This window comes from Mauremys reevesii, linkage group 2 (genome assembly GCF_016161935.1).
Source record: "Mauremys reevesii isolate NIE-2019 linkage group 2, ASM1616193v1, whole genome shotgun sequence".
NCBI lineage: Eukaryota > Metazoa > Chordata > Testudines > Geoemydidae > Mauremys > Mauremys reevesii.
The window spans coordinates 109,192,242-109,336,420 of NC_052624.1; the positions used below are offsets into that span (position 1 = coordinate 109,192,242).

General features: G+C 42.7%; 1 protein-coding gene and 1 long non-coding RNA gene across 5 annotated transcripts; one reads left to right on the top strand and one right to left on the bottom strand.

Moving 5' to 3' along the window:
* The first annotated feature begins 345 nt into the window (after positions 1-345).
* On the top strand, positions 346-40,977 carry INO80C (INO80 complex subunit C). Of its 2 annotated transcripts, none has more exons than XM_039527195.1 (5): positions 346-817; positions 23,529-23,639; positions 29,698-29,809; positions 31,768-31,835; positions 38,454-40,977. In XM_039527195.1, the coding sequence occupies exons 1-5, from the start codon at positions 674-676 to the stop codon at positions 38,583-38,585; spliced, it is 567 nt and encodes a 188-aa protein (XP_039383129.1). In that variant the 5' UTR covers positions 346-673; the 3' UTR covers positions 38,586-40,977. The 2 variants fall into 2 exon arrangements, with proteins under 2 accessions (XP_039383129.1, XP_039383130.1); XM_039527196.1 differs by lacking the exon at positions 346-817 and adding an exon at positions 911-1,042.
* On the bottom strand, positions 8,291-59,633 carry LOC120399184. Of its 3 annotated transcripts, none has more exons than XR_005595013.1 (7): positions 59,588-59,633; positions 51,307-51,454; positions 19,514-19,662; positions 19,155-19,236; positions 17,356-17,430; positions 11,338-11,425; positions 8,291-8,351 (listed from the first exon to the last, which is right to left on the bottom strand). It is a non-coding gene; the product is annotated as an uncharacterized LOC120399184 (long non-coding RNA). The 3 variants fall into 3 exon arrangements; XR_005595012.1 differs by lacking the exon at positions 8,291-8,351 and adding an exon at positions 8,903-9,267; XR_005595014.1 differs by lacking the exons at positions 8,291-8,351; positions 19,514-19,662 and adding an exon at positions 8,903-9,267.
* Between the last annotated feature and the right edge of the window lie 84,546 nt (positions 59,634-144,179).

Genomic DNA, 144,179 nt, shown 5'->3' on the forward strand with positions numbered 1-144,179 from the left:
GATAGGTGAACACAGGACTGGGCATATTTTGTGGATACCTCCTACCCCTAAAAACAGTCCTCCTGGACTAGGAGTGAAATACCAAGGCCAGGTCTAAATTTACATCAGTATAATTAGGTCACTCAGGGGTGTGAAAAATTCACACCCTGAGTGAGGCAGTTATACCAACCTAAACCCCAGTGCAGACAGCACTATGTTGAGGGAAGGGCTTCTCCCACAGACATAGCTACTGCTGCTCATGGAGGTGCATTAAAGACACTGATGGGAGACACTCTTTTGGCCACAAAGTAGCCGCTTCTCTGAAGTGCTTCAGCAGCATTTTAAGTGTAGACCTGCCCAGAGGCCACCAGGTACATGTCAAAGGGCTCCCAGGGCCTTGCATTTCCTCCCCCAGACCTCTGGTCCCGGCCCCATCACAGGCTAGTCCCAGAGCGCCCCGGGGACCTGCAGGAAGGAGGCTCCCAACATTCCAACCGCACGTGCTGCTGCGCCTGCCCAGCCCTCACGGACCGCGGAAAGGGCAGGAGGAAGCCGCGCATGCGCAGCGGCTAAACTGGGCCCTGGAGCCGCCGCAAGGGAGCGAAACCGGCCCGCAGCCCGGCGGCCGCACTGCGCATGCCCGCGGGGAGGGGCGGGCAGCCGGAGCCGGAGCCGGCCTAGTGGAGGCGCGGGGATGTCCAGTCTGGTGCCAGGGGCAGCGGCTCTCGCCGCCCCGGGAGCGGCCCGCAGCAAGAAGCGCCCGGCGAGCCCGGGCAACGGCAGCGGCCCCAGCAAGAAGAAGAAGGTGCCGGCGGCGCCGAGCGGCCCCCAGCTAGCGGTGAGTGCGCATGTGCAGCGGGACGGGAGGAGTGCGCATGTGCGAGAGATCATTACCCCCCCCCCCGCGGACCCCATTCCCCAGCCTGCCTCTCCCAGTGCCCTGACCCGCCTCCCACCCCACTGGTGCCCTTGAGCCCCATAAGCCTGCGTGGCCTCGCGGGCAGAGCACTGGATCAGGACCCTAGAGCTAGTTCTGTTCCTGCCTCTGCCACCAGCCTCCTGGGTAAGTGTGGCACCTTTGTGCCTCAGTTTCCCCATTTGTGAAATGGGGGTAATGACACTGACCTCCTTTGTACAGCACTTTGAGACCTGTTCTCATACAGTCCTAGAGCATCTCAGCACAAAAAAATCAAGGGATATATCCCCCAATATACATGGGTGAGTGCAGAAATGGGGGACACAGTAATGCAAATAGGGCTTTGCAATGGAAATGCTCCCACCTGAGCTAGGCTAAGCCAGATCCCAATCACCTGGGTTAACTGTGTATTGTAGCCATAGCTTAAGGGATGTAACCTCACATAGGTGCAATAAAGGCATGTTTAAAACCAATTTATATGTATCTAGGTCACTAAAAGGTGTTGTAATCATGTTAGAACTTCCAATCAGACCCTGCTTTGGAGAAGTTAGGTTTAAGCATGATTGCTGCAAAACCCAGAATCCTGTACTATGCTCAAGGACTTGTCTTCAGCCCAATATAATTCAAATAATTGGCCCTTCCTTGAATCCCACCGCATACAAATCTCTTAACTCAAGTATGATGGTGCTTTTAACTCAAGGTAGCCTGTTGGGATACATGTTGAATTAGCACAACTCCTCAGTTGCTAATACAATTGCTCTTTGCATCTTGAGTGTTATTTCACAGTGTGGGCTGCTCTCGCTTGAGTTAAACTAGCACAGAGACGTTAACTCTGCAGTGAAGATGCCTATTACATAGTGGTGTAGCATGATGCATCTCTTGAGCTATGCCTACCAGATGAGGAGTAAGGCCAATGGAGCATACAAGTCTTTACATGTGAATGTTGAAAAGTTGAGTCTCTGTAGGCTTTGTGTGTATATAGTGTATATCCTCAATGATTTCTATTCCTTTTTCAGGAGGCATAACAGTGTCTAGACCTAGTCAAAAAACAGGAAAAGTTTCCATGACAAAAGTTGGTTCTTATTTTTCATAGAAAAGTATCTACTTTCACACTTTCTTTGATTAGCTCTAGTGGTATCACAGCTTCTAAGTGAGCAATACTGACAATAAGGTTGCTTATTTTCACAAAAGCCGTGAGATCAATGGGGATATCTCTTGAATTCCCAGCAAATCCTCTGACCCTGTAACTTGAAGATCACCATCCTTGTGGCATTTACAGATCTTCCTTTCCCTTTCTGTGGTATTATCAATAAGTAGAGAGTTATTTGGCCCACCGTTATTTGTAACACTGGCTATTATTTAAAACAATGTTAAAAATGAGTGCCAACCATTATCACATTTGACAACCATTTTCAAGAGCTGTTATGGCTAGCAATCTGGATGTTCAAGGATGGTAAGGGCTAAGTGTATATTTTATATGTTGATAACTTGTTTATAAGAAACAATCTATTTTTTATGTTTGAGATATATTCTGTGTCAATAGACAGCTGCTAGTAAAGTGAAAGAATCCTTCATTTCCTGCCCTAAATTGGGTTGTAGTATTTTGTGCTAAACACCTTTTGCATTCCTCCCTTGAGGTGGCTGCATTGCGCTGGTGGATGAAGTAATTTCGCTACACAGTATATGAAGTACTATATATATAAAAGTATGCTATTGACTTCAGTGGTGCAGGGTTTGTTCCAAAAAGTCACAACTGAGCTCAGGAGCTTAGGCTCTGCCAAAAGCATGCTTAACCCCCTGGAATGAAGAAAATCTGCTGTCAGTCTACTGGTCGTCTGGCCATCAAACACCCACATGGAGTTGACTAGCTGTGGACAATGCCACATTCTTTGTACCTTAGACAGAAGAAGAGACACCCTGATGCAGGGCTTTTAAAACAGAAATAAAGTTGGTCTGTATATTTTAGAGTGTTAGAAACACTCATCATATGGCATGTTCTTCAGCAATAACTTTTTCTACCCATACCCCATAAATTTCTACAATTTTTAGTTACACAGCTACCAAAGTATTCATGCATAAACTGATTTATGACAGGATGAAACACTTAATAAATCCAGTCTCTAATCTAATCATAATGAAGCCAGTCATCAACCAGCTCTCACTCTACGTCATGAGTATCCCTCTGATTAAGTAGCTCAACCAGTCAGCGACTAGTTTATCCACAAACATTGTAAACCTTTCTGTACTTTTTATGAATAAGTTGCTTGCTGACTAGCTGGTAATTGTGGGACTTTTTAAAAACTTAACTGAATTAAATTCACCTGTCCCAACAGTCTGATATGTAGCTACACCTTTTATACAATCCAGTTTTAAAACAAGTTTTGTGTGAATGCTTAGTACTCTTCATACCCTTCACTTTCCAAGTTAACCTCTTTGACGTTATTTTTTAAAACTTTGCATGCTAAGCATATCACTAGTCATTTGTCTCAATATGGAATTTTTTTTCTTGTAAAGAAATAGACACAATGAAACAGATGGAGGAAAATAGACTTAACATTCCATAGTTTAAATCAGCAAATTATAGTCAATAATACACACATTACACACTTATGTAAAAGTCTGCAAGGTTGGGGCTCTAGATTGCCAGCTCTTAGGGTAGGGAAGTGCCTTCTTATATCTTTTTAAAGCACCTAGCACACTTTTGCGAATTGTGTAAATAATTATTGATGCACAGGACCTTGTGCATGGCCCTTGTCACCGTAGATGTATTTCACATGTAGTGCTTAGTCTTCACTTTTTCCTACATCTGTGGGTCAGTCTCCATGAAGTTCAACAAAAACTGCTTTTGTGGTGCCCCACAAGACTTATTTTCCCTTTGCGTGTTTTAGAGTAGTAGCTTCTACAGTGCTTGAACTGGGAAGAACGTTGGTATGGTTGAAGTATAGATTTCAAACCAAAAAAAGGAGTAAGGAAAGCAGTGAGAGCAAATGAAGTTTTGTTTATAAATTTTTTTATCAACTTCGCCTGGTAAAATAATTGGTTAATGGGAAAGTAGATTTGTATGCTCTTGTGCATCCTGAAAGAAGGACCAGGTTTCTTGCTACGTATCAATGCAGCTCTTTACTGGACTTGGACTATATTTACCCAACCCCATAACCTAGTGTATACATTGAGAACTTACCTTTAATTCATCTATGTCTCACAAACATGAACAACAAAATATTGTTCACTGTTTGTGAAAGGTATTGAGTCATGTTTGTTTTGGAAGGCCACAGCACATAATGCTCTTCAGTCATGTCTGCAATAAGAGACACAGCCCTTTTGGAAATAATGCCTGTATTTACCAAATGCAGAATTAAAAATGAATTTACAGGAGAGCATGATTGCAGTTTGTGTAAGACTAATAAAAGTGATGTAATCAATTATTCCGCCCATACTGTTGTTCCATTGAAAAATACTTCAATCTTGCTGGAGTTCAGTATTTTCAATATTGAGGATTAATGTGCATATGAAGTAGTGATGGAAATCAGTAGAAAACCGTTGCTTTTATTATTGATTGATATAGCACCATTCGTTTAGGGATTGTCTACAAAAGGATTTTTTTGTTGTTTGTTTTTTTTGCTAAAAGGATTTCAGTTGTTTCAGCTCCATCAGAACCACCCCAACCCCCCCGTTCCCTGACAGCCCTCTGGGACTCCTGCCCCATCCACACACCCTCGCTCCCTGTCCCCTGACTGCCCCCGGACCTCTGCTGCCCCTTCCAACCCCCCTTCCTTCCTGACTTCCCCCCAGAACCCCCGTTTCCCCCCTAACCATTGTTATACCAATATAATAAAAACCAGCAGGATCTTATTAAGAGGGATAAGGCAAAGATGCCACATTTATTGTAAATACCATAACAAACCAAAATACAATGTTTTCCTACTTATTTCTATTACTACTTATTCCTTACACACACACACACACACACACAAAATCATTCATTCAGGTTCTGTATAGATGCTATAGTTACCAGCCTAGATGTTGCTCATGCCAAGTTACTGGCCAGGTATCTTGGTCGTGAGGATGGAGCTGAGTTTGTGTCAGATGCATCTAATGCTCCTGGAGGCTGGCAGCAGAACCATAGACTCAAAGTTCTCAGTCTTTAGAGTCCAGTTTTATAGGAATTTATTCCTATGTCAGTTCATGAGAGTTGCTTCATTTTGCTGTTGCTAAATCAATCAGCAGGTGGCTGGCTCCATGTTGTTAGATGTTTTGTTTTTCCTTCCTTTGAGGTGTGGTGGGTGGATTCCAGTTTGCCCTCCGGGGGTCATCTGTTTGATCCCACTTGACACCTTCTTCAGCTGACACTGAATTCTTCAGGCTGGTGACTCCCTAACCATTCATTCACATACATTCTTTATCTTAATCACATCTATTTCACTGTCTCTTTACTTTTTGGGGTGTTACCAATTTATGTGAGACTCCCTGTCTTTTAACAAGCAAAGATAAAGTGAGATGAAAACTTACAGAGGGTGAGGGTCTCTATCTATACATTATAACAGCTACTGTTTTGGCTTACTTAGAGTTAATTAATGTTTAGCAAGTTTTATACAAAGTATTTCTTTGAGCTTAACAAGTTTTATACCAAGTATCTCTTTGAGCAGGCTTCACACAGACACAGCTGGTGGCTTGCAGGTTAGAGGCTAAATGTTGGAATCACAAATTTACTTCTAACATGAACCTTAAGTTATAAAGTATCAATTAACAATAAATCAATAAATCATTTCTCATATAAACCATGTTTAATATAAACCTTCTTTAATATCCCTACACCATCATCCACACCCCCAGCCCCCTGACCACCATCCTGAACTCCACTGCCCTCTATCCAACCTCCCTGCCCCCTTACCGTGCTGCCTAGAGCATCAGTGGCTGGTAGCACGGCAGCCGCGCCGCCTGGCTGGAGCTGGGCCATGCTGCCGCCACCACGCAGCACAGAGCACTGCCCCAGGAACTCACAGCCCTGCCGCCCAGAGCATTGTGCCGGCAGCAGAGCAAGTGAACTGAGGCTGCGGGCGAGAGGAAACAGCAGGAGAGGGGCCAGGGGCAAACCTCCCAGGCCAGGAGCTCGGGGGCTAGGCAGGACAGTTTTGCAGGCAGAATGTGGCCCATGGGCTGGTAGTTTGTCCACTCCTGCCTTACAGCATGCTGCATTGTAATGAGTTCCCACTAGGCAACTAAAAATTAATCACTAATTTAAATTAAATGAACTAAAAAAAGTGAAGGTTTCCAAACTTATTCTAATTAGTGTAACATTGTCTTCTGTAAGTTTTGTTGTGGCAAAAATAATAGTTCTCTATAGTTGGAAATTCAAAATAAAAAACAACAAAGCATGTTTCTGAACAACCCATTGCCATGATAGTGATTAGGGAACCAGAAATAATACAATCATGTGTGTGTAAATAATGATGTAGTTGTTGATTTAAAAAAAACCTGTCATATCATTATGCTCTAGAGCCTAACTTTCATTTTCTGCCCTGAAGGTTGTTAAGATAACTGTAAAAATGTGAATTTAATGTAACTGATGAACCAGTGTCTGTCAGGCCTGATCTATGCTAATAAGCTAGGTCAACCCAGCTGTGTCACAAGGGTGTGAAAAATCCCCACCCCTGAACTACATAGTTAAGCTGACCTAAGTCCCTGTGTAGATAGCACTAGGTCAATGGAAGAATTCTCCTGCTGACCTAGCTACCATCTCATTGCAGGCAGTTTCTACACTGAAGCGCTACAATGGCGTAGCTGCAGCTGTGCCACTGTATTGTTTCAAATGCAGGGCTTGGCTACACTTGAAAGTTGCAGCGCTGGGAGTTACAGCGCTGGTGTGTGGCCACACTCACAGCTACCAGCGCTGGTGTGTGGCCACATTTGCAGCGCTGTTGGGAGTGATGCATTGTGGGCAGCTATCCCAGTGTTCAAGTGGCAACAACGTGCTTTTCAAAAGAGGGAGGTGGAGTGGGGTCTAGTGGGACAGGGAGCGGTGGGGGGGGAGAGAGTGAGTGGATTTTTGGAGCCAACTGTGTGTGTTACCTTCCTGCCTTGAAAAATCAGAACATGTTCCCGATCCCTTACCCTTAACTCTTAACTGCAAACAGCCTGCATCCAACATGACTCCCCGCTGTTTCACTCACTCCCTGCCTGCCTCTTATTTGATTGTTTACAGCCAGGTACAGATTGATCACAGCAAACAGGAGCTCTGTTTGTTTTTTAGATAAGCAGCACCGACAACGGAGCTCCGCGCAGAGTTCACAACAAAACAAAGAGAGGCTGCATAACAAAACAAAGAGAGTAATTTAGTTAAAAGCATTCTGGGATATCTCCTAATACCCTGGAGGCCAATTAAAGCGCTGGTGTGTGGCCACACTTGACGAGCAGCGCTGGATCACCAGCGCTGCAATGCTTATTCCCCAAGCAGACCAGGTGTTCAGCCAGCGCTGCAGCCAGGGAGTTGCAGCGCTGGATGTGCCTTGCAGGTGTGGACAGTTACTAATTGCAGCCCTGGAAAGCCTCCACCAGCGCTGCAACTTGCAAGTGTAGCCAAGCCCGTAGACAAGCCCTAAATCTGCAGGCAGCCTGAAGCAATACCTTTTGGAAGATATGAAGTGTTCCCATGGGATGTTAACTCAAATCTACTTAAGTCAATTTAAGTATCTGTCTTGCTGGATGTAGTGGCGATATTGGGGATATTGGTTAGCTAGTTACTACTATGGGCTGCTGGGTTGAGGAATTCAATTTCCCTCTCTGAAATTCAATCACATTCACATCTGTCCATAAGGAAGGAAGTATGGAGGAGATGCATCACCTCATTAGTACCAAAAGCCTCAAGGACCTTTTGAAGTAAAGCCTAGGCTTTCACTGGGCTTTAACTCAACCAGTTTAGCACAAATTACCTTGTTTTAGATAGAGTTTTAGACAATATTAGTTAGATTGAGCTAGCTTACATACTCTATCATCACACCTTTAAATTCTAGTCAAGTCAAGGCCCTGGAATGCCTTGCAAAGTTAGGCGTTGCAACAAAGCAGACAGCTAAATATTAAATATGAGTATTAAATACCAGCAAGTTCTTTTATTGCTCTCCCAAAGATTAGCTTTATTTCCTAGGGGTCCAGAAATGAGAACCAGGACTGTTCTTAGATATTTGTTGATGTATAATCCATCCAATTTCTTAAAGAACCAGCATCCCTCCACATCCTTGGTGAAAGGAAAATTATGTTTATAACACACAATTAACAAACACTTCTCAGTAATGTTTATAATATCATCTGGCCAAGATAATAATATACATGTTTTAATTCAGCTTTATAAAAGGAGAATAATTTTTAAAACTCATAATTTTAAAAGATAGACTATTACAGCTGGGAGGTCTAAAAATTGAATTTGCTTGACGTTTGTCACATATTGAAGGGTTTAGAGTATCTGTAATCACAAAAGTATGTGTATTTCCAAATCAACCTACGCCAATCCCAGAGAAATGCTACCCCCCCGCCCGCAGTGTGATTTGATTTGAGATTCAGAGTAAACACAGATGTGCTCTAACCCTTCTTTCTACATCATAGCACATGTGTATTGATTTTACTATGGATCTCAGTAAATTGGTGTCAGATTTTTCACCCTCTTTCTTCTCCCCTTCTCCCAGCATAAGGTTTAAAATAATTTACTTTAGCTAATGGGCATGCAACATCTTTTAAAAATCTATGCAGGATCTAGCAACTGCTGCACTTCATTTCATGATATATAACAAAAATAAGACACTCAGAAAAGGACAAGGAGAATGATTGGATGTTTCTGTCAGAAGGAGATAATAATACTGTACTAGGATTATTTGATTTTGAAAGAGAAGTGTAAGAGGAGATATGACAGTGATACAGTATAGAAAATTTGATTCAGACACTTCACACATTAGCAAGATAGCTCACCTAAGATGTGACGCTCATAAAAATGGTCATGTTAGAATCAAATTAGCCGTTTAAAATGGTCAAGGTAAACAAGACTCAATTAGGAATAATGTGACTATTTATCTAGATACTGTAGCTTTATGCATCTGAACTGCTCTTCTAAACACACTACAGTACATGTTACAAGCTTGCACTGGATAGCATTTCAGTTTTTGCTTCAGAAAAGTGATAGACATTATATAAACATGTTAATGTTAGGGTACAGAATTTAATAGAAAATTTAATTTTGCAGTTTAACAGGGTTTTAAACTTAATTGTTTTGTATTAATAAGCAAGCAAAGCAGAGACTTGTCCATTGGGCTATTCATTTTGTGATTACATTCCATGTATATTTACAGGTGCTAAATTATCTGCAGGAGTGGCTCTCTCTTTCTTCTCTGGAGATAGAGAATTATTGGACAATTAGAAGGAAAAACTAATAATAAACTGAATATAAAGGACAGAGTTTTTAAAAAACGGTGACAAAATTATAAGCTAATAATATACTGGAGACCAGTTAGTCACTCCCATTTCTATTGTCCCATAATAAAAAGGAAACATTCTGTTAAATAGAAATTTAGAACAGATAAAAATAAATAGTTTTTCTGAATAATTGATAAGTAAGCAGTGGCAGATAAGTCCACATAGTCTATCATTTTAGGAAGACCAAATATCTGTAGTTACATTGCTATGAACATTTTTACAAAGGCTTTCTCTCCTCATGTTTCAGCTGCATTCAGGATGAATTTTTCTCCCCACTTGCCTTAGTACAATGGATGGGAAACATTTTGTGGATCTTTTAAAATCTTCCTCTGAGGCATTATAGGCCAGAGACAGGATCCCAAACTAGCTGAATCATTGGTTTCTTTCAGTATTGCAAATCCTATGTATCTATGCCTTCATATTAATTTCGTGGGGGGGAGGGGGAGAGAAGAGACTGTTTGGTCTCTTATATGTGCATCATATTTCAGCAGTTTTCATCAAACAGAGACAATATTATGCAGCGAATTCCCCAAGCTCCCACATGCACACCGTCCTGATGCATGAATTATGTAAAAATCTTGAGTTTTGTTTAAATGTCATCACTTAAAAAATATCTGCAGTTCTGAGGGATAAATTTTTAAATGTGGGACAACTTCAAATTAGATAAATTTTGTAGATTTCCCGCCTTGATGATAATTGTCTACTTATGGCACTAACTATGGGCCATCAGGGTGCTAATCACATATCTGACACTACTGAACAGTTGGGGGAAACCGCTTATTCAGAGTTTCCCTTTCTTTCAGGAAGTGAAACCATGGGAAGAAGTTAACATAGTTTTGGAAGGGGGAGAAATGACAGAAGGGGCACCAGGTCCTCGGACAGCTCTCTGAAAGTCCCTGCAGAGACTGGCACAGTAATTAATACACTGCATGGTAGTCATACAGTTCATATCAAATTGCTCTGGCCAAACAGTAATATCCTCAATTTTAAAACATGTTGGTTTCTAACAATATGTAACAGCTTCGATATGTATTGCCATAGCTGCTTCTAACTGTAGTGAGTTGGATAGTGTCCTCACAGCACAATAAGCTAAACTAAAAATTAACAAACTGGGATGGATGAAAACAATTAGATAGCTAGACACTCAATGTTCAGGCCCCAAATTTAGCTCATCTTTTAAAGTTAGAGTTAGAAATGTTCTGCGTCTACCAAGGTGTGTCTTCAGTTGATAGTTCTGGACTGAATAAATGAAGATAAACTGTTAGTTTAGCTCTCAATTGTAAATTAATTATCCTCAGGTAAATTAAACATCCTGATGGGGAGTCTGGGTTGAAGTTGAAAGACAAAGTGATATACTCTCCTGTCAAACTTCATTTGCTGCATCCACAATTGCCTGCCCTTCTGTCCCCTTTACCCATACTCCTCCTATCCCCTCTTTTAAAAGGAGGGCAGTGGTGAACTGATTTGCACTTGGTAGTGAGCCATGACCCAATTCTCTCCTCCTCCAGGTAAGTCTGGCCTGCGTGGATCCAGGTTACACAATGTCAGGTGGTACAGTGTCCTTTATCACTGCATAACATAAGCTTTGGCCATAAGCTTAATAACTATGTATTCACAAAAGGAGTTGGCTGATTCATATTTCTGCCACATCAAATCAATTTGGGATTTACCAGTTCTGTTTTTTTAAACTCAAAATTGGTCTCAATCCCCAAAATAGTGTACTGTATTACATAAAAAAGAACAGACTTTGAAGTTGCCACTATTTTTATATAGTATACAACAGCTAGGAATGACAACATTTTTTAAAAGGTCCCAGTTTGGGGGCTGTCTAGCTCCATAGTCTTTATAGCTGTAAATGCTCTAATTCACAATCTGAGCATTTCCTCACTTTAAAAAAAAAAATTGCCATGCTAAATATTTTATTGTGGGAGCTTTCTTACAAGAGCCCATAAAACCTCTCACAAAACCCCTTGTTTTTTTCTCACCTGCACTCTTGAAACTGGTGCGAATTCTTCACTAATTCTGATGCAATGGAACAGCCAGTCTTTTCACAGCTATCTTTTATTTTATGTCCTGCAAAAGAGGCAATCAGGATGCAAAATATATTAAAAAAAAAACCAAAAACTGTCTAGCTGTCTTCAATTCTTTAAACTCAGCCAAAAATATTGAGCTGCATTTAATTGCTACTCAAGCCTTACATCTCATTAAAGCAGCATATCTTGGAGATATCAGAAAACACACCTCAAAGTGGCATTTGATTGTATAAAGGAAGCAAAGTAGTTCACAACAGATGCTCGTGTGACTTGGTTCTCTTCTAAACTAGAATTTGCCTGGTGTCTATTTCTGTTCACTTAGCAACTTACTAGTTATCCTGGAAAATGTAGGTCTCCTGAAGGTATTGCACCCACAGGTTTGCTGAGTACAGTCTCCATGCTACTCGGAGAAGAGAAGCCTCCCAGATTAAGGCCTACTTTCCTCTTTGGGTTTGTGAGTTTACAAGGTGAGGGAGGGGAGGTTACAATATTTGGTGAATGTACAAAAAGACTCTCCCTCCCAATAACACGAGCTTTCTTTACATAATCTCTAGCCCTAGGATTAGAAAATATAAAAATGGATGTGTAGTTCCTTTTATTGTCCTCTTGCAAGTGTCTTTTGGGTATCTGGTGGGGTTATTCATCCCTGATGTGGTGCACCTTTGGCAAGCTCTTTTGAAGCTTGTGTTACTTGTCAGTCAGAAGAATTAGTATATGATGTGGAACTCGAGGGCAGCACTGTTTTTATTTGTTTGTTTTGTTTTTCTGTAAATTGCTTTAAGAATAAAATGCTTCATATGTCACAGTTGATTTTGGAGTGGTGGGGATGGTGGAGGATGTTTTGGGCATCTTATGGGTGTTGCAGAGTTTGTTCCTGTGCAAGAATGATGGAATCTACTGCTTAGGGTACTTTTAAACTGCAAAAAATCCACCGCAATATTGAGTTTCAGAGCCCAGATCAACTGACTCAGGCCCATGCTACAGGGCTAAAAATAGCTCGGGCTCTGAGAGCCACCCCCCTCACTGGGTTCACTCAGAACCTGGACTCCAGCCTGAGCGGGAACATCTACACTGATATTTTTAGCCTCATAGCACAAGCCCATGTCAGTTGATCCAGGTTCTGAGACTCATTGCCGTTTGGTTTTTTTTGTTTGTGGGTTTTTTTGCAATGTAGACGTACGCTAAATTACCCTAGGACAGGGGCAGGCAAACTGTTTGGCATGAGGGCCACATCGGGTTTCCAAAATTGTATGGAGGGCCGGTTAGCGAAGGTTGTGCCTCCCCAAACAGCCAAGCGTGGCCCGGCCCTGCCCCCTATCCGACCCCTCCTGCTTCTCTCCCCCTGACACGCCCCCCCCCCCCGGATACCTGGCCTGTCCAACCCCCCTGTTCCCTGTCCCCTGACCACCCCTGGAATCCCTGCCCCTGACTTCCCTTGACTGCCCCCCGCTGCCCCATCCAACCCCCCCTCTCATTCCTGACTCCTCCCCCGGGACCTCTGTCCCCATTCAACTCCCCTGTTCCCTGCCCTCTGACCATCCCGACCCCTAACTACCACCCCAAACTCCCCTGCCCTCTATCCAACCCTGCCCTGCTCCCTGTCCTCTTACCGCACTGCCTGGAGCACCAGTGGCTGGTGGCGCTACAGCCATGCCACCTGGCTGGAGCCAGCCATGCCACTGCACAGCACAGAGCACTGGGTCATGCCGGGCTCTGCAGCTGCGCTGTCCCAGAGCATTGCACCGGCGGTGGAGCGAGCTGAGGCTGCAGTGGAAGGGGAACCGCAGGGGAGGGGGGCAGGAGCTATGGGGCCGGTCAGGAGCGTCCTGCGGGCTGTAGTTTGCCCACCTCTGCCCTAGGATATAATGCTAAAACTCTGCATTAAGACTCACTGGTTCATGCTGGCAGGGGGTACAGTTCACTCCCAACAGGACAGGAAAGTGGTGGGAGTGTCTGTCTTGCTAGAGTGAAAAGGCAGCTAGGACAGAAGGAAAGCCTAAAAAACAGGTAAGGTAGGAAAGGGCCTGTGGATCATGTTATTTTATTGTAATTGAATTACTAGTTAACCTCTTCCATGATTTTAGCTTAAGTTTGGACACTAGCTCAAGGTCCCTGGGTTCATGTGCTCTCATAGGAATTTGGTAAGATGTATATAGCAGTTACTACTGGAGACTAATTGGTTGCTGATTTCAGGAAGGGTATAATCAAGAGAACTAATTGAAAAAATTAACAACTATTTTTCTGTCAAAAAATATGATTTAGTTGAAACACAAATGTTTTGGGGAAAATCTTGGTTTTGACCAAATATTTGTTGGGAAGGTTTCTTAGGTCCAGGAGGAAAGCTGGGGCGGTGTGTGTGTGTGTGTGGGGGGGGGGGGGGGGGAGAGAGAATGAGCACCATCTGAGAATATCCAAATAGAAGATTAGGGCTCTCTACCTAATTTGGAGCAGGGACTCCCACATTCCAGGTAAGTGCCCTAGTCACCTGGCTATTGGCTACTTTGAGGTGGCTCGCTTTCTTTATGAAAAATTTCGACACAGGTCTCATTTTCATTCTGCATTGGAACTAAAGATATGTCAAAACCTCAGATTTTCATGACATTGATTTTTTTTGTTTGTTTTGTTTTCTAGCCAGTCCTAATAATCAATACTCTTCTGCTTTCTCTTTCCTTATCTCTCTACTGCTATCTTACATAAAGCTTTTTAGTGGGCAGATGGACTATGATATTAGAGTTAGTGTTCTCTCTCTTCTCTTTCCTTGGTTGCAATCCATTATTTGATATCCCCTCTGAGAAATGTTATGACATTGAGGGCACATCAACAATTTGTGAGCCTCCTTTTCTTCCTGTACCTTGTTTCCTTAAAAGAACTGCAATATGTAAAATGATAGATTTAAACAGTTTTATTATGGAATTTAGCCTCTAAGTCCTTGATTAGACTAGAACAATGAAAGTTGTCTTATGTTCATAGAAACATACGGTCAGATATATTCAGTCCTAATTTATTAATTGAATAATTTTGAATCACTAAGATGACTCCTTTATGCTTTTATTTTTAAAATGTAACAGTTCAAGAGAAATTATATTTTCTTCAAAGAACCCTAACTATTCTCTGTTTACTGGGCTCAGTCTTACTCCTGCTAATGTATGCCATAACATATACTTTACTTTTTTCATTCTACACATCCCAAGTTTCCTAACTGCAGACCTTCTTTAGTATGCTATTCAGCTCCTGCATTTGCCTCTGAGTTACAATTTTCGTAATAAAGAAAACTGTCAAATGTTATAAACAAGAAATAGTCCCAACCCACCAAATGAAATCTAAAAGTGAGAGATCTTTTGCAGTCATTTAAGCTGAAGGGAGGTTTGTGGCAAATGCAAATTGAATCAAGCTTTCCTGGCATTGTGGGAAGCTATCCACAGTTGCTTCCCAATTACATTTTATTGAGGCTTTTCCCTCCTAGAAAATGGTGTTTTCTTAAAATATCTGTAGGTTATAAGAACTTTGTTCAGCATAGTGCTTGAGTTTTTAAATGGAAAAATACGTTTTGACATCTGAAATCTATTGAGAAGAAACCAAAGCTTTTATTAAAGCTTGTCAGTCTGTTTCTGTGTTTGAAAGTTTAATAATTTAAAAAAAAAAAAAGTAAATTCAAGTTTTTTCTTTTTTCAAATAAGCTGTACCAGTGAAAAGGGATTTCTTGTGTCATGAAATTGCTGGCTCTTTTGCCTTTAGGTTTTGAGAGACTGACTAGAAATGTAATTAAAATCTTATTCTCTCTTTGGCTGCATTTTTAATTTTAAATTCAAACCCTTATGCAGTTTAATAGACCTTTTGTTTTATGGTATTTTATACCTATATTTAAGTGACTAAAGTAATTTAGTATTTTATACATGTTGGTCAAGTATTTTGTGACTGAAAGCACAAGTGTAGTTGAATGGTAGTGATTTGAAGCTCAGTCAGTGATGGGACACTAAATGAGTATGTCGCCCTTTAATCAAGAGCACTTGGAGTCTATGGTGTTCAGATGCTCTACAGAGAGCATAGAAAAGCTATCCATCACTTTGTGACAGTTCAATCTTTTAGTGGATGAATAAAATTTTAGTCTGTCTTTCTCAGGCAGATGGAATATGAGATGTTTCAAGCCATTTCAAAACAGAAAAGTTTGAAGGAATACGGTACAGATCGTTTTCTCTACAGTGTGTAACCTTTTTTCACTTTATTTATTTAGATTGCAATTTAACTGTTTTTCATGCCATGCTCCAAACAAGACAATGCTTTTTACAGCAAGCTAAATTACTTCTGAACTCCAATCACCTTTTCCTGAGTTAATTTGCATAGAGCAGTGGTCCCCAACATTCGTGTTTTCAGAAGAGTATGGCGGGTGCCAGTAATTTTTCAAGGCTTATTTTGTATTTGTACATTAAATAATATGAAAAACATCATATTTAATATTCTTCCCACTCTGGGTTGATCTAATATGTATGTTCTCTTATTTGAACCACTCATTTTAGAGCAAAATGTTAAAAAAATAATAAATTGCAAAGCACAAGAAAACAGCAGTATCAGTGCAGGATGAATACTCATATACATGGCTGGCTCCAGGCACCCGTGGAGCAAGCAGGTGCCTGTGTCAGCACATGCTACGGGGCAGCATTTGGTCCATTCTGCAGAGGCGGAGCAGTTTGGTTTTGGGGTTTTTTTTGCGGCAGTTCTGGGTAGTGCAGGGAGAAGCCTGAGAGAAGCTGCACAGCTTGCAACCCCAGAGTACTCTTTCCTCAGCAGGCGGAGGGCCCCGGCATCTCTTTCCTGCTGGGCGCTAGGCGGGCCCCGCGCCTGCCAGGGACAGAGAACACCGGCACCTGCAGCCCTGGAGTTCTCTGTGCCCAGCAAGCGTGGGGATGCGGCTTCTCTTCTTGAAGCCGGAGAGAAGCTGCAGCCCCGCGCCTGCCGTGGACAGAGAGCACTGGCGCCCACAGCCCTGGAGTTCTCTGACCCCAGCAACTGCAGGGCCGCGGCTTCTTTCCCCTGCTGAGCACTAGGCGGGCGCACATAAATGCCACGGCGGGCGCTATGGCGCCCGCCGGCACCGCGGCGCCCACGGGCACCGCATTGGGGACCACTGGCATAGAGTAACACTACATGTTCAGCTGAGCCATTCAGCTGTTTGGCGGCAGGGGAAGAACAGATTTTTTTCCATTCTTTTTCAAGGCTTTTATAAATATATTCAGGCATCAATGAAAAATGTTAAGCTTTTTTTCCTCCATAAATGAAGCATCCACTTCAATATTTTAGCCTCCCCATAACTTTGGCTTGGAAAAATGGTTTGGCTTGAATATTGCCATATTTCTCTGAAGGCAAAGGAGATTGTTTATAGAAAATCTGGAGGAAATTGGTCAAACTGCTTTTCAGTTATAGGTCACTTAGAAAACTAATCTAGTTTGTCTCCTTGTTAATACCCCTTCATCTTTCGTTTCTAACTTGTGCACAGCTGTATTTGAAGAAAATAGCTTGTAATTAAGCAAGAGTATCTTTTTTGTTGTGAGTTTTTGGGGCACAGTTCTACTCCTAATGAAATTTTTGCCTTTAATGTCAATCAATGGGAGTATGATCAGGCAGTGTGAGCCCCGATTCTCCATCTTATTCACGCTGAGGTGGCAACAGTGAAACTCCATTAACTTAAATGGATTTACTCCTCATTTATACTGTATGCATGAGCATATTGCCCATAATACTGGCTGGTTGCTGTTTATAAGAATATTGTTCGGCCATGTGCTTAGTACCCATTGCCAGCCTCACTGCTGTCCTCTACTTCAGAGGTGGCTACATTTGAGGTTCTTTATTAATTTAGTATATGATGATGTTCTTCAGTCTCCTTCAGAACAAAACTTGCTGTATAAATGCAGTATTTTCTCCTGGTATGTGAACAGTCTCAAGCCAAGATCTCTGGTTCTTGGTTCTTTTCCTCACCCAAAATAAGCACATGAAAGCCTTTGATCCTCTTGAAAGGAGAGTGCTCTTAAAAAGCCAATATATGCCAGAAGTCTGAAAAAGAAAAGGTTGGAGGAATTGCATTAGGTTTCCTTTTCCAATAGGGAGGAAGGAGAAATGTTTTCCGCTGAATCCAAGAACCAGTAACTTTCAACCAGGTTGGGAAGACTTGTGCTGTCTGTGCATTATTATTTATTATTACTGTAGTACCTAAGAGCCCTAGTAATGGACCAGGACCCCATGCTACTGAATAAATCTTTATCGTTATCCCCTTTTCTGTCACAAAAATGAATATCTGGTGTTAATCTTGACTCTCAGAAGGGAGTGCTACTATCCCATCCTGATGCTGTTACTGAGACTTCCGTGCATTTGTTTTGGGGAATCCACTATTCTAAATTTTCCTACCACCAATATTGCAAAGCTATCATTTTATCTAAGAACAAAGCCCATCTAATTGTGTCAAATTTGCCCCCACATCATCTCCAGTGATCTATAGTGCTAATTTTCCACTTCTGGAGTATTGGTGCTCAACTTCTCAGTATCTGCAGTCGCTTCACCACTCAGAGTTAAAGGAATTAAATATTCAGAAAGCAAAAAACCTGTAGCAAGCTTGTTATAAAGTGAGAGCTAATATATTAAAACAGCTTAATAAATGTTACAGTATGATTAGTATTAGTTGGTATTTGGGGAAATATCTGACATTGAAAGTCTATTCCCTGTTTTGAGAAGTCTGCTGCTATTGTTGTTGTTATCACCCAGTGGCATTCTTTGGTGAATTTCAATATGCATTTTTCAGTTACCTTAATTTGCTACCAGTGAAAATACAGATTTAACCCATTCCTCAGTTTTTAAATACCATGTTGCTCCCTGGCCAGTTGCTACATCATTATACTGTAATCAGGATGTCACAGGATGTTATGCAATCCTGTAAAGATGTGACAAGTTGAGTATCACAGCTTTGAAGTGTAACCTATACTCCAAAGATGCTATAGATAATCATATGGCTCACAGGAAGTGGACATTATCGAGTCAAGAATTCCAGTGCAGAATTTCCTGATTGAAAGAGAAGTATTAGGAGTCAGCTATCTAAAGACTACTGTAATAACCAAAGAGACAAGATGGGTGAGGTAATATCTTTTATTGGACCAGCTTTTGTTGGCAAGAGAGATAAACCACCCTATGGCTCGAAAGCTTGTCTCTCTCATCAACAGAAGTTGGTCCAATAAAAGATATTACCTCACCCACCTTGTCTCTCTAATATCCTGGGACTGACACGACTACAGCTATACCGCATACAGATTATCAACCCTTCATTATACAGAGGTCAGAGACAAGTCTGCCCTCTTCAGGCCCAATCATGCGCTCACTGAAGTCGGTGGCAATTTTGCTATTGATTTCTAGGGCCTGATCAAGCATCAAAGCTCCTTTACTGTTCACATTGGTTGTCTACATGAGGCAAAATCATAATACTAAAAGTATTACTCAATAAGAGCTATTATGAAAACAAAAATACTACAGTGAAGATTATCTTTATTTATAACTGAAGTACTCAATATAAGATCTATGGTAAAAATTGGCTAAAATAATGTTATTTTTTACTTCATAAACAGTTCCCATCTTTCTTTTTCTTATAGAGTTTAATATCAGGTCACAGTTTCACAAACAAAACTTTGATTTGGAATTTTTATCCTCAAGTACTCCCATTTGGAATTGCAGTTTTTGAGGTACTGTTTGGAACAGCCAGCAGAAGGGGGCATAAGATCAGATAAATTTCCTACAATAGTGTATACATGCAGTTTCTTTCCAATCCATATCACCATCGTCCTTGTGTCAGCAGTAGGATGCCAGCATTGTATGGGTCTGATAAAAAACAAACACACCTTTAAATATTTTTTTCACAAAATACTACAATAAAGTTGAAACCAAATTATAAAATACAATACACAAACTAAATGTAGTCCAAATGGATTGGGAAATGACATCGTCAGCATAAATCAGTTATTCCAATATGGAATTTTCATCCCCTTTTTAAAAGTTAGAGAATTACGTAGTTTCACTGAAGAAATACTTAAAATGCAGACAAGCAATTTCAAAGCAAACTAATTAGACTTGGAACTCAGTGCCCCCAAAAACCCACATTGCTGATTCCACTTCAAAACAGCCAAAACAAAGAGTTCTGCTTCCATGTTCTACAAGTTTCTGCTGTCCTCTCCCAAAATTAAACCAGATGGATGAAGAAATCTTTGGGGATGAGATGTGAAATATAATACATCAGAGGCAGGGAATCTGGAACAAAATATGTAGAAAAATGAATAAATCTATCAAAACCTAGGACTGAAACTAATGTGCAAGTAGGCAGCTTTCCCAGCCTGCTCTACCAGTACAATCCAGATGTTATCTAGAGTCCAAACTAGACTCATTCCTGGGGTTTGGCTTTATTAACAAAGAAACCAACATTAAGGTAGCAAAACTCAGCTCAGATCTGCTCCCCAGACTTGTCTGCTTCTGTGGCCCATTTGTTGGGAGTGCTCTGCCTAAGCCAGAGGCCCTCTTCCTCCAGCCTCTTACCTCTCCTTTATCCAAGAGGGGTAGTTATTCATCTCCCTCACTGGGCAGCAGTCCATCCCTATTCCTCAAAACACTCAAGCCATAATTAAGTCCTACCAAATAGGGATGGATTTAAGCATGTGCTTAAATGCTCTGCTGAACTGGGGCCCAAGTCAGAAAAACGTACCTAATCCTTTCCCAGCAGGATTAACATCTGCTGCTAATGTAGGTTGTTTCAGGCAAACACGGTCAGCCTATTACAATATTATTTTTTATTATATTTATGACAAAGTACTTGCTATTTTTAGGTTATTATCCAAATGCTGGGTGAATAGTGAAGTAAACTGGGGAGGAGGTATGAATTTAGCAGGAATTTAGCCACTGGGTGATATAGGGTTAGCAGCACACATTGAGCAGGATATCTCTCTGAGATATATACTTCCTCATTGTGCTGCTGAAAAGCTGACTATTTATTTAATAAAACTGAGACTGAAAGGAGCTTTATGAGAACCAAGCCCACTCTTAATTCTGGTTTTACTAACATTAGAAAGTGAGCAATTAATTTCTTTACTGCCAAACTCTAAATCCAAGCAGAGCTGTACCACGGGGAGACTTGTTTCACTAATGTTAGAATGGGAGAGGATACCTTTACTGAGCACTAATTATCCTTTGACGTCTTTCAGGTTCTTAGCAGTGGTTTGTTCTTGTTTATCGTTATATGATTCAATTTCAAGTTGCATGGGTATTATAATAGAAAAACAGGATCATATTAGTTAAAATTAATTTGAATGTTTATTTCGCCTCTTGAAACTTAAAAAAATAGTCTGAAACAATAAGTGATGTGTTTGATTTAAATCACTGGCATTTTGAAGCACATTTTGAAACAATTTTTAGAATTGTTGAAAATATTTGACTTCGTAGTTAAAATGTTGAGGATTTTAATTCAGAATTTATACTGAAAAGGGAGCTGAAAGGCTTTCTAGTTAGAGGAACTCAGGAGATAGCAGTGTAGGCAATTTTTCTAAGGACAGAACCTATTCTGGAAACAGTGTTTCAATGAAACTCCTTTACATTCTTCCAAAAAAACAAGAACATTAAATTAAATACCCCTCTTCCATCTCAGTACTACAGTAAGTTAAAGTTTTAATACAAGCAGTGATGACTGTTCATTGTATGAGATGGTCATGTCTTGTAAGCATGTTTTTATCTCAGTTACCAGGACTTTAGGTTTTGACCATCATTCTCAGTCTAGCTTGATATAGCAGTAGTTAGTCTTATACTAAGAACCTGTAATTTCTTAAGAGTTTGATCTTGCAAAAGCTGGGTGTTGTATTTGCAACTGAGTGTGAAAATCCCATTTATGTCAACCACTAGACCCGATCCTGTTTGTAATATTGGGCCCAATTCCCTGATTCTGCAATTGAATTCAAGCAGGTGAACCCCCATGTCCATGTAGAGAGCCCCACTGAATCCAATGGGGCTCTGCATAGATCTGGTTGCAGAATCAGGGCTTATGTTTGTAGTAATACCCTCTTTCCTCCATCTGATGTCCTCTGAATATTTTTAATTGCTTTGACTTTAAATATTGGACCAGTGCTTATTATGTTTTGATTATAGTCTTCAAAATGACTGTTTGTTTCCTTTTGATTTTATTTTTAAACATAGTTAAATGCTCCAAATTGAAAGTGTTTCACTTGACCTAAAACACTTTTTTGAGATTTTTCAGATATGCCAGCAACTGAAACATCAATTATTTATGCAGCTCTAACTATAATCCACTAACAAAAACATACAAAATTGAAAGAAAACAGGGGTTTGTTAAGAGTGCTGACTCCTTCAGTTAAAGACTCTGCAGTGACACAAAAAGACAGATAAAAGATGCTGTTGCAGGATATTATTTATTAATCAAAAATCTTTTTGTATCTTCAGTCCCAGCTTTCTGAAGAAAAACTCTAGAGTAATGCTTGCTCCTTAAACCTGAAATACTAGCTTCCAAAATTATGTGATGAGAGTATAAATATTTGTAAGAATATGGTATTGTTTTTGGCCAAGGTAGGAAAGAGGTCAGACCTAGCAACTCACTAGCATTACCAATTAAGGACTGAGAGGAGTGGGACTCATTCTCTTCACTGCTCCATAAATACACACAAAAGCTTGTGCTTTTCTCTTCTGTTTCTGGATTAATTCCTCTCCAATGACAGAGTCCTAGTCTATTAGTGGTTCTACTTGCACTGTCCTTAGTCGGGGCAGAACTGGGTTTAGGCCATGGACTTTAATGGAAGTAGGATTGACATTGTAATGATAATGTATCCAGTTGTACAGGTTCAACTGAGATCTTGTGTAATTTTGAAAAATAAAATGTCATCACTGTTGAATTTTTAATTTCATTTCAGTATTTGACAGAATATTTAATTTCAGTGTTACTTGTTGAATGCATTTTTACTCAACATGCTCAGATTTTTCTTTCATGAATCTGTTTGATTGATTAGTTAAATAGACTAAAGACGCAGGTTCCTAACTCTTAAAAACTTACATTGGGTCTGTGTCATATTACAGCTGTGGAAAATAGACATTCGAACAATCAGTAATAAAGATATTACAATCCTTTGATTTATGTTGTTATAGAAGAATTCTGAAGATATCATGGATTGACTGAGTAACCAACAAAAAAGCATGGGACATGATTGGAACTCAGAAAACAGTAGTCAAAATCTTAGATTTGCACGGCACATTTTAAGAGGTTCAGCTGGCAACGCGTGTTTATGGGCAATGGAAGGGCAAGTTGATGGCAGAAAAACATAAGGCAAAAAAAAAAAAAAGATCTTGGACGAATGATGTGGTATCCTGGGTGGATAAAAGGGATTATTCATCCACAAAGAGATTAGCAGATCATTGTACAGAATGGGCTATCATGTTGCAAACCTCCAGGAAAGGAGATGCCACATAAGAAGCAGGGAAAGAAAAGAAAAAAAAAATCCATCACTGAGTGATATATTTCCCCAAATAAGTGTGCCATTTGCAGAGTTAGGTCGTAAGCTTGTAATTGCTTATGCATGTGGTTGTCTAAGCATGCAAATAAGCCCTTCGTAATTACATGCATAAAGATATGCTGTATCACAGCCTGATATATATCATTTTCTAGGTGCATTTGTGTAATTCACTAATACTAATGAGCCTTGCATACCATCTAAAAGAACATGTATCAACATGGAATGTCTTGCAATGTACGTCTTCTATGGAAAGAGTTTTTATAATCTGAGCACAATCAGCATATGGGCAGGATATGGAAATAATTGTCAGCCTGTTCTGTAAACGCTGTTAGCTTTTTACCTAGTCCCTTTGGTCTTCAAGAAAGAAGAGTTAGGGAGTGAAATGCTGGGACCATTAAAGCTAGTAGCAAAATTCCCACTGATTTCAATATGTCCAGAATTTCACCTAGGAATTTTTGTGTATTTATTATTTGCTATATTTCAGTCACTTGATACAGACTGAATAGAAACTTAACAGGGCACTGTCAAGATTTAAAAAAAAAAGCAGCTATGTTCACTTTCTTTTAAACATATTCGGATTAACAAATAAGCAATGAGAGTGTGTTTGTTTTGCAGAGTGTAGGTGCAGAGACCATGAATGAGAATAAATTTATGAGTGTGGATCCCAATACCGGGCCAATGGAAGCTGCCATCAAACCGTTGCCATTTAAGGATCCAAACTTCATTGTAAGTATTTTAACAATTAGAAATTCTCAAACTTTAAATGAAATAGTAACTAAGCTTCTATATTACTACATTGCTAATATTCCTACTAACAAAGTAAGATTAGGAGCCACCTCAAGGGTCCACATCATACCATCAATTTTAAAGAAATTCAGCTTCAAAATCCATGCCAGGATATGGCTGAAGTGTGCATTAAATTACAGAACATGAAAATGACACTAGTCCGGAGGCAACACTTATATTCAGTCCTGACCCAAGTCCAAAAAAGCACTGCTGCTATATCAAGGTACCTGTAATGGTTTTATGATCTGGTATCTCGCAAGCCACCAAGGCTGGAAGTGAACAATTTATACCATGGTAAATCTGGGAATCCAGTCCATTCAAGTGCATGAGGCATTTGTTCCTAAGCCCAGTCAGGTTGCAAAATAATGGGACTGTAGTGGGGTGGTCACCCGCTCCTGCCCTGAAGGGCTTAAAACAGGGCTAGGGCTAGGATAGGGGAAACCTGGGCTGCTTGGGGAAGTAGCCACAGCTGGGCCATGCCCCAATCAGGCCGCAGCTGGCCCTTTAAAAAGGCTGTGAGCCAGGAGCTCAGGAGACTCTCTAGCCTTTGAGAGGGAGGGGTCTGGCTGCTGGGGAGCGTACCTGAGGGGGAGCAGGGCTGGGGGAAGGCCAGAGGAGCTGGGGAGCTCTGGTCTGGAAACCCCCCAGGGCTGCAGGCTTAGTATAAGGCCGAATAGGTATTGGGATTGCAGGGGGCAGCCCAAGGGCAGAGGAAGGCAGCAGGCCCAAAGCCTCCTTGCCAGTGATGAGTGGCTTATACTGCAGTCTGCCCCAGGGAATGGGGGCTAGTTGGTGACTGTCAGTAGCCTACAACTGAGGTGAGGTGAGGTGGGGATGGGGCGGCATCACCCAGAGAAAGGGTCATCCGGGATCTGGGTGCTCCAAGGCTGGCAGAGCTAATTCCCGGAAGAGACCAGCAGGAGGCACCACAGGGGTGAGTCCCCTACAGGGACTAAAAATAAATCATGTCATTAGTGATTGCCATTATGTTCCCCCTCAATAATTTCGTTTCCAACATAATGTTAGAGGCCATTCTCTCAATTATTAGAGCTAGAAACAAATACTACTCTCTAAAATCTTGGCATTCCAGCTTTCAAGTGGTAGAAACTCTAGCAATTTGTGAAGTACAGGCTGCTAAAATAACATCAGAATTAAATTGTGGATAGAGGCATAGCAAGATGATGTCATTGTGGTAGGGTTTTTGTTTGTTTTAATATCTGCTATCTTGCTACTTGCCGGGGCTCAGACCCTGTTGGCAGACTCTACCAAATGTTCTTTGGACCAGTAACCTTTTCAGAGTGCTAGTTCTAAGCCATTGCTCAAAAAGAAAGATTTGATCCCTGTAATTTAATTCTGTATGAATCAGATGCAACCATCCCACAGAATAAAGCCTGAATGCTCAGGCTTTGTGTAGTTTGCTGAGCAGGGGGTTGACAGGGGTGTGAAATTTGCCCCGGAGTCTCAGGCTCTGCATTTAGACCACTACTTTCTTGCTCCTCTGAACTCTCCTCTAAGCACCAACCTCTTTGGATTGCATGGTTTATGCAGAAGCTGCTCACATGCCCAGAGCCTCTCCACGTAGCTTGAGTACAGGATTTGGGTAGTGCAGATGCATTGTGCTGGCCCTCCATGTCTCAGGTGAATTTCACCACATCTGAATTGAAACTGCTAATATCCACAGGCATGAAATCTGAGGTATGTACAGAATCTAGTACCACTGTTGCAGAATTAGTTGTAAAATTGTACCAAAAACTACCACAAAATTTCTCACACTTGACACACAAATTAATCAGAGGGAAATTCTAGGAGCTTATTCTGAACCCACATTTCCATGAGCTGCAATTAACAATTCTGTTGACTTAAAATAATTTTATTTTAATTTAATCTCATTGCGAAGAAAATAAAGTCAAATAACTTAACTTTTAAAAGTATGCCAAAAACCGAGAAACTGTTAGTTTGCTGCACAAGAGAGAATTTTTGGTTGCAAATTTAAAAATAAAAAGCAGGAAGGAAGAAGTTGCCCGTTAATTGTTAATCCCAAAATATATGGATTTAAGGCCTGATGCTGCAAGGTGCTGTGCACCTGCTGGCAACTGAATAGATCAAAGGGTTGACAATGGGATCTAGAGCCTTTCTCCCATAAGTCACCAGCTCATATGCAGCTGAGTTCATTTGCACTTGAGAGTTGTTGCCATTTGATTGCTATCATGTAAGATGAGACTCACTCCAGGTCCTAGCAGACATAAATTCATATCAGTTTAGTTATTGGCAGTCTCAATAGGAAGATCCAGGATAGAGAGTGCTTTTCTGTATCACTCATTCAAACTGCTAGAGGTGATCCCTCCAGAACAGATTGGAGGCACATTCATAGAACAGTACAGAGAGCCTTGTACTACCTCTGCCACTACTGTACCTTTCCTGTCAATAAAGCTATCAGTCCAATACCTTTTACAAGAAATACACAAGTGCATTAGGCCCAAATCCTGTGTTTGGGTCTCTGTGGGTAGGCCTAGGAAGAAAACCCTGTCAATTTCCAAAGCACCCCACGCAGGCGTAAGGATCCATCTGTATAGATCCACAGGCAGGATCAGGGCCTTCTCAAGCATATAGCACTGAAATTATGCTGATCTTGCTTATGTAAATCCAATTTATAGCACTTTCTGGCTATTTAAAGTAAAGTATAATCAGCAAGTGTCATTGTTACACCACCCATCCCCGTTGGTATTTTTAAACATTTGAAAACACTCTCAGTCCCGTTCTCAATCCCTCGATCTGTTCAGATGCCAGAAGGTGCAGAGCACCTTGCAACATCAGGCCTTAAATCCAGATATTTAAATCTTGCTTTAGTGGATTTAAAAGCAAAATATACCATGAAAAAAATTATAGCTTCTGATTTTTCTTCCTTTTATTAAAGCAAAACCAAACATTCTTCACAGTGTAATAATTAGTATATTTCCAGTTTGGCTGAGTCTTGCCACTGGCTTTAGATCACGTCATAAGTGCCAGCAATAGGCCAAATAACATGATGAGGTAGGGGAAAAATCCATGAAATGAATCTGAATTACAAATGTGTTGGGATGGAAATGACTGTGGTATCTGTCAATAGTCTCTCTTTCAGTGCTATCTAGGTTACCAGGGTGTTACTCATAGAGCTAAATGTTCCATCTACTTTCCATTTTGGATATTCATTGCCAAAAAAAAAAGTTGATGCATCACTAGTTCATGAGCATCCTCCCCGAATACAGTATCTGACAGTCACCTCCATGGAAAAATCTTTTCACAGTGAATCCTATTCATCTACTTTACCATTCTCACCTCCTCCCATTCTCAAGCACTTTACACACCAATTTATAAAAATACAGCCAAAATGTGTTTGCAGAATTTTGTGAGTTTTGATAAGGCTGACATGGTAGGTAGTAATTATTAACAGAGATAACACTTCTGGCTATAAGAAAATGTTCGTTTTTGAAGTAAAACTAGGGGTACGTCTACACTACGGGATTATTCCGAATTTACATAAACCGGTTTAGCAAAACAGATTGTATAAAATCGAGTGCACGCGGCCACACTAAACAAATTAAATCGGTGGTGTGCGTCCACGGTCCGAGGCTAGCGTCGATTTCTGGAGCGTTGCACTGTGGGTAGCTATTCCGTAGCTATCCCATAGTTCCCGCAGCCTCCCCCGTCCCTTGGAATTTCCGGGTTGAGATCCCAGTGCCTGATGGGGCAAAAATCATTGTTGCGGGTGGTTCTGGGTAAATGTCGTCAGTCACTCCTTCCTCTGGGAAAGCAACGGCAGACAAGCAATATGGGGCAAGTGTACTAGAGAACCAGTGTATCATAGAACCAGAGAGCACAGCTGATCTGTGTCAGATCCCACAGAAATTATGAGCTGTATGCTATTCACAGGGGATCCTCCTGCAACAACCCCACCTGTTGATTCCATTCTCCCCCAGCCTTCCTGGGCTACCGTAGCAGTGTCCCCTCACTTGTGTGATGAAGTAATAAAGAATGCAGGAATAAGACACAGTGACTTGTTAGTGAGAAATGAGTGGAAGGCAGCCTCCAGCTGCTATGATAGTCCAGACAGGACATTAAGCAGTGTGGAGGAGAGGAGCCCAGCATCCCGCTGCTAGTCCAGGGGCAATTGAATCTTTTCTTTACACATGAAGGGTGGGGGCTGATGGAGCTCAGCCCCCTGTTGCTATGATGAAGACGGTTACCAGCCATATTGCACCATCTACCATAAAAAATCAAGAGTTTTTTACACAGGCGCCCATGGTCGACCTCACTGGATGCTAGTCAGCATGGTTACCAGTCCTTTTGCACTGCCTCGTGCCAAAAGGCTGATGATGACGATGGATATCAGCCATATTGCACCATCAGCCACGCATGGCGGGGGGGGGAGTGTTGGTGTTGACTGCTGCAGCATCGCGTCTAGCTGCAGCATTCAGTAAAGATAGGGTGACATGTAAAAGAGTCAAGAGAGGATTGTTTTCCCTTTCACTTCGGGGGGGGGGGGGGGAGGGACGGAAAATGCCGAGCTATGCCCTGAACCACCGCGGACACTGTGTTTGACCCTAGAAGCATTTGGAGCTCAGCCAGGAATGCAAATGCTTTTTGGAGACTGCAGGAACTGTGGGATTGCTTGAGTCCTCCAGTCCCCGCTCCCTCCCTCCATGAGCGTCCAATTTGATTCTTTGGCTTTCCGTTACGCTTGTCACGCAGCAGTGCACTGAGTCCCTGCTATGGCGTCTGTGTGGAGAATTTTTAAAAATGATTTTGAATTTCGTCTTCTGTAACGGAGCGCTGATAGAACACATTTGCCTGCCCTTACAGCGATCACATCCGCATGGTCCATGCTGGAGCTCTTTTTTTATTTTGATTTTTAACTGCATTGCCACACGTGCTGATCGGAGCTCCACGCTGGGCAAACAGGAAGTATTCAAAAGTTCGCAGGGCTTTTCCTGTCAGCCTGGCCACTGCATCCGAGTTCAGATTGCTGTCCAGAGCGCTCAGTGGTGCACTGTGGGATACCACCCGGAGGCCAATACAGTCTATCTGCGGCCACACTAACCGTAATCCGATATGGTAATTCCGATACTAGCGCTACTCCTCTTGTTAGGGAGGAGTACAGAAATCGATTTGAAGAGCCCTTTATATCGATATAAAAGGCCTCTTAGTGTGGACGGGTGTGGCGTTAAATCGGTTTTACGCTCCTTAAACCGGTTTAAACGCGTAGTGTAGACCAGGCCTGAGAAGCTGAGTCCTTTCATCATTTAGAAGTAGTACGGTATGTTGTATATTGTTTTCCTCTTGAGGGACATAAATAAATTACTCCACAGCAATCACATTTGATAACTGAAATTACTGTTATAATAACTATAGCAAGGCTTCCTTTAGTATAGCTTTCAAAATGCAAAATAATCTTTCCAGTACAACATTCTATTACTCCTTTTCTATTCTGCTGTCTTGTTTCATTTGAAAGAAAAATAAGATTTCCACAAGGCTTCTTATAGCATTGATTACATTTTACAGGATCAGTTGTATTTTTGCACAATCACTTTTCACTTATTGGAGGTACAGCTGCACCTGTAATTTTGTATATGCCATGCAAAAGAGAATTTAGACATATAATCACAATTTAGCTACAACCCCGTAGTAAACAGTTTTAATATGATGGGAAGTGCATACAAGTGCTGAATCCTGTAATCTCAGACTAACCCTAACCAGACTGATTTTCTATTTCCATGTAAAAAGATTTTAATTTCCTTCTGTTAATCCTAAACATACTAGTTTTGACACAGTTCAAAAAATCTGTTTTTCTTGCAACTGAAATTAAAGTGTACAGTGTGTTAGACTATTGATTAAATAAGTGAGCATGATAAATGGTTCATGACAAGATGAGGCATATCGCAAAGGCTATGAAATAAAAATGTCTGTCATATTTTGAAATAGTCATCTTTATTTTTTCTTAAACACTATGTTTTAATTCTAGCACTCTGGCATTGGTGGAGCAGCAGCTGGCAAGAAGAACAGAACTTGGAAGAACCTAAAACAAATTCTTGCTTCTGAAAGGGCATTGCCATGGCAACTCAATGATCCTAGTTGTAAGCTGCTTAGATGCTTTGCATGTATTTATAAATAATAAAATCCACACAAATTACTTTCTTTAAAATGAACCTAAATTTTATCTATGCATGCAGTATTCTGATTGAACAAATTCCAGTAATATATTTAAGAACAGCTTGACCCCACAACCAAATGGAGACGAACATGGAGCATGTAATTGGGAGTGGTGTTAGAAAGTTTGTGCCTGTTTGAGAGAGAAAAGTTTGTGAGGAAAATAAATCTACTAGAACCAAGTCCTGAGTTGCTTACTCAGGTCAAGATTCTGTCACTTTTATTCATGTTGAGTGGTACTCTGAGTAGCCCCATGTCTGCCTTGATCTACTTATGGAGTGAAGAATTGCTCAACATGAATAAGAGAGGCAGAATCTACCCCTCCGTTTTTATCTGGGCAGGCTACAAGAAATCAAAAAGCACCGCAGGAATTGAGTATGTTTGCATTTTTTAATATTTTATTTGTTAGCCTGTCAGGGTATATCTACACTGCAAAGAAACCCCTGTGGCAACAAGTCTTAGAGCCTGGTCAACTGACTCGGGCTTGCGCCATGGGGCTGAAAATAGCAGTGTAGATGTTCCTGCTTAGATTGGAGTCTGGGCTTTGAAACCCCACAAGAGGGGTGGGTCTCAGAGCCTGAGCACCAGCCTGAAAAGGAATGTCTACACTGCTATTTTAGATCCGTAGCGCAAGCCCAAGTTAGTTGATCCAGCCTCTGAGACTTTTTTGGTAGTTTTTTGTCCAAAAATAACTTGCCATTTTTAAAAGGGTTTTCGAGACTACTATTATAGAAAAATGCAGACTACTGTGTGTTCCTGGCTATTATAACTGACAATCTGCTGATGTTGCTATTTTCAACTACATTCTATTTGTAAAAGTAAATGTCAACATTTAAAAAAAAAATGTCATTGCATATTTTAAAACAGCTGCCTATGGCATTAATATCTTTTGAATTATTGCCTTATAGTGCACATGATGATTAAAGGATCTGATCTGCTAAATTGGAATCCTTCATCCATAAAATCTGAATCAGATGCATGTGGAGGGAAAAGCTAGCCATGTACAAGATATTTTTGTACATATCAGTACTTTGTCAAGTTACCGTTTTGTTTTTTTAAACTAATGAAACATACCGAGATGTGTCTGAATAAATGTTTGCATACAAGAGCAATGCTATTACTGTCTAAGGGACACCAAAAAAATAGCAATTTCTATCATTTCATTTAAGTATTCAGACAATTTTCTAGGTCATTGCCCAGGCTTAAAGTGGCACATGCTTAAAGATTTATCTGATTTAAAAGATTAGTTTGCTTTTCTGGATTACAGTATTTCAAAGCTTCAGTCTTGAGCAATGTTTGGTGGTCTTAACGTACAGCAGGCGTAATGACTATTCTTGCAGATATAATATTTCCGACTGTAGAGGAAATATTGTCATTAAGACTTACATGAATCCATGGTGTTTGTAATGCAGTACAAATAGCTCTCTTGCATTTTTCTTCCTTGAGGGGTCAATCCTGCTCACCTTACCCCTGTCAGTAAGGCAAACAGGATGAGGGCCTTAGTGTATAAAAGCAGCAAAGAGTCCACTACATGCATCTGACGAAGTGGGTATTCACCCACGAAAGCTCATGCTCCAATACGTCTGTTAGTCTATAAGGGGCCACAGGACTCTTTGCTGCTTTTACAGATCCAGACTAACACGGCTACTCCTCTGATACTTAGTGTATAAAGAAAGCAAGCTAAATGTTTTCAGCTAATTCTGTTTCATGTTTCTTTGCCTCACTGTTGCTAGTCAATAGAAATTTCTTTTAGTAAAATAATTGTTTTTCAACAATTGTTCATCTTTTCAACTGTTATTTTTATTTTAAAAAACCACAAATGTGACCCTGAAAAGATAAAATGCAGAAGTTAATATCTTCCTTTCTCTCTTTGACATACTTTTAGACTTTAATATCGAAGCTCCTCCTTCCTTTAAACCAGCCAAGAAATACTCTGATATTTCAGGACTTCCTGTAAGTATTTTTTTTGAAAACTTATCTAAATTGGCATCTCATTTCTCACAACACAAATTTAGAAAAACTAAATAATTAAATAATTGGAGATATACCTATCTTATAGAACTGGAAGGGAACTTGAAAGGTCATCGAGTCCAGCCCCCTGCCTTCACTAGCAGGACCAAGTACTGATTTTGCCCCAGATTGCTAAGGCCCCGTCAAGGATTGAGCTCACAACCCTGGGTTTAGCAGGCCAATGCTCAAATCACTGAGCTATCCCCCCTGTGTATTCAGGTAGGTCCCACCTCAGCAATGTACTTAAACATGCCCCATTGATTTAGAGACGGGGCGGGCAAACTTTTTGGCCTGAGGGCCGCATTGGGTTTCGTAAATTCTATGGAGGGCTGGTTAGGGGAGGGGGTTGTGGCCCGGCCCCCACCTCCTATCTGCCCCCCTGGACCCCTGTCCCCTGGCTGCCCCTGACCGCTGCTGCCCCATCCAACCCCTCCTCTCATTCCTGATGGGCCCCCCACGGGACCCCTGCCCCATCCAGCCATTCCTTCTCCCTGCCCCCTGACTGTCCACTGCCGCCCCATCCAACCACCCCCCTTCTGATTGCCCCCCCCGTGACCCCTGCCCCCATTCAATTCCATTCCCCCCCCAACTCCTATCTACACCCCTGCCTCCTGACCAGCACCCTGAACTCTATCCAACCCCCACCTGTTCCGTGCCCCCTTACCGCGCTGCCTGGAGCACCAGCACATTTCCCATTATAGGAAAGGTGGTGCTACAGCTGCGCCGCCTGGGTGGAGCCGGGCCACGCTGCCGCCACCACCACACAGTTCAGAGCACCGAGCCAGGCTGGGCTCTGCAGCTGCGCTGCCCCAGGAGCTCACAGCCCTGCTGCCCAGAGCATTGCACTGGCGGCGGAACGAGCGAGCTGAGGCTGCGGGTGATGGGGGACAGCGGGGGAGAGGCTTGGGCCGAGCATCCCAGGCCATGAGCTTGGGGGCCGGGCAGGACGGTCCCGCGGGCTGTAGTTTGCCCAACTCTGATTTAAAGCCAAACCCTGAGCTAAACTGCCTCTGTATCACCTAGCTCCCAAAACCTAGGTGGACTCCATGGCTAAGGAGCCAAAGCAGATTAGAGGTCTTGCCCCTTGAGATAGCTGCACAAGTCCCCCTACCCTGCCTCTTCCCAGGGGTAGAGTCTGGGTCCCCCCACCCACACACACTATAGGTGGAGCTGGTAGCTCACATTTGCCATTACAGGAAAGGACCCTGTTTTCAGTTGCTTATAATTTTTCCGAACTTCACTATTCAGACTAAAACTTTCTATGTCCAGTGTCTGTCTCCAGCTCATTATTCTTAGTCTTATTTGGAAAAATGATTCAACAGTTGCAGAGAATAAGATTAGGGAAAAATATGTTGTTTGGCTCACTTTCAAAAAAATTCTTACAACTGTTTCATTGAGAAGCTCTAATGCCCCTATGATTTGGAGTAGTAAGTAACTTGAAATTTGGCAGTGTGGTAGTCTGTGTGTCAGGGATATACCTTTTGCTGCTGTTATGAAAAAAACACCCACATTTGGCCCAATTATAAGACTTTAAAAAACTGTCAGTTCACATATGTTCAGTAGAGACTTGTTAGAATTTGGCAGCTAAATTCTCCATCTGCCCTGAACATAGTTAATGCAGTTGCATGCTGTCCTGGGGAACTGGATTTTACTTTTGCCTCTGCTACAGATTTCCTATGTGATATTAGTCAAGTCACTTAAATTATATTTTTAAATTAACTGTGTGGTTCCTCAATTTCTGGGAACCCAACTTTAAGCATGTAGGGTCTGATTTGCGGAATTGCTGAGCTGAGTGCAGAAAAACTGCAACTGAAGTCAACAGAAATTTCGCTTTGAACGTGGAAAGTGCCATATAATACTAAATACTCTGAAAAATCAGGTCCTGGACATCTCAAACTGGGAACCCAAAATTGATGGACACTTTTGATCTTAATATCTGTGCCTCAGTTTCCCATCCCTAAAGCTAGGCTAGTAATACTTCGCTACCTTGCAAAGATGTTGTGAACATAAATTCATTGTTTGTGAATCACTCAGACACTGTAGTGGTGAGTGTCATAGAAGAGTGCATGGGGAAATTAATAATTCTGTGTTCAGAACAGGGTTAGAGTAGTGTGCGGTAAACAAGATGGAAGGCCACACATTGAACAATGAGGAGAAAACAAAGCATTGAATAGTTGCTCATGAAGTGAGCACCATCTATTCTGGGCACTGAATGCTGCAGGAATGTTGAGATAAAAATAGAACGTGATCATGTAACTAAAGATTGTATCATAATGCACACACACAAGGGAGCTGGAATTAAGCTTGTATGAACAACATTAATTTGGGCATTTCCTAACTTTTGAGAGCTTTACTTTGCAACGTTAATTTTCTTTTAACATCATTTTTTTGATTTTATATAAAGGCAGTTGGTGGATGACATCAGAGGAGACAATACGTCTCCCATGGGATCCTTCATCTGAGTGATACCTGCCACTTGGATCTCAGCTGGCAACTCCTAAATCTAGAGGGTCAATCGGACCACTGATTCAAACACATGCCTTTCTCCCCTGTCATTTGGGACATAGCTCGCCCACTCCCCTCCAGCCAGTTTGTTTTTAAACCAGAGTATTATCTATATTATGGTAGTACCCAGGATCCCCCAGGAAAGATCAGGGTTCAGTTGTACTAAGTGCCACATAAACAAGTAATCCAGAAGTCTCTCATTCTATAGGAAAGACAGGGCGCAACAGGTGGATGAAATAGACAAATGGGGGGTTGTTTGTATTATTGTTACCTCACCCTCCCAAACAGATTTTAGCAGAAAAAAGAGGATGCAACTAGTGTCTTCATCCCCCTCTATCTTTTTCCCATCCCCCTCCCCTTACAGTTGCTTTGCAGGTGTTAACAGTAGCCCTAATTGGGGTTACTTGGGTTGCAGTAACCCAGGCCTAGCACAGGGGAGGGCTGCTGAGAGAGCTTAATTGCATAAGCCTTTTCCACTTCCACCTCCCAAAGCAGCTCTATAATTCCCTTCCACACTGGCCTTGACCCTCTTCAGAATTGGTCAGTTAGCCTCTCTAATCCATGTGCTCACTACTATTTCCCACTGCTACATAAAGATGTGTCAGAATTTGGCTTTTAATTAGCCAGCGGAGACCAAATTTAGCCTGGGGAAGCCTGTAGGTTTCCTACAGACTTCAGCAGGCTCGTCCCTTATTTTTTCCCATCCCCCACTGTCAATGAGCTATGTAAATGTAACTACTCTAGCATGATCCAAATAATCTTTCTCTGATGACTGCATTCAGCGCTGCTTTTTTTCTTTTCTCTTTTGGCTTTTTCAATTTTTCATCTTCTGAATTCATCTTGGGACAAATTTCCTATTTTGCTATGGCTGGAAGGTTTCTCTTGACTGATAAAAATATCCTGCTTAACAACTGATGTGTCCTTTAAATTGCTGAGTCAGAATTGGTTCATAAGAAGTACGACCTTTATTCTTAAAATCACTTCCTAATGGGAAGATACAGTACGTAAGGGAACATTTTAGAAGTCTAGTCCAAAAAATGTCCCCCTGTTCTCTGTGAGAAATCTGATAGCATTTGTGTGAGAACATTTCCTGTGAGGAGTGCAGGATTCCCCAAGAAATGCTATGTGCAATAAATTCTTTGGCATTACTCATGCAAGGAAGTATTAAATGGTCTGTCTTATATAAAATGAGGAGTGTATTAAAACTTTCCCATCAGTACATCAGCAGTTATGTTAAACACCACCACTGAATTCTGTTGATTCTTGTCTCTTTCAATGGAATTATATCCCTTAATGGTCTAATAAGGCAGCCAATTTATATTTTTAATGCAGCATATGCTAAAAGTTCAAAAAGAATTCTATTTATGGATTTCATTTGCATTTTTAGACACAAGCTCTTCTGTTGAAACTTAGAAGGTAGGCCTTTGGTCATATTAACATATAGAACAAAGTAATCTAATCTAACAGAAAAAATTACTCAAATGCTTGAACTTCTGCCTTTTCTGAAAACAGATCAGCTTTGGTGCTGTAGAAACAGACTAAGATAATTACATACTTCAAAACATGATAAAGTATCTGTGGCCTTTGACTTAGTTTACAAAATGTGGAGGGCTTTTTCCATGCAAAATTGCATTGCTCTGCTTTTTATCTGGTTTAATTATTGCAGAAATATTTGAAAAAGTTTTACTCAGATTGCTTCTAACATAATTTATCTGAAAATCACTAGATGGTAATTACATCTACTATATAGTAATATCTTGACCTCCAGTGTGAAGTGTAAGACTGGTAGAGGATCCTCTCAAAGTCACAATTTTTTAACATGTATCAGAGGGGTAGCCGTGTTAGACTAGATCTGTAAAAGCAGCAAAGAGTCCTGTGGCACTTTATAGACTAACAGACGTATTGGAGCATGAGCTTTCGTGGGTGAATACATGCATCCGATGAAGTGGGTATTCACCCACGAAAGCTCATGCTCCAATACGTCTGTTAGTCTATAAGGTGCCACAGGACGCTCTGCTAATTTTTTAACAAACATTTAATGAAATGCAATAAATAAGTAGATACAATGTAGCTGAAAAACTTATTGCTATTGTCCGTTAAAAATCAACATGTTTGCTTAGATTTTCTTACACACCTTGACCCAAAAACTCATAGAACTTCGGTGTACCTACAAATATACACCCAGAATAACTCTGACTACATCAGGGATGATATTGGCCCTTCATTAAGTCTTACATTTGCTATTTTCTGAAAGCTAAAATATTTTCCATGTTAAGTTAATGTTTTGTGGCGTTGTAAAAAATAAAATAAAATGCTATATGGCAATAGTCCTCAATATACTCTGCTACATAACTATTACCAGCCCAGGCAGTTGACTACCTTATAGCCACGTTCGTTTTTTTTTTTTTAGAGTGCTTTTTTTCACCCTTTTCCCTTCCATTTCCTTCCCACCATGGACTTGGCAGGGGTCACCACCTACATCTGAGGACTGGGGGAACTCTACACTCTGTGTACTCTGCTGTGCTTCTTCCTCCCTGGCCCCTTTTCTCTTAATCTTGCTTAAGCAAGCTGCCTGCCTGAGCCCTCCCACACCCCCCCTCCCCCCTTGAAGGAGAGAAGGAAGGGAGAGCAGGGACACTGGCGGGTACAACATAATACGAACAGGGTCAACAGTTATTTCAGATGGGCCTAGGACGGAGAGAACAATACCATGGAGATTAGCTTTTCTCTTGGTTCTACCCAATGTGCTGAGCCTGATGGCTAACATATGCTCAAGCTTTCTAGGGCAACAGGGAGGGAGGGATGATGGGATGGAGCTGGAACCTCACCTAGGAAGCCCTAATCCAAATGTAGCAGAAGTGGAGGATACAAGCTAGACTAGGGTGGGCAGACTTTTTGGCCTGAGGGCCGCATCTGAGTATGGAAATTGTATGGCAGGCCATGAATGCCCGGTGAGGGAGGGGGACACTGTGGGGTGTATAATGGGGGGCTCTATGAGGGATGTTATCGAGGTGGGGGCAGAGAGGGCTCTACAGGGGACTCTTAAGGACCCTGCTGGCAGTGACACCAAGGCAGCCGTACCAGGCACTGCCATGGGCGGAGGCACCCTAGCTAGGATAGGTGCGGCCCCTGGGTGGTTTCGAGGCTCTCGAGGGTGGGGCCATAGAAGAGCGGGAGGAAATTGGTCGTGATGCCGTATGGAAGGCAGGGAAAGGGGTGGGTGTGTTTCCAATCCTGGAAACAGCATGGTGAAGCCGTGCCTGTGCAGTGTGGCTCTGCATGCCGGAAGATGGTGCTCATCAAGGGAATTGTAAATCGGGGGCTGGGGAGTGCCAGACGGAGCGGAGCAAGCCCCCGACCCTGCTCCCTGGCGGGAGCTCAAGGGCTGGATAAAAACGTCTGACAGGCCGAAAGCAGCTCCCGGGCTGTAGTTTGCCCACTCCTGAGCTAGACCAATGTTAGTTGTGTCACTCAGCTACATTATGGTGCTGAAAGCAGCAATCTGGAGTAATGCAAAACACTGAGGTCAAATTTCTTATCTGTTCAGTCACAGATCCAAAAGCTTTTTCTTTACAAAAATCTTTGCCATTTTAAAGAAAACTAAAGCTACAAACAATCCAACACAAGCAGGGAAATCAAGCCAAAGCTCTCAGACCACCCATAATTCAGCCTCTTTGTTGGTAATATATTGGCAACAACCCCATTCTTTGGAGAACTACCTTGTAAAGGACTGTACCAGACACACAGTTGCTAGGGTGATGTTAGAGAGCTGTGGTAGGTTTTTTTTTTCTGCTGGGTAGATTTGTATGTGAAGCTATTTTAGCCCTATTATGTTTAATGCATTTTTTGATGTAAAAGCTTTTTCAGGGAACTGTTTAGTTCTCATAAAAGTTTTGACATGTGAGGGAAGAAAGAGGAAACTACTTTTTGTCACATGGTAACATCTTATAAATTTCTTAGTTGTTACACACATTAGTATGGATTCAAATGTTTTGTTTTGACATTTTTACTGAGATTTCTCTCTGAATGGTATCTCTGCCATTGTTTCTTTTCCAGGCAAATTATACAGACCCACAGAGCAAGCTGAGATTCAGTAGCATTGAAGAATTTGCTTACATTCGGATGCTTCCTTCAGACGTTGTTACAGGTTACCTGGCGTTAAGAAAAGCAACGAGTATAGTTCCCTAAGACTTGCAAAATGCCTTTGAGTGACCAGCCGCGGATTGGAATAACATTCAGTGTTTTAAATAAAATTCTGCTTGTGGCATTGAGATTATTGGGGCAGGGGGGGTTGTTACAAATTACTATTCATATTTATGTCTGAAAATGGCTGGATTGAAATGTGCATGCGAAAGAATATTTAGTTTTAATTTTGATACGTCTGTATATTTGTTAGCTTGCTGACTCTTAAGAATCCTGAATGTTTAGGGTGCAGTCCTGGCCCTACTGAAATCAGTCTGAGTTTTGCCATTTACTTCAATGAGGCCAGGATTTCACCCTTGCTATTGTTAAGTGCACTGATATTTGTCTCAGAAGAAGGAGTGATCTGAGCCCAGGATTAGTGACCAAGAACTCCTGAGTTCTAAACCTGCCTTGCATATGGAGAAGTCAAACTCTTTGCTTCAGTTTGCCCTCCCCACCCCTCCGTAAAATACTTCTCTGAATATTGTTGTGGGGATTAGTTGGTTAATGTCCATTAAGCGTATTGAAAATGAAGATGTCTATTCAAGTGCTAATATGCTAATATTTATATTGCAAACTTAATTATCCTAATACGGGGCAGGGTGCTGGGTGGGGAAACAGATACTGAATAACTTGGGATATTTTAGTCTTCAGATAATCAAGAGAACTGTCAGTGGAATTAAAATTATACACACAAACTATGATACAAGACTCAATCCTAATGAATAAGGAAAAGAGGGGTGAATTAAGGTTGCATAAATTCTGGTATTTTCTCAACTTTTGAGTACTTGACTTTGCAACCCTAATAATATTCTTTTCAATGCATTTTTTGTATGAAATTTCCTATTAAAAAAAAACTGAAAGAACAGACATTCCTTCATTAGCATCATAGAAACACCCCAACAGGGTTGGAATCGTCTGATTAACCACACTGACCTCTGTCGCAGGAACTAGTGGAGTAACTGATAGCAATAGTGGGTTGGCATCTGCTCTGTGGACCAGCATTAGAGGGGTGTTAGATGCGTTGCCAACTGATTTCACAGATATTTGTTCACAGGAGAGGAATGATGAGACTCGGGAATCTTGGATTCCAGTGCAGGTTTTAGAGGGGAGTGTGATCTAGTGGGCACAGTCTGTTCTGCCTGAAGTATGATCCCCTCTGCCTTTTCCCCTCCAACCTCTCTCTGTCCTATCTCTTCCCCATGCCTAGCTCCCTGTCCCAGCCTCCTTGCCCCACAAGTCCTCGTCTCACCCTTTCAGGCATCCAATCCCAGTCTCTCTCTCTCCTCCCTAACCACCCCACTGGTTCTTAGTCCCATAGTCTTTTATTGAATTTTAATGGCCTGTTTAGGGAGGAACGGAATTGTTGTGATCTTGTGGAATAAGCCTGGGCTCATGGTAGCAGAGCTCTGCCCCTGACTCACTGTTACCTTGAGCAAATCGCTTCATTTCTGTCCATTTCCTCATTTGTGAAACGGGGCTAATGGTACTTAGGCGTCTAATCTCCCATTAATGAATGTCTGTACTGTGTTTTGCACACACAGCCCTATGGAAGTGCTAATTATTATTATAGATTTTTCTCTACTCAGGGATGTATACACAGAGTAATGTCAACATTGGCTTACTTCCAAGCCCTAAACAGGAAGGTTAATTAATAGGAAATTTCAAATTTACAGGCTGTATCTGGGATTTAAATGCCCATTTTTTATGATCCAATACTTACAAAACAAAGTCAATTAAAAAATCTTTTTGACGTACTTACAACAGGTCACTCAAATCCTTGGATATTGGATAATGCCCCAACTATATAATGCCCCAGAACACAAAATAATAAGACCGTATATCTCGCTTGATGCCAGTAAACATCAAGGCCACATTCACTTCGCGTATGTGTTTTAAAAGGGATGTTTTCTCCTTACTTTTTGTACTGAAGAGGTGTTTAAGATAAGCTTAACTTTGACATGAAAAGAAATCTTGTAGTACTGCTGTAAGATCAGTATTGCTTTGACTAAGCAGAGAGCAGCTCAGAGCATTGGATTTCAGCCCAATTTATTGGCTCCCACAAATACATTTAAAATTCTTTTGGTACAAATCCACATAGGAATGCTTTTAGATCCACCATTTTCCCCAGTTTTGTTATAGCCATGTTGGTCTCAGGATATGAGAGAGAGCAGCTGGGGGAGGTAATAAAATGTATTGGACCAATTTCTGGTGGTGGAAGGGACAAGCTATTGAGCTTCCCAGAACTCTTTAAAGTCCCTAGCAGGAGCGCTGTTGGGGCAAAACTGTAGGGGATCATACAGTGTCACTGTGTAACCAGATTTGCTTAAAAGTTTCTACTGTACAGTATATGTATTTATTTCTGTATATATATTAAATAGCACGTTTGAAAACCTGAGTCTGTGTCATGCTCAATGAGATCATAATTATTAGAGGCATATAAGGTTCAGGTCTGCATTTTAAAAAAACAAAATTTGTTGGCCCATCTCTTAGTGACTGTTGGGGTCCTTTTTTCTTCTCCCCTCTTCCTTGTTAGCTATTGCTTCCCTTTTTTCTCATCCCAAGTGGCTCACTTATACTCATTAAGCTGTGGAGTAGTCATGATAGGAAGTGAAAGAAGCAATTCACTTGGGACATTTAATATTAAACTGAAAAAAATCAGTTTGCTATGTGGAATAATCAAAATATACTTGAATTGGTAGAAAGTTGAACTATAGCTCTTTTCCAACATCCGATTGTCATTCACTCACTCTTTTTGTGTGTAGAGTGTATGGACCTGCTACTGTGTCACTGGTTTCAGTGCGAGCAGGATTATTTTTGTAATTACATACAGATTGAAAGTTGAACAAACCAAGAGCTAATACATGCTATTGAGAAGTGGTTTTTTAAATATATATTTTGGGGCAGCTTAAGGAGAGGTGAAGACTGAAAAGAACATATAACCTTATAAATTTCCTTTAGATGGTAATGAGAATAGAGAAAGGAAGATATTTTGAAATGGCAAACTTTTTTTCGGAGGGAGCACCTTATTCAGAGAACGGATTTTGACTATTAATGCATCCCCATGTGCGGCATTGTCTGCTCATGATCCTGGAAGGGGTTAACTATTAAATGGAAAGACATCACTATCTATAAGTTGTCACCCATTGATACAGAGCACAATTAATTTTAGTCTCAAATGTGTTTCTATGAATAAGCTCTATTCTATTCATGAATGATTTAGCCACCAATTATAGTACCCCATTTTCCCCTACATAATTATGCCTCTATAAGGACCTGATCCACAGACGTGCTTAGCACCTCAAGTCCCATTGCATTTAGGATGTCCAACAATTTGGAGGACTAGGCCCTGTGTGGAGGAATTTGGTTTCAACTTTCAAAGCTTTCTTCTTTGAGGGGGGAGGGTGGTCCCCTTAATTCAACACCCCAAAGAGGACCAGGACTTCTGTACCTAAACTCAAAGATCTCAGACGGCCTAGTCCCCCCATTCTGCCAAGCGTCCACTGTTGTCCTGGACACACCTTTGGGATGTGGTTCCACCTGCTCAGTTTATTATAATCTTTGTTTGTAATAACTCGTGTCGTTTTACACCTTAGGGCCCTGTTGAAGGGTACCATGGAAATAAGTCACCCTCAGAGCCCAACAGTTCCTCACTTTCTCCCATCGAGGAATCTGCGTCCTCATGGAGCTCCCACCTAAGGGTATTCACAGAATCTAGAAGAAGCAAAGGAATATGGTGGGGAGCTGTCTTTTTCTCCAGGTTTGCAAAGGGGAATATTTGCGTTTCTTCGCTGTTAAAGGAACAGTGAACAAGTAGGCCACAACTTTAAAACAAGTTTAATAAATTATTCTATGAAGATAAATGCTCAAACCTCACATGAAATCCATTCTCTTAAAGAGAAATGAATTAGTAGTAAAGTGAAGACAGTTTATCAGTTGAGAATTTATGAACTGGTTTCAAGAGTTCTTAGAATCTGTAACTTTTTTTTTGTGTGTGGTTTACATATGCTCCGACTAGCATGTAATTTTCCTTTCTGAGATACAGTGGGAAGGAGAAAAGTTCAGATTTGATAAGAAGATTCTGAAAAGGTCACATGTAAAGTCTTTTTAAAGAGACCCAGCCAAGCAATATCTGTGTTACTGCAGAACACTTCAATCACTCAGAGAAGATGATGATCCCATAAATACTAGACGAATTCATAAAAATGCCTGCTTATTTTTTTCATTTTACCCTGTGTGTTCTGATTACAAACCACTTTTCTTTGCCTGCTGAAAGGCGGGTGGTATGTAATACAGTAATACATTTTCTTGTAAGAAAAAACATTTTGTTTAAGTCCACTTGGCATCACCATGCATTGCTTGACTTGGTTTTCTATTATCTGAGGAGCTTAACAAATCCAGTCGTTTCAGATGACTACACTATTGTAAATCACAGTCTACAGAATGCAATAGGAGTAATCTCTTGAGATACCTAATAATAACTAATAAACTGTTTAAAGTACTGGTAAGTATTGCTTGTGTAATTGAATAAGGTTTATGACCTATGAGATCACAGGTTTTAAGTGTAGAACATCACTTTCCCTGCTGCTTAGCCTGAAAAACAATAAGTACTACATATAAAGTGTAATACTAGTGGACTAGATAATACGATTTTTATATTTTAAACTTACTGTTGCCAGCACCTCGCCTCTGGGGTCGATTTTTCTCTCAGTTACTTGACTGCAGGGACTCAGTTATTTGACTCTGTTAAACTTGACAATTTAACAGAATAGGCTCTGGTCCCGGGAATTTCAAAAGTCTTCCTCAATGTATTATACCTGGGACTCTCTAACCTTCACTTTGCACAAAATGCCACCAAGTGAAAGGAACGAAAAAACTATCTCACCAATGCAGGCTACCTGTATCGCACAAAGCATGCGAGACAGACCATTTTTTCCATGTAACAAATTTTACTTGAATGTAAAACTTTTTTTTATTAAACAAGGGGGAACAATCCTCTAGTGCACAGATTTGCGACCACAGATAAAGTATTATCAGCATTAAAGTGAAGAATGTTGTTTCGTAGTAGAAATGTTAGGCCAAATTAGTCTGGCATATGTGTGTCCAACTCCCCTGATTTCAGTGAACTCTCACACACTGATGCAAGCAGTGGATATGGCCAGCTCTCTCCTTTAAGTTCTTACTGTCTATAATTGGGTAACATACACTGGCAGCCATATTCTCTGTAACCCTGGACGATTACCTCCAAGAGATTACATTCCTTTGGTAGTGTACTTTTAATATTTCTTAAGCAGCAATGTACACCTGTCAATGTAAATTATGTCGCTCGGGGAGGGTGAGTGAAAAAAATCACTCCCTGAGTAACGTAGCTTACATCAACCTAAGGCAGTGTCTACAACATGCTACGTTGCTGGGATATGCTCACAGGGAGGTGGAGTACTGAAATCAATGGGAGAACGCTCTGTTGTCGACTTATCGCCTCTTCACCAGACCCACTAAATCAATGCCACTGAATCGATCTCAGCAGCGCCAATTTAGCATGTCAGTGTAGACAAGCCCTTACTGTTGCAGCGTCACCAGAATAGCAATGATTAGCCTAGAGAAGACTTCAGTTGGCACCTGTCATTTAAATGCCATGCACCTTATCTAAGGTCCATTGAAGACTATGGAAAATCTGTCATTAACTTTATGGGGTTTTGGATCATTATGGCCCATGTCATCCAACCCTATTCAGAAGAGGTCTGAATAATACTGGGTTTGAAACAACAGTGTCCACAAAACACCTTGTGTCCACTAGGACTCCCACTATTGTTACCAGTGTTGGAGCTGAACAGGTGGTAGCAAAAGAGGGAAATTTTAAGGGAAAAAAAATGCTAGTGTAGACAAGGCCATAAAACTTTGTCTCTGGAATGGTGACAATCTCTCCCTAGCTAAATCTGTTTTTAGTTTGCCGTTATCAACCCAATTTTGTCATCTCCCCTATCAACTTTTCCAAAATTGAGTCTAGAAATGTCACACAAATTATTATTTTTAAGTTTGAGATAAACTGGTCAAGTCATCATCAAAGATGAGGGCTTAAAACTCCCAAATTTAAAATACATTTCTCCAAAATTGTGTTTTTGGTTTTGTCTCAGGAAGAACAGTAATAATGGGTGTCCTTAAAGACCCACACACCGATTGGTCAAATACCACCTCAGGATAAGGGTTAGAGAAGGAATTTCTTGACACCTTAAAAATTATGTCTGCATGGGGAAGCCAGTTTCAGAGCATACAAAAGGAGAAGCTATTCTAGACTCAGTCCTAAAAAACCCATGAGTTAGCTCAAGTAGTAATTATAACTGAGTCACTAAGTAATAGTCACCAAAATATAATTAGAGTCAACTTCATCCCATGTGACACTAAACTCCTAACAAATGGGGAATTTCAGTACAAAATGAGTGCTAGTCAAAAGAGACCCTAATTCAAACAAGGAAATTGAAGGATGTAGATAGGCATGCAAGCTACTTAAGCAAATCATTATAGAGCCACAGAAGGCATGCCTAAGTAAACAAAAAAGGAAGCAGGAAAGCTAGGAAGAAAATAGCATAGCTACCTGGCAGGGTTCAAGAGGTAATTTTTCTCTCACAGCTAGTCTTCAGCAAATGGCAATCCAAACCTTAGTGAAGCCAATGGGGGGGAGGGGGGGGAAGGAGCATAAACAATGGCAGTCCATCTATAAGAAGGGCCATTGAAGGGAACCTTAAAAGAAAATAATTTTAACAGAAAGCAAAATGGTTCATGATCAGTTAAATGCATATATTGAATAGTTTAACATAAGGAAACACATTTTTGTTTCCTCAGTTACCCAAATCTAAATATTCACTATTTATTTGAGAAACTTCACCAAAAAACAAAATACCTGAAGACAAAACTCTTTCAGGCTTTGCTTAGCTCCTCTCATGATCAGACACACTGGCACCTTCCCCAAGTCTTAACCATCTCTTTTCCCTCAGAACGTCTCTAGACTAGGGAAATTTGCCCCGGTATAACATCAATGTAAATACATTGCATGGTGCAATTTACCCTAATAACAAAACAAGTTGGCATTAGGGGGTTGCACTGGTGAAATTACACCAATGTCGTTCCGCCAGTGCAAATTTCCATCATCTGGATCAGACCTAGACATAGTAGCACAAATGGTACCTGTCACCGCACATTGATCTCAGACTCCTGTAATAACTAGAAACAGCAGGGTAGGTGAAAGACAGAGTGGCAGTTAGGCCAGGTATATGCTTCAGACCTTTATCAGTAGAACTAAGTTGCCCAGGAGTGTGACAAATCCACACCCCTCAGCAATGTAGTTATACCGCCCTAACCACAGTGTGTAGACAGTGCTATGTTGCTGGGAGAACGTCTCCCGCTGCTCAGGGAGGTGGGATTAACTACACCGATGGGAAAAGCTTGGGTGCAGCTACAGTGTTTTCAGTGTAGACCAACCCATAGAGTAACAGTTTTAGCTTTGAAATTCCCTTTTTGGCTGAGTCATTTAAGATGAAGCTTTAAGGCCCTTTGCGCTAGATTAACAAAGGAATTTAAGCGTGGTGATACTCAGCATTGCCTCACCTAATTTTTAGGCACCTAGGTTCCCTATACAATGACTGGGAAGAAATTGGTTCCTAAGAATGGGTTTCACAAATGCCAGCACACTGGGCAGCTCCCCACCGAAACTAGCCAATGGAAGATGCCAAGGCAAGGGAGGCATCCTAAACCCTGCCTCCCTCAGGGACTTCACTGCCTAAGTCTGGGCTGGAGAGAGGCGCCTCCATCTGCGTGGAATTCTCTGCTGCAAAGCCGCCTTTGGCCTTAGGCACCTATGCCATTTTTGCAAGGGGACCCTTTAGCCCAGTGGATGGGGTACTCAGCTAGGTTGTGGGCGGGTCCCTGGTTTAAGTCTCCCCCTCCACCTGTTAGGGAGAAGGGATCTGCACATAGATTTGCCACCACACAGATGATCGCACTACTAGCGACCATGGGATATTCTGATGTGGGGATCCCTCAGACTTGCTGTTCCACAGTGGATAAATAGCGAAAGAATCAGTGAGACAGTGTGCGCACGACAATGACTCTGTAGCCTGGGGGTTAGAGCACTCACCTGAGAGGTAGGAGACCCAGGTGCAATCCCACTGCTCCAATGACTATTTATCCACAGTGGAACAGCTTCAGAGAGACTGAGGGAGTTGCACTACAAACAGCCCATAGCCCAGTAGTTAGGGCACTCATTTGAGAGATGGCAGATCCTTGTTCAACTCCTTTCTCCCCCTCAGGTGGAGGGGGAACTTGAATCAGGGATCTCCCACATCCCAGGTGAACACCCTAGCCCACAGGCCTAAAGTTATTAGGGAAATTCTCCTCCTCTCCCTTTCCCCAGCCAGTTCATGTGAGCTCACCTATAGGTGCCCGATCTGATAAATGACCTCAGAGCTCACCTCCTGGATCAGGCCCCACAGGTAAGTTAGGCAGAGGAGCACCTGTTTCCCCCCCTGTTGGTACAGCACCCTGGCGCTAAGGCACGCGGATGCCTAGAATGAAGCTGCAGTGCACAGGGAACTTTTACTGCAAAAGCATAGGCGTCAAGTGAGTTTAAGTGCCTACAGGATTCGGCAGCAACTGAGCAGTGGTTTTTCCCAGTGGGGGTTGATTCTGGGATTCAAGTGCCCGAAATGGAATTTAGGCACCTGCATCCTTTTGTGAACCTAGCCCTTTACAATACCGTATAAAAAAAGCACAACTGCAACTCTATCTATAAATGCCTTATAAATAAAAGTACAGTAGTTAGGTAAAATCTAGCAGATAAATCATGATTAAACTTGCCAAAATATAGAGTTTAACAGTGCTATGAACAGATAGGAGCTATTCTATAGGCCAGGCTATTAAAGTAAAACTCTGCAGGTGACTTGTAGATGCTTCATTGATGTACTGATCCGGATATTTGGGTGGGGAGACAGATCTGATATTTTTACAAGTTTCATGAGGTTTTGAAAAATCCAGACATCTGCATTTTAATCTTTGGAAATTCCTGAGATCAGCAGGACTATCGTCTGCAGTATTTAACCACAAGTTAGACCCACCTCTTAGAAAGTATATAAGTCTTATGATGGCTGAAAAAGAATTCCTTTATACATAATGATGGGGTTGTGCTTTAAAACATTTATCTTTCAATGAGAGGTTAAGTTCATGATAATTCATGGTTTTGCTATAAGTGAGTTACTGTATGTGTCCTACTCTGACTAATTTAGATAAGTACAGCTTTCACCTTCTTTCATTGTCTGGTATATTTATATTGCAGCTGTGGGTGTCATACTATTGATAAAACCAAGTGATAAAAACAGCACTGTTGCAATAAATTGATAAAAATCAAGCAATAAAAACAGCATCACTGAAATAGCTTTGCACAATATCTGTTGTCAACAAATATCCAATCTGAGATTAAATAACTCCTACAAACTACAGGCCTGATCCCAAGTGGAGGTGAGCATGTGTAACTCCAACAGACTTCGAGATACGGCCTGAGCCTGCAGTACTTACTCAAGCAAAATTGGCATTTAACTCAGTGAGGTTTGCCAGACTTTAGGCAAACAAAAAGTTAACAAGAGAAGTCAGATTTTGTCCACCTGTGAGGAAAATTCTGAACGTGTCCATGGCTTTGTCTCAGGATTTATGTGACTTTCTGCATGAAATGCGACTCCTAAGTAACCCTCAATACCCATATATACCAATGATCAAATCCTATCTTGGAACACATCATTAAGAAAATATACATACCTCTGTGGCATTGTGCCAGATATGCTTAAGTGGACAGTGAGCCACATGGCACAGTAGATAGAACACTGACTGTGGGTTGATAAGACCTTAGTTCCACTGATAGCTCTTTCATTTTATTTACTCTGAAACCTTGGGCTTGATTCTTAGGGAGTGATTCACTGGGGGTTTGGTCCTGCACCATTCAAATCAAGGGGCGTTTCCCCCCTTACCCTGCTATGTTTCAATTTGCCCCTATAAAACAGGGGTAATTATATTTACCCAGCTTTGTAAACCATGAAGAGCCTCTGATGAAAAGTGCTGTGTGTTATTAAATGACTCCATCCACTCTAGGTTCTGCTCCTAGAAGCTCATTTTAAAAAGCTATTACAATAGTTTGCGTTTAAAAAGGAAAAAGGGACAATTTTTAAAAAGGGCTGATTGTTCCAGTTTCTGTCTGGAGATGTTGCACTCCATACAGGGGCGGCTCTAGCCATTTTGCCACCCCAAGCACGGAGGGTCCACTGGTCCCATGGCTTCGGCGGACCTTCCGCAGGTGTGCCTGCAGGAGGTCCACCAAAGCAACGGGACCAGTGGACCCTCTGCAGGCAAGCTGCCAAAGGCAGCCTGCCTGACGCCCTAGCGGCAACCGGCAGAGCGCCCCCCGCGGCTTACTGCCCCAGGCACGTGCTTGGAGCGCTGGTGCCTGGAGCTGCCCCGACTCCATATTATATTTCATCATGCCATGGCACACCACATCCCATCCAGTCTCGCATGTGACACAATAGAAGCTGCTCTAGGACTAAATCCTGCAAACTCACTTGAGTTCTTGACTTCATTTAGGCCACTCCTGAATGCTGATGACTATTTACATGAATAAGACTCACTGGGCAGCATCATTCAGGACCACTCCTAGGAGCTGATCCTGCACCTACAGATGTCAAAGGGTGTTTTGCCATTGATTCCAAAAAGGGCAGGCACGAGCCTATACATTGCAACATATAGGAAATGACAGCTATTATTCACACACAGTATTGTGACTAGAAATGGATTTAGATCAAAATCCCAGGTCTGAATGCACCTGAGCTTTGGAGGTTTTTGAAATCCAAGTTTTGTAAATATCACCTAGCTTTATGCTGATCCTAACCAAAACTTTGTTTCCAAAGGCTCTCGAACTTTTTGTAACATACAAAAATCTGATCAGAATATTTCAGCATGAGGCCATAATGATTTAATATGGGTTTTTTGTTTGTTTGTTTTGTTTTTGTGCACAGCTTTGTTTTGTTTATACCTAGTGAGAGGAAGGCAGTATTGGGCTGTTCAGTGGAGTATTCTGGGTTAACTTTTAGTCCACCTAAGGAGAGAAGCATTTCATTACTTGTAGGCCATGATTGTTTAACAAGGTTAAATGGCTCAGGTGTGGTCTTCCTGCTTTTCATCCAGTCCTTTTATTCTGACTACCATTGCTTCCAGCTAGTGAGTGGGAATTTTATAATTATTGGCATTTGGTCAATTGGTCTTTTAATATTTATATATAGACATACAGGGGTGTTGATGGAAGTATTTGACTAAATTAAAATATACTTTATTCTATTGTTTATTACTACCATGTTTGCAGGACACCAGGATCTAGAGGGAAGCTCTAGTATAAAATATAGTAATTTCACTTTTACTAAAAGGACAGAGAAATACACCAAGTTGTACGATCAGACTCGCCGCACTCTGTCTTATCTACAGTGTATTTTTTCAAGTTTATGCTGGCTTCTTAGGCTCCCAGCAGAAAAGAACTGACCCATAGTTTTTCACTAGATGACCTGCTGTTTTGCACGTCTCAAGGAGCTCAGTGACACACCCATCATTAGGAAAATGACACCAAGGGTGGTGTACACCCAATGGAAAAACTTTGTTAAAGTCTCGGCTGGTAAACTAATAAACGAAAACAGATGGATCATGATATCAAGTGTCTCGGAGAGAGGACTGTAAGATTGTAGTGTTCTATAGATAATTTACTGCACTTGTTTCCAACTAATGTATTTTGAACAAAGAAATCTTATTTTATTGTATATTTCTCTTTCTGCTTCTAGAATGGGCAGATTATATTATTTTTGCACCTACGGAGTCCACCAGGGAAACAATCTTAAACCAGGAATATTCAAGCCGAGCTTTGTAGGGGCAAGACAGGCTGAGGCAACACTGTTCATATATTCTGAAAGAGCTTACCCCACAGTAAGATAGAATTGGGAGAGGAGAGGGAGGGATAGGGTTGTACAATCCAGCCCCTCTAGCCTAGGGCCAGCACAGTCCATTATAGCTGCTCAAGCTAGAGTGGCACGATAGTACCTTCACGCTAGGTCGAACAATAGGGTCACTGGATGCATACAGGGTCACTATATACACCCTGCCCTGTCCCATCATTGCCTTCCACCTGGGCTTATGTTGGCTCAAGTGCAGAGCATCTCTCCTACAGCAGAGTGATTTGTATTTTGTAGGACCCCTCCTGCATGGCTGCTGTGCCAGCTGATCCCCAACACAGGACTTCAGTGATGCAGGCAGTCTTGTGTTGGCCCCCTGCAGAAAGCTGGATTTCACCCTATAGGAAATGTGTGCGCTGCTGAAAGCACATGGTAGGGAAAACACAATCTCATTCAGGTTTGCAATACACACCTATTTACTATAGTCATTATAATATTTTCCTGTTGGGGTGTATGTTCTACTAGCAAGACCTTAATTAATGTCAATGAAAGAAACTACAGACCCCTGGGGGAAATAGCTAAAAAAACAGATTTCTACATTTTGCAGTAGACTCTCTTGTTAATGGTGGTTTCCTCCCAAACCAGCAGGCCAATTCAATGACAGACTCAGCAGTGGCGCACACAGCTGTACTTCCCAGGACATTCAGATGCTTGACTTTATATTCGCTAGTCAGACAGATTTCCAGGGAAAAACTCACCCACTGTTGTCACACACAGGAAAGACCAGTCTTCTGTCATTAGCTCACACAACCAGCTGAGTGCTTGAGTCAGAGCCAGACACACTATGTTCTCTCCTCAGCACCATCCTATTTCCCCTCCAAGCTCTGAGTCAGTGTTACATTCTTCCTGAGTGGAAATACATTATTTTCATTGGACATAAACAGGCACAGGTGGTTCCACCTACTGCAAGTTAGTGTAGAATCTACAACACATTGTCCTTTGACTTTTTCAACAGTTTTCTTAGTAGCAGAGAGAGAGGGAGGAACAGTAGGACCAATGGTGGTGTTAAATGCTATTAAAGCTGCTTTTCCCAGCAAATACAGTGGGTGCACTGTCTGTATGGTTTTGACCTATATTTTCATTCACTGAGTCTCTTTTTCCTCTCGTGTTGATTTATGGTTAAACACCCCCCCCCCACACACACACACATTTTATTCTGTTTGATCCACGGGAGCCTTCCAACTTTTGTTCTGATGTTATTTTGCTCACTTGGGCCTCCAGGCTCAATCATTCTCTAAACTATAAGGGATCTTTCTTTTTATAAACTCTTTATATAAGTTTTAGCACAATTAACTATATTAAATGGGAACCTGAGATCTAGAAGTTTCCCTTTCCTTAGATTTTGCGTAAGATCAGCTATGGAGCTTAACTCTATAATGGGCCTGAGCTAGAACCCTGAATCGAAATACCCTCCAACTTGGGGGGAGTTGAAGTCCAAAACCAATTCTGATCTAAATTTGAAAAATCGCCTCTTTTCAATGAACTAAATCAAAAGCCTGGATCTGAACATCCCCCTGAACTTTTGGAAATCAGATGCAGATCTTATCTGTGCAAAAGGCCAGAACCAGAACCTTGATCCCAAACCCAGTTTATGGCTTGTGCCGTCTCTAATTTCATGCAAAGAGTTGTATTCAAACAGAATACAGAATCAAACTCTACTATGCCCTACTCATGGGTCAGCAGTGTAAAAGGACACAAACGTCTGCATTTGCCATTCACTTCTTTTTAGTGGAGAGTGCTCCACGTGCTCTTACCATGTCTGCTCTGCTTCCAGGCTGTCACTCAGCCTGCCCAGAACAGCCCAGGATACACTCCTAAAAACATACGTGAGGCAGAAGCAAAGGCAAAAACGTGACTGTGATGACAGAAAAGCTACTATGTGGATGTAAACTGAGCAATGTATCTTGCACCCACTTAAACTGAATACGCCCTTAAAGTCATTTAAAGCTGAGCTTTCTGTTATTCGCATTTTGTAGTTACAACATCACAGTTCAAGCTGTTGTCTGCAAAGGGCCTAACTGACGTGATGGACGTCACAAATACTGCAGTGCTAGTGGGAGTAAGCTGCATAGAAGCTCTTGATCACATACAATTATTCCCCCTTGTTTATTATACTTCTTTATCTGGATTCTCAGGTTACAGTGATTACAGATATACAATTATTTATTTCTATTACATTAGCACTAAGAGTCATCAATCAGAATCGGGTCCTTTTGCTGTAGGTACTGTCTGAACATTTAGTAAAAGATAGTCCTTCTCCCAAGAGCTCACACCCTACTTACAGAAATTCAGAATTCTCACTTCTGCTTGTCTGGTCTCAGGTATAACATTCACAAAGTACCCAAATGGGGGGGGGGGGAGAATTTAGAATGACTTTAAATTTTTGCTTGAGGCTCACGGGTTTGCTACTCCCCCTTAATAGTGTTAGATACAATCATGAGAATAAGTCTCCAAGAGAAGAAAGCACGGTCAGATCCTAATGCTTTTGGCAGGAAAGTTCTTAGTAATAAACTGTGATGGTCTCCTCCCTTCTCTTCCTCTCAAGAACTTGAATGCTATCTGGTTAAGGATAAAAATGATTCATGGTTTGGAGTGAATGTTATGTTCACTTCCCCCTCCCCTCTGTTTCTCTCGCAGAGTCACCAGTCTAGCGCTGGGCTTGCCTCCCACAAGATACAAAAGCCAAAGCCTGCTCAGACTGTAGCTGTGACGCGATGAGAGCTTTCATTCTGAACATCTCCTCAGCTGCCGTACTGGCTCCCGCACTTGGGGGCTGTCTGAATTTCCCACTAGCTTGGTGACATGAATGTCAATTATATCTGAGACTCACACTTCAATTCAAGCCCAATAGCCACACTTAATCTTGCAATGGAGAGTGAGCTTTAAATGACTTGTCTGAATTTCTGACAAACATTGCAGTTCTAGTCTGAAGTCAAAGCAACTATTTACTAATAAGTAGAAAGAACTAATCAAACTATTCATTATGAATAATTTGTCATATTTGGTCCTTTTTCTGGTCACAAACGTGATTTTTACAGTCTTTATTTGTAATTGTTCAGCAAATAGTTTTTATGAAAATAGTTAAATCTATGAGTTACTTGTGAACTGTTCTATTACCTTAAATATTTGGCATTCAGAACTCAAAATTCATGCTATGTTATTGGTCACCTGAGTCACATGGTATAGTTTCTGTTTCCTGATTGTTTTAGTTTTTATAAAGAGTAGCAGTTCCTGAAGAAATCATGAAGGCATTGACTGGAGTTCTCAGGAAGATGGTGGGAAAACACTAGGGTAAGAGAACGGCAGACCCACAACATTTTTGAATCTCCTTGTCTCTTGCACAAGAACATGTATATATGGAACCCAGATTGTAAAGCAGTTGGGTTCCTTCCTGAAGGAGAAAGATGTTAACCAGATATCTTGACTGTCTAGAAGACATTACATTACATTTTCTTTCACCACATTCACTCCAAGTTATTTTGAGTGCATGTGTTTCTTTAGTCCTCATTGTAAGGTTTGGGCCAGATCCTAGTTTGTCTCACTTAATTGCCTTAGCATCAGGGTTCTGACCAGAAGGCTCAGGAAGAAACGTCCATTCCCACAACTAATATATAGCATCATACATTATATTCAAACACCTGCCAGTTGAATGGCTCAATTCACTCGATTTTCTATCATAGTATTGCCAGCCATTTATTACAGTCATTCGTCATGTACACAAGGGCAGTGGTCACCTCCCTTTGTTCATGTCATTTGATTGTCACAGTGCCAGACTGGCTCAACAAGAGTTTGGAGAACTTCCTGCTTAGATGCGTCTTCTAGCAATATTTCACATACCTACCAACTGCATTTACTTATCTCCCATTTTTTGTCATCAGGAACAGTCGTCGCTGGACAGAAACAACAAAAGGCTTTTGACATTGTGCCAACTGGTAAATCTCAAAACTGGCCATAGGACCAAACAGGTAGCCCTTTACTGTGTGTAAAGGTTATTCTTTGGGACATTGATCCCCCGCCTCAGTAGCTGGCCACCAAAGAAAATTTGTTCTGTGTTCTGGTGATGGAACAAGTGCCAAGTGTCTTCAGATGAAGGACCTCTCTCTGCTGCTCAGGCATCACACCTCCTATTCCCTTATCTTCTGCTCTCCTACTTTCTGTTGCTTATGCTGAGGTATTTTAAAAACATTCTCCTAGGATGTGTTTACATTAGTAAAATTAGAGTCTGTATTTCACTGATGGTGAAGCTGCACTGAAGCTAAGCCACATACAGGATTACACACTTTTACCAGGTCATGAAAACTCAGAGCAGACTGCTCATGGTCTGCAGATTGCAGCTTGGGAAATACTGCATTATATTTTACACTGTAATCATTGACAAATAATTTATAACGATAGAGAAACAATGTTGGTATTTTCAATGCTGAGTAAGAGATTTAAATATACAACTTCCATTAATGTAAGTGGTGTTTCTAAATCCTCTAGTCAGCTTTAAAAATCTCAACTCATATTATCAGGGATAAGAACTTAAATCCACATTTCTTGACAAGTGCTTGGATTCTTAACCATAATTCTGCATTAATGCTTGGTATTTGCATAGAACTGAAGTTGGCGTGTAAGAGCATTAAAAAAAATATAGCAAACTTTAAAACATACTAGTTGCTAAGGAGAACCTGCATGTACCAGCCATTACATATCTGGTATTTTAATAGCTCTAGATGTAATTGTTGACTGATTACAGGTAACAGGTGCCAGTGGTAGCTGTGTTAGTCTGTATCAGCAAAAAAACCGAAGAGTCCTTGTGGCACCTTACTGACTAACAAATTTAGAAAGCTTATGTCCAAATAAATTTGTTAGTCTCTAAGGTGCCACAAGGACTCCTCGTTTTTTTTGCTGATTACAGGTAGTAATTTCCCAACCTGAAGTCAGCACTGACACAATTCTATATTAAATTAAATATGTAATTAAAAATTAACCTAAGTGGAATTTTAAAAAAATCTCAATGTTTTTATTGGTGGTTTTTTCATCAATGAAAACATTTTTATATTTTCGATAGGAATTTTTCTCAAAAGTATTCCACATTACAGTGCATCAATAAAAAAATATGATGTAACTAATCAGAATGAGACAAAAACAGATGCCAAAATATGCAGTGCAATGTGTCAAGTACTGCAAAACGTAACCTCACCAAACCATTGCTCTGGTAACCAGCAATCTGAGAGCCTTTGATATTTTGAAAAGAGATTGTTTAACTGAAGTTTAACCCCGGTTGCCTATGCTACTGATTTAGGTAGTCATCTGAACGGACAGAAGGGCAGGTAAAGGGTATAGCCATTCTGACACTATCAGGAAAACTCTTGTACTGCAAATGAGGAACTGTTAAAAGAATACCTTTTCTGGGTATCAGGCCATAGATTATATAATGAAACTCTTTAAAAACTAACTTCTGAAGGAAGGAGACTATTAAAGGAGTGCATTATCTGTACAACAAATTCAATAGCAATTCAAAGTGTAAAATGAATAAAACTATTAGCAAAATACATTTACTGGGCACCAAACCAGAAAATATGTAATCATATGCTGGAACCAACTTAAATAAATAACTGTAAAAGAATAAAACCACTTATGAGGAGACTTGTGTGTGTGTAATGAGGCTCTGTATTTTACAATTTCGCTTTGTAGCGGTATTTTAAATAGGTCACATTTATGCCTGTTAAGATGACATTTTACACCCTATTTATAGAATCTCATTATAATGTCTGCCTTGTCTCATTTCAATTAAATTTTGACTTTGAAATGGGATGGAAGGATGGAAGAGGACAGACACTCCAGTGGGCGATAATGACGATCTATTAAAAGTTTATGTTGCATTCTGAATGGCAGGGAGGATCAGGAGGAAAATACGGGCAAAGAAACATTTTCTTGAGAAACTGAACAGATATGCAATAAGATTGAAACAGCTCCTGGGGCTTCTTAACTTCTTTGTGCACTTGCTTTCTGTACGGAACGATTCCTAACCTTGATTTACCTTGAACCTTCTTTGGATTGGGCTTCTCTGACCCAATAAAGGGGATGTCTCCCCCTCAGTCATGCTGACAGACCTAGCTGTCTTCTCAGACTCGCACTAGCCCCTGCAATTCATTCCATTTCCTTTTTAATTTCCCGTGTCAGGATTCCTGCCCTCAACTCACTTATACTCTCCATTCACACTCATATACTGCTGGGCTTCCCAGGGACACCATGATGAACTGCTCCTCGCATGGTCCAGTTGGGAACTGGACCTCCCAATTTAACTTTCCATTGAGCAAACAAGCCACTCCAATGTACGTTATGCTTCTAGCACTTGACAATTACTCCAGAACACATCCGACACCATCAATGCCAGTGCCACAGCCCTGCATTGACAAGCAGATCAAGAGCTGCCCAGAGCTGTAAAAATGTGGAACTAACCCTGAAGCTAGAGTGGCAAGGTGCAGATTAACATTACTGTCAACACCAAGCATTCAAAAATCATGAGTTGGACTATAAATCACAACTGGATTAAAAAAATCATGAGGTATTTGAAGAAATAATGAATTGACTCTCAGTTTCCTGCCCCCTTATGTTTATCTTTCCCCCATGTTTTCTCTTACTATCATGTACCTCTCATATTCTCCTCAGCACCCTCTACGGTCTTCCACCTTTCTACCCTGTATTACCCCTACAGCCCCTGAAATCTTGCTTCCCACACCCCAAGTTTCCTTGTCACTCTCAGTCTGCCCCATTCTACACACATTGTTTGCCTTCTGCCTCCCCATATTCCTCTGCATTGTAGTAGCTTTCCCTTCTGCTTCCCACATGCCCCTGTCTCTAGAACTGGTCAACATTTTTTTGTCAATAAAAATGTTTAATGAAAATAGGCTTTAAAAAGGTTTGAGTGAATTTCTGTCTCTTTTTGGAATTCTCCAGTCACAATCAAAAACTGAAAACATCAAAAACTTTTTTTTTAATTTCTTTTGAAAATTTTCTCAGAAAATACCATTTTCTGACCAGCTCTAGCTGGGCTTCCTCCATTTTCGCATCCAGATGCCCCAGCAGGCAGTCATGTTCCCTAAAAGAAACCTGGCTTCAGCCCACTTAAAAACAATGGGAGAAGCTGATTATCTTTACTAGGAGCAGTCTCAATTCCACATGCAAAGGCTGTATTGAAAAGTTGTCTGTCTTGGCTCAGAGCAGCCTGTAATTCAGTCTCACTGAAAAGAATGGGAAATGACAGCCATTTTGTAAAAGGGAAAAATTTACCAGAAAGCTGCCAGACAAGAACGTAAAACACTGCAAAAATCACAAGCCTTATGATAAAATTGCAAGACTTGACAACTCTGAATTACCTACTGTTGGAGCTCATTACACTATTGTATAACACTGTGGAATGAAGTTACAGTTTAAAACATGTTTTTAATTAGGTAACTGTTCTGGTAACCAAAACCAAGGTCACCAAGGTTTTGTATCTTCCTCTGTTTATTATTGTTTGTAAGAATGTGATTACAAGCAGTCCCAACATCAACCAACGTGTACATTGATGAATTACTAAAACGTGGCACTATATAAATCCAGTTTGCCGAGTTTGAGTTAAATAAAATATAGTTCTTTCCCCACAGGTTGTAAGCTACATTCCTCTCTTCAAAGAGACTGTGTTCTGGGTCCCCCCTCCTGGCGCACAGTGAAAAAAATCTGTTATTGTTGGAGCTGGGCCTATTTTAAATAGGCCATGATACTTGGAGAGTGGCCTTTGAAAGCCAGGCCACCTGCGAGCCAGTGGAATCCCCCTTCCTGCTGTCTGGTCTTGGGATTTGAAGCACAGACTTTCCAAAGCCCACTGTCTGACTCCCTTGTGTTACCGCCTCCCTGATTTTCTGAAGCTTACTTACGTCCCCTTCACCCTGTGAAAAACTGGAGCCAAACCACAGCACATCCCACATTGGTACAGACTGAGGGTTAGTGATTTGAAATGCAGTAGTTGGTAGCCAGCCTGACTGTGTGAATGATTCATGATCACATGGACTTAATATTACCTGTTATGCCATTGTTTCTAATGGCTAGTGAACCTAGCATTTCCCCATCTCTTGGCCTCCCTTCTCTGCCATGCTCCCATTCCACAGACATCTAAAAAATTCATTTAAAAATGTACTGTAAAAGAAGAAGTACACACGGTAACCTATTTCTCCTAAATGGAGGGGTTTCTGGTGGCATTCATGTGTCTTATATCAATCTTCAAAACACTATACTGCACCTTCAACTCAGACATTGATTAGTGGAATTGAGATGGAAGGAAAACGACAGTAGAACCTGGCTTGCACCAGTTGCCCCAATAACTAGAAGACTCACTGTAAATTTGCAAGGAAAGCCAACAGCCAGTGTCTTCTTCTGGGTAGAGATTCCCCAGGCCTGGTTCTGCTGCATAAGAGTGGAAAGGTAGGGACTAGACAGTGGGAGGCAGTGGCCAGTACAGTCGTTAGCTATGCAAGGCCCTCCCTCTGCTTTAATACATGTAAGACAGGAAAAAGATGAGGCAGGGGAAGGGCTGTGGGGATCCACTGCTGTGCAAATCCCCTCATGCTCCTAGGGTGACCAGACAGCAAGTATGAAAAATCAGGACAGGGGGTGGGGGGTAATAGGAGCCTATATTAGAAAAAGACCCAAAATTCTGGATTGTCCCTATAAAATCGGGACATCTGGCCACCCTACATGCTCCCCATGTTGAAGGGCTACATAAAGATTCCCAGAACCTAGTCCTGACAAAAGGCTCTAAGAGCAGATTCCTCTCTGCTGCTCTCCTCAACATCTGTCAATTGCATGGGCTGACAGTGGCCTCTGGCTTTAGTTTAGGTGAACAAAGCATGAAATAGCAAAGACAATGTATCACAAAATATACCAGCTCCTCAAGCATAGGAAAAGGGAAGTTAAGAGCAAGTAAATAACTCAGCTAGAATTAAGAGTACTCACCAGCTGGATGAGGAGATCCAGGAAGCAGCAGCCAGTTACAAAATGGATACTTTAGGGCTGCAACTGCTCCTCTCTTCCACATTTAAAGGGCCAGCCCCACAGTGATGCCAGGGAGGCAGCTGTAACCTAAACAGACCCCAAGAGTTACACCTGGAGTCCCAGCACAGCCCAAGGTTGTAAAAGTGACTTAAAGCCACCTTACTCTACACTCCCCCGTGACTGTGAATTCTCTACTGTGCCTTTTAAATGTTCAGCACAGAATCTCATCTTGGTGTTTTAATTCTTATCTTTAGAGTTTCCTTTATTCCCATTACAGCCACAGCTTGTCTGCTATGTAAAATCTTAAAGGTCTGAAATTCAAGATCTTAATGAAATTGCCTCTGCAGGTCCCCTCTTTAGGTGACACATGTCATGCTTCATGATTCAGAGGGAAAATATAGCTCCTAATATGGAGATCTGCAGAGACAATGTATTCAGTTACAGTTACTAGTAAGTAAACCCTGTTTCTTTAACCTTAGAATATTAATACTCTGCCCACATTAGGTTAAAAGGAGGGGAAAAGAAAAGCATTAACTGAAATGCCTTGAGCTTACAATGTTTGTTTGATGCGCTATGTTCATGTACAACAGTCAAGCCATTGTAAGCATTTTTCAAGTGTTGCTCAGACCTGGCTGAACCAGTGCAATGTACCAGCAATGAATCTTTGAACCTGCACTAGTTCTGTCAGTCAACATAACTCCATGCCACAATACAGGGCTTTGTACCTGTAAGCTACTCACAAGTTCTTTTCCCCAGTAACACTCCTGTGCACTAAGGATTAGGTCCTTAAGAAGTACCACAGTGCACTGGTATGGTTATAGTTTTACAATATGGGCATGCCAAAACAGTTGCATCAAACACAATGATGCTGCATGGATATGCTGAATTGTTCCAAGCCCTGGCTATGCAACAGACATTTCATTGCACAATGGCCTGGATCCACAAAGGGACTTAGGCATTATGATAGGATCCACAAAGCTGAGTTAGGTAGCTAGACTCTCTATGCAATGCATGGAGAGAGACAGGCGCCTAAGAATGTGATTCACAAAAACTAGTATGACAAGCGAAGAGCTGCCTAAGACAGCTAATTGGAGATGCTGATAGAAGGGGTGTGTTCTAAGCCCCACCCCTCACCGAGTTTGGTGCCTAAGTCTAGGCTGCAAGGATGTGCCTATCTTTGCTTGGGATCCACACCTGGGAACCCTCTCCTGAAGTCAGGTGGCTTAGGAGAATGAGCTAGGGGCCTGCTTAACTCCATACAAAACTTCCACAGGAGGTGGTGGTACTACCACCACCAATGCCACTCTTCTAGCTGTGTGCTTAGGGCTGGGATATGGGCGACCTTGGTTCAAGTTCCCCTTCTGGCTCAGAGGAAAAAAGGATTTTAAATAGGGGCCTCTTACTGCTTAGGGGAGTGCTCTAATGCAGTGCTTCTCAAGAAGCAGTACATGTACTCAGAGGTGGTCTTTGCTTAGTTTTATAAAAAGCTCTAGCAAAGTCAGTACAAACTAAACTTTCATACAATGACTTGTTTATACTGTTCTGTATACTATACACTGAAATGTAAGTACAATATTTATATTCCAATATATTTATTTTATAATTGTATGGTAAAAATGAGAAACTCAGTAATTTTTCAGTAATAGTGTGCTGTGATACTCTTGTATGTTTATGTCTGATTTGGTAAGCAAGTCATTTTTAAGTGAGGTGAAACTTGGGGGTACTCAAGACAAATCAGACTCTTGAAAGGGGTACAGTAGTCTAGAAAGTTTGTAAGTCACTGCTCTGACCACAGGCTATCAGATATTTTGATATATCTCCCCACTGGACAGAAGCCCATACTCCACCACCCCACCGCAAGGCACAAGTCCTGAGCTCTCCCCTGCCCCAAATCTGGAAGATGGAGAATTGGAAGGGGGATCATGGGGGATTCTGTGAGTCACACTTTACTGGTAAAAGAGCCACATGCAGCTTGCGAGCCATGGTTTGGGCACCCCTAATATAGAGTATAACCAGCTCTCCAGGGTATGCATTGGGTAAGAGAAGGCTGGGGAGAGGAGTGAACTGAGTTTGAGCATATCTGTTAGTCAGAGGTTTCAAGCTTATGCTTGCTAGTGAGCCAAACTTTAATATTCTTAATTTAGAGGAGAAACAAACTGTGATATTGACCTTTCCATATATTGGCACACTATTCTTTCACACTGCACGGCATAGCTTGGTCTTTTACTATTTAAAATGGAGTTCACTGCATCTTTTCTACTGAGGTAACAAAAAAAAATGCACAGTGGGGTTTTAGGATTCTGAAGCCAAGTGGAGGGACAAATTAACCAGCACAAAGCACTGCAAAATAACAAAACACATGGAAGTACAACTACTGAGAGGAGGTTAGCTATTAGTTAAATCTAGATCATGTACAAGGAGAGTGCAAAGCCCACTGTCACAGCTCCATCTGCACAGGTTTACTGTAGGACGTGAAATAATTTGATAAGAATAGATCATTCCTAAAAAAAACACATAGAGATCTACAACGAAAGGGAATGTAAATGTGATGATCTCCATCACTGGAGGATTTTGCCATTAATCCTCCCATTACCCGGTAGCAGCTATCACCATTCCAGCAACTTCAGCTGGGGCTTTCTAGATTCTGTAAGTAAACGGTTTGAAGTTACTGCAATTCAGGGATAAGCTGCTTTAAGAGAAAAGCTGGCACTTCAGAATTTCCAAAAACTGAAGCCAAGTACCGAGCAACAAAGACTTTAAAACTTGCCAGCACTGCAGATTTATGTATAAAGAGGGGCTGGCTTTTCCTCAAGCTGTGGCAATATCGGAAATGGCATTCTCCGCTCTCAGGGTGCAGAAAGCAGTAACCCTGTGCTTTTATAGTCAGTTTAAAAAAACCACTGACTATAATTGCAAAAGCAAATATGAGAGTGTTTTGGATGACTAAAAAGTTGATTGGCATCATTTTAAACTAATTACCATGAAATGTGGCAACCAGATACATACAACCTCCTAGAATGAGTAATCTTAATGTTGTACACAGTGTTGTAGCCATTTGGTCCCAGAATATTAGAGAGACTACAGGGGTGTTAATGAGCCACTTCACCTTGATTGGTCCCTTAGAATATGTGCTGATTACTTAGGCTAAACTGTCTGTTCAATCACGTATTCAGCTGTGGCACTGAGTACTTTCCCCAGACCTGAAGCAGAGCTCTGTGTGACTCGAAAGCTTGTCTCTCACCAACAGCAGCTGGTCCAATAAAAGTATTACCTCACCCACCTTGCATCTCTGAGAAATCTTACTTTAGGCCTGGTCTACACTAAAGCGTTCGGTCGATATAAATTGCCTTACATTGACCTAATTATGTCAATGTACACACTACAGCCTTGCTCCTGCCAATGTAAGTGCCCTACTACACTGAGACAACTCCGCCACCTCCATGAGAGACATAGGTAGCTAGGGCGATGCAGTGTCCCTGTAGCCACTCCATTACTTACATCTATTGGCTGCCATTCTCATCAATTTCATGACTCCACTGGAGCCATGAAATTGGCAAGAAAGCCAGCTCCCAGCTCCTCAGCCAGGCTGCTGGCCAGCCTCCACTCCAAGCCAGGCTGCCACCCAGGTTCCCACCCAGCCAGTAGCCCTGCTGCCTCTCTGGGGTCCCAGGTCCCCGCTCCCACCCTGGCTGCTGTCCAGGCTCTCAGCTCCCCACTGGGAGCATGGCTGTGTCCAGTGGGGAGCTCCACCCCCTGAGTCCAGTTGGCTTCCCTGCTCCCAGTGGGGAATGGAGAACCGAGAAGCTAGTGTGGCTGCCTTATTCCCAGTGGGGAGCAGAAAGCCAAGGGGTGGTGGCAGCCGGGCTACCAGCAGGGAGCAGGACACAGAGCTGAGATCCCTCACTCTCAGCCCCCCACACTCAGGGCCGGCACTTCCATTAGGCGACCCTAGGCGGTTGCCTAGGGCGCCAGGATTCGGGAGGCGGCATTTTGTGCGCTCCCCACGGGGCGCGTGGGAGCTTCAGGTTCTGCTCCCATCGTGCCGCCGAAGAAGGACCTTCTGCCGATGTGCCGTGGAAAACTGCGGTAGGCAATTGAGCAGCTCAATGACTGCCGTTGTCGCCTGCGGCATTTCGGCAGAGGGGCCTTCTTCGGCGGCGCGATGGGAGCGAAACCGGAAGCTCCCGCGCGCCCCGTGGGGAGCTCACAAAATGCCGCCCCCCGAATTCTGCCTAGAGTGCCAGAAACCCTGGCACCGCTCCTGCCCACACTGCCCCTCTTAAGTGGGTAGAAATGCTCCTGATGAGGACGCGGACCACCGACAGAAGAAGAGCAGCGTGGACATGAAAAATAGGCATATCAAACAGTAAGGAAAAGAACTGGGAAAGGAAGTTGCAGTTATTCAGGGCATGTCTACACTATAAACTTAAGTTGACCTATGTTAGGTCGACTTACAGCCACTGCTGTACTGTCCCAGTTCTTTTCCTTACTGTTTGATATGCCTATTTTTCATGTCCACTGGGCAGGAGCAGGGCCAGGGTTTCTGGCGCCCTAGGCAGAATTTGGGGGGTGGCATTTTGTGAGCTCCCCACGGGGCGCACGGGAGCTTCCAGTTCCACTCTCATCGCGCCGCCGAAGAAGGACCCTCCACCGAAATGCTGCAAGCGACAGCGGCAGGCATTGAGCTGCTCAATTGCCTGCCGCTGTTTTCTGCGGCCTGTCGGCAGAAGGTCCCTCTTCGGCGGCATGACGGGAGCGGAACCAGAAGCTCCCATGTGCCCCATGGGGAGTGCACAAAATGCCACCCCCCGAATCCTGGCGCCCTAGGCGACCGCCTAGGGTCGCCTAATGGAAGCGCCGGCCCTGCCACTGGGCAGTGTCCATGTGTATTGATATGTGATGTAAGGCATCTAAGCATGCTTTTGGGTGCTGTAAAAACAATAAGGCATTGTGTTTATCCTTTGTGGAGTCAACTTTCATTTTATTTCATTTTTTTAATTTGGCTTGTCTGTGTATTTTTTCCTGTTCATGGTCTTGATTCAGTGTGAGACTAATAAGAGTTGGATGTTGCCCCAAATATTTTACACACAGATTCCTTTGGTAAGGATCCATTTCTGTTGTAAAATGCTTCCTGATGCATTGTCTGAAAATTTCCACAGTGCATATAAATGCAATTAGAGTGCTTAGTTATTGCCAGCGGCAATAATAGTGTAATGTTGCAAGTGAAATTCAGTTTATGCAACAATAGCATTGTAACTGTGCTAGGAAACGAATCAGTTATTGATTTTAAAAAATAGTAACTTATTATATATAATTGCTTTCCATTTATATCTCCTCATGTGCTTTGCATACTGCTTAGTTCTCACTAAACTTTTGGTGAGTTATATCTGTGTTACTATATCATCTTACAGAAGAGGAAACTGAGACAGAGGCCGGGGTATTTTGTTTTGAACTCCATGGATTTAGGGAAAAAAATACTTAAACAGCACATCAACTTCAGCACTGAACAATAGAATAATAGACTAGAGTATTACATATGCTATACAGTAAAAGTTAACAACCCCGTGCTCTTTAGATTAAGTGCCCTTCTCTCAGAAAACACCCCCTGAAGGACTCACTAACAACATTTTTATCATCTATCTAGGTGTTTATATGGTTCCCATCACTGTAGTATCAGATTTTATTGTAGATATGAAATATAGAATCATAGAATTCTAATATAGAATCAAAACCATGAAAACAATGTTTGCTTATATTCTGTGTAAGCCAACAAAGGAAACAGAATGAGAATTGCAGTACGTTCCAATTAATTTTTACAACACTGGGTCATTCAAGGTGTATGTAACATCTAATTTATCAGCATCACACTGCTATTATTAAAATAAGTTTTAAACAAATACTTACATATTGCAAAACCTACTAGAGACCAAGACCCATCCCTTAGAGGAAAGATACTGCTTTACCTAGGAGACTGTGATATTTTGCAACATAAAGAAGCACAATAGGGTGCAATCCCCATTTCCTCTTTTCTGCAGGTCACCTTTAAGAAATCAAAAAACCAGAGCATTTTTCCCATTAACAAAAAAACAACAAGATTGAAAGTATCTGACTAATCTTTAATTTAAATATTGGAAAACAAGAGAGAACAAATGTAAAGTCGCCCTTGCAGAGCAGTGTGCACATGCGCCTCTTCTGTTACAAGCTTCAGCAATAGTCAGAACAAAATTGCTGTTCTTTGCACTCAGGCAAAGTTTTCTGTAATTCTGCACTTGTGTAGCCACCTACACCTGTGTGAACCAGGTGTAAGACACAGTTAATAGAATTCAACACCCATGTTTCACTTTCTGCACAGGAGTAACTGAATACACAGGGTGGAAGACAGTGGAAAAGCAAGGCTTGCAGAATTCTTAGATATTTAAAGAAGCAGTGCATAAAGTTTTTCAGCGTTTCATAGATATCTGCACCAAGCAGATTAGCAAAGTCTTCAGCTGGCTTCAGGTATCAGCCTAGTGCTAGAGGCAGCATGCCTCTGGGGGAGGTGGATTAACTACGCCAACAACGGGAGAGCTCTCTCCCCTCAGTGTAGGCAGGGGATCGGCAACCTTTCAGAAGTGCTGTACCGAGTCTTCATTTATTCACTCTAATTTAAAGTTTCGCGTGCAAGTAATACATTTTAACGTTTTTAGAAGGTCTCTTTCTATAAGTCTATAATATATAACTAAACTATAGTTGTATGTAAAGTAAATAAGGTATTTAAAATGTTTAAGAAGTTTCATTTAAAATTAAATTAAAATGTAGAGCCCCCTGGACCGGTGGCCAGGACCCAGCAGTGTGAGTGCCACTGAAAATCAGCTCGCGTGCCGCCTTTGGCATGCATGCCATAGGTTGCCTGCCCCTGGTGTAGAGCATCTTCATTAAAGTGCTATAGCAGTGCAGCCCAGGAGCTTTTGGCTGAATATTGTTTTGGGTAGAGGAGTGTGTGTGTATCTATCTATCTATCTATAGAGAGAGAGAACATACAGAAACGGAGAACAGACATGGACCGAGAGAGAGAGGAGAGGCAAAAAGCCTGTGAAGAATGTGACCCTGGATAAAGCTAGAAAGAGAGAGCTTTTGAGTCAGTGCACAAATTAGCCCAAACAGGAGGGTTTCTCGATGTCTCAAAGGGTTATCTGGTGAGTGACTGGCCCTGACAAAATGAGTGACCCATTTGTGGACTCCACTAATTTGGGGGTAGGGAGGCTTATGCTGGGTGGGTGTCTTGTGTGCTCGGGTGAATGCCAGATCTATGAAATTGCCTGAGACACCTGAGTCCACCAGCACCTCTGGGTTGAGTCAGGCACCAAAGGGTGCCAGAGCCAGAGAGGGGGAATTGGAGATGTGTTGGTGTGGGCTGCTGGGGAAAGGGGAAGGGCACCAAACCAGCTCTGATCCCACGATTAGAGTTACGGTTTCATGCTTACTGACCAGGGCACAGATTGGACCTTGGTAGGGCAGCTTGATGCAAAGCTTTGTTTTGCCCTGCAGTATCGGCATAAGCCTGATGCCTGGTGTTCATTCTTCTCTGACCATGTCAGAGAGGCGGGACGAGACCTGATCTACTTGAATGGGTTTCAGCAACTGAGAAGGGACTGGTGATGGGGGGCTGGGGGGTGGATGGACAGACAACACAGAGCCAGCTGGGCTGGGGGAAGTTGGCAGAAACATCTTTTTCCTTGGCGGTGTTTGGTCAGGCAGCCAGTGATCTTGAAGCATCAGTCAACTGAGGCGACCAGGCCAGGTGGGGATTCCACCCATGCCAGTTCATCATTAGTATCATCTAGTATCAGCGTTAAAGCTGAGCCGCAAATGATAATGCTGGGCAGCCTCATTCCATTCAGTATCTACTACTACACGCTGGCACTCTGCTGCATATATAGCAACCGGCCAGCATCCCTGCCACAACACATGAAGTGCAGTTGTGGCCACATGCATTGAAGATCATCACCGTAGCTTGAACAAAGTCGTCAAATTATCCCAGAAGTGGGCCTGATTTTCCTGGAGTGGAGCCACCTGAGCAAGGGCCTTCCGAGCAAGCAAGCTGATAATCAATCCTGCTGAGGCTTGGTCAGCGAGATATGACTGCGGGTGTAGCATAAATAGGAGCCAACACTGATTTAGGAACCCGGGAAATTTGTCTCGATTGCCGTTGAACTGGTCAGGTCAGAGGAGCAGGGGCTGGAGATGAAGGTGATATGGCGTAAGCTTGCAGGACTACATTAGAGAAGGAGTCATGCCCAGGGGTTAGAGCAGGAGTTGGTAGTCGGGAATTGGTGCCCAGGGTCAGAGCTGGACTCAGAGGCGAGATGCCAGAGCCAGAAGTCAGGAATCAGAACCAAGAGTCAGAGCTGAGTTACCTGGTGTGAGGCAAGGCAGGGAAGGGCTGGGAACAAACCAGGGCAGGAGCTACAACTGTAGATGAATTCTTTGAGCAGCTGCTGAACAGCTGCTGGGCTTTAGAGTTGGTCTGCTGATTCTGCCAACAACCAGGCAACGTAGTCAGTCTGGCAGTCTACTACAGGTCAGCTGTGATCGTTAGGGTGCCCGGAGACTGGCTCTGCCACAGGCACTGATTCCTAACAGTTCTTGGTTCCTCCTGTGTTCAGAGAAGTATTTACAAGGAATGTACAAAGTCCTAATCAAGACTGCATCAAAGAAAATACCAGACTCCATCAATTTCTGCTTCCAGCTGGAACATCCTCATGCCCTGAACTTAGATTAGTCGCTCAGGTCGAAAAGGGTCAACATTATAAAAATAAGTTGTGATACTGGTGTAATTACATCTGACCCTAGTACAAAGGAGATCTGCCTGCCATAACTTTATACTGGAGGAAGAGTGAGTGTCATTGGAAAGAATTTTATAGTTGTGTCTAAGTCAGGGATTGGCAACCTTTGGCACACGGCCCACCGGGTAAGCACCCTGGCGGGGGCCGCTTTGTTTACCTGTCACGTCCACAGGTTTGGCCGATCGTGGCTCCCACTGGCCGTGGTTCACCGCTCCAGGTCAAAGGGGGCGGCGGGAAGCGGGGCCAGCACATCCTTCGGCCCATGCCGCTTCCCCCAGCCCCCGTTGGCCTGGAGCGGTGAACTGCGGCCAGTGGGAGCTGCGATCGGCTGAACCTGCGGATGTGGCAGGTAAACAAACCGGCCTGGCCCAGCTTGCCCGGATGCTTATCCTGGCAGGCTGCATGCCAAAGGTTGCCGATCCCTGATCTAAATTTACTAAAACAAATCTGTTTTGTTTCCCCCTGCAAATGACTTCTTTTCATTTGAAACAAATGGAACCATTTTAATTTGCTGCTAATGGAGAAAGACATAACACTTCTTCAGTGAGTTTGATGAAAGTATTGCTGTGCAACAAATTGTAAACTAAACTGTATAACAATCTACTAATCAGAAATGTGAATGTTTTTTCCCCACGAGTTGGAGTTTCACTAAATAAACATTCAGTGTATGATTAATTGATTCAGGATGGCTTCTGTTGAATAATTATGTTCAATAATAGTCTGGATACAACTTGTTATCAATTGTCACTTTAAATCAAGTATAATAGGTTTCAGCTGCACATACTGTATAAACTGAATATCCAGGAAAAAACAACCAACCAACCAGCTGATTTCCAGACAGTTTTGCTGCCCATGGCTAAGTGCTAATGGTGGATTTCAAAGGGACACTTCTTGTGGGGGGTAGTTCCAGTAACTCTGCACACTACTTTGAGAGTGGAATAACTAACCTGGGCTGAGGAGAGCTACTTTCCTATTGCCCCACAGTGGGATTCACACCGTATGTACTGAGGTTAATGGCAATTAAGAGTAACTTCTCTCTATATATACACATGTAGGATTAGACACTTAGCACTTCTTCATCAGGTGATGGGTTGCAGGTAACAACCAGCTTTTATCCTGTACGCTGAGAATTTCACAGCATCATGGGTTGGTGAATCATGACTCAGCATGATGGTGCAACAGATCATTGCTGCTGTCAAGGCAATTCATTTAATCAACTTTATATAGATCTAACTTTTTAAAAGATGAATCTTTTGTTTTTACCAGATGATACTTCTCCTCTGATTCCCTTTGTGAGACCTCTCACAGGTATACTGGTGCTCTCTTAAAGAATCACTACGGCTTGCCATCGTTTGCCTCTATTCCAATATGGAATGCCACCACCGAAGTTGGATACAATATTGGGTTTTTGATTCTCCTCGCCCTTTCACCATTTCTGACTTACATTAGTGCAGGAGAGGAGAACCAAGTCTATCTAAGGTAGCTCTCTGGCCCCAATGGGATCTTTAATGTATTTGTCCTTACAACAACTATATGAAGTAGGGAAATATTATTAGCACCATTTTACAAACAAGGAGAAAGCCTCAGTGACTTGCCCAAGATCACAGGGGAAACCTGTGAGCAGCAAACTGAAGGCTGGTATTCCAAGTCACAAGCTTTCTAGCTACTATGCCATCCTTGCTCTTGAATGTTTTATACATGTGTAGAGACTTTCACCTGAGGTGAATTTGGGCTGGCACAAAGCAGCTTGATAAACTGGTTCCCTTTTTTGTGGGGGCGGGGAGACTATCATTTCTTGTTCCAGAATCTAAGATTTTTTTTTTGTCTAAGTAAGTGTCTAGTCCTTATAGTTTGAAATGAACCTTCAAAATCATAAACATGTGTAGCTGATGCAGTGATGACTTCAGACACTGGCAGGCATCACATATTGAAGTGATAGCTGAGAGGTATGAACTGTCCCATTCATCTGAATACGATGTTCACTCTGAAGCCTAATTATGATTATTTAAATGTCAACATTGCTAAATATTTCACTGACAATCAAAGCATGCATGCAAGAATGAAGCACAACCTGTCATTAATCTCTGTTAATTCACTGATGGCTTTGCCTACATTTATGAATAGATAATATTGTGTTTCTGGTCCACATTTACTTCATACACTGAGGATAAGCATTAAAAAGTTAAACTGTTACTTCATGTATTCTGCAGATCTGGGAAATTTGTAGTAGGATGGTTTTCTATAAGAACATCACATACTTTTCTCTCCTCGCCACTCATAGCCATCTATGGTGTTATATGCTGAAGGGGCTATGTATGGCGCTGATGGAATTATGGGTAGTCTAATCCATGTGATATATAAAGACAATTGCTGTTATTTATCTCTAGTTAATCTTTCTTCTTTCTGGCTAAAGTAAATTGGAAAAAAGTGTTATAATAGTTGCATCTCTTTCATTCTTCCCTTACTGTTTAATTCAAAGTGAGAACCTACTATTTCTGACTATTAAGACTGATGTTATTGCCTTAACATTAAGGGTGTGGTGCTGTAACAATGAAATGAGAAGGCTGTCAGCTGTTGCTGCTTCCAAAAGAATACAGATTTAGATATAGTGCAGTGCAGTGCCATTTAAAAATGATGCAAGGAAAGCAATGCTCCTAGTTACATCGAATGGAACCCTAATTCCAGGCATCCAAGCTGACACAATTACAGGGCAATGTATCATGATGGTGGAGCAATATCTTTTAGGATTCAGCCTCAGCACATTGAGCCAGGGGATCAGCTAGTAGCTGGGTGTGAACCCTCCTGTCTAGGAAAGAACACCATGATATCAGTGGGAAGGTGGCAGCTCAAGGCTAGGCCCATAGCCCAGAGAAAACTTGTCTCTTGAACAGCCTACGACACGCACCTCTTAGCCATGAAAATAGTAGCTCACTATTTTCACAGAAGCTTTCATGAGTTATTATAACTTTCTTCTCTTTCCCGTTTGTTTGCAGAAGAAGAAAAGTTTAAACAAACAAACAAAAAGCCTACCTGCAACTGTCATTGTAAATAACAGTAATATTGCAGTAGTGTCTAGAAATCCCAACTAAGATCAGGGCCTCATTGTGCTAGGCAGCGCATAAAGACAAACCGTCTGTGTACACATACTCCTCTGAGCTCTCATTGAGCTAGGGCCAGTATCAATAGCAGTGTAGCTGCAGCAGCCTGGGTAGCAGCAGCGGAGGCCTGGCTGAGCCATGCCAAGTACGTACCCACCAGGGCTGGATTAACTTTCTGTGGGCCCAGCGCCAAACATATTTGTGGGCCCTCATTGGGGAAATAGGGCATGTGATGGGGGGTGGTCTGCAGAGTGCGGGGCCAGTTGGGGGCAATGAGGCACAGCACAGTGGGAGTGGCCCCACTCAGCCCAGCACAAGGACACTGTTTACAAACCCACAACTGGTAGATGCACACTGGCCTGGCCAGCCCTGCGCTGCCAGTGCCTGCCTCAAAGAACTGACAATCAAATAGACAATACAGACAACTGTTGGGGAGAAGGGATAGAATATACAAGCAGAGTGAATTGAAACATAGGCTTCAGGGAATGGGTTATATAATTTTAATTGCTAACAGCAAGATCCCCAGAGTTTTGTCCAAAGTTGTTTTTGTTTGTTCGCTTGAGAGCCCAGCTGATTCATTTAGCCAGACATGCTGGGCCCAATTAATCCCACAGTTAAATGGTATGACTTCAGAGATGAATATAGCTCACTATTGCCTTGTTCTGGAAAACAGCATCATAGACTAAATAAAATAGTGGAAATGACACCTAGCAGATGTAGCAGTTTCTGAAGTACAGATCACTAGTAGTTATAGAACAAGGAGAAATGTGACCAGAACTGATCGTCTTTCTGGGACTCCCTTGAATCTCAACAGCAAACAGATCTCTATTTATAGGAACTGCCAGTGTCTTGTGAAATAAATATATTTTTTTACTAAGGGTACGTCTACACTACGGGACTATTCCGAATTTGCATAAACCGGTTTTGTAAAACAGATTGTATAAAATCGAGTGCGCGCGGCCACACTAAACACATTAAATCGGTGGTGTGCGTCCACGGTCCGAGGCTAGCATCGACTTCTGGAGTGTTGCACTGTGGGTAGCTATTCCGCAGCTATCCCATAGTTCCCGCAGCCTCCCCTGCCCCTTGGAATTTCCGGGTTGAGATCCCAGTGCCTGATGGGGCAAAAATCATTGTCATGGGTGGTTCTGGGTAAATGTCGTCAGTCACTCCTTCCTCTGGGAAAGCAACGGCAGACAAGCATTTCACGCCTTTTTTCCCTGGATTGCCCTGGCAGATGCCATAGCATGGCAATCATGGAGCCTGTTTTGCCTTTTGTGACTGTCACCGTATGTGTACTAGATGCCGCTGACAGAGGCGATTCAGCAGCGCTACACAGCAGCATGCTTTTGCTTTTGCATGACAGCAGAGATGGTTACCAGCCATACTGTACCATCTACCAATCCATAAATTGGTAAAAAGATGAGCATGGCTACCAGTCGTTTTGCACCATTTGCTGCTGTCATAAGTGCCCCTGGCTGCTCTTAGCCAGGGGTGCAAAAGCCAAAATTGGGAATGACTCCCAGAGTCAATCCCTCCTTTTTGGTATCTAAAAATAGAATCAGTCCTGCCTAGAATATGGGCAAGTGTACTAGAGAACCACTGTATCAGAGAGCACAGCTGCTCTGTGTCAGATCCTGCAGAAATTATGAGCTGTATGCTATTCACAGGGGGTGCTCCTGCAACAACCCCACCTGTTGATTCCGTTCTTCCCCCAGCCTTCCTGGGCTACTGTAGCATTGTCCCCCCACTTGTGTGATGAAGTAATAAAGAATGCAGGAATAAGACACACTGACTTGTTAGTGAGAAATGAGTGGAAGGCAGCCTCCAGCTGCTATGATAGTCCAGACAGGACAGTAAGGAGTGTGGAGCAGAGGAGCCCAGCATCCCTCTGCTAGTCCAGGGGCAATTGAATCTTTTTTTTACACATGAAGGGTGGGGGCTGACAGAGCTCAGCCCCCTGTTGCTATGACGACGATGGTTATCAGCCATACTGTACCATCTACCATGAAAAATTAGGGCCAGGCACCCTTGATAGACCTCACCAATGCTAGTCTGCATAGTTACCAGTCCTTTTGCACTGCCCCATGTGCCAATAGGCTGATGACGAGGACAGATACCAGTCGTATTGCACCATCAGCCACCCATGGCGGGGGGGGAGCAAGGATGTTGGTGTTGAGTGCTGCAGCATCGGGTCTATCTGCAGCATTCAGTAAAGATAGGGTGACATGTTAAAGAGTCAAGAGAGGATTGTTTTCCCTTTCACTTCTGGGGGTGGGTGGGGGTGTGTGTAAATTGCCGAGCTATGCCCTGACCCACCGCGGACACTGTGTTTGACCCTAGAAGCATTTGGAGCTCAGCCAAGAATGCAAATACTTTTCAGAGACTGCAGGAACTGTGGGATAGCTTGAGTCCTCCAGTCCATGAGCGTCCATTTGATTCTTGGGCTTTCCTTTACGTTTGTCACGCAGCAGTGCGCTGAGCCCCTGCTATGGCGTCTGTCTGGAGATTTTTTAAAAATGATTTTGAATTTCGTCTTCTGTAACGGAACGCTGATAGAACAGATTTGCCTGCCCTTACAGCGATCACATCCGCATGGTCCATGCGGGAGCTCTTTCTTTATTTTGATTTTTAACTGCATCGCCACACGTGCTGATCTGAGCTCCACGCTAGGCAAACAGGAAATATTCAAAAGTTCGCGGGGCTTTGCCTGTCTACCTGGCTACTGCATCCGAGTTCAGATTACTGTCAAGAGCGGTCAGTGGTGCACTGTGGGATATCGCCCGGAGGCCAATACCGTCGATCTGCGGCCACACTAAACCTAATCCGATATGGTAATTCCGATACTAGCGCTACTCCTCTCGTTAGGGAGGAGTACAGAAACCGGTTTAAAGAGCCCTTTATACCGATATAAAGGGCCTCTCAGTGTGGATGGGTGTGGCGTTAAATCGGTTTTACGCTCCTAAAACCGGTTTAAACACCTAGTGTAGACCAGGCCTAAGAAATTTCTATTAATGTAGCTTATTCCCCAAGTGCTTATACACTGATCCAGCCACACACTAATCTACATGCTCCAACATTTTGCCTACAAGAATGAATACTGTAATGTTGATTTTACAATGCTATTTATGGGGAAAATGGAAGTAACCTAGTCCCAGACTGAACAGTCCCTTGAATATACCCTCAAACTCCAACTCAAGTTGGACCCCCGCTTAAAAATCAAAAACTGTGATCTACAGTAACATATGATAACTTACCACTTGATAGGTGTTTATCTCAATGGGGGTCAACCTGGAAGGGCTGAGTTCTAAGTGAAGCAGAATTGAAGATTAAGTGAATAAACTGTTCCTTTTCATATCCAGAAAAAGCACTGAACTGTACTTGCTTGAGAACTGATCCTCTTCCCATTAACTGGATACTGTACCTATAAACAGGACTTCTTTTGGGCAAAGAATTAAGAGACCCTTTCTTGAAATATCTGCATTTTCCATTTATTTCAACTATGCTTACACTGATCCTTTAATAGTTTGTGCAAGATGCACTACTAAATTTGTGTTCCTGATTATGCTGTTATCTGATGTATGGAAAAGGGACAGTTTTCAGCCAAAGACAAAACCAAGCAATGGCTCAGATGATTTTGGGCACTGTGAATTATGCAGAATGTAGAGTATAATTATTAGGGGACTAACACCAGTTCACTATTTGAACACTGCGCTGACAACAGGTTAATAATATGCCACTTTCCCTGTGCTGTCAAAATCTTTGTCATGGTAATAACCCATTTTCTCTTCTTGTTAATCTCTCTGTCTTGAGGATGAAGTGTCAGAATTAAACACTACAATGGTGAATTACAGCATTGTGCTGGTGATGCTGCCGTATTCTGTATTTTGATTAACTGGACATTCCTCTAAAATTTGTATTAAATTATTTTTTGACTGAACAATTGTGCTGATGAAGGAGGATAGGATGGCAGTGATGGGACTGAAAACTCACTGCTTCTTAACAATTTTAAATCAACCAGATACATTCAGACAGCTGCTGTTTGAATTTCCCCTAACTGCCTTGTAAAAATTAACTAGGAGAAGCTGCCATTATCCATGAGCGTCATTTCAAGTTACAGCTCACCTCAGTTTTCTGGATTGCTTCCGAGCTGAGACTGTTAATCAAATCTAAATTGTATGGTGTATTTCACCTGACACCAAGAAGTCTTACAGGTTCTTTGGAAATAGTTCAGGGAACAAACTTCTTATCAGTCTTTGTTTCTGCTCATTTTAACTCTAATTAAAAATATGTCACACCTGTAAGCAGGTATTGAAATTATGTGCTAATTTAGATCCCCATCTGCCACCTAGTCTGGTCACATAGAATCTCATTGATGTCAATGAGGTTGCACCTGTAGGTTGCACCTTTAATGAGAGCAGGATTCCTATCAAAGTCAATGGGAGTTTTGTTATTGATTTGGTAACAAATTCAATGGGAATAGCATTAGGCCCTTAGCTTTTGTTGGCAATCCCATGAAAACATGTCATGTGAGCAAAAGAAGACTTCACATTGCACCTTTAATTGAACTAAGTAACACCAATTACCACTGGTTAATGAAGACATTGGGCTCCTAGAAGCTGTATTTTTGTTTCCTAAGGAGCCACATAACTGAGACAAGGGTTGCAGTTTCAGGAATTCCAGTTCAGCCATTAAACAGATAGTTCATAGGAGAGGCCCCAGTGCAACTGGAGAGAGTCTAAATACCTTGGCTCATTTCTTCCTTCCCTCACTGCACAGTGGGAGTAATAAGATACCATATCTGAATGGCAGCATTTTGCATGAGTGTAAATGACTAAACAAGGTGCAAGGCAGTTAAGAATCAGTCCCACAGGGGGTATGACTACACTGCCTGTGCCAGCTGACTCCGGCTCACAGGACTCAGGAGAAGGGGCTGTTCAATTGCAGTGTAGACACTCAGGCTTAGGCTGTAGCCTGGGCCCTAGGTCCCTGCGAGTTGGAGGCAGCAGTGTAGACATAACCAGCATTTCATCATTGCCTTCAATTGTGTGTATTTTCACTGTGGGACAAGAGTCAGCTGCAGAAAGTTTGTGTATTCCAAAAATGTTCTCTTTTCTGCTTGGAATTCTTTGACAAAACACTTCCACTAAATACAATACATGTCATTCCAAAGTGGTCCCCTTATATTTACAGGCTGTGCAATCCAACTGCTGTGCAATCATCTGCATCTTGTTAGTGAAATGTTTAACTTTCCTAATACTTATAAACTCACTCTCATAAATGAGTTTGATCTTGCAACCATTTCCACAACGTCCTCAAACTGCTTCCTCTGAGCTGGTTTGACATTTCACTCTCCACATTATTTACAGTGCTATCAAAACGGTTTACTTATTAATGGCCAAATCTGAAGTGTCTGCGTGGTGGTTAGTTACATCTCTTCTTCTCCCTGCATTAGAGCACATTTGTGGAATTTACAATGGAATTGGTCATCATACTGGATGTTTAACATAAGACAGGAAACACTGGAGATAAAAGGAAACTGACTACACATATGTATCACGCTCATTGTCAATAAGCACCTATCTCATTATACCCAAGATAGCATCCGACTATCACCCAAGCAATTCTCTATACGTTTTGTTAATTCCACTGTGGTCAATAATCTAATATATCTGGGTGCAGAAAATTCTCAACATTGATTATATCTTATAACTTTGCAGCCCATAACTTGAGAGGTTTGGTTTTTTGTGGAGTTTTCCTGTGACTGCTTCATTCAAACAGATTGATAACAAAGTGTTCCTGAATCAAAATAAATATTCCAAATCCAGGCACTTAGCTGAAATGAACTGCTGAACTTTCTGAGGTTTAAAGAACAACAAATACCGGCAAGGAACTGTAAAGCAGGATGCCATCTGTATGAGCTATTGAACTGCAGGGTCTCTTACTAGTATAATGAGGCATACATACCGACTTATACAGGCACATGCATAGGAAATCTAGCAATTGACTGATAAAATGACACTGGGCTTCTTTTAGTTGCATCTTTATAGTAAGTCTTGCAAACCACAGCCCACCAACCATCTAAGTCAGGGGTCGGCAACCTTTCAGAAGTGGGGTGCCGAGTCTTCATTTATTCACTCTAAATTAAGGTTTTGCGTGCCAGTAATACATTTTAATGTTTTTAGAAGGTCTCTTTCTAGAAGTCTATAATATATAACTAAACTATTGTTGTATGTAAAATAAGGTTTTTAAAATGTTTAAGACATTTCATTTAAAATTAAATTAAAATGCAGAGCCCCCCGGACTGGTGTCCAGGACCCAGGCAGCGTGAGTGCCGCCTTTGGCACACGTACCATAGGTTGCCTACCCCTGATCTAATTGAAGAGAAGTCAGGAGAGACTCCAGTGATGTAAAAGATATACATGATGAAAGGGGGTGGAAGGAAAGGAAAAGGGAATCATTTGAAGGAATAAGAAAAAAACAACAGTAATAATGCTTAAAATCTGGAAGAGAGATGATTGACGACTGATTGAGATATTGGTATAATAGAGGGCTGAACTATTGAATTAATCACAGCCAAAGCAAATGGAGGAAAGAGATAAATGATCAGAAATGAGGAAATGTTTTTAAAAAAATGTAGGCTCAAAGTGCTTGGGAAGAGGAGATAAAGAGGTGGGAAGAGGATGAAAAATATTTTAAAAGGAAACACTCTTGGCCATGTGAGTGGATAATAAGTGTATATGAAATTCAATATTTTATTACCATAAAACAATCCATGAACTGTTGCTAACAGCACCTAGTTAGCATGGTTGGAGCAGAGAATACAACTATCTTTTGGCTCAGTGGGAAAGCCACCATGTGGCATGTTTTGTTAGGCTGTTGCAATACTCTGCTTGCGTAGGGCCACCAGGGATATTAAAAGGATGGGCAGGCTTTTTAGATTAAAAAAACCATGCCTGAGTCAGCAGAGAATTAGAAACAAAACCTGTGTTTGTCTCGACTAAAGAGATTAGAAGTGTAGGAAGGAAGGAACCCATGCAGGGAATTTACACAATAGCAGCAGCTTTGGAAATTCCATTTTGTCCAAACAGGCTGCTTTCAGGAGACAATGCCAGCATTGCTCTGAGAAGAGAGACTGGCTTTGGGGTCCAACAAGAGGTTTTTATTAAAGAACTGACTGCCCTTTGGGAGACCAGAAGTGGCACATCTCCAGGAAGGACATGTGGTCTAGGGGACTGCCTCTGCCAATAAGACTGAAACTGCAGAAATAGCCTGGCAGTGCTTGGTGTTGGTAAATAGAAACAGAACCCAACTGGAAGTAGCAAAGACTAGCAATGGAGTCAGGGGTGTTAAGCAGCAGGTCTAGACCATGAGCCTTGAACAAAATGATGGGCATGATTCTCCTCTCATACTTTTTTTTGACACCACTGTTGCTCCATTGTGTTCAAAGCAGTCCCGCTGACTTACACCAAAGTATGTGAGGAGAATTAGATCCTATGAACTTAGACCCTTTAGTAGGATATGCAGTCTCACTGAAATCAACTGCAGGAGGTAGGGTGACCAGATGTCCCGATTTTATAGGGACAGTCCCAATATTTGGGACTTTTTTTTATATGGGGTCCTATTACCTCCCACCCCCTGTGCCGATTTTTCACACTTGCTATCTGGTCACCCTAGCAGGAGGGCAAGTAAAACAAAACAATAGTGAAGAGAAAGAGCTAGAATACATTTTGAGAAGAGGTAAATAAAGAAACAGACTCACACAGTACTGGCTGTGTAGGAATATAATTTCTGGGAATAGAGATCCAGAGGAGAGACTGGAGTCTGTCTCCTCCCTGTTTCATGGCAGCCAATGTTTCAATGGTCTCTGCCCATGTGGCCCAGCTCTATCACCTCTGGACTTCCTGTGGGAAGCCTATAGAAGGCCCTAGCTCCAAAGGAAGGAGCACACTGCCACCTTCAGCCACCAGGAACTGGACTGCCAATGGAGTCTGCACAGCAGCCCACTGATTTGTTCATCCACCCACTTTACTTGAATGTCACATTTCACCTCAGCTCCATTGCTCATCTTCTTTATGCACATTGTGTCTGTATATTGGGTATGAGTTTATCTGCAAAATGTTTGCCATTTTAACCAGATGTTATACTCTAATTGCATACTGCTTCTCATGGTGACCTGTCTCCCATATCTCTTCCTACTACATTTCTGCTCTGACTCTATGATATTCTCCAGCCTTCTAATTCTCCACCATGCTGCCTTTTTCATTTACATGGATAGATAAGACCTTAGCACAGAACATCAATAACATCCTCAAAAAAACTCAGTATCACAATGATTTGTCCCAGTCCATGGTCTGTCTGGATTTTGGTTTTGCTTCTCTGGGGATGCAGTGACCCCAGGTGGTGCAGGAAGTTGCATCTTGTCTCCTTTTTATCAGCAGGCTTGAAGCAACCCTAGGGAGACAATCTGTTGTGCCAGATGTTGCTATATTTTCTCCGTTGCTTTTCTGAGCATTACCACACTAGAAATATTTCCATTTACATGTACACAATCTTCATGATCTTCATAAATTTGTATTGAAATCATTCTATTGGCCCTGTATCACTCACCCAGTGAACACAGCAGTACATTCAAACCCAGAAGATGACAGATGAACTTGGATAATGTGATTCCTGGATGTTGAGATGGGATCCATAAATGCCTTTGCAGAGAGAATTGGGTGGCTGAGTGTCTCAAACGTTCTGTACTTAAGATGACACCATTATGCAACTAGAACTGGTTTAAAAAAGTTACATAATCTTTTCTTTCCTCTTTATTACAAAAATCTTTGAAAATCTGTGGGATTCTTCAGAGCCAATTTCTAAGCTAAGTGTAAGAGAATTCTGGAGTGTTTTTTATGTATTTTTGCACATTTTGCTGACTTTGAGGCTATGATAACGTGTATCTACTAAATTCTAGGTGTCCTGGCTTATTTACAGTTCCATTATCTCAAGTCCACAGAATTTAATCCTTTAAGCATACTTTTGTGTGTGTGTGTATTCCAAGAATGAACACATGGTATTCGACAAGGAGATAAAGGTCCTGAGAGACTTATGTGACACTAAAGGTTGATTTCTGTCCTTTGAAGCATAGCTGTGAGGCATGAGTTGCCATGAAACACATTTTTTCCTTTTCTACAAATTAGAAATACTACATTTTAAAGGTGTGACCCCGCCCCCGACTTGCCTCTGGTACTCCCATGAAAGTAACTTTTTGCAGGCAGGCACCTTATGTAGATGATTTGTATATCTTGTGGACAAACTTTTTCAGGAAGGGATCCTTCTGCTTGGATCACACAGAAAAGGATAGAAAATTTACAGCAAGAGGTTTTTGAGCAGCGGGCTGAAGACCATAAGGAGGAAGTGCAAATGTCCAAAGTTGAAAAACTTAAAACTTTTAGAAAATGAATCCTGTGCTCAAGCTTCATTACACCGGGGAACGGTCCTCAGGCTGTGTTATGCTAGTGTTGTGGGAAGCAACCTGCGACCTACACTCATCTTTGGTAGTTTTGTCTCAGTTATGTAACTGTGAAGGACTGGAAGCAAGCCAGGGGCATATCAGTTCTGGAATGGTGTGATAACTCTATATAGTTTAAAAACTTAGTTTTCAAAACCATGGCTTTACAGAGCCCATTCCCTGGAGCAGCCTTATTGGCTCTGATACTGTCAATGTGAATATGAAACTGGAAATGTTTCTGGAATATGAGCTCTTGAAGGCATAGTTTTGACTTAATAAAGTTGCCCACAAGGTCATAGATCTTGGTCTCTGGGTGTTTATCAATTGATTTTTTTCTAATAACAGAGACTGGGTCATCAGCAACATCCTAGAATTGTGGCGTTAGCTTTTGGAAATCCTAGCCTTTCGGAGATGTCTCAATAAGAGTGAATTATTGAATGAAGGTCTCCAACAGGTCATAGACAGAATAAAAAAAAACCCAGCCCCAAAATTCAATCGGCCAGTCATGCATTTCAGTTTAACTACTGTGAACCTAAATGGATCAGAACAGCAAAACAATCCAGTTAGCGGAGTCAGAGGGTTTTTAAAGACCACCGAGCTCTATTACTTTCTTGGGGTTAGTCATCAACCAACTTGCTGAAACTTCTTTCTACTGACCATCCTTTCAAAGTCTGCATCCAGAGTTTCCTGGGTCTTAAAAGGTGTGGTAAGCACACACATGCTTCTTAAAGTTCCACTCATCATGCTCCTAAACTTGAAGTATGTTACAAAATCACCTGCTTTACATTCCTTAAGCTACACCAGGGAGAGGACCCGGGAGCAGCTTTTTAAAACATGCTTTGTTACACTATTTAAACCGCAATCAAGCCTATTGACAGTGGGTAAGGAAACCTTGATGAACCTATGGTAGCACCATTCTTAAAAACAGTTCTAATTAGTGTGGTTAGCCTCCTAGTACAGAAAGGCCTATATGATTACATGACAGCTGCTATCACTCATTACAGCGGGCATCAGATCTGTCAGTCTGAGCAGACACTGTAACCAGTATCCCTTGCTGGAAATGGAACTACCAGCTCCTGGAGCCAGCTTAGAAATCTCTCCCTTCCCCATGACTGCCTTTTACCACATCTGTGTAAAGGATTCTGCAGCTGATTGAAAATTAGAACCACCAAATTACTTTCACCAGTTTTTCCTCTTTTCAAAATGAATTTGCTGGAGAAGAACTCACCAGGAACTACTGATTGGCAGTGGCAGGGACATTGTGGTACGGGCATCCACCCGAGCAAAGGCAAGGTTCCAGCCACAGTAAATGGGGCTAATAAGAAAGGCTGCCCTAATCTGTTTGTAGTAAAAAGTACAAATACTTATACTGAAGCCAGAATGTTAAAATCAAACAAGGGAAGCTGGAATGTTTTGCTTTAGCGAGAGGGGTCGATATAGTTGGTGTTTCAGAAACGATGTACACAATGGGAAATGGTGATCTCTGGTCTCAGAATCTAGGCTAGCTCCTAGGAAGTTGCCCTACACACAAAAGAGACCATAACATAATATAGAATGTTCATTTCATGGGTGAGATGACCAGGGAGTGGTCTTATCACGGGTGAAAGAAATACAGACAGGTACAAGGATGGACTGAAGGCCCCTAAAACAGCACACATGAGAACATAGTGGGCCAGATTCTATAGTCTGGCCAAGCTGTGTTGGATGTGGAAATGTGGCTTTATGCCATCTGTGTGGCTATCTTGATCCTGGGTGGAGGATACTCTAGATCAGTGTTTCTCAACCTTTTTTGATGCCAGGGACCAGCTTGCTGCCTTCCTAAACTATGTCAGGGAGCTCTCAGGGACTGGTGCTGGTCCACAGACAGGTCGTTGAGAAACACTGCTCTAGGTAGCACCTGGCTGCTTACAGATACAAAGGGCTGCTCTAGCAGCTGTGCTCCAGCCACATGTTCTTTTCCCCAGCCATGTCCTGTAAGCCAGAGGCAGGAAAAAGGGTGGCAGAGAATCCCTATACTGGCTCTCATCGCCAGAGGAACTCCCCCCTTCTCAAGGGACCGTAAGCACAGAGTGGTGCAAATGGCCAAAGTGGTACTGAGAACCTGGCCTGGTATGTTAACAGACAAAAGAAATGGTGAAACCTGCCCTTTCAACTTTGTTCTGTGTTTGCACAGCACCTAGAACTTGGTCCATGACTAGGGCTCCTAGGTGCCACAATAATACAAATAAATAATAATAATATAGAATGATTTTCACTTGCTGTCTGACCCAATTAATATTTAATTATTCAATCATTTAATTAAAATGGAAGGGCTTTAACAAAAGAGATTGAAAGTGTCCTATACCAGCATGTCCCATAGTCCAGCAGTTGGGGCACTCTGCTGAGAGATGGGAGATCTGTGTTCAAATCCCTTCTCCTCATCAAGCAGAGTGAGGAACTGAACCAGTATCTTCCACATCCAGGGAACCATGAAGAAAAGATTATAAGGGAGTTGTCCTGCTCACAACAGTGTGTGTAGAGTTAGGTGCCTGACTAATTCATTCTTGCAAGAAACAGTTTAGTCTCCTCAACTGCCTGACGGCCGGAGAGGGTTCCTGGCAGTGGATTGCAGAGTTAGGTGCCTCCTAGCAGACTGGATTCAGGCACCTAACTGGGAGAGGGGAAGGGTTTAGAACACTCCCTTCTTGTTGAAATCTCCCATTGGCAAGTTTAGGCAGCTCCCTGCCTAGCAGGTTTATGGAGCCGAGGTGCCTAACCCAGGCATTGTGGATCACAGTATTTTTCCTAGGTGCCTAAGGTGCTGGAGTAGGGGAGTCATCACCATGCAATTAGTTTTGATATCGCAGTGGGGTATCAGAGGGATAAGAGAGTGGTGACGTTTAGTGGGGCAGTGTTTGAAACAGTGAGGAAAATGGCTACATGCAGGCTCAGCCATTATGCCATCAAAGAATCTATTGGAATTAATTAGGAGGATGCCAGGTCACTTACCTGTGCAGTCTGCTCCCAGAGCTTTCCATCACTCAATCCTGACTCCTCCGTCACTCCCGTCCTCCTACTCATTTCTGCCCTCCTAGTCCTATGCAAACAATTTTCTCTTTCCTACAACCACCCCATTCATTAATTTCTGGCCACACTGCTATTCCCTCCTTCCTCTCTTCTGGCCCTCCCCACAAAAGACCAACACTCATTCCTGGCTTCCCCTTTCACTTCTGCCTTCCTCTGCCCAGCTTTACACTCTCAACACATGCCCCACCTTGTCAGACACCACCCAGCCCACCACCCTCTTGCTTTGAGAGGATCAGGACGGGAGGTGCTCACGGATGGGAGCCAGAGGTATATTCTACATGTCTTTCCAGGGGCCTAGATGTGGGGGAGCCACATGGATCTTTCCTCCCACCCCTCTCAACCACAAGCCTAGAAAACTAAAGATAATAGGAGCAAAGAAGCAAATAGGCATGAACCCCTGCAAGGAGAACTGATGGCTCTTGTCCAGCTCCAATAGCAGTTACAGGGCTTCTTTAGGTGAAAAAGTAAATCAGCTTTTTTTCCAAAATCCTATTTATTAAAGTTTAGTTTAATTTTAAATTATGCTTTTATAAATAAAAAAAAAGCTGGCCTCAAAATAACCCATTTACAGCTTCTGGCAGTGCTGGTATACACTGGATGCCCCCCAAAGCAAGGTTCATACAAAGTGTCTTTCCACCCCCAGGTTTTGAGACTTTCCCTCTCTCAGGCCAATCACTAACTCAGAATAACACCACTACTGCTTTTCTGGCTGACAGAGCTGAAAATTAAACTCACTTTTCAGCTCTAGCAGGTTACACACCTGACTCCAAAGCTATCTGTCAAGGTTTTATATTCTTTTCATTGGCAAAAGAAATTCCTAATAGTGACTTTTAAGGCCATTAAATATATGACTGGCATCATCATGCTGGGTTCTCAGGCTTTAAACACTGTGGGATTAACTGTTACTGTGATCATAGATGGCAAAATATACACACAAAGGTATCCAGTTTCCGCTCACAAAAGCACATTTTTAAGTACAGATGGGAGCAGGGAGGTCAGGAATGGTGGGATAAATGCCAGTTGTAGACCTAAGAGCCTTAGAGGTCTGCCTATGAAATATTTTCTCTCTCAAAGGATAGTTTGGATTGGACAGAGCCTCTCGATATTTGTGAAGGCTGGGCCATTGATAGACATGTCCTTCTTCCATGTTCAGCAGCGAGTCAGGGGAAGGATTGTAGCCCTATAGCAAATGAATTTTCCAGCACATGAAACTCCAGAAGAGTCAATTAGCTAGAGTGGTTACCTACAAAAAGGATAGAAAACCTCAAAAGAAAGTACTGAGTGAACTTGTTCAATTGCCGCTAACCACAAAGCAGGATTACTTCTTATTCTTTTATTGGCAAACAGCTTCCCAAACCTTCCCTACATCACTGTACTGCTTTCCCCACAATCCCCTAGAAAAATGGATAAATAGATTATTGGAGTACCCTATTTATTTATTTATAAGATGCTTAGGCAGTTTACTGGAACAGCATCTGTAAATTACGTCAGCTGACCAAAACCACAATTGGGGGGACCCAGCCCGTATTAAAACAGAGGAAAATTCTAGAGGATGGTGGTTTTGGTGAGTTATAGATTTCCATTGGCCATTTCTTTCAAGGCAGACAAAGAGCTACAGTTTTAGCTGAAACAGCTCCAATTAATGCTACCTCATGTCTGAAAGATTTTGGCTTAGCAGTGAGAATCACAAGTATGACCTATTGTGGCTTTTACCTCATGTAAGTTGACCCAGTGCAATTGTTTCTTTCCAATAAGCTTTCCATCTGTATCCACATCTCACCATTCACATCAGTCCTTGTTTTATACTATTTAAATCAAACTCAAAACCCACACACGAAGTCTAAGCAATGCAGATTTGTTACTTGAAGAAACTATTTCTCCTTGCTGCCTTTAATGGATTTATTCACTAAACAAATTTCTACAAGTCCAGAACACCTTAATATATACCCCTCTCAGTGCTCTGAATGAAGTCTGGGAAGAGGATCCTGAGTTATATCTTTTAGTTTGAGCTTAAAAATTAAATACTTCAGCAAGTGAAAGAATGGCATGCCACTTTGATTGATACCAGCCATATTAACAGTTGTGAAGCTTTGGGACTTAGCTGGGGAAGGATGGGCTGCAGTCTGTTAGTTTTTTATTTGTCTATTCATAGTTGCTAAGGATTTAATGGCTATTTAAATGATTTTCAGATAATGTTGGAGTACTGAATAATAGCTTGATTGAAAGTAGCTATTCAATGTCAACAGGATAATTGTGCAGTGGATGATTTAGAAGTGAGAAGAAATTCACACCACACACTATAACACAGGGAGTAAAGTGCTTTCTTTACCTCTCACATTTTTCCTCTCCACGCCCAACTTTTCTGCTTGTTTCTGACTCTGAAAAATGCTCATTTAACAAGTACATTGTTGTTGGGCACAAGAGCAAACTATCCCACTGCGTAGGAAAGATAGGAAGTACAGCAAGAGACCACCCTGGCTTAACCAGGAGATTTTTAATGACCTGAAACTCAAAAAAGAGTTCTACAAAAAGAGGAAACTAGGTCAAATTACAAAATATGATATAAAGAAACAACACAAGTATGTGGGGACAAAATTAGAAATGCCAAGGAACAAAATGAGATTAAACTATCTAGAGACATAAAGGGTAACAAGGAAACATTCTACAAATACATTAGAAGGAAGAGAAAGACCAAGGACAGGGTAGGCCTGTGACTCAATGAGGGGAGGGAGGAGAACAATAATGGAAAATGTGGAAATGGCAGAGGTGCTTAATGACGTCTTTGTTTTGGTTTTCACCAAGAAGGTTGGTGGTAATTGAACGTCTAACATAGTGAATACCAGTGAAAATGAGATAGGATCAGAAGCTAAAATAGGGAAAGAACAAGTTAAAAATTACTTAGACAAGTTAGATGGTCTTCAAGTCAGCAGGACCTGATGAAGTACATCATAGAACACTCAAGGAGCTGACGGAGGAAATCTCTGAGCTAATAGCGATTATCTTCGAAAAGTCATGGAAAACAGGAGAGATTGCAGAAGACTGGAAAGGGGCAAATATAGTGCCCATCTATAAAAAGGGAAATAAGGGCAACCCGGGGAATTACAGACTAGTCAGCTTAACTTCTATACCCGGAAAGATAATGGAGTAAATAATTAAGCAATCAATTTGCAAACATCTAGAACAGGGGTTCTCAAACTTCATTGCACAATGACCCCCCTTCTGACAACAAAAATTACTGCACGACCCCAGACGGGGGGGGACCGAAGCCTGAGGCCACCAGAGTCCCACTGCTCAAGCCAAAGCCAAAGCCCCACTGCCACTGGCAAGGGGGCAAAGCTGAAGCCCAAGGTCTTCAGCTTCAGGCAGGGGGCCTGTAACCTGAGGCCCTGGCAAGTCTAATAGGGACACAACCCACTTTGGGGTCCCAACCCACAGTTTGGGAATCCCTAATCTAGAAGATAATAAAGTGATAAGTAACAGTCAGCATGGATTTGTCAAGAACAAACCATGTCAAACCAACCTGATAGCTTTCTTTAACAGCATAACAAGCTTTGTGGATAGGAGGGAAGTTGTAGACGTGGTAGATCTTGCCTTAAATAAAGCTTTTGATACTGTCTCGCATGACCTTCTCATAAACAAATTAGGGAAATACAACCTAGATGGAGCCACTATAAGGTGGGTGCATAACTGATTTGAAAATCATTCCCAGAGAGTAGTTATCAGTGGTTCTTGGTCAAGCTGGAAGGGCATATTGAGTGGGGTCCTGCAGGGATCAGTTCTGGGTCTGGTTCTGTTCAATATCTTCATCAGTGATTTAGATAATGGCATAGAGAGTACACTTAAAAAATTTGTGGACAATACCAAGCTGGGAGGGGTTGCAAGTGCTTTGGAGGAGAGGATTAAAATTCAAAATGACCTGGACAAACTGGAAAAATGGTCTGAAGTAAATAGGATGAAATTCAAAAAGGACAAATGCAAAGTACTCCAGTTAGGAAGGAACAACCAGTTGCAAACATACAAAATGGGAAATGACTGCCTAAGAAGGAGTACTGTGGAAATGGATCTGGGGGTCATAGTGGATCACAGGCTAGATATAAGTCAACAGTGTAACACTGTTGTAAAAAAAAAAGCAAACATTCTGGGATGTATCAGCAGGAGTGTTGTAAGCAAGACACGAGAAGTAATTCTTCCACTCTACTCTATGCTGATTAGGCCTCAACTGGATTATTGTGTCCAGTTCTTGGTGCCACATTTCAGGAAAGATATGGACAAATTGGAGAAAGCCCAGAGAAGAGCAACAAAAATGATTAAATAAAACATGACCTGTGAGGGAAGATTGAAAAAAATTTTTTTTTTTTTAGTCTGGAGAAGAGGAGACTGAGAGGGGACATGATAACAGTTTTCAAGTACATAAAAGGTTGCTACAAGCAGGAGAGAGAAAAATTGTTCTCTTTAGCCTCTGAGGCATAGGTGCTGACTTCCCCTCTGCCCTGTGGGTGCTCAACCCCCCCATACCTCTGACCTCAGCCCTGCACCACCCTCACCCCATAGGAGCACCCATGGAAAAAAATTGGTGGGTGCTGAGCAGCTCCCCATAGCCCCGCCCCACCCCCCTGCTCCAACTCACCTCCACCTCTGCCTCCGCTGTGAGTTTGCTGCCGCATCCTGCTTCTCCTCCCTCCCAGGCCTTGAGCCATGACACAGCTGATTCTTGGGGCAGGGAGGGAGGGGGAAGGAGGGGGAATGCCATGCGCTGTGGGAAGAGGCAGGGCCAGGGTGGGGATTTTGGGAAGGGATCCAATGGGGGCGCAGTTAGGGCAGGGACTTTGGGGATGGAATGGAGGTGGGGCCTGGGGTGAGGATGGGGTGGAGTCGGGGCAGGGCCAGCGGGTGTGGGCACCCACCGGCGCCGGAGAAAGTTGGTGCCGCTGGTCTAGATAATATTTAGTCCTGCCATAAGCGCAGGGGACTGGACTAGATGACCTCTTGAGGTCCCTTCCAGCCCTATGATTCTATGAATAAATCAGACTCAAATTCCCTTTTTGTTCAGCGAAAGGTAGCCACCTGGTAGTATGTCTGATTCTCCAACACAGTCTATTGCCTGGCAACTGTTGAACCACTCTGGTCCTTCACAGCATATACTGTGAGCTGGCATAGTAAGTAGTCTTGATCTACTAAAGCTGTTATTGTTTATTAGTAATATGCTTTTTCAGAAACTGGAAAAGAATACTACTGAGAAGTAGGGCCAGATTGGTCGCTGTGCACGTGGAGTGATGGTACAAAGAGCTCTGGCCCTGTGAAAAGGTCAAGGGCCATGTCAGGTCCTGCATGCAGCGAAGTGTAGACTTGGCACGCCCAGGATGCAAATCACCCCAAAAGGCTCAGGGAGGAGGTGGTTGGGTGTGGAGACAGAGCAGACTGCACTGTACCAAACTGACTGTATAACCTGGGCATTCCCTCTGCACACTGGGAAGCTTGGTGAGGGAGTGCACTTCCTGAAGGACAGTCCCTCTGATGAACTCCTCCCCCCACCCCACCCCACCCCACTCTTGCACAGTGTGACTGCATCTCCTCCAAATTCAGGCCAGTCTTAAGTGCCATGATCCAGCCCTTAGTGGGAACTGTTTTCAAAGAACACATTTACTAGCCAGATTGGCAGAAAGCACACTGGGACTAATCTGTTATTCCTTCCACACAAAAACCTCTCATTGACTTCCACAGGAATGTAGGGTTGGGCCTCATAACCCTGGTGACCTGCATCGGAAGAGGTTACGTGGCTGAAGTACCAGAACAGGAGGATAGTGAAGCATTAGGTTTGTCTCTAGTCGAGAGCTGAACCTTGTATATAAAACCAGTTCACACAGAAATGGTTTAACAAGCCCTGCTGAATCAGTGCAAGTTTTGCCACATGCCCACACCAGTACTCCCCTGAACAGATCTGGTGGCAGTGCCCTATGGGTAATTATCTAGTTCCCAGAAAGCATTGCCTTCTGGGAGATTGTGCGAGGCCACAGAGCAGCAGTGAGAGGACAAGTTGAACCATTTCAGCTTGTCAGTGTCCTCAGTGGCACTGAACTGGTTACATTTCTAAGAGCTTATTAAATGTACTGAAAAAGTATTTTGTCCTAATTGGCTATTAGGGCATTTGGGTGTTGGCATGTGGATGGAACATGTTTTGCTTCTCTAACACAGACCGCGCCTCAGTGAGAAAATGACACACATTATTAAAATAAGACTTTTTTTTAAAAAAAGGTACAACCAAAAGGCTCCAAACCATCCGGGGGGAGTGGGGGGAAGAGGAGAACCCCACTTCCAATCATTTGTAACATCCTTCCCTGTGGTTCATAGCACAGGAGGGGTTCTCTGACTAAAACACGCAAAAACAAGGTCCCCTCCCTTCTCTTTCCCTTATGAGAGTGGGGACTCTGTATGGAAACAAAGGCAAAGGTGGCCTGGTTATCAGGCAGTCTTCCTGGATTCTTCCCTTTGAGCTTAATCTATCAGCGCATTTATTGTCTTTAATGGGGTCTACCTCCAGCCCCTCCTCTTGGGGCATATTGCGGTGCAGCTGGGCCGTGCGGCTTCCGGAGCAGTGAGGCCTGCTGCTCTCTCCCTCTCTGCTGGCCTGTCTCTGCTGTCAGCAGTCTCTGAGGCAGAGCAGTCCTTCTCCTCACCTGTGGCAGGTTTTCCCGTTTTAAGCCCCCCCCGCAGAACAAGCCTTGCGCATGCTCCTCATTAGAGCTGAACAGGCCCTGAAGAGCTCGTTAGTCTCCTCTCCACCAGTCCACCAGAGCGAGGGCGTGTCCCTTCACACCTCCCCACAACACAGGGGTGGAATCAAATGTGACATTGTAGACAATGGAATTTACAGAAGTAAAAACAACATTTGGAAAAAGTCTCAGCCAGAAACGACTCAAACCTGCTGATACTGAGGGGGAGCACCATGTAGAGGGGGAGATACATGTCACCTCTGGGAGGAACTTCCAGCCCCACCTCCCTGGGCCAGGGCAGCCAATCCCCCAGCTCCTGGGGGGCTAGGGTCACAGCCTAGGGAGACTCACAGCACCACAGTGTCTCCCTGGAGCTCCCATGCCCTTGTGGACACCACACAGGCGCAGGCAATGCCCCTAGCTCTGGCTGAGAACAGGCACCTTGCCCGGTGACACCCCACCCTGTCCAGGGCTGCTGCGCTGTCCCTGCCAGTTACCTGTGTGTGTAGGGGGTGGCTCTGTCCTTCTGCTGCACCTCCCCCCATCACATTTCCGATCCCTGTCCCTGGCAGCCAGGCCCAAGCGCGGAGCAGAGGGGGGCAGGTCGCTGCCTCCCCAGCCAGGTTCTCACAGGGGGCCACCGCGCTGCACAGAGCAGTAACCCTGAGCGGCCACCCTCAGCCAGCATGAGAAACGGCTCTGTCCTGTCCGGAGCTGAACATGCCGGGGGGAGGCGCAGTGGAAGAAGGACAGAGCCCCTCTCCCTTCTTCCCCCCTCCCCCCCAGCAGGCCAAGCAGAGCAAGTGCAGCTCAGTGCTTGCAGAAATCGGTGGGGGGGGGCGCACTTGACTCTGCATGATCCCTCCCCTACGCGTCGCCTCTCTTAGCATAATAAAAGTTGCTCAGTTTAGATACTGACAAGGCAAAGCTGTAATAACAACAACAGAAAATAATAAAAAACCCTCCTCCTCCTGCTCCCCCCTTCAGACTTTCATTGGACATGTTCCAGTTCCAGGGTGGAGGTGGTAATTTTGCAAATAAGCATGACAGTGCTCTGCTCAGAGACATTTGGACAGCACCAATGGCAAAGGAAACAAGACCAGACTATATTTCATGCTGAAAAGCGAAAGGCAAACAAACACAACCCTCTTTCATGGCAATAGCCCTGGTCAGCTGTGTAACTGAACAGCAAAAACATTCCTCTGTTCTTCAGAGACCCTTGGAAGGAATCCAGAATTATATTTACTTAGCCTATTTTCTCTTATTAATGAAACCACATTTATGTATTACCTTACTGGGTCCTCTCACTTTTTCCCTATTTGTTTGCCCACTCTTTCCCTCCAACTGGATGGGATCCTGAGGGAATAGTAAAGAAACCTATTAAAATAATGGCCCAGTTAATTCTCAGTCACAATGGAAGTATCAGAGAAAATATGTATGGCATTCACATTAATAGCAGATGGGTTCATCCTGAGTATTGTAGTGCATCGTTCAAAAGCACCCCAGACTGCAATAAACTAATCAAAACAATTTGACCAGTCATCTGTATTCAGTGATCTAAGAAATGCTCTCTGTGACCAATGCAGATGTGCTTCTCCAGCATTGTAGAACCACACCCAGAATGCCTGCTGTTTGGTTAGCTAAGTTATTGCTTTAGTATGAATAGAAAAAATACCCCCAAATCCTAAACACCTGCCCCAAAGAGGTCTCTCTCTCTCTATTATTTGTGAAAATGGTTATGCATAATCACTACTGAGTATGTTGTGCTTTTTATTTCTATTGGCCACATTCAGTGATGTTGCCACTGATGCTTGTGGTGATTAGGTTTAGTGAATGAGATGAATCAATTACTCCTATCACAACACTTTTGACTGGGACAGACAGGAGAGCTTTAAACACAGCAGATGATTTTTCTGTAGTGTTTTCTAACTTAACCTCTGAGGGCTTGTCTTCACATAAAGTGGTGCAGCTGTCCCCCCAGAGTGTTCTAGTGAAGATGTTACTACATTTACGGGAGAACTTTTCCTTTGGCATGGTTAATCCACTTCCTCAAAAAGCTCTCCCATCATCATAGAACTGTCTACATGGGGCGGGGGAGGAGGGGAGGGAGAGGGGTTAGGCAGTATAATTACATGACTCAGGGTGTGGATTTTCACACCCTTGAGCGATATAGTTATACGAATATAGGTCTGTAGTGTAGACTTGGCCTGAGACACGTTAGTTACTGAGACTGAATTGTAAGGATATCTTATTGCTGTAGATCAACCTGGAGAAAGTGATTGTAATTTCCAGATGCTGTTTAAAAAAAACCTGAGTGAGTAAGACAGGGTTTCTCAAACAGGGGTCGCCGCTTGTGTAGGGAAAACCGCTGGCGGGCTCGTCCGGCATGTTTACCTGCCCCTTCCACAGGTCCGGCCGATCGCGGCTCCCACTGGCCACGGATGGCTGCTCTGGGCCAATGGGAGCTGCTGGAAGCAGCGCGGGCCGAGGGACGTACTGGCTGCCGCTTCCAGCAGCTCCCATTGGCCTGGAGCAGCGATCTGCGGCCAGTGGGAGCCACGATCGGCCGGACCTGCGGATGGGGCAGGTAAACACGCTGGACCAGCCCGCCATGGGCTTTCCCTACACAACTGGCGACCCCTGTTTGAGAAACCCTGGAGTAAGGACTCTATTATGCATAGTGCTCACTACACTACTACTCTTTCCCGTCAGAAGAATGCTGTTGATGGAAGAAGAGATCAGTTGGATAGATCCTGCTGACTGGTTCTGGTCCATGCTAGGTCTGGTCCTAGGTGTTATTGAAAGAAAAAGAACAACAATGATAATGACTGGCTAGCTATGTAAATTAGTTTGGACAAAAATGATAAAAGTGATGGGGTTCTTTGTACCTTGCTAACTTTGATCTATTTTTAATGGGACGGTTGACGGGTATTTTATATTTGAAATAGTATTTTTAGTGTTTTTAAAAATCTGATCGTTGTTCACACATATTCACCGGCTTCATTACTAATAAAAGAGCTTTGTCATTTGTGATGAGGATTTTCATAAGGAAATGACTTTTTTTGAGCCAATAGTGATTTTTTAAAATGGATACATAAAGAACTTTATTTTACCCCTCTTAAACCATGTTTAACCCTGGTGAAGTTGTATATTTGGGATTTATATTTTCATAAAGATCTAGGGTAAAATTTTCAAAAGTGCTCAAGGGCTAGATACACAAATATACTTAGGTGGCTAACTGACTCCTTAGTCCCCCAGGTCCAATGACATTCTCAAACCATGGCTCAGCTGCCTCCTAACCCTACAGACACCTATGTTTCTGCTGGTAGGCATGCACAAAGCCACTTAACTCCTCATGCTGCTTCACAAGTAACAAGCTGCTTGGAGCCCTTACTCATGCCTCAATCTAGGTGTTCCCTCACCTATCTCACCTGGGGAGCCTGATCCAGTAGGCATAGGCACCAACTCCGTGGGTGCTCCGGGTCTAGAGCACCCATGGGGAAAAATTAGTGGGTGCTCCATACCCACAGGCAGTCAAGCTCCCCCCATCCTCACCCCCTTCCCCCAAGTCCCCATCCCACCCCACCCTGCCTCTTTCCCCAGCGCACCCCATCTCTGCTCCTCCCTCTCCCTCCCTGTGCTTCCTGCCCCTCCCCCCTGCCACCTAACAGCTGTTTGGGGATGAGGAGCGCTCAGGGGAGGAGGCAGAGAAGAGGTGGGTCGGGGAGAGATAGGTGCCTAAGTAGTCTGAGAATTGGGACCCTAAGCCCTACCACTTTCTTCTCCTTTTCACTCCTCACTGGCTTAGGCATCTCCCCGCTCTGCTTGTTGGCTTCTGAGACTCCCTTTCTTAGGCACCTAACTCTCTCCATGCATTGTATGGGAAGCCTGGGCACCTCACTCAAGGCAAAGAATTCCATGGAGCCTAGGAGTTAGGCATTGCAATGCCCAAGTCCCCTTTGTGAATCTAGCCCTAAGTGACTTAGGAGCCTACATTTCTTTTTTTTTAAAGTGACTTTGAAAAATTAGACTTAGGCTTCTAAGCCCCAAAGACCCAGCTATTTAAAGTCATATAGGCCTTGCAGTGCACACTGTTATAATGCCTGGATTTAGGAGCCTAAATCTCATTTTCAAAAGGGATTTAGACACTTAGGAGCCTAAATCCCATTGACTGTCAATGGGACTCAGGCTCCTAACTGCCTAAATCCCTTTTGAAAATGAGATTTAGGCTCCTAAATCAGTTAGGTATTGCAACATTGAACACTGCAATGCCAAATCACCTTTAAAAATCTGGGCTATAGGCACTTTTGATCATTTTACCCCTAGACTAGATATTTTGCTTTGGTAGGATTTTATCAAATTTCAGCAGTTTCAATTTAATAACAGAAACACTGCTACCAAATGCAGCATGTTCATGAACTTGTCAATATGAACTGAGAATGACACATGCTATGCCAATAATCCTCTATTGCCAGGGCCGCCCACAGGATTCCGGGGGCCCGGGGTCTTCGGCGGCGGGGGGCCCCTTCTGTTCCGGGACCCGCCGACGAAGTGCCCCGAAGACCCGCGGCGGGGGCCCCCCTCCGCCGAAGCGGGACCCGCCGCCGAAGCGCAGCCCGGTCTTCGGCGGTAATTTGGCGGCGGGGGGGGGGCCCACCGCGGGTCTTCGGGGCACTTCGTTGGCGGGTCCCGGAACGGAAGGGCCCCCCGCCGCCGAATTACCGCCGAAGACCGGGCTGCGCTTCGGCGGCGGGTCCGTCTTCGGAGGTAATTCGCCAGCGGGGGGTCGTTCCGCCCCGGAGCGGAAGGACCCCCAGCAGGCGAAGACCGGGAGCGAAGAAGCTCCTGCTCCCGGCCCCGCAAGAGTTTTCCGGGGCCCCCCGGAGCGAGTGAGGGACCCCGCTCCAGGGGCCCCGAAAAACTCTCGTGGGGGCCCCTGTGGGGCTCGGGGCCTGGGGCAAATTGCCCCTCTTGCCTCCCCCTCTGGGCGGCCCTGTCTATTGCTATGAAATGTCTTAAAATCCCCCCTGGAAGATATTTGTATAATTCCTCAAAAGGAATAAAAGCAAAAAGTAGAAATATTTCTAAAGGCTAGACATGGTGGCTAAAGACTCCATGTTGTTCTTTAAGATTGGGTCAGGGGACAATCAATCCCCAATGATATACAGCGGTAAATATCAAAGATATTTATATTTCATATACCATAGACAGAAGGACTGATCGAAAAATAAATAACTTTAAAACAACCTGAAGGATAGCAGCTCTTATGCATTGCTTTGAGTGTTGGGTGGGTAAAGTAGGAGAAAATGTTTGAGACTCCATAACTGGCAAGAAAAAGTTCATTCAAGAAAAATATTAAGAAGAGAATTAATGTCACTGGGCCAGATCCATCCCTGGTGCAATAGGATTACAATAGAATGAAATTTTCCCACTGTGTTTATTAAGAGATGGTTGGAGAAACTTTGATGCAGCCATATTCCACCAGAATATGCAGCCTGTCTGAAATCAAAACCCTTCACAAAATCAGGTTGATTTTACCGGAATTTTGTTTCTGAACAACACCAGGAAAAAAAGTTGCGTCAATGTCAAAATGTGTCATTTCAACATTTTTGGAATGGAACATTTAGATTTTTCATTTTGAAATTACTTTGTTTAGGTGTTTTTATTGTGTATGATATAACACAAAACATTATGATAGACCTCAAACTATATTTTTTTCATAGTTTTCCTTCTCATAGAATTTTGAAATTGTTGATTGTCATGGAGTTCAGAATGAAGCCAGATTTCAAATCCTTTGCAAAACAGAACTTCCATCCTCCACACAGCTCTAATATTTAATGACCAAGGACAGTAAATACGTGCCAAGCTATAATATAAGCATCAGCTAAAGATCAAGTTTTGTTAAATCAGAAACGCCCAATGTACGTCTATTTTTCTACTTTTGGCTCAGTGGACCATCAGAGTATAACAAAAGTTGCATACTGGACTGGTTTATCTAGTCTACTCCCCTGTTCCTAAAAGTTGCCAATACTTGATGTTTCAGAGAGAGGTGACCCCTGCTCCAACCAAAAAAGCTCTTGTCAAATTATGCAATGTTATGAAGACATTTTCCTTACCGTCCTTCACAGAAGAAAAAGTTATGACCCAGAACTTGATGTTTGATTTTCCTTGTATAATTGCTGCAAAAGTTATTAATGGCGATAAAATGATCTAATACTTTAAATCTTGCAAATTATGCCCTTGATATCTTGCTACAGCACTGAAGTCTGCAGAATTATTTCTTTTAATTTGTTTTTACTGCTTTTCCAGTTCACAGTGTATATACTATAGCCTCATTATGTTGCATACCTGAAGCAAATCTTTATTTCTCCCCGTTTTTTTCCTGACTGAAGCACATCAGGCAGCAATCTTCAATGAGCTACCAGCAATTACTCCTAGATCTTTTCCCTTTGAGAAAACTGCTTGTTCAGACACATCAGCATATATGAGAAGCTTAAATTATTCTCCTTCCCTCATATTACCCTGCATTTATCCAAGTTAAATTGCACCTGTCATTTGGCTTGTTTAATTAGGTCCTTGTGGATTTTCTTATGTGCCTCCTTCACTTTTTACTAAATTCAATATTAGTGTGTCATGGCCAAATTTCATCAAGTTGCTATCTATTGTCTTGAAGTCACTAATAAATATTGTCCAAAAGTGGTTTCAGTACTGATCTCTGCACCTTAAGTTGTCTACACTTTGGTAAACAGCCATTAATTACAACTCTGTCTCTTGGTGTTTAGCCAGTTTTTTATTGGCAACAGAATGTTATTCCTGTACTATAATATAAAATTCCTTCTGGCAAAGGGACCTCCTCAAAACCTCTCAAAAATTTATATACAAGAAGCAGAACTTAGATTGCTGGTTTGACCACATTATTGTATTTCCAAATCGAAACGTATTTTTCTGACTACTCTGAATCAGTTTCCCTGAATCTGTGGTATTAATTATTCACCTGTAATCCCCAAGGTCACTTTTGGCTCTATTTTGGAAAACAGGCACCAAGGCAGTGATTTCTACTAGCCAGGAAAAGTTGCTCTTTTAAGGCATACGGCACATATGTTTGTCAGTAGCATTGCTACCTTGGAGTTTAGACCTTGCACAACTCTCAGATTAACATCATCCGGTCCTAGTGATTTACTGTAATTAAGTTTGTCAAGTTACTCCATAAGCTCTTCCTTAGAGATTTCTCCCTCTGTTATCACCACAGCAAGATTTCCCAGGAAGAGTTCTCTTGGGTTGGGGATTCCCCCCATCACCATTTGTAGTGAGGATTGCTTCTAATAATTCATTTAGTTTTCCAGCAACCTTGTCATCCTCCTCCTTTTAACTGCCTTCTCTCTTTGATCCCTCTGTGTTTAGAAGGTTCATGGACACAAGTGTGGTCCGCTTGCTTCAAATGCATGTAAATGTTTCTTGTTCAACACTGACCTTTGGTTATTTGTTTGTTACAATTTAGTATGGAACATTTGTACTGTATATAGAACCATAGGTGTGGATGTAACTTTACCCAGGGATTGGATGCATTAGGGATTTTTCCACCAGTGTAGTTGCACTGGTACAAATGCATGGGCAAAGATTGGGGGGTATTGTAGGGGTGTTCCACCCTCCCGCTCCGACTTCATACATTGATTTTTTTCAGTACTTTACAATTCCAATTAAAAAAAAAACATTTTCTATGTACTCGCGATTCTGAATGTGAGGGGCAAAGCCAACTGCAACCCAACAACTTCTCTGATTTCTGCCCCTTAGAGCAGGTATTGTGGTATTTGCAGAGAGTGATACAACAATATTCAACTAGGGTTGCCAACCCTCCAGGATTGCCCTGGCGTCTCCAGGAATTAAAACTTATGTCATGTGTTAAAACCCTCAGGAATACATCTAACCAAAATTGGCAACACTATAAACTGCATCCTTAGACTTAACCAGAGGCAATAGGTAACTGTTGCTAGTGGGGGAGGGGCACAACTTAAAGCCAACCCCCAAACAGCTTGAGTCGCAGCCCCCTGGGCAACTTCCACCTCTTATCCTCAGTCTCCCCTCCCAGAAAACAGTGGCCTCTCCCTGCAGCACCCAGATGTCGCTCCTGCCTCTCCCCGTGGGGCTCCGCTTGCAGCTAACCCAGCCTCCAAGGTCACTTGAATGGCTCGGCTCCGCCAGCTGCCACACAGGGAGGATGCATAATGTGACCAACTGGGACCAGCTCTGAGTCAAAAGGAAACCCATGCACAGGAATAGGGCAGTCTCAGCCCAACCCCGAGCTGCTGATGGCTTCTAAGGTCCCCCTGGCTGGGAGGACCTGCATATTAGCCACCTCATGGTTCTCGTTAAATCCCCACTGACTCCCTGTGCAAGACTGGAACAAACTACAAGACAGGCACCTGGCCCCCTGGTGGGCCTAGCCCTGGAAATCTCGGGAAGGCTAGGGTTGCCAACCATCCAGGAGTGTCCTGGAGTCTCCAGGATTTAAAGATTAAGCTTTAATTAAAGATTATGTCATGTGAGGAAATCTCCAGGAATTTGTTCAACCAATGTTGGCAACCCTAGGGCAGGCACAGAATTTGCTCTCCACATGTGGCCCATTTGGCTGGGTTGGAGGATCGCTGTGGGTCAGTGCCGGCATGAACTGGGCCTGCAAAGAGAGCGGAAAAAAGGGGGCAGCTTGTTATTGCTGTCATCTGTTTTGAAATAAACTACATTAAGGTAAATACAGTATTTCTGTATTAAGACAATGTTTATGCATCTCTAAAACCAGGGACACACGATTAATAGTTGCATGTAAATGCTTGGTTCTGTTTATTCAAGAATTTGTTTTTATGCTAATGTTGATCTTTAAGTGGTAGCTGGTAAACATGTCAAATAAGTTAAAACAAAAAATTAAGATTGATTAAATAATGAATGTAAACTGTATTTGTGATTTCAAGTACACTGTAATTTAAGTACCACTAACAAGCAGCAAATATGGACGTTAGACCTATACCTATTATTAATAGTAAATCCCTCTGCCCTCTCACCCCCAAACTTATTCTTGTTTGGACATTTAAGGTCATATAAGGACATTTCAGGCACAGGAGGAAGCATAGCTAAATGGATGGGAGAAGGAAGCAAAGAGGAGGGAGGCAGGACGTGAAGAGTGTAGCTCTCTCAAAGAGGAGAGCGATGGCTGACCAGAGATGCTGTATCATAGGCAGGGACTTCCATAGTGAGGTCAATGAGTGTGAGATTTCTGTGGATGGGGACGCAAAGCCAGGGAAGGGAGTCATAAAAGGGGAGGTGGGGAGAAGATGAGTTTGGAATTGGTATTTTAGCTTGATTAGGGGTGAGCAAAGTGGAGGATGGGAAAGCCAGAAAGATCTTCCAGTCGGTTTCTTAGCATATGCGCAATGTGCCTCAGGTGGCACATGACCCAGATCCATCATTGAGTTTGGTCTGCTGGTTGGCTTATTAGTGGAGGGAGATTATCAAGGCATAGACAAGGGCATTGGCTCTGGGGATCGGAAGGAAGGGGCAGATGTATTGGCAATGTTACAAAATAAACAGCGAGATTTAGCTGCACTGACCGGTGCAGGGTCACAGGGAAAAAATATACTGAGTACTTTTCAAAAGATGGGGCAAACTTGGACAAATACTTTATGGGAGTTCAGGGGAGTTTTCCCTGGAGAAAGTACTTATTTTGGTGTAATCTGGTTTGCCTTCTCCCATTGGAGACACTGGATATATTTCCACTGGCTCCAGTGGAAACAGGACTGGTCCCACAGTGCTCCTGAGGCTCTGACCATTACAGCAGGGCAGCCTGGAAATGTGATTTTGTTGCTCATAGGGAAATATGCCAGTCACCAGCTCTGCCTGCTTGTTGAGAGTGGGGGAAAGAATGGAATCAGATGGCCCTCATTTCCATCCTATCCCCTTTTCCTTCCTGGAAGACGAGAGGTAGAATTAGGTAGTTGGCCTATCTTCCCTTAGCAACAGGGAGCCGGGGCCATGTTTATAGGCTCCTAGGGCTGAGCTCAATTCAGACACAGATGTGCAGAGGTGACTGCAGGGTCACAGACCCTGGGATGAATTTGCAGAACCCCTCAAAGGCTGGGCTCCTATCTCAGAAGCATATATCCGGGTGCCATACGTCACTATGCAAGTTTATCAAGTCTCATTCTTTTCATCCTTTTTCTTTTGTCATGCACAAAGCTAAAAATAATTTCAAAAGTTACTGAATTAAATGCACAGTCCCTAGTGCTCCACACTGTGATACAGAAATTAGAGGCAGGCTGATAAAAATCAAAAACACATGGCCAAGGTGCAAAGAGCGCTCTGTATGAAAGCATGTTTGAATAAAGAAAGCTTTCCAGAAGAAAGGTAAATGGCTCTTCTAATATCTGATGTTCCTTTCTGCTCTCTAGTTATTCTTCAATACACCAGAATTAAATTCATGTACAGAACAAACATCTCTTTCCTTTGTTTGAACTCCACTGGGACAAAGCTCTAAGCAGCTCTGACTTGCACTTCACATGTGCTACTGCCAGAGTGCCATGCATTTCCCAGCAAGACCTATGAATACTTGCATACAATTTGCCATCCTAGGATATTCAAGGGCCTTACAAACAGCATTTAATTTAATCTTGCAACATCTGTTAGACAAAAGATTGAGAGACACATTTTAAAAGGTGGGCACTATACAGGATGCATTATTATTTGATTTTAAACACCCAGTGCATAGTTTCCAGAGGTGCTGAGTATTTACAGTCAATAGTGACTTCCAGTGGAGTTGTGGGTGCGAAATAACTCTGAAAACCAGGTCTCAAGCATCTGAAGTTGGACACCAACCAAAATTAGGGGTCATTTTCAAACATGTGGCCCTAAAAGACCTACCAAAGGACGCAAAGGCAGTTTTCAGCAGCGTAGGGAATAGAATGCAGAGCTGCTGATTCTCATGTGTAACAGTCACAGCCCAAGTAGCTGCTGTGGATGGGTTCTGGCTCTTAGAAGCAGAAAACTTCAATGCAGATAAGATTGAGGACTCCAGATGTTGCTTTGAGGGGATGTCATGGCAACAGCATTTCTGCCATTGCTCCTCTATGCCCCAGTGGTTGCCAGCACAAACTCCTCCTTACTGCCACACCTCTTTGCTTCAGCTGCAATGCACCACTCCCTAATGATTTGGTGTTTTGGCTGATGCGGCTCTCCTCAGTGCTTCAGAGCTCTGGCACGATTCCTTGCCGTTCCTCTTATTTTGGAAGACCCCAATGCTGTTTCAATATAACTGCTCTCCTGTTCTATAGCCTTGAATAGCTGCTGATCACATTTCAGGTGACAATCACCTTCGCAATGAGTGCTTTAGGCATCAGTTGGCTCCTGCCTCTAGTAGCTGTGAACTCCAAGTCACAAAATCTGAATTTCAGCCCCCACCAAACCCTCAAATTCAGGGTGCTCAAAAAGGGATTGGTTTTGTCAATTATAGAGATAGGGGCTAGCCATGACATTTGGAAGCAGATCTGAATTCTGAACCCCCTAAGATACAAGACTATTCAGATGTGGGGTTTTGGTTTGTGGCCTCTGAGCTTAAAATTTGGTTTCAGTTAAGAGGCAAAGAAATATGAGCATCAAGTTATAGACAAGATAGACTAGTTGCTCCTAAAGCCACTGGTAGCCATTTCTTATCATTTCCCTCTGACTAATGGAGTTTGAGGCAGATATATAATTCTGGTGGCTTTGCCCCACATTTTATGTTCAAAGTGGCCTATTTTAGCTTTAAGCAATTCATTTTGTCTAAATAGGCCATTTAGTGCAATACCTTTATCTCCTACTGCTACTCATACATTAGTGATTTTCTCATCTGATCATCCATTGAGAGTCCAGTTGTTGAAATATTTGATCAAAACCTGAAACATTTACTTCCAAGGTATCAAATCTCTGAGTCATCCAGTCATTCCTTTAAGCAATCATTTCAGTGAGTCTCAGAAATCAAACTCTGTAGTGGCTGCTGGAATGGATGCACTTTCCTTTCAAGCAACAGATGTACCTGGAGCAGTTTGTTGTTTAAGCACGTCACTTTCCCTTTGGGCAGTTTCTAGTCTCACAATATATTTTTCTTTCTAAATGAAAAAAAATGTAGGCCAGATTCTCCATCTTGGTTACACTGGACTCATTGAAGTCACACCTGTGTAAAAACTGGTGTAACAGAGTGGGCATTGTGGCCATAAACACACTGCAGTTTCAAACAAGACATTTTAGTCACAAGAGAACACGGCATTGAGCCAGTGAACGCTTGTTCTTAGATGCTCTTTCACACCAATTTCAATTATTTTTGGTCATTTATTTCAAAATACATTTCAGCAAGTATGTCTGTAACAATACAGACAAGAAAAAACAGTCAGGAGGTTTTTTTTTTTTTACAAATAGATTCCTTACTAGGGATACCAAACTCTGAACTTAATACAGAACTCTGAGTAATAATTCATTTAAACTACAATACAGAACCATATTTCCTGCACCTCTCAGAAGCAATGCAAAGGCTTAGGGTAGTGAGGGGTAATGGAAGAGCTAAGGGAGACGGAAGTAATTTCTGGGAAGGATCCTGGGTGTGAACTTGGAGGGTTGTTGGATATGGGTGGGAAAAGTATGGAACAGTTATTTGGGGAGCTGAGGGGGTGGGGAGGGATTGTGCAGACCCTGGTTGACCCATAGCCTCTGCCATTTAGTCAGGCACATCTCCACCACCCCCTGTCCCCATGTGGCCCTGCACCTCCACTCCCATTCAGCCCCTGCCCCAGTCTGTTCTCCCCAACTAGCCCGTATGAACCCCTCTCTGAACTTCGCAGCAGCCCCACACTGCCTGTCTCTCCATATCTCCTGTCTCCTGACCTGGCCCAACAGACATTGTGAAGAAGGCAGGCTTTTTCTCTTCCTTAGCTGGCCGGGAACTGTTGCTCTGTTTTATTGCCACAGTGCCCTCTGCAAAAGGCAGAACTGCAGCAACTTTCTGGCAGAAACTTTCTTCTGTGCAAAAAATTAAAAATATGCCCAGCTCATTAATTATGCATATGCGCAGTGGTGCAGAATTCCCCCAGGAGTAATATTACCAGTGTGAGCTATAAGAATTGACAAAAATGGCAATAATGTGGGTTATTTAGTGTCAGGTCACAGATAAATACATTAGCACAAATACATTTTTAGATAATAAAAAAAGATCACCTACAACTTGTCAGAAGATTTCGGCCAGCAGGTCCAAAATTAGATTAACATAAGAACGTCCATACTGGGTCAGACCAAAGGTTCATCTAGCCCAGTATCCTGTCTTCCAACAGTGGCCAATGCCAGGTGCCCCAGAGGGAATGAACAGAACAGGCCATCATCAAGTGATCCATCCCCTGTCGCCCATTCCCAGCTTCTGACAAACAGAGGCTTGAAGCCACCTGGCAGAACCCACTGAGCCCCTGACCCCAGCCCCGGCAGAAGTTCCTGGGTGGGGGAAGCCACAGCACCCGCCCATCCCAGGCAGAAGCCGCAGGGTGGCAGGGGAAGCCTCCCACGCCCGACCCCACTCTCCAGCAGAAGCAGCAGGTGGATGGGGTGGGAGAAGCCCCAACGCCCCAACTCTGGTCCCCTGCTAACGCACAGGGGATGGCAGGGAAAGCCCCAGGTAAAGCCCCAGCACCTGGACCCCTGCTGCAGCCCCAGGCCTGGAGGTCTGTGGCACGGGGACAGAGCTTCTCTGGTCTTGGGGCCGCAGTGGTGGGGGAGGCAGAAAGGAGTAAAAGGGGTTGCGGGGCTGCAGTGGGGGGCGGAATTGGAGGGAGCCTGGGTGGAAGAGGGGCGGGCCCTGGAGAAGGGGCAGAAAGGGGTGGGGCTATGGGCAGGGCCACTGGTGGAAGGGGTGGAACGGGGGCAGGGCTGCAGGTGGAAGGTGGGGAGGGGCCCCAGCAAATCTTAATCCTCCTCTGCTGAATAGTGTTAACATGAGATAAAGCTGCAGGAAAAGCGAAAGTTTGATTGGATGCTATTTCCCTGCAGACTTAAAATAGCACCCATAAAAAGCACGTCTTGTTAAAACAAACACCAGACCTTCATCAGGCAAAACGAACACCAGATACATTGTCAGATTCAGTTACACAACATGGGCTTGATTTTTCAGAGGTGTTGAGAACCTTCTGCCCCCACTGACTTCAACTGGACACGTGGATGTTCAGCGCCTCTGAAAATCAGACCCTGAGGAATTGAACACTCCCGAGGATAAACAGAATGGGCTAGATATTGCTCTGGATTCCCACCAGAGTTACACTGGTGTCAGTGAGAGCAGAATTTTGCCTGAAGTCTACAAAATAAAATAGTGCATCGTAAGACCTTTTCGCCTTATGTACAAGCAAAGGGAAAGGAGGGGTAAAAACTGTCTTCTACTACTTATTTTCATAGATGTAATGACTTTAAATCTAGGGCATCTTCTTGGGGAATAAACAGCCAGCTACAGTTAATGGCTTGAGCTATTATTGCTTTTTATACTTAGCTACTGCACAGAAAGCTAAAATAGTTAAAATAGTTGGAAATGCTACGAACCTTGACTAGTGGCAGATAGAAAGATCTGGGGCAAAAAAGGTGAAGTAACCTCTTTTATATCCCCTTGGCCTTGTATATTCTATGATATCTGCAGTCCTGTAGGAACCAGCTACACAAACTCCTCCTCTTGTACTTCTCTTGTCAGGAGCGCTGCCAGCTTTTTTGCCACCCTAGGTGGTGGAAGGTCCCGCACCCGACAGAGGCGGGGGAAGGTCCAGTCGCCGCCCCCCAAATGTTAGTGCCCTAGTCGACCGCCTAGGTTGCCTAATGGGTTGCGCTGGCCCTGCCTCTTGTACGGGTCAGAGCTATCTGTCACCCATCCCACCATAGCTGAGACATTAACATTTTCATTTACATTTTCCCATTTACCCTATACATACAGTCCACAGAAAATGAGCCTCCCCAAACAGCCGTGTGTGCCCCCGTTCATGCTCCAGCCCGCCTTATTCCCCTCCTGCCTCCCAGCGCTCTTCTGGGGTCAGCTCTTCCCCCATGGCTGGAGCCCTGGGCTAGGGCTAATGGGGGCCAGCCTGTGGCCAGGGACTTGCCCGGTGGCCCAGGGATGGGGGCTCTGGAGGCTGTTCCACCCCACCAGGTGATCTGGGGCTGGGGCCACACCACCTTCTTGATGCTCTGAGACTGTGGGGGAGGGCCACACCACCTGCCCTCCCAGTGCTCTGGAGCTGGGGGTGCTCAGGCAGCCTAGGGTGGGGGGCTCTGATGGGAGGGTCAGGGATGGCTGGGATGGGGGCTAGCCTCCCTAAGCCCAGGGTTCTCCTGGTGCCCATGGCTGCAATCCATTCTAGCTCCTCTATGCTTTTTATATAAGCTAGAAATACCACTCTATCTTAATCACCTTCTCAGTGTGAGTCAGTTACTCTACCAGGCAGAGATCCACTTTGACAATGACATCTCTACAAATACAAAGTATATCTCACTTGTTCCCCCAAATAGACTGGACAATGTATGCACTTACCCATTTCAGAAAGAGGACAGAGGGTAGCTGACAAGCACATACAGTGTATTACTTTAACTATTAACAGTCTGAAATTGTGGAAAAAATCCAATTCTGACATTTATCTACATTACATGATGGTGGACAATGTGGTCGGATAGGAGGAAGAGTTAAGACTGGCGGAAGAGATTTTTCTGAATATCTTTTTTTTTTAACTACAACATTCTAATAATGTTCTTTTGAAATTACTGTATTTCCAACATTAACTTTACCTTAAGTTTGTTGTATGGGGACTGGAATGTGCAAGACAAAATGAATCTTAAAGATGGGACATAAAAAATTCAGCCAGAGATTTGGTTGAATGTTTGACTCGGTTTTTGTTGTGTGTATCTTGACTTCTTCATGCTGTGCACTAGTCTTCACCAGATAACCACATAATCTTATTGATGTTGCTTCTATCTTATACTGACACCCATTGCAGTAGTATCAGGGTGCTCTTCCATGTAAAATAAATTCACCTGATCTCCTCTGGAAGTTTGTTCCATAACCAGATCCTTTTGACCAAGAACACTTTGCCCCCAGCTCATAGTCCAACCTGGGCTTTGTGATCTCCCTTGTCCCAGAGGAGTGCAGTCGTTCATAGCCTGAAATTTGGTCTTTTGATGTAGCTGGGGTTTGATTGCTTTGAAATGCTTTGCTTTGCGCTCATCCTTCCTTCCTTCTTTCCTTCCTTCCTTATCTCTTCTTTACTTGTTACCTCTCTCATTGTTATGTTTGAAATTAAAACATAGTCCCACAAAAACATCTGTATGTGCAAACCCTTGCACCTGCACAAGCCATGTGCAGGATGAGAGCCTTAGTTTGTAAGTTTTTCAGGGCAGGGATCATGCAATCTTTTCTGCATTGTGATTCACCTACCACACTTGGACAGAGCAAGAGCATAATACATTTCTATTTGTTCCCCCATCCGTGCTAGAATCAAAAGGGTGCTGTTAGGATATCAGAGTTTTGCCAAACATAAACCCTCGCTGCACCAAACACAAAAAACTTAGCCCTAGTCACATGGCAGATAAGACTGTTTTGTGTTAGTTTTCTTATTCATTTTCACACATTTAACTTTATGCATACCTGAAATGTGTTAGATAGTCTTTTTGGTCATCCTGTGGCTATCACGGGATTCAGTGTGCACTCTTGTAACTCAGCAGTTATTTCAAATATTTTTGCACTTCTGTTTTTCCTATTTCTTACCTATACAGATTTCATGGTTTAGTCTAACCAGAAACAAAACAATGTTAAAAGTATTTGTATATTTATGCTTCTGCCTCTGGCCCATATAGTAACAAATCATTTCTTGTTTAATTTCTCTGGAGCATTTCTATTTCTGCAATATCCTAATTACATTTAGTTGTATTGGTGTAAAATAGCTGGAAGTAGCCAGAAATGTGGTGTAGGATGTTTGCAATATTTTCCCCTACACCCTTTTAGCACTCACTCATTTGCAGTCTCTGTGCGTTGATGGGACATCCATGTTCAATGAACAATGTCTATTTTGGGTAATTGCCACCTAGTCTCCAAGGGAACAAGAGAGAAGCTTCCATTTTCTTCTCCCATATAAAGTAAAGAAATGGCACTCGAGAATCATTGAAAAATAATCCTTCTGTTGAAGGGCCTGATTTACATGAGTGCTAAGAGGATGTAAAAATACAAATCAGAATGAGAGCATTATCCACCTACTTTGTCTAAACTCTAATGGCTGCACAAGGCGCAAGGCAGTGGAGAATCAGGTCCTTATTTAAAAAATAAAATAAAATCTTTATTTGATTTCTCGAGTATATAATATATGTATTTTTCAAACCACCTAAAATTCAAGAAATCCATCAAATCCATCCATTCATCCCGCCCCCAGCACCATTAATTCCCTTAATTTGAGTCAGAGGACAATGTGTTTATTTGCTAAACAGTGAAAAGTTAATCACTTTTGCTGTCATTATGCTGTCACGGTACTAGATTGGAATCATTACAAAATGAGTATTTAGAGGTAATGTGCTTTTCTGTTAGATATTAGTGGCTTAAAATATTCTGCACTTGTCCAGTTTAAGTATGTCACAGAGATCCCACTAATTCCAAGTGATACTTGCCAAATTGGTTTTTGCCTTGCTGATAGCTTGCTCATTGGAGCTTTGTCTCCTTCAGTCTTAATGTTAAAAATGATAATGACTTAGATTTGTAGAATGTCTCTCCTGCAAACTTAGGGGCAAATCCTCTTTCCCTAGGCAACTATGATTATGTCAGCTCGGTGCAGAGGTACTTGGTGCAGAGGTGGTTAATAGATGGGGACAAGAGAGTAATATTCCCTCTGTGTTGGGGCATAACCATGGGTGGGCTGCAGCCCACCCAGTTAGCATCCAGGCCCACCCAAATTGGGGCTGGAGCCCCGCAAAGCCACAGGCTGGGACTCCCAGACCCTGCTTGGTGTCCCACAGTGTCCTTCTCCTGCTGTTGCCTCAATCTCCGGCCCCAGCTGGGGATGTGCTTCGTGGAGTAGGGTCTGGGCCAATGGTGGATTAGCCACCTGGATAGTGAGGCCATGCCCAGGGGCCCGGGCCAATTGGGGGGCCCAGTAAAATAGGCACTCCCAGACCCCACTCCTGCTCCCCAGCAGGAGTGGCAGGGGGGAGGGGTGGGACTGCAGATGGAAGGGGTGGGGAGGGGCCCCACTTGTCCTGGACCAGAGCCCCATATAACTGTCATCCACTTCTGGCACCAGGGTGGGAAATGGCTGCCTTTCCTCATCCCTCCGTCATTGCCCACCCACCCAAAAGCCGGGGCCCACACAGTTTTCCTCTCCTAGCTATGCCACTGACCTCTGGACTACAGGATACTACAGTAGTACAGAGGGACATGGGCAAAAGAACACTTGGAGTTGAGAAAAGATACATGCCCCAGATCCACCTAACTTCCCTCTGCAAATGTGTTTCTGTTACTGGGGGTTCAGAAGTGGGTAACTTTGAATTAAAGTGGAGGTGAGATTTTTAATTTGAATCTCATGTTTGTGGCTTTCTTTTGGGATTAGATACCAGACTGGAATGAGTCTGTTTTCTAGTGAATGAGATACTTTCCCTCACCACCTTTAAGGTGGAACACTCTGAAACATATCTAGGCCTTTTGTGGGTTATGTTGGGATCAGTGGCAAGGAAGGCTTTTCAGTCTCAAGGAGTGGCACGTTTTCAATGACAATGTGTAATTAAAGGTGGGTTTGATTTCAAAAGGTCAAACATCTAGACTGGATGTTAATGCTGTCCACAAAGACCATTGCCCAAGATGAACAGACCAAGACATCTTAGATGATCAGACCAACTTATCTATCATAGTTGTAGCACAGGGGAAAGGAGGCGTCTTAAGGTCCCGACTCTTCTGTGCTCAAGTGTAAGTTTCATGCAAAAAGTCAACTGAAATGGAAACAGAATGTTCCTTTAAGACTTACCCAAAATACCATAAGTGTATCACTCTATTAGGGGAAAAAAGCCTCCAGGGGATGCCTTGAGACAAAGCCCCCACAAAGGAAAATGACTCTGGGGAACGAATGACTCTTGAGAAAACCCCTACTAGAGTATCTCTCTCTCTCAGCTCCCAAAGTGATGCAAGCGGAACCCTAACCATCCATATGGGAACTAAGCACTGTTGTTACTCCACACCATATGGCCTAAGGAGATTCCCTCATAGAACTGGACTCAACTGTTCTCTCAGTTTTTCAGGATCATGGCTATTCTGGCAGACTCACGGATGAAAAGTATTACTACTAGCATCACAGATCACATGTGGCACTAAGGAAAAATGTTACCCCATGGTGTAATAGTGCACAGTTAGGGCATTCTTTCCTCTGACATACCCTGCACTGACTATGAGATTTGGGTACCAAAAGGAATGCATTTCCATTACCTTGGTAGCCATTACTTTGTATCAGATGGCAATTCCTGTGTTTTCTTGTGAAGTGCCAGACGAGTTACAAGGGCGAAATGTTTCATTTTCTTTTAAAACAACGTTAGCAACAGATTCTGTCAATATATGCGCTCAAAGCAAAGCTATATGCAATATTTTAGAATATTTAAGCAAGATTTTGGGGAGATGGAGACGCCACCCAAAGCCAAGGTTAATCTTACAATACATCCTTTTTTTAAATGAAAGAGGACTGACCAGGAGTGGAGTCAAGCATGAGATGAACACAAATCCTTCCACCTAAAATGTCAAACACCAATGTCAAAGTTTTCTTTCAGCTTCTTAGACAAAGATGACCTGATTTTTCAGAGGTGCTGAGTGAGAGATGCATGGTACATGGACATGGGATCTTAGAAAAGCCAGGCTATCCTGGTTCAAAAGCTGTTTCAAAATATGGCAAATAAACCTAAAATGCTCAGTTTTGAGTGAATATGAATTTTAAAATAATACATTTTACCATACTGAGTCTACAACCTTTGCATACATGATTCTCCTGAGTTAATAAAAGGAACCAGACAATTGAACATGGGCCACTGCCACAATAAACACTATTCCAGTAGGGACTAATTGGCATTCTTGCTGGCAGCATCAGTATAGAGGTCAAGGATGAAAAAGTTCTGGAGCCTGAACTACTCCCCCCCGCCCCCGCCTAGAGGTGATTTCTGAAGGTTAGTTTAGAGACTCTTTGGCAGGTAAGCATGGGGAAGCTTGCAGGGCTTCTGCCTGTGATACAGACAATTTCAGGCTGCATGCCAGCACTTTTCACAGGCACTAAAGTCACCCGCCAAGCAATGTGCCACTACATTCATTTGTAGATTATTCCTTGTAATACTTTGCACACAGCTCCTTAATGAGCGAGTAAACAATTTTGTCACATTAACGGCACTTTTACAGCACACTCAGCTTGTAAAAGCACTTGTGCAGAGGGAAACAGCCTTCTATCAATTCACTGCTTTCAACAAAACCCGGCCCTGTGGATTTATTAGAAGGATTTGTGGCACATTATCTAAGTATTGCTAATTACAAACTAAGCTCTAGAGACATGAATCAAAACTTCCCTGCTACGATTTCCAATAACGGTATTAAACAAATTAGGCTTTTTGACCAAGCTTACTAGTGCATGCTGCAGCCAGGTGTAAGGCAAGACTTCCCTAATAAATGGAGATCAGGATCTTAATTATAGAGGAGCAATACTGATTGGCTTGTGACCTTCATTACATATGTACATTTCTGTTGCTCCCATTAGTTCCAGTCAGTTTGGATTGTAAATTAAAGGTCCCGTCCTGCTCCTGTTTCAATCAATATTAATTATGGTAGTTTTTCTTATGCCCTGTGGAAAGAGGACACTTGTCCATTGGGAGCTGGACAGAGGCCTCATGTCACAGTTTCATACCATCTGTATTCTGCCTCGCTTGTCCAGCAAGGATACTGTGACAGTCTATCCTATTATGGTCACCACTTTTACAAGACTATGATCAATTTTGTACAAAGTATGTCTTGTGAGGATCATTTGAAAAGTCATAATCTGCTGAGTATTATTATCCTGGTAAAATGTGTGTATCAGTATTGTATGTAAAGTTATAAATTTCTAGTATGTATCATTGTTATAACATTCTCCAAGGTTAAGACAAGCAGGCCTGAGCCAGTTTTTCAGAGACAAAGACACACTAGCCCCTCGCTGTTGACTATCCATTGATACAAGGATGATGTTTGCCAGGGGGAAAGTCATTGATGAGACTTAAGACGGCTGAGGAGTTGAATTCATGCTTTAGAGGTCTTTCCACATATGCGACAGGGGGTTGCTTGGAAAGAGCACAATTGCTGGCCAGGATGCTGTACACTTTCCTTCCTCCTGTGCTGTTTCTCAGCCTCTTGAGCAAGGTGATTCTCTTCAAAACAGGCTGAGGCTTGATGTATGATGTGATGCCATTGCACTCTATTGCCAGTCAGCAATGGCTCCCTTCTTAAGATATACTTTCAGGGTGTCCTGGTAGCATTTCCTCTGTCCCCTGAGAGTCCTTCTGTCATGACTAAGTTGAGAAAAGAGGACACACTTCGGAAAACGAGTATCAGCCATCTGCACACAATGACCAGCTCAGGGAAGTTGATGTTTTATAATCTTTGCCTCAACATTGGTGATCTTTGCTGCAGAGAGAACGCTGGCATCAGTGTGACAGTCTTCCCATCTGATATGGAGAATCTTCCTAAGGCAGTGCTGGTGGTACCACTCCAGATGCTTAAAATGGCTTTGGTATGTCACCCACATCTTGCACCCATAAAGAAGAGTCGAGATGACTACTGCATTGCAGACCATGATCTTAGTTTCCCTCCGTAGATCTCTGTCAATAAAGACATGATGGAGCAGATTTCTGAAGGATACACTGGCACAATGGATCTTGTGTTTGATCTTCACATCAATATTGGCTGTCTGGGAGAAGTGGCTACCAAGGTAATGGAAATGCTCAGCGGTTTCCAAGAGTTCACCACTGATGACAAATTGTGGGAGGAGGGGGCAACTTGTGTTGGGGCAGGCTGGTGGAGCACCTTAGTCTTCCCAACATTGAGGGAAAGTCCCAGGCTTTGACAGGCACCTGAGAAGAGAACTAGGGTGGATTGCAGGTCAGCCTCAGTATGAGTGACGATAGCACAGTTGTCAGCATAATGAAGGTTGGTAATATCAGTCCTGGTGACTTCAATTTTAGAATGAAGACGTTGAAGATTGAAGAGCTGGCTGTTCATGTGATACTCAATCCCAATTCCAGAAGAAAGGCTGTCATGAATAAGCAGCAAAGAATCCTGTGGCACCTTATAGACTAACAGACGTTTTGCAGCATGAGCTTTCGTGGGTGAATACCCACTTCGTCAGATGCAAGAGTGGGTATTTTTCCACTCTTGCATCCGACGAAGTGGTATTCACCCACGAAAGCTCATGCTGCAAAACGTCTGTTAGTTTATAAGGTGCCACAGGATTCTTTGCTGCTTTTACAGAACCAGACTAACACGGCTACCTCTCTGATACTTGATGTCATGAACAAGAATCACGATTACAGCAAGATAGGTGGAAAAAAGGGTTGGGGCAATAACACAGCCCTGCTTAACACCAGTGCGAATGGTGAACGGGTCTGGCTCCAACCCATTACAGAGGATGGTGGTGGTCATCATGAGTTAGCCTGAGAACATGAATGAACTTCAATGGACAACCGAACCTACACAGCATCTTCCATAATGCTTCATGATAGATGTGAGCAAGGATCTTCCCAGCAATGGAGAGGAGGGCAATACCCTTGTAATTCCCACACATTGATGTGTCCCCTTTCTTAAAAATGGTCACAATATTGGCACTCTAAGTTGGGTGGAATTTCCTTATTAACCAAAATTCTAACAAGAAGTTGATGAAGTTTTTGCACGAGTACTATTCCCTCAGCTTTGAAGACCTCCACAGGGATGCCATACGGGCCTAGTACCTTATTGTTTCTAGTCTGAGTGATGGCTCACCAAACTGCCTCAGAAACGGGGAGTCAGCAAGTGCCACCACTGATTCTTAATGTTATGCAGCTTCCTTTGAACTACAGCTTTAAGCCAATGAGAAGACTCATTTTTGCTGATTTGATGGTTCATTTTACCAACTGCAAAATGTGCTTCTCTTCCGATGAATAAGTGCTAGGATTTCCTTGTTCTCATCAAACCAATCCTGATGGTGGTGAATGTAAAATTCAATTGATTCAGCACATGCCTTGTGAATAAGGCTAAGATTTCGTCATGGATATTTTTAGTAAAAGTCATGGACAGGTAACCTGTCCGTGACTTTTACTAAAAAATCCATGACAAAATGGGGAGCTCAGCTGTGGGGTCCCCACATCAGCTGCAGTGGCCAGGCCACTGCAGGGGCCCGCTCGAAGCTATGGGGCTCCCACTGCTTATGGGTGATTGGAGATCCAGGGTCCCCTCGCCGTCCATGGGGACTGGGAGCTGTGGAAGGCCCCATCACCGCCACTGGCTGGGAGGTCCGGGGTACCCACACCACCCATGGTGTCTGGGAGCTCCAGGGGGCCCCAGTGCAACAAGCTGAATTCATGGAGGTTGCTGGAATCACGGATTCTGTGACTTCCACTACCTCCATGAAAAAATCGTAGCCTTACTTGTGAATAATGGACTTGAATTCCTCCCAACGTGTTTGGATGTCATTGATGTCAGGTAGGTCAGAGACCTCTCAATGAGGCATTGCTGAAGAGTTTTGTGACTAGTGTGATTTTGAAGTGCCTTGATGTTAAATTTCCTCTGCATTCCTTTTGGTTGTTTACAGTGTTGTGGTGCAAGCCACATGTTCATGATTGATCTGACTAAACAATGGCACCATGGAGAAAGAAGGGGTGGGTAATGTTAACTCTAACGGCATCCTTCTCCTCAGCAAATGTGTGGAGCATGATTTGCTTATCACAAATACCATCGTTAGACAGAGGGACAAATGTAAGGCCATTTGGAAACACGCATGTTTAGAAGACTGGCATCTTCTTGATTATGTCATTGTCACAGCCTGTGATTATACTGATGTCCATATTATACGAGCCATGAGAGGTAAGATGATTGCTGGACTAGCCCCCCAGGCAGGTGTTAAAGACGGTCTCTGGCTTAAGCAGCCATTCTTCAGCAATGGGAAGGTGTAAACAAGAAATTTACATTTCATCACAGGGACGATTCAAAGCTCACGTTCATAATGGACTGCTTGTCACTGTGTCTCATCAAGGATGTTTCTAGTGCAAGAAATTGAGTTATAAAGAGGAGGAAAACACTTAATTTCACCTTTCCTCCTCCCATCTCTTTGCTAATGACATCAGCGATTCAAAGAACTGAATTAAGGGGGAGTGGTCCCAGGCTAGAAGGAGATCCAGCATGTGAAATTTACTACAGCATATGGTGAGACAAACCTTTGCTTTTATGCTCACTTAGCTTGTTAAGTTAGTAATATGCAAGCTAATACTTTTTATTTCTTTTGTAACCAGTCTTGACTTTTATGCATCATCACTTGTAATCACTTTAAATCTATCTTTCTTTAGTTAATAAACTTATTGTTTTAACTTAACCAGTAAGTTTGGATTAAAGTGTGTGGGAAACTCCATTTGGGATAACAAGGCTAGTGCATATATCATTTCGCCTAGGTGCAATGACAGACTTTCTATGAGCTTGCATTGTTCAGTAATGTACTGGACAGGACAAGATGCAGATTTATGGGGGAAGTCTGGGACTAGGAACTTGTGGGTGTCACCTTATATGTAATTCATGAGTGACTGGAAGTGAATTTGAATGCTGAAGGCTGTGTGAGAGCAGACCAGGAGTGGCTGTTCTGACAGTGTAAAAGGCACCCCAGGCTAGAGAGTTAAGGGGACACCACTGTTGAACAGTCCAGATTGTACCTTGGGGAATGTCACAGATATCCACTCTCAGGATTCCAGCTCCCCAGCCATTGCCTTTCTTGGGTGTAGGCCTGTGTCCCACTCCCTTCTGAACAGGGTATTTTCAGGATGCAGAGTTTCCTACCTTCACTGTGTTGTTCCCAGCAGATGCAGGCTGTCGAAGCACACCTGCTTGCTTTCTCTTTACAGACAGTTAACAGGTGTAATTGCTACAGTAATAAGTTACCCTCACAGCACTTCTTCTCCAAGCCTATTTTAGTCTTAAGATAAAAGCACTACAGAGAAAATATATTGAGAAACCATAACAGAACCTACACACATGGTAATAAGCTTATCAGATATCACCCCAACCCTACCATGGGCTCTGGCAGGAGCAGTCCTTCAACACCCCACCCACGTGGTTTCCTTTGTGGTCAGAAGTTCATCACAGCTTCAGTTCAGAACACGCATATTCATAAAATGTTTAAGTCCAGACTTTATACAGCTCAGGGGTCTTTAGAACATAAGAACATAAAAATGGTCATACTAGTAAAGACCAATGGTCCATATAGCTCAGTATCCTATCTCTGTCCAGTGGCAGATGCTTCAGAGAGAACAAACTGAACAGGGCAATTATAGAGTGATCCATCCCATTGTTCAGTCCCAGCTTTTCCCCGTTGGAGGTTTAGAGACACCCAGGATATGGAGTTGCATCCCTGAGTGTCTTGGCTATTAGCCATGGATAGACCTATCCTCCATGAATTGATCTAATACTTTTTTTAAACCCACTTATACTTTTGGCCTTTATGACATGAGTTCCACAGGTTCCATGAATTTCAGGGCTTTGATCTCAAGTAATTAGTACACAATGGGTGTCTCTTCCCAGGATGTAGATTCATAAGGTTGACTTCAGAGGGGAGAATTTGCATTTCCCTCACCTCTAGGTACTTCCTAGGAAATCCACTTCACACATATTATTCCAAAAAGCCCTTTGAAGTTCCTAATACCTTGCAGAGATTGCATTAGTCTTGTTTTCCTACTAAAGAAGTGCCATACAATCTCACAGGAGTCCATAAACATTAATATTTTTAATACGATGAACTCAAAATATATTCAACAATTCAGTGAAGTATAACTCAATTTAATGAAGTTAATTCAGAATATTGCTGGATATTGTCAGTCTGTCACACCTCAATTATACAAGCAGATCCACAGAGGTGTCCTCCCATATGGTTCTCCTTTGAAGTCAGTGGGGCTGTGTGTGGGTGCAAGGGGCTGCTTGCATGGATCAGCTTGTAGGACTGGAGCCATAGTCTGCAATAAAGATATAACAGAGGAGAGCTAAAACTGTCCTATAATTCTTGGCCCAGTCATGTGTCAGGGGCCAGGACCAGGGTTAACACTTGTCACATGACAGAGATCAGAATTCACAGACTCATTACATCTTCCTTTCTTTTAAATCAAATTCAAATAAAACATAGTATCAGCCAAGCACAACAACTGCAAACTAATACAGTCAATGACTATAAAGTCATGGATGAAGGTCATAGTGCACCCGGTTTGTTATTTTTTCCCCAGTACTGTCAGATAAAGTATTTACTGTCCTGATCTTAAATACCGTATTAAAATGTCACAGAAACACCTACATGAAACTAAAGACCTGGGGCTAAATTCTGCCCTTTGACTTCTGTGGGGCTGCCCGGGTGTGACTGAAAGATGAATTTATCCCAACTGAGATTCAAATCCATATCTAGAATAAATCAAACCACCCATTGAGGCTAGGATTTTTTCTTCTTGTTTTCATTATGCTTCTCTTTCCTTCTAGCGACAACAGCTATTTATTTGTACATTACTTTAAATCTCTGCCTTTTTATAAGGTACTTTACTTTTGACAGCATTAGGGGGGAAAAGTCTAGCGTTCCCTTCTAAATTTAGTAGAGAAAAAACCGACTCCCCCCCCAAAGACCCCCCATCCACTCCAACCCAGATTGTTTGCTGCTGGTCTCTTTTCTTACTATTGTTCCGTTCAAAACTATTATTCATAAGTTCCTGTCTAACGCCTTTTGTAAATAACATCTGGTTTTCAAATGTTCAGTGTATGCTAATTAGTTTGGATCCTTTGTAAAAGTACTGCATTTATTTAGAAAAATACAAATCAAATGCTAATGGATAGTAACTAAACTCCCCACTTGGTCTATAGTTCCATCAATCTCCACATTACCATATGGTCTACAGGCAATCAGTGCAGCTTCACTCTCTCTCTCTTCTCACATGCTTATGCTGTCATGCTCTCCTTGTTGCGTCTTTAGAACACAAGGGGCATCCTCCTCTCAGATATGTTCAAGATTCTGTATTCATAACTGGAAGTTCATCTAGGGACAAATCTTAGTCCTTATTCAGTTCTTACATGGGCAAACTCTTATAAGAAAGTGCCATAGAATGCAATTGAATATCATATCCCTGCTATAGAATTCTATGGTTTGCGGGGTGGGGAACGTATCTTGCTCTGTAGTCTAAATTCAGGCTGCATTGGCCCAAATAAACTGGGTGGGAAACTAGACACACCTTGGCAAGTGTCAGCCTGACTTCACACCTAGAGTTTCTTGATGCACTAGGCTGTGGGTCAGTCTAATATCCACAATACCACTGCTTAGCCAACATGGGGCATGGTAATTGGGTACCCTGACCACTTGCTGGTGTCCAGCAGAAGGCACTGTGTGGAGCATATGCTACTATCCTCAAAGATACTTGAAAGAGAAGTATTGCTGAGTGTGCTGCCCCAGCACTCCTGAGTTATTCTGCCTTGTATCTGCTTCAAGGTGGGTGAGGTAATACCTTTTATTGGAACAACTTCTGTGGTGAAAGAGACAAGCTTTTGAGCTATACACAGCTCTTCTTCAGGAAGACAGAATAGCCCCCAGAACCTCCACTTGGTGGCTCCTGGTCCATTCCTGCTCTGAGCGCACCACTGGCAACTAAGCCAGAATCTAGTCCATAGTTTGTCAAATGTCGCCTATATTTACAGTGCTGTATAAATGATTAATAACAACACTTTTCCTTATTAGACAAAGAAAGAACCAGGTAGTTGTGTGTGCTGTGATGTATTAAGTAGTAGTAATGGATTTCAATTACATGAAAGACCTCTAATTAATTCCTATATTGGTTATGCTTGAGTTGACAGGTTACTGATGAGATTAATTCCTATTCCCATAGAACTGCTGAGTCTTTCAGTGGCAATTTCCATGAGCCAAACAATGTTACAGGTATCTAAAAAACCCTTTAAAGCCAACCAACAAACAAAATCATATCTCAAATAGCATTTTTCATCTCCATCCAGCTCTTCCGTTTGCTATTTCCCACATTGATCAGAGATACCGTAATGAGGAAGCCTAATGGAAGAGAAAAAATTTAATATCCAAAAGAAGCAGTTCTCTGTCTAAGGCAACAGTCCTTATCTACTTAAAATGCTTTTCTCTGCAGCCCCACAACCCTTCCTCTTCTTCAGCTCTTTCGCTCTGAATTTCTTTCTGAATCATTCTCCTCCTCTGCTGCTGTCTGTCACTGCCTGAAGAATTTTCACTCAGACCCTTCTCTCTATCTCTGGTCCTTTTGATATTTTCCTTTGTCTAAAATCTACTTTTCCTCTAACTTTCTCTAAAAATCTAATGTATTGATGATGGCCAAGTCTGGAATCAATCACAGGTTGTACGACAATCTTTTCAGTCTGTGACACATAGACCCACCAATGACAGGGGAAGATGCTTTAATTTACATATATTTTTAAAAACAAGCCCATACTATGCTTTTTTGTATATATATCGTATAAGCACCAACACTGTAATTTTCCAACAACTGCTGAAACCCTTAGTCATAAAAATTGTTTTGACAACATGCTCCTTTCATTTTTCATATCCCTAATTCTGCTTACTTAACTATTTGGAATTTTTAAAGCTTTTGTCCAAATGTCATTAGTTACTTTCTGCAGTATCTAAAATTGAAGTCTGCAATCTCACCAAGACCCAAGAAATCTGTCTAGATAAGCAATGGAATATTGAGATTTAACAGCTGCATAGCTAATCAAAACAGATAGACTTAGAGGAGGCTCAATTTCTCTCGCTCCTAGCAGAACCTTAGACATTACTAAGAAGGCCCAACCTTGATGCCATGGGATGTTTCTTATATGAAGACTCCACTAGCTCTTGCCTTGTCCTTTGGATATTTATGGTATCTTATAAAGATCTGTCTTTAGAAGGGTGTGAAGGGAGCTATGGTGTATAAGTGGATATGAAACCATCATAATATCACCTGGGGGACAGGCTAAATATATTTAATACTAATGAGGAATAAATAAGCGGAACCCAGGGAAACAGCAAGTTGCCAATAAGTGAAGTGTGAGACAGGCAACTGGGGTCAGATGCTTGTCATGAGGGGTGCATGAGGCTTTTTGGAAGTGGTGAGGATTGGGTCATGGGGACCTGTCAGTGGTTTACCCAATGGAAGCACTTCACCACCAGCTGATGGTCTTTCAACTTTCTGATATTGTGTCCAGCTGCAGGATCGCACAACTCTACGTCTGACTAGAGCTGTATAAATAATGATTTTTCAGTTTGATGGCCAAACTGAAAATAAATAAATAAATAATTACAGGTCTACCAGAAATAATTAATTCTTTTTCAGTGAAATAGTAAAATAAATAAAGAAAGTGTTTTGGGTCAAACAAACAAAACATTTCCTTTTTTGAGGAATAATAATACTATAAATAAAATCAAAGTAAAACTCAAAACATGAAGTCACTGAGTCAAAAAATTAAAATTCAGTAGTGCAGGAGCTGTGACATGCTTTTCTTTCCATGCCTTGGCTTGGGTGCACCACCTTGTCCTCTGTCAGCCTTGCAGCCCTCTCAGCTCTGTTTTGTAGGAGAAACATGCCACTTCTCCCACTAAAGGTGAATGGTTCACTGCCTGCAGATGGGGCCACATAAGGATCCCTTGCTCTATGCTTGTGAAGAAAGGTCAGTCATAGCCATATCTGGCAGGGTCCTATACCAGACAGCTGGCTTAGCCCACAAAGAGGAGAGGATAGAAGCTGATAAAGTGCAGGTAGGAACTGAAAAACGGTCAAACGAAAAAGAGTTCTATTCATTTAAATCAGATGAAGGCAGACAACTAAATATTGTCAAATTTTACAAGTGCTTGTATACAAATGGAAGAAGCCTAAACATGAAGATGGGTGAACTTGAGTGGCTGGCATTAAATGAGGATATTGATATAATAGGCATCATAGAAATTTGGTGGAATAATGATAGTCAATGGGACACAGTAATCCCCAGGTACAAAATATATGGGAATAACAGAGTGGGTTGCAGTGGTGGGGGAGTGGCACTATATGTGAAAGAAAGCATAGAGCAGGGGTCGGCAACCTTTCAGAAGTGCTGTGCCGAGTCTTCATTTATTCACTCTAATTTAAGGTTTCGCGTGCCGGTAATACATTTTAACGTTTTTAGAAGGTTCTCTTTCTATAAGTCTATAATATATAATTAAAGTATTGTTGTATGTAAAGTAAATAAGGTTTTTAAAATGTTTAAGAAGCTTCATTTAAAATTAAATTAAAATGTAAAGCCCCCTGGACCGGTGGCCAGGACCTGGGCAGTGTGAGTGCCACTGAAAATCAGCTCATGTGCCAAAGGCGGCACGTGTGCCATAGGTTGCCTGCCCCTGGCATAGAGTCAAATAGAATAAAACTCTTAAATGAATCAAACCATCCCACAGAATCTATATGGATAGAAATTTCATATTTGAATAAGAATATAGCAGTAGGAATATATTACCAACCACCAGCCCATGTGTGAAATGCCCTGGGAGCTTAGAAAGGCTACAAAAAAAGAAAACCCACTAAATAATGGGGGATTTCAACTCTCCCTATATTGATTGGCTACATGTCACCTCAGGTTGGAATGCAGAGATAAAATTTCAGACACCATTAATGACTGCTTCTTGGAGCAGCTAATCCTGGAACTCACAAGGGGAGAGGCAATTCTTGATTTAGTACTAAGTGCCACACAGAATCTGGTCCAAGAGGTGAATCTAGCTGAACCACTCTGTAATAGCAACCATAATGAAATTAAATTTAACATTCATATAGGGGGGAAATACCAAAGAAACCCACCACAGTAGCATTTAATTTCTAAAAGGGGAAGTGCACAAAAATGAGGAGGTTAGTTAAACCAAAATTAAAAACTAACAGTCACAAGGCCGAATGGAAACTTAAAACCCCCCACCATAATAGAGGGTCAAATAAAAAAAATAAAAAGAAGAGGACCCCCCCCCCCCCAAAAAGCACCATCATGGCTAAACAGCAGAATACAAGATGCAGGTAGGGAAAAAAAGACATCTTTTAATAATTGGAAGTGAAATCCTAATAAGGAAAATAGAAAAGAACAAACTCTGGCAAGTCAAGTGTAAAAGGACAATTAGGCATGAGAAAAAAGAATGTGAAGAGCAACACAAAAATGAAAAGCAATTTTTTTAAAGTAGGTCATAAGCAGGAAACCTGCCAAATAATCAGTGGGGCCACTGGATGATCAAGATGCTAAAAGAGCACTCAAGGGAGACAACGCTGTTGTGGAGGTGCTAAATTAATTCTTTGCATCGATCTTTGCTGCAGAGGATGTGAGGGAGATTCCCACACCTGAACCAGTCTTTTTAGGTGACACATCTGAGGAACCATTCTAGATTGAGGTGTCAATTTTGGAGCAAACTGATAAATTAAACAGTAATAAATCACCAGCACTACACGGTATTCATCCAAGAGTTCTGAAGGAACTCAAATATGAAATTGTAGAACTACTAATTGAGGTATGTAACCTATTGCTTAAATCAGCCTTTGTACCAGGTGATTGGCGGATAGGTAATGTAACTTCGATTTTTTAAAAAGGCTCCAGAGGCGATCCTGGCAATTACAGGCCAGTAAGTACCAGGCAAATTGGTTGAAACTATAGTAAGGAACAGAATTATCACACAAATAGATGAACTTGATATGTAGGGGGCAGAGTCAACATGACTTTTGTAAAAGGGAATCAAGCCTCATCAATTTATTAGAATTCTTTGAGGAGGGTCAACAAATATAGTGACAAGGGTGATCTGGTGGATATAGTGTACTTGGACTTTAAGAGATCCTTTGACAAGGTCCCTCACCACAGGCTCTTAGGCAAAGTAGACGGTTATGGGATAAGAGGGACGGTTCTTCCATGTATCAGTAACTGCTTAAGAGATAGGAAACAAAGGAGAGGAACAAACAGTTTTCACAGTGAAGAGAGGTAAATATCAGAGTCCCCCAAAGATCTGTACTGGGACCAGTGCTGCTGTTCAACATATTCATAAGTGATCTGGAAAAAGGGGTAAACAATGAGGTGGCAAAGTTTTCAGATGATACAAAATTCCTCAAAATTGCAGTTATCTTTGGATTTAGCTAAGTTGCAAAAGGATCTCACTAAACTGAGTGACTGGGCAACAAAATGGCAGATGAAATTCAGCGTTGATAAATGCAAAGTAATGCACATTGGAAAACATAATCCCAACTATACACACAAAATGCAGTCTAAATTAGTTGTTACCACTCAAGGAAGAGATCTTGGAGTCATTATGGATAGTTCTATGAAAACATCTTCTTAATGTGTGACAGTCAAAAGAGCCAACAATGTTAGGGACCATTAGGAAAGCAAAAGATAATGAGAGAAAATATCATAACACCGCTATATAAATCCATGGTAATCCCACACCTTGAATACTGTGTGCAATTCTGGTCACTCCATCTCAAAAAAGGTATTAGAAATGGAAAAAAATATGAGAAGGGCAACAGAAATGATTAGGGAGATGGAGGAGCTTCCATATGAGGAGCGATTAAAAAGACTCATAGACTCTTGGCCTTTGAGGTCAGAAGGGACCATTATGATCATCTAGTCTGACCTCCTGCACAATGCAGGCCACAGAATCTCACCCACCCCACTCACTCCTGTAACAACCCCCTAACCTATGTCTGAGTTACTGAAGTCCTCAAATCGTGGTTTGAAGACCTCAAGCTGCAGAGAATCCTCCAGCAAGTGACCTGTGCCCCATGCTGCAGAGGATGGCGAAAAACCTCCAGGGCCTCTGCCAATCTGCCCTGGAGGAAAATTCCTTCCCGAACCCATATATGGCGATCAGTTAGACCCTGAGCATGTGGGCAAGAGTCACCAGCCAGCACCCAGGAAAGAATTCTCTGTAGTAACTCAGATCCCACCCCATCTAACATCCCATCACAGACCACTGGGCATACTTACCTGCTGATAATCAAAGATCAGTTGCCAAATTAATTGCCAAAATTAGGCTATCCCATCATACCATCCCCTCCATAAACTTATCAAGCTTAGTCTTAAAGCCAGATATGTCTTTTGCCCCCACTACTCCCCTTGGAAGGCTCTTGCAGAACTTCACTCCTCTAATGGTTAGAAACCTTCATCTAATTTCAAGTCTAAACTTCCTAATGTCCTGTTTATATCCATTTGTTCTCATGTCCACATTGGTACTAAGCTTAAATAATTCCTCTCCCTCCCTAATATTTATCCCTCTGATATATTTATAAAGAGCAATCTTATCCCCCCCCTCAACCTTCTTTTGGTTAGGCTAAACAAGCCAAGCTCTTTCAGTCTCCTTTCATAAGACAGGTTTTCCATTCCTCGGATCATCCTAGCAGCCCTTCTCTGTACCTGTTCCAGTTTGAATTCATTCCTCTTAAACATGGGAGACAAGAATTGCACACAGTATTCCAGATGAGGTCTCACCAGTGCCTTGTATAATGGTAATAAAACCCCCTTATCTTTGCTGGAAATACCTTGCCTAATGCATCCTAAAACCGCATTAGCTTTTTTAACGGCCATATCACATTGGCGGCTCATAGTCATCCTGTGATCAACCAGTACTCCGAGGTCCTTCTCCTCTGTTACTTCCAACTGATGTGTCCCCAATTTATAACCAAAATTCTTGTTATTACTCCCTAAATGCATGACCTTGCACTTTTCACTATTAAATTTCATCCTATTACTATTACCCCAGTTTACAAGGTGATCCAGATCTTCCTGTATGATAGCCCGGTCCTTCTCTGTGTTAGCAATACCTCCCAGCTTTGTGTCATCCGCAAACTTTATTAGCACATTCCCACTTTTTGTGCCAAGGTCAGTAATAAAAAGATTAAATAAGATTGGTCCCCAAACTGATCCCTGAGGAACTCCACTAGTAACCTCCTTCTAGCCTGACAATTCACCTTTCAGTATGACATGTTGTAGTCTCCCCTTTAACCAGTTCCTTATCCATCTTTCAATTTTCATATTGATCCCCATCTTTTCCAATTTAACTAATAATTTCCCATGTGGAACCATATCAAATGCCTTACTGAAATCGAGGTAAATTAGATCCACTGCATTTCCTTTGTCTAAAAAATCAGTTACCTTCTCAAAGAAGGAGATCAGGTTGGTTTGGCACGATCTACCTTTTGTAAAACCATGTTGTATTTTGTCCCAATTACTATTGACCTCAATGTCCTTAACTACTTTCTCTTTCAAAATTTTTTCCAAGACCTTACATACTACAGATGTCAAACTAACAGGCCTATAATTACTCGGATCACCTTTTTTCCCTTTCTTAAAAATAGGAACTATGGTAGCAATTCTCCAGTCGTATGGTACAACCCCTGAGTTTACTGATTCATTACAAATTCTTGCTAATGGGCTTGCAATTTCATGTGCCAGTTCCTTTAATATTCTGGGATGAAGATTATCTGGGCCCTCCGATTTCATCCCATTAAGCTGTTCGAGTTTGGCTTCTACCTCGGATGTGGTAATATCTACCTCCATAGCCTCATTCCCATTTGCCATCCTACCATTATCCCCAAGATCCTCATTAGCCTCATTAAAGACTGAGGCAAAGTATTTGTTTAGATATTGGGCCATGCCTAGATTATCCTTAACCTCCACTACATCCTCAGTGTTTAGCAGTCCCACTTCTTTCCTTGTTTTCTTTTTATTTATATGGCTATAGAACCTTTTACTATTGGTTTTAATTCCCTTTGCAAGGTCCAACTCTACATGGCTTTTGGCCTTTCTCACTTTATCGCTACATGTTCTGACCTCAATAAGGTAGCTTTCCTTGCTGATCACTCCCATCTTCCACTCCTTGTAGGCTTTCTGCTTTTTCGTAATCACCTCTCTAAGATGCTTGATCATCCAGGTTGGTCTACAATTCCTGCCTATGATTTTTTTCCCCTTTCTTGGGATGCAGGCTTCTGATAGTTTCTGCAACTTTGACTTGAAGTAATTCCAGGCCTCTCCACCTTTAGATCCACAAGTTCTTCAGTCCTATCCACTTCCCTAACTAATTTCCTTAATTCTCTAAAGTTAGCCCTTTTGAAATAAAAAACCCTAGTCCCAGATCTATTTTTGTTTATCCTTCCATCTAGTTTGAACTGAATTAGCTCATGATCACTCGAACCAAGGTTGTCCCCTACAACCATTTCTTCTATGAGGTCCTCACTACTCACCAAAACCAAACCTAAAATGGCATCCCCTTTTGTTGGTTCTTCAACTGCTTGGTGAAGGAATCCATCAGCTATCGCATCCAGAAAAATCTGAGCCCTATTATTATTACTAGCACGTGTCCTCCAGTCTATATCTGGGAAGTTAAAGTCTTCCATGATCACACAATCCCCATTAGTGTTTACTTCATTAAAACATTAAAGAGGTCTCTATCCATATCCAAATCAGATCCCAGCGGTCTGTAGCACACCCCAAGCACTATCTCAGGGGAGGCTCTAGTAAAGCTTTCTTTCCCAATGTTATTTTTGCCCAGACAGACTCTGTCTTATCCATTCCATCACTTCTTATTTCTTTACAGTTAACCTCATCATTGATATACAGTGCTACTCCACCACTTTTGCTTTTATTTCTGTCTTTCCTAAACAGCACATAGCCTTCAATACCTGTACTCCAGTCATGACTACTATTCCACCATGTTTCTGTTATCCCTATAATATCCGGTTTCACTTCCTGCACCAGTAGCTCTAGTTCCTCCATTTTGTTACCTAGGCTCCTTGCATTAGTGTACAAGCATCTTAATTTTTGCCATTGGTTTCCCGGACATTCTTTACCCGGTTGGGCACAGACATTCTACCACCAGTATCACCAATTAGACTGGATCTATACTACCCTTCCTCCTTATGTCCATTCTTCTGCCCATGGCTGTATCCTCTCTTACTTCGTTTTCTTCCCTCTCAATGTTGAATTCTGGCATGGAGATTACCTCCCAACCATCTCCCAACCATCTCCCCCAAATTCCTAGTTTAAAGCTCTCTTAATCAGTTGTGCCAGCCTCCATCCTAGAAGTCTATTTCCCTCCTTACTCAGGTGAAGTCCATCCCGAGAGAACAGTCCTCTGTCCATGAATGCTTCCCAGTGGCCGTACATCCCAAAGCCCTCCTTATAGCACCACTGCCTGAGCCATCTGTTGATTGCCATAATCTTCTCACACCTTTGTTGCCCTTCTCTAGGAACAGGCAGAATCCCACTGAAGATAACCTGAGCCTCGATTTCCTTAAGCGTCTTCCCCAGTCTGACATAGTCTCCCTTGATACGTTCCAGCGAGAATCTAGCCGTATCATTTGTTCCCACATGAAGGACAATCCTCCCGTTAGGATCCTTTTCAGCCTCAGGTCCACATCCCGTATCTTAGCACCCGGCAGACAGCACACCCTTCTGTTCTCCGGATCAGCTCTAGTTACAGGCCTGTCTATTCTTCTCAGTAAGGAGTCCCCAATCACGTAGACCTGCCTTTTCCTGGTGACGGTGCAATTGTCCGGTCTATCCCCTGTTCCCTCTGGCTGCAAGTCCTCTCGATTTCTATTGTCCCTTGCAATCCTCCGCAACCCATCCCGTACCCTCCTGGGGCTCACATTTGGTGTTGTCTCCATTGACTCTTCCCCTCTTCCTATAGGCCTAGCTGCTCTTCTCTTCTTTCTTGCCCTCTCACCTTCAGCGACCAGCTGCTGTGCCCCTTCTTCATTTTCCAACTCTGCAAACCTGTTCCTGAGCTCTATTTCTCCTTCACTGGCCCGTCTTTTCCTCTGCCTGGTTCTCTTAGTCACATGCTTCCACTGTCCACTTTCCTCACCCAGCAGTCTCGCCATAGAATTCTTTGGTCCTGTTTCCATCTGCAAGTCTGAGCTTATCCCTTCAGCCTCCTCATGTCTTTGCTCCATCATCCACTCGAACCCCCTTGTACACTCTACCAGAGTTTCCACCTGCATCTCCAGTCCTCGGATCTTTTCTTCCATCAGCTCTATCAGGTGGCACTTCATGCAGACGAAACTCTTTTCAGGTACTCCCTCCAGGATCATGTACATGCTGCAGCTTCCACATCCAGTCATCCTCATTGTGTCTTTCACTGCTGCCTCTCTATTGGTCATAGCCTTCACACCTAAATCCTGTTAGTCCAGGAAACACAAACCAAAACAAACCCCCAACAGGCACCAGAACACTGGCAGACCACCACCCACTCCCTTCCCTAGGCTGTCAGTTCCTCTGCCTAGGTCTCCTCCGCAAACTCCCCCTGTAAACTCCCCTGTTTACAGCTCTGTTTGCTGGCTATTGTATATCACCTTATTATTATCCTGCTTAAAAATTGATTGTTTAATAATTTGTTTCAGTATCTTTCCATGTATCAAAGTTAGGTTGGCTGGTCGATAATTCCCTGGATCCTCTCTGATCCATCTTTTAAGGATAGGTACTCTGTTGCTCTTCTCCAATCTTCTGGAACCTCACCCATTGCCCATGAGTTCCTGAAGATAATCACTAATGATTCCAAGATTGCTTCAGCTAGTTCCCTAAGAACCCAAGGGTGTATTTTGGCCAGCCCTGCCAACTTGAATACGTCTAACTTATCTAAGTATTCTTTAACGTGTTCTTTCTGTATATTGGCTTGCATTCCTTCCCTCTTGTTGTTAATATTAATTGTACTAGGCATCTAGTCATAATTAACCTTTTCAGTGAAAACTGAGACAAAATAAGTATTAAACACCTCAGCCTTCTTGATGGCATCCATTATTAGCTCTCCTTTCCCCACAAAATTATAGAACTACACCTTCCTTCATCTTTCTCTTGCTCCTAATGTATTTTATTGCCTTTTATGTCCCTTGCTAGGTATAACTTACTTCGTATTTTAGCCTTTCTGATTTTTGTCTCCACATGCTTGTGCTATTCTTTTGTATTCATCTTTAGCAATTTGTCTATGTTTCCACTTTTTCTAGGAAAATCGTTTTGATTTTCAGGTTATTAAAGAGCTCCTGATGGAGCCATATTGGCCTCTTATTATTTTCCTCGCTTTCCTTCACTCCAGGATGGTTTGCAGTTGTGCTTTTAATATTGTCTCCTTGAGAAACGGCCATCTCTCCTTTTTTCCTTAGATTTTCTTCCTATGGGACCTTGCCTACCAGTTCTCTGAGTTTGTTAAAGTCTGCTTTTTTGAAGTCCATTGTTCTTATTCTGTTTTTCTCCTTCTTTCCTTTCCTTAGAATCATGACATTTATAATTTCATGATCACTTTCATCCAAATTGCCTTCTATCTTCAGATTTGCAACCAATTCCCCTGTGTTAGTCAGAATCAAGTCTAAAATGATTCTTCTCTGGTTACTTCCTCCACCTTCTGAAACAAGAAGTTGACCGCCACACATTCCAAGAATTTATTGGACATATTATGTTTTGCCGTATTTCTTTTCCAGTCATGAGATTTATCCCACCAAGTCTCAGTGATACCAAGTCATAATTTAACTTGTGTACTAAGACTTCTAGTTCTTCCTGTGTATTTCCCATTCTCCTTGCATTTGTGTATAGACAACTAAGATGTTGAGCAGATTCGCCTAGTGTTTCCCTCATGATGCTTTTATCTCCCTATTGTAATTTTCCATCCCAACACCTAGACCTCTGTTAAGGTCACCTTTTTATATACCTACCCATGGCCTTTTGCCACCTGCCCCCTTTGAAACTACTTTAAAGCCACCCTCATTACATTGACGAGTTAGTGTCCAAAGATGCTCTTCCCCGTCTTAAGCTATATCTACACTAGAGACCTTACGGCAGCACAGCTGTACCAATGCAGCTGTAAGACCTCTCATGTAGCCATTCTATGCCAACAGGAGAGAGGGCTCCCATCGACATAATTAAACCACCCCCAGCGGTGGTAACTACTCGGCGGGAAAAGCTCTCCTGCTGACATAGCATTACACGTACTACCGCTTATGCTGGCAAAATTTATGTGGCCCAGGGGTGTGTTTTTTCACACCCCTGAGCCACATAAATTTTGCTGATATAAGTGGCAAGGTAGACCTGGCCTTATAGTCACATGCACCCCAATCTCTTCCTATGATCTCCTCTTTACACACAGAGGATACTGTTCATGGATGTGCATGTATACATCTGTGCATGCACATTACTCCCTTTTCCCCACACAGGCAGTGGGTGCTACTAAAATCTAGATTCACACATTTATTATGTTAGTGGTGTTTCTAAAATAATTCTTGTTTTGGATCTTACGGAAACCTTTATCAAGAGGCAGATTTAGATTTAAAATGGTGTTGCTCATGGTCGTAAAAGCTGTGTTAATCATTCTAAAGTTTGATTCTTCTGAGGACAGAAAAGGGATAGCTTTGTACCTCTTGTAGCCAAGTCTGAGTTTTTTGAAGATCAGTTGGGAGTGTGGTTTGGAAATGAACATTTTGGGGAAAATATTTCCCAAGGCAGACTTAAGAATTAGAAAATCTCACTCTGCTTAGCTTGTTCTTAGAACTTGGGTGTTTGAGGCAGTATAGTTAGAGTTCTTCCTAGGTTATGTGAGCTTCTCTCCTTTTATGTTTTAATCCCACTTTGATTTGGCTGCCTTAGGTATTATAAAAACTATTGACTTGAAAGTCAACTTGAGGCCAAGCTTCAATGACAGCTGTGTATATATAAAAAATGAAAGAGTAACAAAACCATGTGTTATGAATCCAGGAGATGTAAATGGAGGGGTTATATGATCATGCTCCTTTCCTTCATGAATCTTTGGGGGCTAAAAAGGGGCAGGACCTGGCAGAGTGCAGATCACAGATGGGGAATATTTCCTTCTTGGATTCAGATTCAGAGTTGATGAGGACACAATGGAGAGACTAGAGCATATAAGGTAATAAGTGATATTAAATAGTTTATCAAAGACCTGTAATTTAATTCCAAAAGTGATGCGATTATTTCCTCATCAAAACTAATAAAATAAAGATTTTAAGACAAACTGAATAGACATTTCTTTCCCTGCACACTATTAGAAAAGAAGCCAGATCCATTGGTCAGGAAATAGTTAATGCTTTATCAGAGTATTTTGACCCCAGGACACACTAATCATTTACAGAGATGATTGAGAAAAAAAATGACTACCAAACTCTCTTTCCATAGCCCCTTCTGAGGAAATATGTCATGTTTAAAACATTTTTTTCTTGTGTTTGGAGCTGAAGAGCATCAGCAGCATAGTCTAAAATTATTTTTTTGAAAAGTCTCTCTGAAGCATTTTCAGACACATTCAAACACTATAGAAGCAGTGGTCTTTTTGTCACAATTGGGCAAAATTCCTGAACAACATTTTTAACTTGAAATGATTCTTAGTAGTTCTCAAGCTATTATACTTCTCTCATATCAGAACTGCTCTCTGTCTAATGAGTTACAGCCACATAAAAAAGGCCTTATGATTTTTCTCTCCAAACTAAGGCAAAATGCAACTGAAGTAGAGAAATTTCACCCTCCAAGTTTCTGAAAAGTCTTGTGACTTGGCAGCCTCTGGAGAGTTAACTTTTTTAAACAATGTTTTTAATGGTTTGGGAGGGGCATTGGAGCCACTTTTCTTTGCTGAATCCACAATCTTCCACAGTGTAAAGGTGCCATCAGCATCTGAGTGTGACTTAGGATAGAGCAAAATCAGCCTTTGCATATGTAGCTGCAGCTTTTGTACAAGTCATTGGGAGTTACAGTGGCTTATGACAGCAATAAGTTTGGACCTATGTATTATATCTAGAAATTCTTCTGGATTAGACTTTCAGGAATTTAGATGCATATTCTGAGGCAACAATCAATGCTCTGAGGTCATAGGGACCATGTATGGAAAGGTCTGAGGTTTGAGACCTTCCTACTTCAGGAGATGAACCCTTTAAGGAGTTTATATATAACTTATGAAGCCAGCAGGTTTATGTAATGCTTATCTTATTTAAATTCTGAAGGCAAAATTTATTACCAGAATCCTTCTTTCCATGTTCTTTTTCTCCTCCCAAGAGCAGACACAAGAAAGTCTCTTTAGATGGGAGTGGTTCAGAAGGGTTCAATGCTCACCAGAGGATCGCAAACTGGTAAATGGGCCAGTTGGTGGTGGTCCTCAGAGCTGGCTGGTTACATAGTGCTGGCTGTCTCCCCTCATTTGCAGTTGCCATAAGGGCATTAAAAGACAGCAAACTCTCTCCTAAGACAGATCCTCCCCGGGTTACGCAAATCCACACTTATGGAAAAAGTTCTGTAAATTCCATAAGGTTTTTTTGGGGGGGCATAATTGTCGGGCATATGTTCCCGACTTATGCAAAATTCGACTTACGCAAGGAGTTCCGGAACAAAACGCTTGCGTAAGTCGGGGAGTGTCTGTACTATTCCATGTAGCAATTGTTTTAACTAACATGGGGAATATATGTAATCGCAAGTGGAAGGGGGCATGGTCTGCACTATCATGAATTGGAAGGGAAGATGTGGTCTGTCCTATGAAATTTTGAGAAGTCTAGGCGTAAGCAAATCTTGTTTTATCTAAGGATTAACTATTTTCTCACATTTAAAGATGAGACCACCACTGTTATTTACATTTTATATTGGTGGTAGAACACTTCTTTCTAATGTCTGACTATGCAATGGTACAGGCTATTTACTCAACAGGATAGGATGCTTTCAGCATCCCAAGCAAACTGTTCTACCCCATTTCATAAATTTAAGATCTAAACACAACCCCAAGATCATAATTAGCAATGCTTAAGGGTCCATACCATCTTAGTAACTTCATACTTTACTCTGTTCATCTCCATAACTGTCTGCATAGTCACAAGCTTTGGATATAACATTACATACATTTCATATTTGTCAGAAGAGATATCCAGTTCCTTAGCATCCTCTTTACTGATATTCTGCGCTACAAATATTTCTGCTTTTTTCCCCATTAAGCCAGAGTAGTAATATCCACAGGACCAGATTCTGTTCTCATTTAGACTGATGCAATCACCATTAACTTCACTAAGTGTAATTGAGAGCAATGGAATCAGTCTGTTCCGACTCCATGTAAATTTTTATGTCTTCTTTAAGCACTCATTTTATCACTCGGACTCTCTTATTTCCATCTGCTCATACTGACTCTCCCAAAAACTCTCTCTTCAGGGCATTCTGTAAACAAACTCATGAGATGAATGCAAAGAATGCTCATTCTGTCACAGCATGTTCAGTACATGGGGGTACTTCCATAGAAGTACCCCCATGTACTGTGCACAGAAGGCTGTGCAGAGTAACAGTGTTTTCAGACGAGGGCTGCAAATTTGTGGATTCAAATAAAACAAATTCCAAATTTTCTCAGTAAGTTGCATCAATTAATGGTGGTGTTTGCTATAAACAGGAAACAGCTTAAAATATTTTAAAAATAGTTAATGGAGTCACAATTAGGCTTGGGACTAAGTGACTGAAATTCTACTACTAGTTTGAACCTTAGACAATACTGAGTAGTCTCTTTCAACGGACATATTTCAAGATGGCATGGCCTATGCTATTGAATCAGTGTCACTATTACAATCTGATACACGCAGGCTGTGAGCATGCTTTTATGTGTCAGTTTTGTCTATCCACTTTCAGAGGTCATTGCCTCTACTGGTCTTTCTAATACCAGTATTAAAGCCTTTGACTGAGATTGTAATTACAGTGTGACCTTCTGTTCAAAATCAGGTTCAATCCTCTTGAATATTCATTTGTAAGGACTGAACTGTATGAAACGAGTGGACCCAGAGCTGTTGGAAAGGAAGCTCAGAAAATCTTGACAGTAAGGACTTTCTTCGGTGTGGTTTTTCCACGGATAAAACCTATTCCAGAGAGTGAATATAAATTCACATGGATGATGATAACATTTCATTTTTCTGGCAATTTGCCCTGACTCAATCTCCTATATTGCGTTGTCCATATTTCTTAAGAGTGGAGCCACATGTGCTACCAGAACCTGCTTACCAGTTTGTAGTTCCTTTTCTTATTGTAAAGACATCTTTATATTTTTATGCATACATTTTATCTAGCAGATTCTCTATTGGTAGAGTTTTTAAATTGTAGGCAAGTGGGTGAGTTTCTATAGACTGGCAGTCGCTTTAAGCTTTTAACTTTCCCTTTTTATAAACTTTGATAGCAAAAATTGACAAAAAGAACAGGTAATCCAACTAATTGAATCCCTTTTTGGAAGCAAAATGCCAGCAGCTAAAACTTTTTACAAGCCATGTGCTCTCAGCAAGCCAGACACTCCACTTTCGATCTTTAGGGTCCTTTCTTTCCTCTACTGTAAGCCAGAATTCATGCAGCGCTGGAATTAATTATCTCCACATTGGATATTTGTCAAAGCACTCTTGTTTCTATGGAAGCCCAGGATGAAAAGTTATAGAGTAAATCTAAATGAAAACTGCACCCGTTGGACTCAGTCAAACAGCCAAAAAGCTCACCGGTAAGATACGCTTGTCAACATGAATAAACTAAAATGTTTTGTTCAAAAAAGGATTCAGTTACAACTGACATCTCTGAGCCACAGCTGATGCTGCCCATCTTGATGATAAGCATAACTATAAGGGCACTTTTCCCACTCACGCACTGACTTTAATGTGACATAAGCAAATGCCCAAGTTCTTTGCTGACTCAGGGCCTGCAAGAGAATGGGGTCTTATGGGAAGAACAAAAGTGGGGAATCCTGGCCCACTGATGTCAGTAGGAATGTTGCCATTGACTTTAATGTGGCCTGGATTTTACCCAGGATATCTGTAGCAGTATCAAACTACAAGGAGGAACAACTATCCGTATGTCTCACAATTCTAAGAGCTCTAATCCTGAACGATCTATACCATTAAGGGAGCTATACCTGTGGTTTCGTTCTCTTTTTCATACCACAAGATGAAGAACACAGTAATCATAGTTAAAAAGTCAATATTTACCAAGAAGTTGAAACTTCTGAGCTACAGCAGCACTTCGCATAGGAAATGAAGGCACAATGGCACTAAAGGCCTGAGTACCAATTGCAGGATCATGCCATGTTTCTCTTTTTTACACTGTGTGGCAGAGCTCTGACCTTGCTCCCGTGAGTCCCGCGCTTCTAGGCGGTTTATGCTAGCCTCAGTGGCTCACTGTCAGGGGCGGCTCTAGAGCCCAGCGGGGCAAGCACCCGCCTGGGGCGGCCCTTTCCCAGGGGGGCGGCAGGCTGGGCCGGTGGACCTGCCGCAGTCATGCCTGCGGGAGGTCCACCGGAGCCCCGGGACGACCGGACCTGCCGCAGGCATGACTGCGGACGGTTCGCTGGTCCCGCGGCTCGGCTGGACCTCCCGCAGGCATGACTGCGGCAGCTCAACCGGAGCCGCCGGACCAGCAAACCGTCCGCAGCCGCTGGAGGTCCAGCTGAGCCGCGTGACCAGCGGAACCTCCGCAGTCATGCCCGCGGCAGGTCCGCTGCTCCCGCGGCTCGGGGGCGCCTCCCGGGCATGATTGCTTGGGGCGGCCAAATTTGTAGAGCCGCCCCTGCTCACTGTGACCCTCCACGTAGCCCTTCTCTCTCTAGGGCCAGGGTTACAGTCTACTGAGCCCTTTTCATCATAGGCCAGCAAGGAGGTTGGTGAGAGAACTCCCACAGTCTCTGTTGTCCATGGGAGCTTATTTCAGAACAGTTTAGCCTCCTGTCCTGACAGGGGCCTGACTTCCCCTCCCAGGAGATGTTCCTGTAGTGGTGGGTTGGGGGGAACCCGGGCCTGCCCTCTACTCCGGGTTCTGGCCCAGGGACCCTAATGGTAGCAGTTGTTGGCAGCCAACCTTTCACTGCCAGAGTTGCTACATTTCCCAGGGCCACTTCCCCACAGCTCTCCTGCTTCTCCCTTCTTCACCCTTACCTCAGGGCTCCCTTAACAATGGTTTGAGGGTGTCTTCATTAACCAGCCCTTTAGCCGCACTTCCTCTCCTCTAGCTCCCTGGCTCTCCTCTGCCTGCCTGGAGTGAGCCCTTTTATAGTATCAGTGGGGCCATAATTAGAGTCAGGTGGTCACATTAGCTTAACGGCCTCACCTGACTCTTTGCAGGTTAATTAGAGTCAGGTGTTCTCATTAGCCTGGAGCAGCCCCTGCTCTGGTCAGTCAGGGAACAGAAAACTGTTAATCCAGTGGCCAGTATATCTGCCTTCTGCTATTCTGCTGTACCCAACTGGCCTGGGTCTATCACAACAGGTAATTCCATTCATTTCAGTGCCATTTCTTCTGATTGACCCCACAGTGTGAAGTGAGAATATTGAACCCCTAGATTCAGAGGACCTGGGTTTTGTAAATGGGCTTTCAACCGTATGCTTATCTTGCACTTAGAGATTTCATTTGTGCGTGCAAATCAGGTGTACACACAATCACTAATCATATATATAAATGGCCATTTTTGTTTTGTTACCTTATTTATATACAAAATTGGGTAAATATACTTGCAAATTATGCACGGAGTCGTACAGACATTTCTGAAACTAGCCCATATTTTTATCAATGTTTTAATGCAGTATAGAAATCAGATCCTTAATTATTCCAGTCCCTTTTTCGTCTTTCAGATCCTTCTAGACACTATGGATTTTTGCATATTTTTGTCTAACGGTACTTAGAGAGAGAACTAAATACAGACTTGTACCAAGCTCTTTCCAGTTCTACTACAAATGGGAAGCTTTTTATATAATACAATGTTGGCACAGACAATTACACAATTAAAGGTCTAATTTCTGCAACTGACTGTGCAGGAATGCACCCTAATCCAGCATGCAACAGTCAAGTGAAGAATCAGGGCCTGACACTAACATTTTTTACTGTGCATGCACAAATCCCCTTTTATGAAATATTTTATTATAATTAAAATTCCCCTCCTGTCCTCTGCATGCTTCCGCTCAGATACTATTCTTCAGTGAGGTGTACATGAGAAGTCTGAAGATCAGCTGTTTGAATCTAACTTTTTTCTGCTTATAAAAACATGCTTTCCTGCTCTCAGAACTCAAACAGTTAAATGGATGTAGCCCAGACTGTTTATTTCTTTAACTCACTATTGAGTCAAGACCAAACATGGAAAGTTTCAGAGCAAAAGAAACATTCTGAAGAAAGATGAGTCAGTAAACACAAAGGTTAGTAGTCTTCGTATCCTCTTACAAGATAGTCACTATCTTTAGTTCTATAATACTGCTTTAATAGAATAACAGTCAGAACAATAATTTTAACATGTAATAGTTAAACAGTGTTTAATAGCTACATAGTAAAGATCAAGTGTTCACTCACTTTGGCTGTCCATCCTGGCACTTAGGACCTGGGTCCAGATCCACAAAGAGACTAAGACCATGTCTATGCTACCATGTAGGTGGGCAAAACTTATGTTGCTCAGGGGTGTGAAAAAATCACCCCCATGAGTGACATAAGTTTCGCTGGCATAAGTGGTAGCATGCACAGCGCTATGTTGGCAGGAGAGCTTCTCCTGTCAACATAGCTAGTGTGGTTTGTTGAGGTGGTTTTATTATGTTGTTTGGAGAATTTTTTAAGTTCTGATTTTGATGCTGACCCAAAAGCTTGGCCACCGTAACTGATCTGATTAAGATTCTGTATACCATCAACACTGTTTTCTTATCCTCACCCCAAAGCAGTCCCAGTAAGACTTTTAAGCAGGTTAATTTTTCCTGTACATTTATGTTTAACATAGTTTATATGATCGTTTCAAAGTAATTTAGTATTAAATATTGCTTCTAGGAATGTAAACCTTCTAACTATATCTATTTGTTCTCAATACATATACAGTTTACATTCCTTTGTAAAGCCTTCTATTTTGTAAAGATCAGTCCTTCAGTTGGGCATTGGAGAACCTGAAACCTCAAGCATTTCCCCAGTCAGAGCTCTCTTGTAATACTTTGTTGATTCTCTTTTCTCAGTATTTCTGTCCCTAACCACAGTGCACAATGATCTGTGAATAGAGTGACCCCCTACCCTGACACTTATTTGTTTGGGAGATCATGTATCATATTATTAAATAAGGTCGGGCTGATAACACGTCCCTATAGTTACCATTTTTTATATTATATTCAGCGTAACTTTCCCAGCTCTGATGTGCATGGTCCTGTTACTCAAAAAGTCTTTAGTTCACCCATATAGACTTACCCTTATCACTAGTGCACCTTCTTCGTACAACAAACCTTCCCTCCATAGCATGTCATATACCTCTTCATTGCCTAGCAAGACAACTATCATAAAAACCTGTGTGCCTCATATTTTTCTCTAACTTGCTAACATGATCAACAGTGCATCTTCCCCTTGTAAAACTTTATCTATAATGCCTTTGTTTCCCAAATAGGCAATCAACTTTAATTCACCATTCTCTCCATAATTTTATCCACAGAAGGGCAACAGGTCTATAAGTATCCACTTTTGTGGATAGTTTGACTGGTTTTCATATTGGAATTACTACTATATAGTATTATATAATTCCAAGAGATGCCTCAGGCTGCTTTCAGAGAGATAGTTAAACATTGTGTTATATGTATTATCTTTACCTGGGATGTATTCTTGGTGATGTCAACACCTTTCTCAAGTTCCCACATACAAAATCATTTATTCAGTATAATATCTTCATGTTTACTGGACCTACACTATAGTTCATGATTTTCTTCAGTGAATAGACTGGCAGAAAAGTACACTTCAGTTTTCATCATTACTCGCCCCTTGGAAAGTTTCTGCTAAAACTTCTGCTTTCTGATTATCAGAACTTCTAACTATTTTTGTCAATCCCAATAAGACATTGGATGCGACTACTCTTAGTCTGAATTCCATTCGTTCTTCTAATTTGCCTATTTATTTTAATGTCTTGGTATCTTTATTTATCTGCTGCAGTACTTTCTCCGTCTCTCTTTTTTTCTTTTTATAATTCTTTGTGCTATTGCCTTATTTCTTTTATACTTCATTAGATCTTTACTAGTCATTGTATTTTTCACTTTTTATAAGGTTTGTCCTTTCTTTCATTGCCTTTGTGCACTCCTCATTCTACCATGGAAGTGAGGTTTAGTTTTAGAGTACTTCAGTGTCTTAGGTATGGCTACTGTAGCTGCTGCTATTAATCCTTTTATTACATTGCCATTGAAATTCTCTACCATCAGTCACACAATGAACATTCACAAATTCAGTACACTTGTAAATAGCTCCAAGTTAGCTTTCTTAAAATTCCTGGTGGGTACTTTTCTATTACCTTCAACCTTACCTTGCCCTTAAAAAGTAATAAGTATAGGAAAATGATCACTCCCCAATCGGTCTTCCTTATATATTTCCCAGTTGCATCAACTTGCACTATCTGCTGTTATAATTCCCAGAGCTAAGCAAGAAAAATTACTATCTCCTGCATTAAATCTAGTCGGGTTGCCATCGTTTAAAACCACTTTTCTAACAATACACGATTGTTAATCAGTTGTCTTACTGCCCCACAGTTTATTATGACTATTTAGGTTGCCACATACAATATATGGTCTTTTAGCATTCTTCACTATTTCTTGTAACTCCAAGCTTTCTAGTTTCCTACACGGGTTATAGATATTATCAATCCTCAAAGAAAGATTTCTCTTCTGCGTTGAGATCTCAACAACATGATATTCGAGACTTTCTTCTTTGTTCCCTCCTGCTATGTAGTGTAATCTCTCCCTTATGAAAGTACAAACGCCTCCTCCTTTTTCCTAGTTTTTTATTTTGCCTAAAGGCAATATTCCCTGGACTTTTAAAAGTAAGCTTTTTATCCAGCCATGTTTCCTGGATACATATGACACCTGTTTCAGTTTTCTTTTCCAGGATATTTTCTTTTAGTTCTCGACCATGTGCTATCAAACTTTGTGCATTCTAGCAATGATCGTGCTTCCCATTCTTGTCATAGTTCACCATTAACCTCATTCAAAATCACATAAATATGGTCCACTGGCAGACTGCTAACATACAAGTATTTTTCCATTGCCCTTGCTATAATTTTTGTTTTTTCTGATTTTTAACCTATGTGATGTGCAATATCCCACTTCTATCATAAATGCAATAAACCTTTCTTTTTTCACTATTAGTTTATCATCACCTGTTCCTTTCTGTGTGTTGTTATTATAGAATGAGGCTGTGTCCGCAGTTCCCCTTTTCCTGTGCTGATTTTCTCTTCCTTCTCTGTCTGATGTTCTAACTCCTTCAAAAACCCCAGCCATCTTCACCCTGTTGGCTTCTTGACTTTACAGTGCCAGCCTAGCCCTTCCCCAGCTGGACAAGACTCCTATTTAACCATGGCCCTCCTTCTGTCAGGTGGTGCCACATGACCTAACTAGCCTCTCAGGCCCTCATCAACCCTGTCAGAGCTAGTGTGGGGGGCACACCTTTTGAAAAAAGTAGTTCTAAATACTATCTTACTTTTAAAACAGTTTTTAAAGAGGGTACTAACTAGTTAACAGTCTTTTGCATTGAGTCCTTTCACTTGGCCAATGCTACCAGAAGGCTGAAATGCCAATTTTAAATTATTTTTGTTCCAAACACATTGCCCCCTTTTATTGATGGCACTTGTCTCGTGGTTCCAAAATTAAATATATATTGCTATATGTGATACTAAGGGTATGTCTACACTACAAGAGTAGTTCGATTTAATTTAGGTCGAATTTGTGGATTCGACCTTATGAAGTCGAATTTGTGTATCCACACTAAGGACACTAATTCGACTTTGTGAGTCCACACTAACGGGGCAAGCGTCGACATTGGAAGCGGTGCATTCTGGACAGCTATCCCACAGTTCCCGCAGTCCCCGCTTCCCATTGGAATGCTGGGTAGAGCCCCCAATGCCTGCTGGGGGAAAAATGTGTCGAGGGTAGTTTTGGGTAACTGTCGTCATTCAACCGTCACTCCCGCCCTCCCTCCCTGAAAGCGCCTGCGGGAAATCTGTTTGCGCACTTTTCTGGTCAGTGACAGCGCGGATGCCACAGCACTGCGAGCATGGAGCCCGCTGCGATCATCGCTGCACTTATGGCCGTTGTCAACTCCTTGCACCTTATCGTCCACCTCTTCCACAGTCAGCTGCTGAGAAATCGGGCGAGGAGGCTCTGGCAGCACGGTGAGGACAAGTCTCAGAGTGGCACAGACCTCTCACAAAGCACGGGATCCCGCGCCGCGGAGATCATGGTGGCAATGGGTCAAGTTCATGCTGTGGAACGGCGATTCTGGGCCCGGGAAACAAGCACGGACTGGTGGGACCGCATAGTGCTGCAGGTCTGGGATGAATCACAGTGGCTGCGAAACTTCAGGATGCGTAAGGGCACTTTCCTTGAACTCTGTGACTTGCTGTCCCCTGCCCTGAAGCGCCAGGACACCCGGATGCGAGCAGCCCTGAGTGTGCAGAAGCAAGTGGCCATAGCCCTCTGGAAACTTGCAACGCCAGACAGCTACCGGTCAGTAGTGAACCACTTTGGCATGGGCAAATCTACCGTGGGGGTTGCTGTGATGCAAGTAGCCAACGCAATCGTTGACCTACTGCTCTCAAAGGTAGTGACCCTGGGAAACGTCCAGGTCGTCATAGATGGCTTTGCCGCGATGGGATTCCCAAACTGCGGTGGGGCTATAGATGGGACTCACATCCCTATCCTGGGACCAGCCCACCAGGCCAGCCAGTATATTAACAGAAAGGGCTACTTTTCAATGGTGCTGCAAGCATTGGTGGACCATAGGGGATGTTTTACCAACATCTACGTCGGGTGGCCGGGCAAGGTTCATGACGCGCGTGTTTTCAGGAACTCTGGTCTGTTTAGACGCCTGCAGGAAGGTAGTTTCTTCCCGGACCACAAAATAACTGTTGGGGATGTGGAGATGCCTACAGTGATCCTCGGGGACCCAGCCTACCCGCTAATGCCCTGGCTCATGAAGCCCTATACAGGCGCCCTGGACAGTGACAAGGAGCTCTTCAACTACCGGCTGAGCAAGTGCAGAATGGTGGTGGAGTGTGCTTTCGGACGTCTCAAGGGGAGATGGAGGAGCTTACTGACTCGCTCGGATCTCAGCGAAACCAATATCCCCATTGTTATTGCAGCTTGCTGGGTGCTCCACAATCTCTGTGAGAGCAAGGGGGAGACCTTTATGGCGGGATGGGAGGTTGAGGCAAATCGCCTGGCTGCTGATTATGCTCAGCCAGACACCCGTGCGATTAGAAGAGCCCAGCGGGAAGCGCTGTGCATCCGGGAGGCTTTGAAAGCTAGGTTCCTCAGCGAGCAGCGTGACCTGTGACTGTTCAGTTTCTTTACAGAGAAGCTGAACCTGCCCCTGTTTCTTTACCCAGTTACTGTTGACTATCCTCTGCAGTTGCATACCCCGTTCACCCCGTTTCCCCCTTCCAACACATGTGTAAAAATAAAATACATGTTCCATTGTTACTTAACAAAGGTTTCTTTATTAATGACTTTGCGTTAAAGGGTTGAAACTGGGATGCAGACTGTGCTGGGTAGGGTGTGCAGTGATGTAAAGACCGCTTCTAAACTCTCAGCCAGACACCCGTGCGATTAGAAGAGCCCAGTGGGAAGCGCTGTGCATCCGGGAGGCTTTGAAAGCTAGGTTCCTCAGAGAGCAGGGTAACCTATGACTGTCCAGTTTCTTTACAGAGAAGCTAAACCTGCCCCTGTTTCAGTTACTGTTGACTTTTTTCTGCGGTTACATACTCCATTCACCAGGTTTCCCCCCTTCCAACACACGTTTAAAAATAAAGTTAATGGCACATTGTTAATTAACAAAGTTTTCTTTACTAATGAATTCGCGTTAAAGGGTTCAAACAGGGACGCAGACTGTGGTGGGTATGGTGTGCAGTGATGTACAGACCGCTTCTACACTCGAAGAATGACAGGCTCCTGCTCCTACAGCGGTCTCTGGGGGGAGGACGGTTACAGGAGGGTGTGCAGGAAGGGGTAGGTTTGCAGGAAGGAGTGAGGGGTGTGTGGGAAGGGTGAGTAGGTGTAGGGGGATGAGGGCTCTGGCTGGGGCTCAGGGCATCGGAGAGGCTCATGGCTAGGGTGGAAGGGCATGGTAAGGGCAGCCTGCCTTGCCATTTGTGGATGCCAGGCGCTCGGACCCTGGGGCAGCATACACCTCCCAGACTGACCTGGGGCAGCAGACACCTCCCAGAGTGACCCGGGTGCCTAGTGACTGCACTCTGTGTGTGACCTGCTGTTGATCCTGCCCCCATGTCTGTACCCTGGTAATGGTGGCTGTCCTATGCAATTAACAAACCCCTCCCCACCCTTCACACAAAGTCTTCTGCAAAGAAACATGACGGAAACAGTAATTAACAGCAAACTATTTTTAATACTCAACTACACAGTTGGGGGATGAAACTGGGATTTGGGATTGGGTGATCCAGGAAGGGAAGCAATTCTCAAACTTTAGGGAATGAGAGCTGTTTGGTACATGAGCGCTCTGCTGGGGTGGAGTGACAGTTTTCACGGCCCCTAGCGCCCCTCCTTCTTGTTATTTTGGGTGAGGGGGGGACAGGACTTTGTGGCGGGGGAGGGCGGTTGCAGATACAGTGCAGGGGGGCTCTCTCCTCCTGCCTGCGGTCCTGCAGAACATCCACAAGGCGCCGGAGCGTGTCCGTTTGCTCCCTCATTAGTCCAAGCAGCGTTTGAGTCGCCTGCTGGTCTTCCTGCTGCCACCTGTCCTCCCGTTCGCTGTGTGAGTGCTGCTGCTGAGAGAGGGTCTCCCTCCACTGGCTCTGCTGGGCCGCCTCGGCTCTGGAGCAGTCCATCAGTTCAGCGAACATCTCGTCCCGAGTCTTTTTCTTTCGCCGCCTAATCTGCACCAGCCTCTGTGAGGGGGATGCCGGGGCAGGTCGGGAAACAGCCGCAGCTGTGTGATGGGAAAAAGGAAGTGATTTCCTTGCAAAGATACATGTTTGTGAACACTGAACACAGTCTAATCTGTCTCTGTGAACAAGACCATACACGGCACCTATCTCATGCGCTCTCAGGACAAGTTCGAATTTTCAGCATTCGCTTTCATTGCCTGGGGTCTTGCACTGGAGATCAGACAAGCGGGGCAGGACAGCAG

Excerpts from the sequence above, each read along its gene's own strand:
- INO80C (XM_039527195.1), top strand. The coding sequence starts at position 674 with ATGTCCAGTCTGGTGCCAGGGGCAGCGGCTCTCGCCGCCCCGGGAGCG. Across the intron at positions 29,810-31,767 it reads GCAACTCAATGATCCTAGTT|ACTTTAATATCGAAGCTCCT; the intron begins GTAAGCTGCTTA and ends ACATACTTTTAG. Across the intron at positions 31,836-38,453 it reads CTGATATTTCAGGACTTCCT|GCAAATTATACAGACCCACA; the intron begins GTAAGTATTTTT and ends TTTCTTTTCCAG.